Raw genomic sequence first — 132,601 nt, forward strand, 5'->3', positions numbered from 1 at the left:
GTTTCACTTATTTGTGGAACTTAAGGAACAGCATGGAGGACATTAAGAGAAGGAAGGGGAAAATGAAGGGGGTGAAGAATCAGAGGGGGAGACGAACAATGAGAGACTATGGACTCTGGGAATCAAACTGAGGAGAGGTGGGTGGGGGGATAGGTGAGGTTGGTGATAGGTATTAAAGAGGGCACGGATTGCATGGAGCACTAGGTGTTATATGCAAACAATGAATCATGGAACACTACATCAAAAACTAATGATGTACTGTATGGTGACTAACATAATATAACAAAAAAATCATTAAAAAAAACCTTCCTCACCCTCTATGTCATGGGATGAGAGTACAACACAGGGGAATACAGTCAACAGTTATGGAATAACGTTGTGTGGTGACAGAGGGTGATTACACTTACTGTGGTGAACATTGCCTTTTGCATATAACTTTCAAATTACTATGTTGTGCTTTTAAAACTAATACAGCACTGTAAGACAACTTTAATAATAAAAACTTTAAAAATATTCTAAAAATAAAATATGCCTTTGCGTAGAAAAAGAAAAAGACCCATACATAATACGTATTTGGCCAAGTGATTTTTGGCAAAGGTTCCAAAACAATCAATGTGGAAAGGATCATCTTTTCAACAAATGGCCATGAAAGAATTAGATACTCCTATGTTAAAAAAAGAAGACTCTTAACTATTTCTTTATACACAAAATTCATTATTTTCTTTTTTTATTGTGTTATGTTAGTCACCTTACAATACATCATTAGTTTCTGATGTAGTGTTCCATGATTCATTGTTTGCATATAACACCCAGTGCTCCATGCAATCCGTGCCCTCCTTCATACCCATCACAGGGCTCACTCATCCCACCACCCTCCTCCCTTCTATAACCCTCAGTTTGCTTCCTGGAGTCCATAGTCCTCTCTCCCTCTGATTCTCTGTCCCCTTCATTTTTCCCTTCCTTCTCTTAATGTCCTCCATGCTATTCATTATGTTCCACAAAAAAGTGAAACCATATGATAATTGACCTTCTCTGTTTGACTTATTTCACTCAGCATAATCTCCTTCCTAAAATAATATTACCTAATATCAATATTACTGAACAACACATACAAAAATACTAAGAACAAATTAATATGATCAGATGGATCATACCTAAATATAAAATCTGAAATGATAAAGCTTCTAGAAGAAACTGTTGGGGGGAAAAACAACAAAACTAATCTTTTTGGTCTTCAGTTAGCAGACACTTCATAGATAAGACATGGGAAAAACAGTCTATAAAGGAAACATTGATCCACTTGACTTCATGAAGCTTTAAAACTTTTATTCTTCAAAAGATACTGTTAATAAAAAGAAAAGAAAGCTTACCGACTGGGAGAAAATAATTGTCATGTGAAATCTAATGAAGGACTTGGATCAGGGACAACTGCCTGTTTGTACTAATCACGTTTATAATCGGTGGCTTCTTTCAGGCTGAGATGTCAGAGAGAAGTGATTGCAGCCGAGACTTGATGGCTGCCAGCCAGCCATAAGGCATTTACTGTCTGGCCTTCTAAGAAGAAGTTTGCAATGCCTGAGAGAATATTTAGAGAACTCTAACAACAAAGCAGCAAGAAGACGGACAACCACATTTTTTATGTGCATAAAAAAGATTTCATCAGAGCTCCACCAAAGAACATATATGAGCATCAATGAGAGTTTTGCTGATGCAAAATGTATTAAAAAAAAAAAAAAAGACTGCTCTGTCCCAGTGAGAACAGCTTTATAATACGTTTCAATCCCTCTTTTGGGCAAAACTTCCCACCTCGTCTTGTTGCTGAGAATGGCTATGGCTCTCCTTGGCCCAGATGCATTTTAGAATCATGTTGTCAACTTTCATTAAAACCCTCTTACAATTATGATTTGATTGCTTTCACTTTGTATATTCATGTGGGCAAATCGAAATCTTTCTGACTCTGAGTTTTGCCACTCTTGGACATGAGGTGTTTTAGGTTTTCTTTGATGACTTTCAGCTCACCAGTTTACAGGGCTTTTTTTTTTTTTATTTTTTTTTTAATTTATTTGACAGACAGAGATCACAAGTAGGCAGAGAGGCAGGTAGAGAGAAAGGAAGGGAAACAGGCTCCCCGCTGAGTAGAGAACCCGATGCGGGGCTCGATACCAGGACCCTGAGATCATGATCTGAGCCGAAGGCAGAGGCTTTAACCCACTGAGCCACCCAGGCGCCCCTACAGGGCTTTTTAGTCCCATGAGGGTCTTATGCATCCCTACTTAGAGCTATGTTTAATACTTTCTAGTGTACAGAATCTTTAAAAAGTATTATTATGTGTTTGGGACTGCTGTATAAGAATGTAATTGAGGGGCGCCTGGGTGGCTCAGTGGGTTAAAGAATGTAATTGAGGTTCTTTTTTTTTTTAATTCGTTTATTTGTTTATTTACATCATAACAGTGTTCATTGTTTTGGCATCACACCCAGAGCTCCATGCAGTACGTGCCCTCCCTATTACCCACCACCTGGTTCCTCAACCTCCCACCTTCTCATGGTTCATCTCCCCTTCCAGTTTCCCTCAACTCCCTCTCCTCTCCATCTCCCCATGTCCTCCATGTTATTTGTTATGCTCCACAAATAAGTGAGACCATATGATACTTGATTCTCTCTGCTTGACTTATTTCGCTCAGCATAATTTCTTCCAGTCCCGTCCATGTTGCTACAAAAGTTGGGTATTCATCCTTTCTGATGGAGGCATAATACTCCATTGTGTATATGTACCACATCTTCCTTATCCAAGAATGTAATTGAGTTTTGAACAGTGATCTTCTACCTATCAAGCTTATCACACTCAGACTATGTACAGACATTCTCTTCTGTGTAACTCTTACAACATCAATCATCTCACCTAGGTTAGTTTTTACCTTCATTAAGGTTACACATGCACACGCTTCAACAGGCAAATAGTTCTATACTTTCTACATATGAAAACTGGAGTCTCCCGACCTCCCGCTATTTTCCACCTCCCAGAGGCAACTATTTTCCACTCCTTTAATTGATAATTTTTCTCTAGATTTTATACCCAGATCTCATAGAGTGAGCATATATTGTCTCTTCTTGACTTCTCACCCATAGGCATTATTTACTGACTTGCCATTCTGGATGATGGGGATGCAATGCTCTGTTACTATGGAAACCACACCACATGTATGTCTTTCTACCCCACCCCTTAACATTTTAATTTTAGATAATGTCATCGTCAGTTATCATTATACATTGCCTTATAATGGCAATGACATTGTGTTTTATACTCAATCCTTTTTTTCCTTCAAGATTTTATTTAAATTAAAGTTAGTTAAGGTTTCAGGGCTAGAATTTAGTGATTCATCAGTAACATATGATACCCAGTGCTTATTACATCAAGTGTCTCAACCTTGTAACATTCCCAGCTTTTGTTTACATTGATCTGCTCATGTGCATTTTGGGTAACCACCACCGTATTCAGGATACAGAGCAATTCCATGGCCGCAGAGCTTACCCTTGTGCTAACCTCTCTTAGTGACAGCCAGCCCACCACCCAAACTTCTGGCCTATGCCGATTTGTTCTCTATAACTTTGAGAATGTTGTGGAAGTGGAGTCCCACAGTATGGACATTTTGAGAGTGATTTTGTTCACTCCCCATAATGCCTTTGGAATCTCACAAGTTGTTCACATGTACATAAGTTATTCCTTTTTATTGCTACATAGTATTTCCTGATAGGAATGTACCACAATTTGTTCAACCATTCACTTATCACTGGGCATTTTGAATGTTTCCAATTTTTTTCCATTATGAAGAAAGCTGTTCTAAACATATACACAGAGACTGTGTAAAGCTATGGTCTTCATTTTGCTCAGATAAATGCCTGGGAGAGTGATCTCTGGGACATAAAACCCACTTCCTCTCTGGAAAGAGGAAGAATGATGCTTATTGTTGGAAGCAAGCACACATAACTTCTTTTTCTAAAAGATTTTATTTCTTTTTTAAGTACTCTCTGTACCAAACTTGGGACCCAAACTCACGACCCCATGATCAAGAGTTGCTCGCTTCACCAACTGTGACAACCACATACCCTAAGCAAATACAACTTCTTAATTCTGCACTGCACTGTGCATTTGGGCTAAGTTTACTATTCCATCAATAAAGGATTGGAATAGGGAGTCATTTCTAAAGCCAACCTCAATTGACCTCAAAATTTCTTGTGTCCTGATGAACCCATTTCTTTCTCCAGCTCAGTAGCTCTTAGTGGAAGCTGGTGCAGAGTGAGGCCACAAGCCAACCACCCCCAGGTGTCCAGAGCTCAGGAGATGAGACACAGCCCCAAACTGCAGATCCTTCTTGGCCTGGGGCTCTCATCTGGACAATCACCATGAAGACCTCAAGATAGGGGGAGGGGTCCAGTGCAGAAAGCAGAGTCCCAGGCAGGCAGGAAGCATCATTTCTGCTGGGCCTGTCCATTCTCTCTGAAACATAAAAAGAATTTCATTCAAATTTTTTCTTGTGATTGAATTCCAATTTCAAAGCCCTATGGTCTGAGACATTGTAGGGAATAATCTCAGTCTCTTGGCATTGGTTGAGACCTAATTTGTGACCCAGAATCTGGTCTATCCTGGAGAAAGTTCCATGTGCATTTGAGAAGAATGAGTATTCTGTTGTTTTAGGGTGGAATGTTCTGTATGTATCAATGAAGTCTATCTAGTTCAGTGTGTCATTCAAAACTCTTGTTTCTTTGCTGATTTTCTGCTTAGATGGATATGTCTATTGCTGAGAGTGGAGTGTTGACGTCTCCTACTATTAATGTTTTATTATCAATATGTCTCTTTATTTTGGTTAACAGTTGCCTTTTATAGTTGATTGCTCCCATTTTGGGAGCATAGATATTTACAATTGTTAGATCCCCTTGTTGGATAGACTCTTTAAGAATGACATAGTGTCCTTCTGTATCTCTAACTATGGTCTTTAGCTTAAAATCTAATGGATGAAACCTCAGTGTGATACAGGAACCATCAAAATCCTAGAGGAGAGCATAGGCAGTAACCTCTTCACCATCAGCCACAGCTGATGGTGTCATTTGTCATTTGTAAATGACACTACAGATAAAGGGCTAGTATCCAAGATCTATAAAGAACTTCTCAAACTCAATCCTCAATGAACAAATCATCACGTCAAAAAATGGGCAAAAGACATGAACAGACACTCTCCAAAGAAGACATACAAATGGGTAACAAACATATGAAAAACGTTCATCATCATTAACCATCAGCTAGGTTCAAATAAAAACCATATTGAGATACCAGCTTATACCAGTTAGAATGGCAAAAACTGACAAGACAAGAACAATAAATGCTGGAGTGGTAGTGGAAAAAGGGAAACCCTCTTACACTGTTGGTGGGAATACAAGTTGGTACAGCCACTGTGGAAGACAGTGCGGAGGTTCCTCAAAAAGTAGAAAATAGGGGCACCTGGGTGGCTCAGTGGGTTAAGCCGCTGCCTTCGGCTCAGGTCATGATCTCAGGGTACTGGGATCGAGTCCCGCATCGGACTCTCTGCTCAGCGGGGGGCCTGCTTCCCCCTCCTCTCTGCCTGCCTCTCTGCCTACTTGTGATCTCTCTCTCTCTGTCAAAAAAAAAAAAAAAGTAGAAAATACAGCTACCCTACGGCCCAGCAATACTGGGCATTTAGTTCAAAGATACAAAAGTAGTGAAAAGAAGGGCCACATGCACCCCAATGATCATAGCAACAATGTCCACAATAAGCAAAGTGTTGAAAGAGCTGAGATGCCCTTCAACAGATGAATGTTTAAAGAGGATATGGTTCACATGTACAATGGAATATTACTCAACCATCAGAAAGGATGAATACCCAACTTTTGTATCAACATGGACAGGACTGGAGAAGATTATGCTGAATGAAATAAGTCAGAGAAAGTCAAGTATCATATGGTTACCCTTATTTGTGGAACATAAGGAATAGCATGGAAGACATTAGGAAAAGGAAAGGAGGGTGCCTGGGTGACTCAGTGGGTTAAAGCCTCTGCCTTCAGTTCAGGTCATGATCCCAGGGTCCTGAGATCGAGTCCCACATCAGGCTCTCTGCTCAGCAGGGAGTCTGCTTCCTCTTCTCTCTCTGCCTGCCTGCTTGTGATCTGTCTCTCTGTCAAATAAATAAATAAAATCTTTATTTAAAAAAGGGAGAAGGAATGGAAAAATAAAGGTGGGGGGAATCAGAGTAGGAAACCAACAATGAGAGACTATAGATGCTGGGAAACAAACAGAGGGTTTTAGAGAGGAAGGGAGTGAGGGGAAGGGTGAGCCCAGTGATGGATATTAAGGAGGGCAAAGATTACATGGGGCACTGGGTGGTATACACAAACGATGAATCATGGAACACTACATCAAAAACTAATGATGTACTTTATGGTGACTAACATAACATGATAATAATTTTTTAAAAAACCACACAAAAAAACCCCCCAAAACATAAGAAGAGGTCCCTCTCACCATGTGAGGCCTCTCTGCCTGACGTCTGTTTCACAATCCAGAAGCAGATCGCTGCCTCACAGTCATGTGACTGCATCGTAGATGCTTCCTTCCTCTTCCATCACCAGAGGGGCAGGCTGTTCCTCCCCACAGAACAGAGGCCCCATCGCCCCAGCACACACATTTGCAGAAAGCAGGATCCTCAGGCCTCCACCATGTGGGCCCCTGCCTCCGGACCGTGCCCTCCTCCTCACCTGCTGCTGGCTTTGCTGTGGGGACTCACAGGTGAGCACTGCCTTGAGGGAGACTCCCCTTTCCCCGCCTCCTCAACCACTCCCTGTCCCTGGGCATTTAGGGCCTCCAGGTAAACACAGGTGTGCTATCCACACCCTCCACAGAAAGCCAAGGACTGGGTCTCATGTGAGCTTGAAATCAGGGATCTGAGCATTTCCTCTGGGGATCCATCACTTGTAGCTGGTTACCACCAGCATCCAAAGAATCAATGCTTCAATGGGTAACAATGACAGCTTTGTGTGTGTTCATTGATCTAATCCTCACAACATCCATGCCTGATACCTGTGACTAAACTCCTGATTGTAGATAGGGAAACTGAGGCAAAGACAGCAACCAGCCCAGAGTCACCTACTTAAGTCCCTGGAGCAGCAGGGGTTCATGTCCAGCCCACTGAGCTCCACAGTTCATCTTATTAACCATGTTATGCTGCCTGGCTCCACAGTGGTGGCCACGTGCAGAAACATCAGAAACAGAGAGGCAAACAGAAGGAGAGCCATCATGCATCACATGCAGAGGTCTTCAGCGTTCCACTGTGCTGCGTGTTCTCACAAACTCTTGTTAATGATGTGCTGCATGTTTCCAAGGTGCCAAATTGTTACTGAAGTTTAACATGTTCTATAATTACACTAAATCCTCAAAACAATCTCATACTAGCATCCTGGGCCACACTGTACACGTACAGAGAATGCACTTACCTCTGTGTGTGTGCACATGTGCGTGCGTGCATAGGAATGGGCATAGGGAAATGTACTCACATGCATGTGCACACACACATGGGATTTTTGAAAACACTTTGCTTTTTCTCCTCAGAATGAGGTCCAGAACAATGTTTGGATCCCTGTCTCTGAGCTACTCACCTTCTTCTTTAATTCTCTAAACCTACCTCTCACCCCTCACCAAGCTCTTAAATTAAAAACAAACTTCTCTCTTGGTAAAATGAGTAGAACCTTGTGCATTACTACCTTGGAAATGCCTCCATGCTGGATTCAAGTGGGTGAGGAAAGAAAGGGACACAAATTCAGAGACTCCCGCCTGTGTGATCTGCATCTGTAATTATATCCAATTTCATATCCCAATCCCAATTTTCTGGTGTCCACTAATACCTCCCTGCCTCAGGAAATCTCATGAGTGATAACTTTCTAAATTCCTGAGCACTCACCATGTGCCACACACACCTGGAAATGTCTATGTCTATTATGTCATGCGATCTTTGTATCCAAGGAAGACATTCCTGTCATCCCTACCTTAGAGATAAGAAAAGAAGGCACAGAAAGGGCCAAGGTCACTGAGTATAAGTGGGAAGGTAGGATTGGAACCTAGGCAGTCTGATTCTAGATCTCACAGGTCTAACCATTGCTCTTTTCCCAAACCCTATGATCCCAAGTCGATCCCATGAGATTTCTGCAGATCTTCCAATCGCTGTGGGGAAGGGGGTGGTGTGGTGAAGAATGTTCGTGGTTCGCTTCTCTCAAGTGCTTCTGTATTCTGGGTATATGCAAGTGTTTGTTTCCTCCAAGTCATCTATGTGGGAAACTCGGCTTCTGATATAATATCCTGAGAAATTCTCCACTGAAAATAGACTTCATGGTCTCCAAAAGGGGTCACATTGGGCAATTCACACATTATACAAATATTAACTATATACCTACTAGGCGACAAGAACAGTTCTATTAACATAGGGCATGTTGATGAATAAAAGACACAAAGTAGTTGCCCTTGTAGAAGTTGTATCATAGTGGAGGAAAGGACAGGAAACAATAGATGCAAGAAATCAGTAAATAACAGAGGTACAGAGAGTGATGAACATTAAGGAAAAAACAGGACAGTACAGCTGGATACGACAATGGGAGAACTGCTAGGGTGGGATGTACTTAAACAGGTCGCCAGGAGCGAAGATTTTAAGAAGGCAGGGGAGTGAGCCATGTGATTTTCTGGGGGAAGAGTCTTCCCGAACAGCAAGAGACTAGAAAACTCTTGCCCTGTTCAAGGATTTGGGCTTTTATTCTTTTGTTTTATTATTATTTGTTTATTTTCAGCGTAACAGTATTCATTGTTTTTGCACCACACCCAGTGCTGCATGCTTTTATTCTGAATGAAATGGTAGCTATTGCAAGGTATTGCAAGGTTTGAAGACAGAAGTGACACGATCTGACATGAGCTTCATTCTAGCATTTGGTTGAGAATGGAGGACCACAGGGCATAGAGAGAAGCAGCTAGAGCCCTCAAGAGCTCAGTGCATCCATGTGAACAAGGTAAACTGGTTTGCAGCAAGACAGCAGCCAGGAGAGAAAGGGGAAGAGGTCAGCCTGTGGGTGCCTGCAGTAGGGGAGTGTTTAGCCATTAGCATAGGAATTGAAGTGGGAAAAAAAGGCACCCAAGGGTCCGGACCATAAGCATCAGGGAAAATAAAGGTGCCTCCGCTTAGATGTGCAAGAGTGTGTGGGAAACTGAGTTCAGTTTAGGACATGTTAGCTGTGAGAGGTTTACTTCTAGCTAAGAAAAAGTTTGAACGCTGTTTGGACATACATAGCATAGCTGAGAGGCAAGGCATGGGCCAAAAATAGAAATAGGAGGATTATAGATATACAAATGGTAGATTTTTCACCTTTCCTTGGCTCCTCATAACCAACTGATCCTCTTCCGTCCCCGCTCTGATTTTCCATCCATGTCTCCCTCCATGGTGCATTCCTGTTTCTTCTCATTTTTGTCCTAGCAGTTCAGCATCCTGACCCCAGTCTGCTCCAGCCTTAGAAACCAAAGTATGTGCCTGTAATAGCTCGTGCCCTCTTTAGGAGGCATGTTTATTTACAAATACTGGTAAGTGCATGGGTTTTACCAGCTCACACACTGCAAGAGTGACTCACAAATTTCCTCCCTGAGGAGTAGCTAAGAAATGGAAAAGGACACTGGGTGTATGTGTGATGCACCTGCTTCTCCGATTTCTATCCCTGCCAGGTTTTGAGGACACTTCACATAAGAAAGAATGAGTTTGCATTACTGAATGTCTCCAGAGACTAGCTTGTCACCAATACAGGAAATCCAGCGGGGAAGTCAAACCTGCTCTGTGCCACATCACGGAGCCTCTGTGTGTCTTTGTTTCCTCGGTTGTGATGGGATCTCCCATTACAGGCTCAGGGGAGGGCCGCACCCAGTCCGCACTCAGTCAGGGAGCTGTTGTGCGTCAACATGTGAGGAGACGTGCAGGATCTCGGCAGGATGAGTAGACGACTGCTCTGTTTTCCCTCCAGGTGTGGCCGGTGAGGCGGGGCTGCAGGTGATCCAGCCTGACAAGTCAGTGTCTGTCGCAGCTGGACAGACAGCCACTCTGCGCTGCACCGTGACCTCCCTGCTCCCCATAGGGCTGGTTCAGTGGTTCAGGGGGACAGGGCCAGGCCGGGAGTTAATCTTCAGTTTCAAAGGAGGCCACTTCCCCCGAGTAACAAATGCTTCAGACAATACAAGGAGAAACAACATGGACTTTTCCATCCGCATGAGTAACATCACCCCAGCAGACACCGGAACCTACTACTGTGTGAAGTTCCAGAAAGGGGCCCTTGATGATGTGGAGTTTAAGTCTGGACCAGGCACCCAGGTCACTGTGAGCGGTGAGTGTGGCCTGGGCCTCGTTTGTCCCCTGGTTATGACAACAAGTCAGTAAGAATGCCCTCCATTATCTGACCAACAGCTAAGAATCAGGTCGTGTGGTGAGTGTCCCCGACTTCAGCCCTTTCCACGGATCGGGGAAGTTGAGGCCTGGAGAGGTCCTGATGCTTGCTCAAGGCCCCTGATAAATGGTGGGAAAGTCTAGAACCCCAGTCTGTGCGTCCATAATTCTCGCCTTTTCCAATCCTGAGCAGCCCTCTGGTTCCAGGGATGAGGGACTTACAGTCTGAGTGACTTGGCCAGTCACATGACCCAATCTTACTCCTGCCTCCAGAGACTGTCCCCTCCATGTGGCTGACTCTTCTCTACTCAACATTTACTGAGCACCTGCTGTGTGCAGGCTCTGGTCTGCGTGCAGGGGAAGCAGAAAACAAAACAGGGAAGGGCTCCTTTCTCATGAAGCTCACGTTTCCTTCCCTTCCTGTGGACATATGCACCCAGGGCAGGGAGGTGGGATATGTCTTTCTTTCAACGTAGAAGAATCACAGTGAGAAGAGGTATAAATTCACTGTTTACACTGAGAACCCAGGATGGAGAAGATGCCAGAGACTGGGCATTTGTTGTGGGTCTGTCCAAAAAGGATCATGCAATTCAGGGACTGAATCCCATAAGAGCACTGAATCTCCCCTCAGCTCCTGGACATAGGCAAGCGGGTGGTTTTATCCGGATTGTGCAGGTGTTATAGGAGTTCACAGTCGTACATCCCTTGCCTGGGCACAACATTAGTACGTGTCTCCAGTACCAGGCAGATCTGTTTCTCCTGGGAGAGCTCTCCGTCCTCTTCCCCAAGCTGCCCACACAGGGGATGCCCTGGTTGAGAATGGATGAAGCTGGAGGGACCATCTCAGCCCATTTACATCTGGGGACACTGAGGCTCAGCAGATCCGGCCTGAGCAGGGAAGTGAGCCACAGCCTGACTCACAGCCCTGCTCTCTGCACACTCACTGTGCTGGCCAAAGTGGGAGAAAGTGCCAAGCCTCTCCTTGAAACTCTTGTAAATCTTGTATGGTTATCTTTTTCAGCAGTAAACATTAAGAAAACATTGGAAGAGGTGGGCTAGCTTTGCACCCACAGATCAGACAGATATGCAAACATCTGGTGAATTGTCGAGCCTGTTCCTGGAGGACAAGCTTCTTACTGTACTCACTGTAAGAGCATCCAGAGTCTTTCCGCTGTTGTGTGGTGTTGCTCCTTCACTGAGCAGCCTGGGGCACCGACCTGGACAGAGCAGAGGGACGCCACAATCCCAGCAACACCGGGCACCCCATTCCTGGCTCTGCCCACTAAGAATGACTGGGAGGCACATCCTGGAGGGTGTTTGGCTCCGTGAGCGACAGTTCACATTCTAGATTCAGCCGTCGGGACCCCACATCTTCCCTCTGTTGTTGTCGAGTCAACAGGTCTGGACACCCGGAGGGACCCCTCCCCATAACCGTTTGCAGTGAGAATGTCAGATGGAAAATGAAGGTGGCTGTCACTGTCGGGCTGGAGAAGGTGGGACATTTGCTCTGCTGTGGATGAAACAGCTGGAGACCACAGGAATTCCCCCTGGGATGCAATGACCAGCAAGGAGCAGCCCTGTTGTAACTGGACCAAAGGAGCTTGGCTCCTTGGTGAGGGAGAGACAGAGACCACCCTGGGGAAGTTCCCTCACAAAGTTGTCTTTATTTTACAGGTAAGGGATCACAGGGAATAATTTCCAAAGCCATGATGCAGAACAGGGGCAAGTAGGCTCTATATTAGGGCTGGAGACAATATTCAGAGGGGGATTTTAACACTATAATGAGACTGAGGTTACTGTCAGATTCGTCTGCTCTTTCCTATCTGTGTATTCAGTGATAAATTCCAAGCAAAACTGCTTCCATTCCCTTACTTGCCCCTTCCTGCAACCCTGGGAAGGAGAAATGCCTCCTATCCCATTAGGGAGGAGCCACACTGTGCCACGGCCATGCCTGCAGGCAGCTGGTCAGCCTGGTTCCAGCTTTCTTGGGGGTCCCCTGTCCCCTGCACGGACTGCTGCACACACTCTCTGACCTCAGTGAGGTTTGCAGGGAGGCAGCTAGGAACAGTTGATGCCAACAGTCAGACCCATCAGAAACGTCCTTCCTGTGCCCAGATTGGTGGGAAGTCACCTGGCAGAAGAGAAGGGCGACTTGAACTCAGGCCTACAACGGCATCTGGGCCCTGCCCCCGACTCAGCTCTGGAACCTCAGGGCTTCCTCTGTGTGAGGAGGAGAGGACACCGCCCTCCAAACACTCTCAGAAGGGCAGCAGGTTCTCCACAGCGCCTCACACGTATCCTGAGTGCTAAGGACCACAATCACGCTTACTGTTCAAAAATGTTCCTCTTGTAGCCAAACCCTCTCCCCCTGTGGTGTCGGGCCCCACGGTCAGGGCCTCGCCAGAGCAGACAGTGAACTTCACCTGCAAGTCCCACGGCTTCTCCCCCAGAAACATCACCCTGAGATGGTTCAGAAACGGGAATGAGCTGGCAGCCTCCCAGACCAGCGTGGACCCAGAGGGAAACAGAACGTCCTACAGCATCTCCAGCACAACCAGGCTGGTGCTGGCCTCGGGGGACGTTCGCTCCCAGGTCATCTGTGAGGTGACCCACGTGACTCTGCAGGGGGGCCCTCCTCTTCGTGGGACTGCCAACCTGTCTGAGGTCCTCCGAGGTAGATGCCCCTCCCCTCCAGTCCCAGCCCAGATTGGGCCCCTAAGTCTCTGAGCCTGACCCTCCACCACTCCCTGCCCAGGTCCTCCATTCACTGGAGTCTGACCCCTGGCAGACCCTCCAGGTCACCTGCACCTAGATGTGCCGTCCCCTCCTACTGTTTCCATGGCCGCCATGGGGTGAACACCTACCATGTGCCAATCACTGCGTTCGTTAGTTTTCCTTACTTTACAGTAGCAATTCCAATTATTGAGCACCTGCTGTACTCCATGCCACCGTGTGCTTGGTGAGGTCATTTGTCTCGCTACAGTTATTCTATTCCAACTGTATGCGTGGGGCTGAGTATCTTGATTTCACTCATTCTTAGCCTATCAGGAGCCATCAGTCCTTGAGCACCTACTGTGTACCGGGCACTGTGCTTAGGGATTTCATTCATATTCAAAGACTACCCTCAGTGTTTGAGCACCAGCTGTATGCCTAGCCCTGTTCTGGGTGACTCCCTTGCTGTGTGGGGGAGCTAAATTCTCCAGCCCCTCCCCATGTTCTGTCTGTTCCATGAGGTGAGAGATTCTGCCCTGTGCTGTTTCAGTTCCGCCCACCTTGGAAGTTTCCCAGCAGCCCGTGTCAGGGGACCAGGTGAAGCTCACTTGCCAAGTGAAGAAGTTCTACCCCCAGCGCCTCCAGCTGACCTGGCTGGAGAACGGCAACGTGTCCCTAACAGAAACGGCCTCAAGGGCCTCAAACCTCGTAGAGAACAAGGATGGGACCTTTAACTGGACGAGCTGGCTCCTGGTGAACTCATCTGCCCACAGGGAAGATGTGGTGTACACCTGCCTGGTGCAGCACGACGGGCAGCCTGCGGTCACCGGAAAGCATACCTTCGTGCTCTCTGCCCACCAGAAGGACCAGGGTGAGGCCTCAATGATCCTATTTCTTGCGTCCTGCTCCCTGCTTCCTCACCTGACAATGATTAAGTCACTATGCCTGTCCAGACACCCCCTTCCCCCTATTATTTCCCACCTAGCATGGTCTCTATCCCTTCTACGCTTTTCCATCATCACCATGGAAAATGTCTGCACTTGCCACTCTGAAATTCGAGAAGGGACCCTGAGGACCTGGATTTTTGTGTCTTGACCAAGCTCCTGGGTGACTGTGTGTTTTCACACCTGGGGTCTCTTCTCTCCCTTTATTTGTGACAGCAGACCAGCAATAGTCATGATCGCTCACAGCACATTTACTTTATGCCACTTCCAATTCATTTCTGGTCTCCTTTCCTGTTTAACCAACCCTGTGACCTGGAATTTTACAGAAGGGACTCAGGGAGCAATGAAGGACAGATGGTGAACATTTCTTGCCCTCAGGCCATCTGAGGAGCTAAGCTATTTGAGGGAAATCTCAGTCCCTGCTGATGGACCAGCAACCAGTACCAAAAAAAAAAAAAAAAAAAAAAAAAGGAAAAAAAAAGGATTAATTATAGCAAGGGAGCATTGTCCCAAAGATCTACAGAGTCCCCTTTCTACAACTAAAACATTCCTTATTTCTCTCTCATGTAACATCAGGGGGAGGTCAAGCCAGTTTCCCAGGAGTCTTTGTTCCAGAAGATCTTTCAAAGACCCATGTTCCTTCTAACGTGCCCAATGACATTGTCTTCTTGCCTGGGTCAACACTGGGCCACCGAATGTTCATGTCACTGTTGGCCAGGAGACTAGAGATAGGAAGGGGAAAAGGAATGATTTCCTTTAAAACTAGAGGTATGCAGAAGTTGCTTAATTGTGTCCACTAATGACTTAGTCACGGATCCACATCCAGCTCCAAATGGAGTCCACGCTTGTGTGGTCATGTGACTAATGACATTGTTCTTTCTATAAAACCAATACTATTACACTCTTTAGTAAAATTAGCAATAATTTCTAGTATCATCTAGAATGGAGTATATATTCCAATTTTCCAAAGCTTCTTTTATTAACTTTATTTTGTGGACCTAACTTGGTTTTAATTCACCTGTAAATGCTTCAAAGGTTTTTCCTACAAAACATCTGGGTCTCCATGATTCTTTTGTTGCTCTGGATAGAATCTAAATAGCTAGGGCTACTCAAATTCTTCATTTCATATTGGATGCTTGTGGTAGGCGGCACTTTTGAGAAATTCGGTCTTGTTCTCTGAGTTGTCCAATTTCTGCGCACAGAGCTTTGCATAGTGTTACCTAGTAATCCTTATGGTGTCTGTAGGGTATCCCATTTCATCCCTGATATTGGAAATGTGTCAATTCTCATTTTTCTTCATTATCACAATGGCTAGAAGTTTTTCAAATTTATCAGTCTTCTCAAAGAACCCATGTTCATTTCAGTGACATTCTCTATTGTTTGTTGTTAATTTCTTTGCTTTTTCTCCTCTTTCTTTATTTCCTTCTCTTGCTTTGGGCTTATTTTGCTCCTCCTCATTTTTTTTTTGAAATGGGAAAAAAATTATCAAGTCTAGATGTTTCTTTGTTTGAATGCCACAGCTGGGCCTCCTTCTGGTCTTGCAGATTCGGGAGTGTGGACTCAGGATACCTGGTGTAGGTTCCTCCTCCAGAATGGAAGCAACTAGCCCAGTTGCCTTCTTCTTCCACCTTTCAGAGCCCTCTATGTGTGCACCTCACATGAGTTCCAGGGGGCAGGCTTCTACTGAGCCAGGAGAGGTGGGAGAGATGAGTCCGCACCATCTCCTGCCCTTTTCTGTGCTTGGTGAAGGTGGGAGGGGAATGGCATAAGGGGATGTGCATTTGGACGTGGAGATTTTTCTCTTTTGTCTCCAGAGATTCTGCAGTTTGGGCATTGCTCTTCAAGGACTACCGAGAGCCAGTTTTCCATAGAATTTACTGTCCTTTTGTTGTTTTCCCTTTGGGTTGAGAGGCTGTATTTGGAGATGAGTAGTTAAGCCTCTGTCTTGTACTCAGCAGCCCGTTACAAAGTGCCCAGAGGGCTTTGAAATGCTTGGCCCTGGTGTCCCTATCCCACATCTCAGTATCCATCTCCCATATTTGCCCATCAGGGCCCCACTCTAGCACAGTAGGTGCAGTGTATCTGAGAATTCAGTCCTCTCTGTAGCACTGATACTCTTAGGTTTATGTTGGACCCAACTGTGTCCTCAGCTTTTTCTGCCCTCCAGCTCTTGGGGCTAAGTTTCTGTACTGTTGCTCAGAAGTCCTCTGACATTCACACATAACCTTTCACATGGGATCAGTCTTCACTTTGCACTTTCTTTCTCCAAAGGGTTGATGCCCAGCAATAGCCACCCAACCTGTCGTTTTTGTCATTATCACGTCATTTCTAGAATGTCAGGATACTCCCCTCCTCTGCTTACACCAGCCCCAGTCACCACGGTGAGGTTTCAGCAGTGACAAGGGCAGGGCAAGCCGGCACCTACCCTGCTCTACCTCCCACAGGGCTGGGGGCCTCATGAAGAGCTGGCAGAAAAAGACCCAGTCCAAATGAGCCCATTAGAGCTGGCTTTCCAGTCCTCAACCAGACAAACGCCACACATCCGGTGACCTGGGAGGGAGACTCTCAGATGATGTGAGAAGAGAGAAAGCTCACTGTGGGGTGCTACCCGATCCACCTGTGTGAGAGAGCGAAGGAGGCAGGACTGGCAAAGGGAGACGTTGACACAATTCAGGATGGCAAGACTCAGCCTCAGACAGAGAGCAAGCAAGCTGAATGCTCTTTGTGAGTTGTTTTAAATGGAGAGGAATGGTTTAGCCTCTGTATCCGCACTTCCTAAAGCCTTCTCCTGCAGGCTCCCCTCTAGAAACAGGTACAAACATGGCCAATAAATCTCTTTCAACTCAGAAAAAGTCCAGGGGCCCCAAAGCAGAGACCTGACATCCTCTAACATGCCAGGGGCCAATATGCTGAGGACCTACTCCTTCTTCTTTTTTTTTTTAAAGATTTTATTTATTTATTTGACAGAGAGAGAGAGAGAGATCAGGAGTAGGCAGAGAGGCAGGCAGAGAGAGAGGGGAAAGCAGGCTCCCTGCTGAGATCATGACCTGAGCTGAAGGCAGAGGCTTAACCCACTGAGCCCCCCTACTCCTTCTTTTAAGATTACTCTATATTTCAAAAACAATTGGATTTTAAAAATTCAAATATAAAAACAAAAATGGGTCATTGTATAAAGTCAAAAAATCAGAAGCTGTCCTTCCAGATCAACAGTCTATGTCAAAGAGAGAGACATCAGCTGACAGTGGCAACGGGATTCAGGTGGCCTGATGGTGTCTGAAACTCTCCTGAGCATTAGACCCCATTTCCTTGCCTCACCAGGATATTGTCTAGCCAGCAGGTCTCCTGAGGTCAGGTCAGCCTGAGGACTCCCTCCTCACCTCTGTACATGGGAGTCGTCAAACCATGTGTGGGGAGCAAAGCAGGACAGCCTTGTACCTCACTGACCGTGAAATCTGTTCTCACTCCACTTGAGGCCAGCTGGACATTTGACCCTATGGCCCAGAGAGTTTGGCTTTGTCCTGGTCCAAAGACAAGGTCTCAGAGTCATCCTGCAGGCCAGCAGTGAGGGGTTTGGTTTCCCTGAGTCTGAGCCATCTCACCTGGCCACCCTCTGTAAACTAGGAGCCTGTTGGCTCATCAGAAAGAGGCTGTATGACCTACACCACAGGGTATGAGGACCAATTCTGTAAACCAAACTTACCCGTTCCTGAGTGCTCATTCCCCCCATCTCTTCCCTCAAGGACACCTGGCAGTGAGAAAGGGGTGAGTGAGGTGAGGAACGTCTTACCCCGAATTCTGCCTTGAGCAGGGGAAGAATTCATGAGCCTCAGAGCATTGAAAAGCCTGAGTCACTTCAGATAGAGTAAGTGGAGGACCCAGGGAATGGACTCCAGGGTGCCCCCCTCTGATGGTGTCTCCTATCCCTTCTTTTCCAGAGTCAAGACCATCTACTCCGTTCCTGATGGCTGTCATCCTGGGCCCAAAGCTGCTTCTGCTCATCACTGTCTCTGCCATGTATGTCCACAAGAAACGAGTGCCCGATTGTAAGTTGTGGGTCAGGGAGGGCAGGCCATGTTTAGTCCCAAAAGAGCCATGTCAGGAAGAGGGGCAGCCCACAGGTCACACAGGGTCAGCGCCCACCTGGAGTCTAGAGCATGTGACACACCTCCCTTGATACCCTCTGGAGTCTCAGGAGTCCCAGTGCCCTGCGGAGCTGGGGGAGGGGCATTTAGCCTATAAAATGTGGGCAGGGTCAAAGGCTATCAAAGAATGTTGACAGCGTCCTAGGGATTCTGGTAAGGAAATGGGCAGAGGGGCTGAATGAGAGGCAGCTGGGTGGGAGGATCCCTTGGAGACCATCACTAGATAATGGAGAACTGGGACTCCTTTGGGCACAAGATGTCTGCATTTAGAGGAATGCTGACAGGTGCCAGAGGGCTGCTCTGAGAACAGCTTCCAATCTGATCCTCTGTGGGACATACTGGAGGGGACGGGAGGGGGGATTAAGCCCTAAGGGAGGAAGGCTAAAGTGGCAGAGTCCTCTTTCAGGGGCTGCTTGTCCTTTCACAACAGGTGTCCCAGGAGGAAAATAGCACCGAGGACACAAGAGACACATGGGGAACATTTCTGGAATGCTGAGCATATAATCAACTGTGAACATGAGTCCCAGAGCTCCTCCCTTCTTCCCCTACTACTTGCCACCCTCAGTCTCTCTGCCTCCTTCCTTCCTTGAGGGACACAGCCAATGAAAAGGAACTACTAGAAGCCTCCCTAACTCTGCCCCAAATACCTTGCTTATCCCAGAGACCCACCTGCCCACAGTCCTTTCTTCTCCTTCTCACAATCCTTGATGCCCCCAGAGCTGAGTCTTCATACCAGGTTCTCAGCAGGGGTCATGGGAACTTGCTTTGGGGACTGATGCACAGATATCTGCCTGAATTTGAGAAACAAGTCACATCTACTCATACCAGGTGCCTCTCATTCATCTTCTGGGGACTGTGGTCATGAACTACGTGCTCACATCCATGTTCTTGGGAGTTATATCTGTCAACCCCCAATGTTCTAGCCTTGGTGAGGTTCTTCACTGTGTCTTAAATAAAATGAATCTCATCTTGGTTTGAAGAAGAGAAATGATCCTCCTTCCTCTTTGCCTACATGTCCTACTCCTCAGTCCCAGGGGCAAGATGCCTCCTCCCTGTGATGGGAACACTAGCTCTTCTGTCACCTTCATCCCTCCCAGCCCCACTGCTCATGCACATGTGCTACAGTCCAGAAGCCTGGAGCCATCCTTGGTTTTCTTTTTTTTTTTTTAATTTATTTATTTTCAGGATAACAGTATTCATTGTTTTTGCACCACACCCAGTGCTCCATGCAATACGTGCCCTCCCTATTACCCACCACCTGGTTCCCTAACCTCTCACTCCCCACCCTTACAAAACCCTCAGGTTGTTTTTCAGAGTCCATAGTCTCTCATGGTTCATCTCCCCTTCCAATTTCCCTCAACTCCCTCTCCTCTCCATCTCCCCATGTCCTCCATGTTCTTTGTTATGCTCCACAAAAAAGCGAAACCGTATGATACTTGACTCTCTCTACTTGACTTATTTCGCTCAGCACAATCTCTTCCAGTCCTGTCCATGATGCTACAAAAGTTGGGTATTCATCCTTTCTGATGGAGGCATAATACTCCATCGTGTATATGGACCACATCTTCCTTATCCATTCATCCGTTGAAGGGCATCTTGGTTCTTTCCACAGTTTGGCCACCGTGGCCATTGCTGCTATAAACATTGGGGTACAGATGGCTCTTCTTTTCACTACATCTGTATCTTTGGGGTAAATACCCAGCAGTGCAATTGCAGGGTCCTAGGGAAGCTCTATTTTTAATTTCTTGAGGAATCTCCACACTGTTCTCCAAGGTGGCTGCACCAACTTGCATTCCCACCAACAGTGGAAGAGGGTTCCCCTTTCTCCACATCCTCTCCAACACACGTTGTTTCCTGTCTTGCTAATTTTCACCATTCTAACTGGTGTAAGGTGATATCTCAATGTGGTTTTAATTTGAATCTCCCTGATGGGTAGTGATGATGAGCATTTTTCATGTGTCTGATAGCCATTTGTACATCTTCATTGGAAAAGTGTCTGTTCATATCTTCTGCCCATTTTTTGACATGATTATCTGTTTTGTGTGTGTTGAGTTTGAGGAGTTCTTTATAGATCCTGGATATCAACCTTTTGTCTGTACTGTCATTTGCAAATATCTTCTCCCATTTCGTGGGTTGCCTTTTTGTTTTGTTGACTGTTTCCTTTGCTGTGCAGAAGTTTTGATCTTGATGAAGTCCCAAAAGTTCATTTTCACTTTTGTTTCCTTGGCCTTTGGAGACATATCTTGAAAGAAGTTGCTGTGGCTGATATCGAAGAGGTTACTGCCTATGTTCTCCTCTAAGATTCTGATGGATTCCTGTCTCACATTGAGGTCTTTTATACATTTCAAGTTTACCTTTGTGTACGGTGTAAGAGAATGGTCGAGTTTCATTCTTCTACATATCGCTGTCCAGTTTTCCCAGCACCATTTATTGAAAAGACTGTCTTTTTTCCGTTGTATATTTTTTCCTGTTTTGTTGAAGATTATTTCACCATAGAGTTGAGGGTCCATATCTGGGCTCTCTACTCTGTTCCACTGGTCTATGTGTCTGTTTTTATGCCAGTACCACGCTGTCTTGGTGATCACAGCTTTGTAGTAAAGCTTGAAATCAGGTAACGTGATGCCCCCAGTTTTGTTTTTGTTTTTCAACATTTCCTTAGCAATTCGGGGTCACTTCTGATTCCATACAAATTTTAGGATTACTTGCTCCAGCTCTTTGAAAAATACTGGTGGAATTTTGATCGGAATGGCATTAAAAGTATAGATTGCTCTAGGCAGTATAGACATTTTAACAATGATTATTCTTCCGATCCAAGAGCATGGAACGGTCTTCCATCTTTTTGTGTCTTCAATTTCTTTCATGAGTGTTCTGTAGTTCCTCGATTACAGATCCTTTACCTCATGGGTTAGGTTTATTCCCAGGTATCTTATGGTTCTTGGTGCTATAGTAAATGGAATCAATTCTCTAATTTCCCTTTCTGTATTTTCATTGTTAGTGTATAAGAAAGCCACTGATTTCTGTATATTGACTTTGTGTCCTGCCACGTTACTGAATTGCTGTATGAGTTCTAGTAGTTTGGAGGTGGAGTCTTTGGGGTTTTCCATATAAAGAATCATGTCATCTGCGAAGAGAGAGAGTTTGACTTCTTCATTGCCAATTTGGATACCTTTTATTTCTCTTTGTTGTCTGATTGCTGTTGCTAGGACTTCTAATACTATGTTGAACAAGAGTGGTGAGAGTGGGCATCCTTGTCTTGTTCCTGATCTCAACGGGAAGGCTGTGAGCTTTTTCCCATTGAGGATGATATTTGCTGTGGGTCTTTCATAGATAGATTTTATGAAGTACAGGAATGTTCCCTCTATCCCTATACTTTGAAGCATTTTAATCAGGAATGAATGCTGGATTTTGTCAAATGCTTTTTCTGCATCAATTGAGAGGATGATGTGGTTCTTCTCTCTTCTCTTATTGATTTGTTCTATCACATCAATTGATTTGCGAATGCTGAACCATCCTTGTAACCCAGGGATGAATCCCACCTGGTCATGGTGGATAATCATTTTAATGTGCTGCTGGATCCTGTTTGCTAGGATCTTGTTGAGAATCTTAGCATCCATATTCATCAGTGATATTGGTCTGAAATTCTCCTTTTTGGTAGGGTCTTTGCCTGGTTTGGGGATCAGGGTAATGCTGGCTTCATAAAAAGGGTCTGAAAGTTTTCCATCTGCTTCAATTTTTTGAAACAGCTTCAGGAGAATAGGTGTTGTTTCTTCTTTGTAAGTTTCATAGAATTCCCCAGGGAATCTGTCAGGTCCTGGGCTCTTGTTTTTTGGGAGGTTTTTGATCACTGCTTCAATCTCGTTACTAGATATCGGTCTATTCAGGTTGTCACTTTCTTCCTGGTTCAATTTTGGGAGTTTATAGTTTTCCAGGAATGCACCCATTTCATCTAGGATGCTTAGCTTGTTGGCATATAACTGTTGGTAATAACTTCTGATGATTGTTTCTACTTCCTTGGTGTTAGTTGTGAAGTCTCCCTTTTCATTCATAATTTTATTAATTTGGGCTTTCTCTCTTTTCTTTTGGATTAGTGTGGCCAATGGTTTATTGATCTTATTGATTCTTTCAAAAAACCAGCTTCTAGTTTCATTGATACGTTCTACTGTATCTCTGGTTTCTACCTCATTGATCTTGGCTCTAATCTTGATTATTTCCCTTCTTGTGTGTGGAGTTGTTTTGATTTATTGTTGATTCTCCAGTTCTTTAAGGTGTGGAGACAGCTGGTGTATTCTGGATTTTTCAATTTTGGGGGGGGGGGGCTTGGATGGCTATGTATTTCCCCCTTAGAACCGCCTTTGCTGTATCCCATAGGTTTTGGACCGAAGTGTCTTCATTCTCATTGGTTTCCATGAATTGTTTAGGTTCTTCTTTGATCTCCTGGTTGATCCAAGCATTCTTAAGCAAGGTGGTCTTTAGCTTCCAGGTGTTTGAGTTCCTTCCGATCTTTTCCTTGGGATTGAGCTCCAGTGTCAAAGCATTGTGATCTGAGAATATGCAGGGAATAATGTCAGTCTTTTGGTATCGGTTGAGCCCTGTTTGTGACCCAGTATGTGATCTATTCTGGAGAAGGTTACATGTGCACTTGAGAAGAATGAGTATTCTGTTGTTTTAGGCTGGAATGTTCTGTATATATCTATGAGGTCCATCTGGTCCAATGTTTCATTCAATACTCTTATTTCTTTATTGATTTTCTGTTTCGATGATCTGTCTATTACTGAGAGAGGCATATTAAGATCTCCTACTGTTAATGTATTCATATCAATATGACTCTTTGTCTTGATTAATAGTTTTCTTATGTAATTGGCTGCTCCTATATTGGGGGCATAGATATTTACAATTGTTAGATCATCTTGGTGGATAGTCCCTTTAAGAATGATGTAGTGTCCTTCTGTATCTCTGACTACAGTCTTTAGTTTAAAATCTAATTTATCTGATATGAGAATCGCGACCCTGGCCTTCTTTTGAGGCCCATTGGCATGAAAGATGCTTCTCCATCCCTTCACTTTCAGTCTGGGTGTATCCTTAGGTTCAAAATGGGTCTCTTGTAGACAACATATGGATGGGTCCTGTCGTTTTATCCAATCTGCAACCCTGTGTCGTTTTATGGGCGCATTTAGGCCGTTCACATTGAGAGTGATTATTGATAGATACATTTTTATTGACATCGTGTTACCTTTGAAGTCTTTCTGTCTGTAGATTGTCTCTATATTTCTGTTCGATGATATTCTTAGGATTTTTTCTCTTTTATAGGACCCCCCTTAATATTTCCTGCAGTGTCGGCTTGGTGGTTGCATAGTCTTTTAAGCATTGCCGGTCTTGGAAACTCTTTATCTCTCCATCCATTTTGAATGTCAGTCTTGCTGGATAAAGTATTCTTGGCTGCATCTTCATCTCATTTAGTACTCTGAATATATTTTGCCAGCCCTTCCTGGCTTGCCAGGTCTCTGTGGACAGGTCTGACGTTATTCTAATGGGCTTTCTTCTGTATGTAAGGAGCCTCTTTGTCCTAGCTGCTTTTAAGAGGGTCTGTCTAGAATTGTAATTCTTCATTTTAACTATCAGGTGTTGCGAGGATTTCAAGAATCTAAAATCTTGGGGGGAAACCGCTCTGCCTCTAGTACATGAACGTTGTTTCCATTTGTGAGATTGGGAAAATTTTCATAGACAACTTGTTCCACTATATCTTCTAGACTTCTTTCTTTCTCCTCCCCTTCAGGGATTCTAATAATTCTGATGTTGGAACATTTCATGGCATCATTTATTTCCCTGATTCTGTTTTTGTGTCTTCTGAGCTGTTTGTTCCAGGCTTCCTCCTGATCCTTTCTCTCTATCTGTTTGTCCTCCAGATCACTAATTCTATCTTCTGTCTCAGTTACCCTAGCTTTTAGAGAATTTAGATTAGATTGGAATTCATTGAGAGCATTTTGAACATCATCCCTGGTGGCTTTCAGTTCTGCCCTAACATTGTGAACATCATCCCTGGTGGCTTTCAGTTCTGCCATAATCAATTCCATTTGGTCATCCATGGCTTTCTCCAACCTAGCTATTGCCTGGATAATTGTTAGCTTGAATTCCCTTTCTGACATATAGTCTATATCGATAGCCATTAGCTCTGTTGCAGAAGGCCCATCCTCCGAATTTTTCTTCTGTTGGGCATTTCTCCTCCTAGTCATTTTGGTGAGAGATGGCTGAATGAATGTAGCTGGATGTATCGACCGTGGTGCAGTCAAGGTGCACTCTGGAACGCTTCTGCCCACTGGCGTCTTCCCCCATAGAGATCCAGACGTATATAATTCTGATCTCAGGCTGATTTCATTAGTGATCAGAGTTCTTTGGTGGGTGACCAGCTCACTTTAGGGTACAGGTTGAAACGGCGCCTCCTCCTACTTCTCCGTCATCTTGTCTCCCCCGTACAAAACTATGGTTTTATTTCATTTTTAAGTAATCTCTCCACCAAACTTGGGACCCAAACTCACAACCCCATGTTCAAGAGTTAATTGCTTCACCAGATGAGCCAAACATATACCCTCAGCAAATACAACTTCTGAATTCCACATTGCACTGTGCATTTGGCTAAGTTTACTATTCCATCAATAAAGAGTTGAAATAGGGAATCATATCTGGAGCCCACCTCATTTGATCCCAAATTTTCCTAGGTCCTGATGAACCCATTTCTTTCTCCAGCTCAGCAGCTCTTAGTGGAAGCCCGTACAGAATGAGGCCACAAGCCAACCACCCCCAGGTGTCCAGAGTTCAGGAGATGGGACACAGCCCCCAACTGCAGATCCTTCTTGGCCTGGGGCTCCCACGTGGAGAATCACCATGGAGACCTCAAGAAAGGGGGAGGGGTCCAGTGCAGAAAGCAGAGGCCCCAGGCAGGCAGGAAGCATCATTTCTGCTGGGCCTGTCAACTCTCTCTGAAACACAAAAAGAATTTCTTTCAAATTTTTTCTTGTGATTGAATTCCAGTTTCAAAGCCCTGTGGTCTGAGAAATTGCAGGGAATAATTTCAGTCTCTTGGCATTGGTTGAGACCTAATTTGTGACCCAGAATCTGGTCTATCCTGGAGAAAGTTCCATGTGCATTTGAGAAGAATGAGTATTCTGTTGTTTTAGGGTGGAATGTTCTGTATGTATCTATGAAGTCTATCAGTTCAGTGTGTCATTCAAAACTCTTGTTTCTTTGCTGATTTTCTGCTTAGATGGATATGTCTATTGCTGAGAGTGGAGTGTTGAGGTCTCCTACTATTAATGTTTTATTATCAATATGTCCTTTATTTTGGTTAATGTTGCCAGTTGCTCCCATGTTGGGAGCATAGATATTTGCAATTGTTAGATCCCCCTGTTGGATAGACTCCTTAAGAACGATATAGTGTCCTTCTGTATCTCTAACTATGGTCTTTAGCTTAAAATCTAATGGATGAAACTTCCATGTGAGACAGGAATGTGTCAAAATCCTAGAGGAAACATAGGCAGTAACCTCTTCAACATCAGCCACAGCAACTTCTTTCAAGATACATCTTCAAAGGCAAGGGAAACAAGAAGAAAAAATAACCTTCTAGGACTCCACCAAGATAAAAACTTTCTGCACAGCAAAGGAAACAGTCAACAACATCAAAAAAAAAAAAAAAAGAGAGAGAGAGAAAGACAACCCATGGAATGGGAGAAGATATTTGTAAATGACACTACAGATAATGGGCTGGTATCCAAGATCTATAAGAAACTTCTCAAACTCAATACTCAATGAACAAATCATCATGTCAAAAAATGGGCAGAAGACATGAACAGACACTCTCCAAAGAAGACATACAAATGAGTAACAAACATATGAAAAAATGTTCATCATCATTAGCCATCAGGGAGGTTCAAATCAAAACCATATTGAGATACCAGCTTACACCAGTTAGAATGGCAAAAACTAACAAGACAAAAAACAAGAAATGCTGGAGTGGTTGTGGGAAAAGGGAACCCCTCTTAGACTGTTGGTGGGAATACGAGTTGGTACAGCCACTGTAGAAGACAGTGCGGAGGTTTCTCAAAAAATAGAAAAAGGAGCTACCCTGTGGCCCAGCAATTGCTCTACTGGGCATTTAGCTCAAAATACAAAATTAGTGAAAAGAAGGGCCACATGCACCCCAATGTTCATAGCAGCAATGTCCACAATAGTCAAACTGTGGAAAGAGCCGAGATGCCCTTCAACAGATGAATGGATAAAAAAGATATTGTTCATATGTACAATGGAATATTATTCAACCATCAGAAAGGATGAATACCCAACTTTTGTATCAACATGGATGGGACTGGAGGAGATTATGCTAAATGAAATAAGTCAGAGAAAGTCAACTATCATATGGTTTCCCTTATTTGTGGAACATAAGGAATAGCATGGAAGACATTATGAAAAGGAAGGGAGGGTGCCTGGGTGGCACAGTGGGTTAAAGCCTCTGCCTTCAGCTCAGGTCATGATCCCAGGGGCCTGGGATCGAGTCCTACATTGGACTCTCTGCTCAGCAAGGAGTCTGCTTCCTCCTCTCTTTCTGCCTCCCTGCTTGTGATCTGTCTCTCTGTCAAATAAATAAATAAAATCTTTAAAACAAAAGAAAAGGAGAAGGAAGGGAAAAATAAAGGTGGGGGGAATCAGAGCAGGAAACCAACAATGAAAGACTATAGATACTGGGAAACAAACAGAGGGTTTTAGAGGGGAGGGGAGTGGGGGGATGGGTGAGCCCAGTGATGGGTATTAGGGAGGGCACAGATCGAGCGGGGCACTGGGTGTTATAAGCAAATGATGAATCATGGAACACTACATCAAAAACTAATGATGTACTTTATGGTGACTAACATAACATGATAATAATTTTTTAAAAAACCAAACAACCCCCCCCCCCAAAACATAAGAAGAGGTCCCTCTCACCATGTGAGGCCTCTCTGCCTGACGTCTGTTTCACAATCCAGAAGCAGATCGCTGCCTCACAGTCATGTGACTGCATCGTAGATGCTTCCTTCCTCTTCCATCACCAGAGGGGCGGGCTTTTCCTCCCCACAGAACAGAGGCCCCGTCGCCCCAGCACACACCTTTGCAGAAAGCAGGATCCTCAGGCCTCCATCATGTGGGCCCCTGCCTCCGGACCGTGCCCTCCTCCTCACCTGCTGCTGGCTTTGCTGTGGGGACTCACAGGTGAGCACTGCCTTGAGGGAGACTCCCCTTTCCCTGCCTCCTCAACCACTCCCTGTCCCTGGGCATTTAGGGCCTCCAGGTAAACACAGGTGTGCTATCCACACCCTCCACAGAAAGCCAAGGACTGGGTCTCATGTGAGCTTGAAATCAGGGATCTGAGCATTTCCTCTGGGGATCCATCATTTGTAGCTGGTTACCACCAGCACCCAAAGAATCAATGCTTCAATGGGTAACAATGACAGCTTTGTGTGTGTTCATTGATCTAATCCTCACAACATCCATGCCTGATACCTGTGACTAAACTCCTGATTGTAGATAAGGAAACTGAGGCAAAGACAGCAACCAGCCGAGAGTCACCTACTTAAGTCCCTGGAGCAGCAGGGGTTCATGTCCAGCCCACTGAGCTCCACAGTTCATCTTATTAACCATGTTATGCTGCCTGGCTCCACAGTGGTGGCCACGTGCAGAAACATCAGAATCAGAGAGGCAAACAGAAGGAGAGCCATCATGCATCACACGCAGAGGTCTTCAGCGTTCCACTGTGCTGCGTGTTCTCACAAACTCTTGTTAATGATGTGCTGCATGTTTCCAAGGCGCCAAATTGCTACTGAAGTTTAACGTGTACTATAATTACACTAAATCCTCAAAACAATCTCATACTAGCATCCTGGGCCACACTGTACACATACAGAGAATGCACTTACCTCTGTGTGTGTGCACATGTGCGTGCGTGCATAGGAATGGGCATAGGGAAATGTACTCACATGCATGTGCACACACACATGGGATTTTTGAAAACACTTTGCTTTTTCTCCTCAGAATGAGGTCCAGAACAATGTTTGGATCCCTGTCTCTGAGCTACTCACCTTCTTCTTTAATTCTCTAAACCTACCTCTCACCCCTCACCAAGCTCTTAAATTAAAAACAAACTTCTCTCTTGGTAAAATGAGTAGAACCTTGTGCATTACTACCTTGGAAATGCCTCCATGCTGGATTCAAGTGGGTGAGGAAAGAAGGGGACACAAATTCAGAGACTCCCGCCTGTGTGATCTGCATCTGTAATTATATCCAATTTCATATCCCAATCCCAATTTTCTGGTGTCCACTAATGCCTCCCTGCCTCAGGAAATCTCATGAGTGATAACTTTCTAAATTCCTGAGCACTCACCATGTGCCACACACACCTGGAAATGTCTATGTTCATTATGTCATGCAATCTTTGTATCCAAGGAAGACATTCCTGTCATCCCTACCTTAGAGATAAGAAAAGAAGGCACAGAAAGGGCCAAGGTCACTGAGTATAAGTGGGAAGGTAGGATTGGAACCTAGGCAGTCTGATTCTAGATCTCACAGGTCTAACCATTGCTCTTTTCCCAAACCCTATGATCCCAAGTCGATCCCATGAGATTTCTGCAGATCTTCCAATCGCTGTGGGGAAGGAGGTGGTGTGGTGAAGAATGTTCGTGGTTCGCTTCTCTCAGGTGCTTCTGTATTCTGGGTATATGCAAGTGTTTGTTTCCTCCAAGTCATCTATGTGGGAAACTCGGCTTCTGATATAATATCCTGAGAAATTCTCCACTGAAAATAGACTTCATGGTCTCCAAAAGGGGTCACATTGGGCAATTCACACATTATACAAATATTAACTATATACCTACTAGGCGACAAGAACAGTTCTATTAACATAGGGCATGTTGATGAATAAAAGACACAAAGTAGTTGCCCTTGTAGAAGTTGTATCATAGTGGAGGAAAGGACAGGAAACAATAGACGCAAGAAATCAGTAAATAACAGAGGTACAGAGAGTGATGAACATTAAGGAAAAAACAGGACAGTACAGCTGGATACGACAATGGGAGAACTGCTAGGGTGGGATGTACTTAAACAGGTCGCCAGGAGCGAAGATTATAAGAAGGCAGGGGAGTGAGCCGTGTGATTTTCTGGGGGAAGAGGCTTCATTGGGAACAGCATGAGAGCAGAATATTCTTGCTCTGTTCAAGGATTCAGGCATTTATTCTGAGTGAAATGGTAGCTACTGCAAGGTTTTGAAGACAGAAGTGACACGATCTGACATGAGCTTCATTCTAGCATTTGGTTGAGAATGGAGGACCACAGGACATAGAGAGAAGCAGCTAGAGCCCTCAAGAGCTCAGTGCATCCATGTGAACAAGGTAAACATGTTTGCAGCAAGACAGCAGCCAGGAGAGAAAGGGGAAGAGGTTAGCCTGTGGGTGCCTGCAGTAGGGGAGTCTTTAGCCATTAGCATAGGAAATGAAGTGGGAAAGAAAGGCACCCAAGGGTCGGGACCATAAGCATCTGGGAAAATAAAGGTGCCTCCGCTGAGATGTGCAAGGATATGTGGGAAACTGAGTTCAGTTTAGGACATGTTAGCTGTGAGAGGTTTACTTCTAGCTAAGAAAAAGTTCGAACGCTGTTTGGACATACATAGTATAGTTGAGAAGCAAGGCGTGGGCCAAAAATAGAAATAGGAGGATTATAGATATACAAATGGTAGATTTTTCACCTTTCCTTGGCTCCTCATAACCACCTGATCCTCTTCCGTCCCTGCTCTGATTTTCCATCCATGTCTCCCTCCATGGTGCATTCCTGTTTCTTCCCATTTTTGTCCTAGCAGTTCAGCATCCTGACCCCAGTCTGCTCCAGCCTTAGAAACCAAAGTATGTGAGGTTCTTGGCACACCCAGGACCTGCCTGTAATAGCTTGTGCCCTCCTTAGGAGGCATGTTTATTTACAGATACTGGTAAGTGCATGGGTTTTACCAGCTCACACACTGCAAGGGTGACTCACAAATTTCCTCCCTGAGGAGTAGCTAAGAAATGGAAAAGGACACTGGGTGTATGTGTGATGCACCTGCTTCTCCGATTTCTATCCCTGCCAGGTTTTGAGGACACTTCACATAAGAAAGAATGAGTTTGCATTTCTGAATGTCTCCAGAGAGTAGCTTGTCACCAATACAGGAAATCCAGCGGGGAAGTCAAACCTGCTCTGTGCCACATCACTGAGCCTCCGTGCCTTTGTTTCCTTGGTTGTGATGGGGTCTCCCATTACAGGCTCGGGGCAAGGGCCACTCCCGGTGCGCACTCAGTCAGGGAGCTGTTGTGCGTCAACACGTGAGGAGACGTGCAGGATCACCGCAGGATGAGTAGACGACTGCTCTGTTTTCCCTCCAGGTGTGGCCGGTGAGGCGGGGCTGCAGGTGATTCAGCCTGACAAGTCAGTGTCTGTCGCAGCCGGACAGACAGCCACTCTGCGCTGCACCGTGACCTCCCTGTTCCCCATAGGGCCGGTTCAGTGGTTCAGGGGGACAGGGCCAGGCCGGGAGTTAATCTTCAGTTTCAAAGGAGGCCACTTCCCCCGAGTAACAAATACTTCAGACTCCACAAGGAGAAACAACACGGACTTTTTCATCTGCATCAGTAACATCACCCCAGCAGACACTGGAACCTACTACTGTGTGAAGTTCCAGAAAGGGACCCCTGATGATGTGGAGTTTAAGTCTGGACCAGGCACCCAGGTCACTGTGAGCGGTGAGTATGGCCTGGGCCTCCTTTGTCCCCTGGTTGTGACAACAAGTCAGTAAGAACGCCCTCCATTATCTGACCAACAACTAAGTATCAGGCCATGTGGTGGGTGTCCCCGACTTTAGCCCCTTCCACGGATCAGGGAATTTGAGGCGTGGAGAGGTCCCGATGTTTGCTCAAGGCCCCTGATAAATGGTGGGAAACTCTAGAACCCCAGTCTGTGCATCCAGAGTTCTCACCTTTTCCAATCCTGAGCAGCCCTCTGGTTCCAAGGATGAGGGACTTACAGACTGAGTGACTTGCCCAGTCACATGACCCAATCTTACTCCTGCCTCCAGAGAGTGTCCCCTCCATGTGGCTGACTCTTCTCTACTCAACACTTACTGAGCACCTGCTGTGTGCAGGCTCTTGTCTGCGTGCAAGGGAAGCAGGGACAATACAGGCCCAGGCTCCTTTCTCATGAAGCTCACGTTCCCTTCCCTTCCTATGGACGAATGCACCCAGGGCAGGGAGGTGGGGCATGTCTTTCTTTCAACATAGAAGAATCACAGTGAGAAGAGGTATAAACTCACTGTTTACACTGAGAGCTCAGGATGGAGAAGATGCCAGAGGCTGGGCATTTGTTGTGCATCCATCCAACAAGCATCACGCAATTCAGGGACTGACTCCCATAAGAGCACTGACTCTCCTCTCAGCTCCAGGACATAGGCATGCGGGTGGTTTTATCCTGATTGTGCAGGTGTTACAGGCGTTCCCGTGGTATGTCCCTTGCTTTGGCATTAACACTAGTACATGGCTCCAGCACCGGGCAGATCTGTTCCTCCTGGGAGAGCTCTCCTTCCTCTTCCCCAAGCTGCCCACATAGGGAATGCCCTGGATGAGAATGAATGAGGCTACAGGGACTATCTCAGCCCATTTACAGATGGGGACACTGAGGCTCAGGAGATCTGGCCTGAGCAGGGAAGTGAGCCACACAGTCTGACTCACAGCCCTGCTCTCTACACACTCACTTTGATGGTCAAAGTGGAGAAAGTGCTCACCCTCTCCTTGAAGCTCTTGTAAATCTTGTATGGTTCTCTTTTGCAGCAGTAAATGTTAAGAAAACACGGGAAGAAACGGGCTAGCTTTGCACCCCCAGATCAGACAGGTATGCAAACATCTCGTGAAGTGTTGAGCCTGTTCCTGGAGGACTCAGCTTCTCACAAGTAACAGGATCCAGAGTCTTTCCCCTGATATGTGGTGTTGCTCCTTCACTGAGCAGCCTGGGGCACTGGCCTGGACAGAGCAGAGGGGCCCCGCAATCCCAGCAAAACCGGGCGCCCCATTCCTGGCTCTGCAGACTAAGGATGACTGGGAGGCACATCCTGGAGGGTGTTCAGCTCTGTGAGCGAGAGTTCACATTCTAGACTCAGCTGTTGGGACCCCACATTTTCCCTCTGTTGTTGTCGAGTCAACATGTCTGGACACCCGGAGGGACCCCTCCCCATAACCACTTGCAGTGAGAATGTCAGACACAAAAGGAGAGTGGCTGTCACTGTCGGGCTGGAGAAGGTGGGACATTTACTCTGTTGTAGATGAAACAGTTGGAGGCCACAGGAAGTCCCCCTGGGATGCAATGAGGAGTGAGGAGCAGCCCTTTTGTGCTCAGACCAAAGTAGCTTGGCTCCTTCATGAGGGAGAGACAGAGACCACCCAGGGGGAGTTTCCTCACAAAGTTGTCTTTATTTTACAGGTAAGGGATCACAGGGAATAATTTCCAAAGCCATGATTCGGAACAGGGGCAAGTAGGCTCTATATATTAGGGCTGGAGACGAATATTCAGAGGGGGATTTTAACACTATAATGAGACTGAGGTTACTGTCAGCCACTTTCGGATTCATCTGCTCTTTTCCATCTGTGTTTCCAGTGATAAATTTCAAGCACAACCAGTTGCATTCCCTTACCTGTCCTTCCCTGCAATCCCGCTAAGGAGAAATGCCTCTTGTCCCATGTCACAGAAGAGGAGCCCCGCTGTCTCACAGCCCCATTTGTGGTCAATGGCCAGCCCAGTTCTTGCCTCTTTAGGGGTCCCTTGTTCATTGCACAGTCTGGTGCATACGCTCTCTGACCTCAGTGAGGTTTGCAGGGAGGCAGCTAGGAATGGTTGCTGCCATAGTCAGAATCAATAGAAATGTCCTTCCTGTGCCCAGATTGGTGGGAAGTCACCTGACAGAGAAGTGAGGGGGGCACCTGAACTCAAGCCTGGAACTGCACCTGGGCCCTGCCCCTGACTCAGAGTTCATCTCTGGAACCTCAGGTCCTCCTCTGTGCAAGGAGGAGAGGACACCGCCCTCCAAACACTATCAGAAGGGTGGCGGGTTCTCCACAGCGACTCACACATATCCTGAGCGCTGATAACCACAGTCATGCTCACTGTTCACAACTGCTCCTCTTGTAGCCAAACCCTCTCCCCCCGTGGTGTTGGGCCCCGCGGACAGGGCCTCGCCGGAGCAGACAGTGAACTTCACCTGCAAGTCCCACGGCTTCTCCCCCAGAAACATCATCCTGAGATGGTTCAGAAACGGGAATGAGCTGGCAGCCTCCCAGACCAGCGTGGACCCAGAGGGAAACAGAACGTCCTACAGCATCTCCAGCACAACCAGGCTGGTGCTGGCCCCGGGGGACGTTCGCTCCCAGGTCATCTGCGAGGTGACCCATGTGACTCTGAAGGGCGGCCCTCCTCTTCGTGGGACTGTCAACCTGTCTGAGGTCCTCCGAGGTAGATGCCCCTCCCCCCCAGACCCATTCCGGGTCTGGCCCCCAAGTCTCCAAGCCTGCTCCTCCCCCGCTTCCTACCTCAGGCCCTCCGTTCCCTGGAGTCTGACCCCTGGCAGACCCTCCAGGTCACCTGCACCTAGATGTGCCGTCCCCTCCTACTGTTTCCATGGCCGCCGTGGGGTGAACACCTACCACGTGCCAAGCACTACTCTCGGTAGTTTCCTTTACTTTACAGTAGCTATTCCAATTATTGAGCACCTGCTGTACTCCACGCCACCGTGTGCTTGGTGGGGTCATTTGTCTTGCTACAGTTATGCTATTCCAACTGTATGGGTGGGGATGAGAATCTTGATTTCACTCATTCTTAGCCTATCAGGAGCCATCAATCCTTGATCACCTACTGTGTGCTGGGCACTGTGCTTAGGGATTTCATTCATATGCAAAGACTCAGTGTTTGAGCACCAGCTGCATGCCTAGCCCTGTTCTGGGTGACTCTCTTGTTGTGTGGGGGAGCTAAGTTCTTGAGCCCCTTCCCCGTGTTCTGTCTGTTCCATGAGGTGAGAACTTCTGCCCTGTGCTGTTTCAGTTCCGCCCACCTTGGAGGTTTCCCAGCAGCCTGTGTCAGGGGACCAGGTGAAGCTCACTTGCCAAGTGAAGAAGTTCTACCCCCAGCGCCTCCAGCTGACCTGGTTGGAGAACGGCAATGTGTCCCGAACAGAAATGGCCTCAAGGGCCTCGAACCTCGTAGAGAACAAGGATGGGACCTTTAACTGGACGAGCTGGCTCCTGGTGAACTCGTCTGCCCACAGGGAAGATGTGGTGTACACCTGCCTGGTGCAGCACGACGGGCAGCCTGCGGTCACCAGAAACCATACCCTTGTGGCCTCTGCCCACCAGAAGGACCAGGAAACCCATAAAATCCAGGGTGAGGCCTCAATGATCCTGTTTCTTGCGTCCTGCTCCCTGCTTCCTCACCTGACCATGATTAAGTTACCATGCCTGGCCAGATACCCCCTCCCCTGTTATTTCCCACTTAGCATGGTCTCTGTCCCTTCTACACTTTTCCATCATCATCACGGAAAATATCTGCACTTGACATTCTGAAATTCCAGGAGGGACCCTGAGGACCTGGAGTTTTGAGTCTTGACCAGGCTCCCGGGGGTGATCATGTGTGGTCACACCTGGCGTCTCTTCTCTCCCTTTATTTGTGACAGCAGACCAGCAATAGTCACGATCGCTCAAAGCACATTTACTTTATGCCAATTCCAACTCATTTCTTGTCTCCTTTCCTACTTAACCAACCCTGTGACCTGGAATTTTACAGAAGGGACTCAGGGAACAATGAGGGACAGATGATGAACACTTCCTGCCCTTAGTACAGCTGATGAGCTAAGCTAGTCGAGGGAAACCTGAGTCCCTGAAGACAGACGAGCGACCTGTGCAAAAAAGGGAGGGGGATTAATTATAGCAGGGGGGCATTTTCCCAAAGAACTACCGAGTTCCCCTTTCTACAACTAAAGCATTCCTTATTTCTCTCTCATATAACATCAGGGGAGGTCAAGCCAGTTTTCCAGGAGTCTTTGTTCCAGAAGATCTTTCAAAGGCCCATGTTACTTCTAACCTGCCCAGTGACATTGTCCTCTTGCCTGGGTCAACATGGGGCCACCGAGTGTTCATGTCACTGTTGGCCAGGAGACTAGAGATAGGAAGGGGAAAGGGAACAATTTACCTTAAAACTAGAGTATGCAGAAGTTGCATAATTGTGTCCACTAATGACTTAGTCACGGAGCCACATCCAGCTCCAAATGGAGTCCACACTTGTGTGGTCATGTGACTAATGACATTGTTCTTTCTATAAAACCAATACTATTACACTCTTAGTAAAATTAGCAATAATTCCTAGATTCATCTAAAATGGAGTATATATTCCAATTTTCCAAAGCTTCTTCTATTAACTTTATTTTGTGGACCTAACTTGGTTTTAATTCACCTGTAAACGCTTAAAACAATTTTCCTGTGAAATACCTGGGTCTCCATGATTCTTTTTTTTCCCCCAATAGTTTATTTATTTATTTCACAGAGAGAGAGAGAGAGAGAGAGAGAGATCACAAGTAGGCAGAGAGGCAAGCAGAGAGAGAGAGAGATGTGGAAGAAGTCTCCCTGCTGAGCATGGAGCCCAATGTAGGTCTCCATTGCAGGACCCTGGAATCATGACCTGACCTTAAGGCAGAGGCTTAACCCAGAGCGACCCAGGGGCCCGATTCTTTTATTTCTCTGTAAATAATCTGAATAGCTAGGGCTACTCAAATTCTTCATTTCATATTGGATGCTTCAGGTAGGCTGTGCTTTTGAGAAATGTGGTCTTTTTCTCTGAGTTGTCAAATTTCTGCACATAGAGCTTCGCCTAGTATTACCTAGTAATCCTTGTGATGTCTGTAGGGTATCCCATTTCATCCCTGATATTGGAAATCGGTCAATTCTCATTTTCTTTCATTGTTACAATGGTTAGAAGTTTTTCAAATTTATTAGTCTTCTCAAAAATCACTTCTCAAATATCACTTCTCAAATATCACTTTCATTTCAGTGATATTCTCTATTGTTTGTTGTTAATTTCTTTGCTTTTTCTCCTCTTTTTTTTTATTTCCTTCTCTTGATTTGGGCTTATTTTTCTCCTCATCATTTTTTTTGAAATGAGAAAAAAATCATCAAGTCTAGATGTTTCTTTGTTCGAATGCTACAGCTGGGCCTCCTTCTGGTCTTGGGGAATCAGAAGTGTGGACTCAGGATACCTGGTGTGGGTTCCTCCTCCAGAATGAAAGCAACTAGCCCAGTTGCCTTCCTCTTCCACCTTTCAGAGCCCTCCATGCATGGATCTCACATGAGTTCCAGGGGGCAGGCTTCTACTGAGCCAGGAGACGTGGGAGAAATGAGTCCACACCATCTCTTGCCCTTTCCTGTGCTTGGTGAAGGTGCGAGGGGAATGGTATAAGGGGATGTGCATTTGGACGTGGAGATTTTTCTCTTTTGTCTCCAGAGATTCTGCAGTTTGAGCATTGCTCTTTAGGGACTACCAAGAGCCAGTTTTCTCCTAGAATTTACTGTCCTTTTGTTATTTTCCCTTTGGGTTGAGAGGCTGTATTTGGAGATGAGTAGTTAAGCCTCTGTCTTGTACTCAGCAGCCCATTACAAAGTGCCCACAGGTCTTTGATAGTCTTGGCCCCAACGTCCCTATCCCACATCTCAGTATCCATCTCCCATATTTCCCCATCAGGGCCCCACTCCAGCACAGTAGGTGCAGTGTAGCTGAGAATTCAGCCCTCTCCGTAGCACTGATACTCTTAGGCTTATGTTGGACCCAAATGTGTCCTCAGCTTTTTCTGCCCTCCAGCTCTACGAGGTAAGAGTCTGCACTGTTGAGCAGAAGTCCCCTGACATTCACACACAACCTTTCACATGGGATCAGTCTTCACATTGCACTGCCTTTCTCCAAAGGGTTGATGCTCAGCAACATTCATCCAACCCATAGTTCTTGTAATTATCATGTCATTTCCAGAATGCCAGGATACTCCCCTCCTCTGCTTACACCAGCCCCAGTCACCACGGTGAGGTTTCAGCAGTGACAAGGGCAGGGCAAGCTGACACCTACCCTGCTTTACCTCCCACAGGACTGGGGGCCTCATGACCAGCTGGCAGAAAGTGACCTTGGTCCAAATGGGCCCATTAGATTTGGCTTTCCAGACCCCAACCAGACAAACTCCACACATCAGGTGACCCCGGAGGGAGACTCTCAGGTGATACGAGAAGAGAGAAAAGCTCACTGTAGGGTGCTGCCCGATCCACATGCATGAGAGAGGGAAGGAGGCAGGACTGGCAAAGGGAGATGTTGACACAATTCAGCATGGAAAGACTCAGCCTCAGACAGAGAGCAAGCAAGCCGAATGCTCTTCATGAGTTGTTTTAATGGAGAGGATTGGCTTGGCCTCTGTTCTCCCACTTCCTCCAGCCTTCTGCTGCAGGCTCCCCTCTAGGAACAGGTACAAAAATGAACAGTACAGCTCTTTCACTCAGAAAAATTCCAATGCCCCCCCACCCTCCGCAGCAGAGACCTGCCATTCTCTAACATGCCAGAGGCAAATATGGTGAGGCCCTACTCCTTCCTTTAAGATTACTCTATACATTTCAGAAATATACTTGGATTTTTAAAATTCAAATTTAAAAAGAAAAATGGGTCATTGTACGAAGTCAAAAAATCGGGAGCTGTTCTTCCAGACCCAACATTCTATGTCCAACACAAAGATGTCAGCTGACAGTGTGTGGAACTGGGGTTCAGGTGGGCTGGATGGTGTTTGAAACTCTCTTCAGCTTTAGACCCCATTTCCTTGCTTCCCAGGATATTGTCCAGCCAGCAGGTCTCCTGAGGTCAGGTCATCCTGAGGCCTCCCTCCTCACCTCTGTACATGACAGTCGTCAAACTGTGTGCATGGAGCAAAGCAGGGTGGCCTTCCCCCTCACTGACTGTGACATCTGTTCTCACTCCACTTGAGACCAGGAAGACATTTTTCCCTATGGCCCAGAGAGTTTGGCTTTGTCCTGGTCCAAAGACAAGGTCTCAGAGTCATCCTGCAGGCCAGCAGTGAGGGGTTTTCCTGGGTCTGAGCCATCTCATCTGTCCACCGTCTGTAAACTAGGAGACTGTTGGCTCATCAGAAAGAGGCTGTGTGACCTGCCCCACTGGGTGTGAGGACCAGTTCAGTAAACCAAACTTATCCATTCCTGGGTGCTCGTTTTCCCCACTTCTTCCTTCCCTCAAGAAGGACACCTGGCAGTGAGAAAAGGATGGGTGAGGTGAGGAACGTCTTACCCCGAATTCTGCCTTGAGCTCGGGAAGAATTCATGAGCTTCAGAGCGTTGAAAAGCCTGAGTTGCTTCACATAGAGTAAGTGGAGGACCCAGGGAATGGACTCCAGGGTGCCCCCCTCTGATGGTGCCTCCTATCCCTTCTTCTCCAGAGTCAAGGCCATCTACTCCATTCCTGATGGCTGTCACCCTGGGCCCGAAGCTGCTGCTGCTCATTGCTGTCTCTGCCATCTATGTCCACAAGAACCAAGTGCACGATTGTAAGTTGTGGGTCAGGGAGGGCAGGCTATGGTTAGTCCCAGAAAGCGCCAGCTTAGAGAGAGAGTGTCAGCCCACAGGTCACAAGGAGTCAGCACCCACCTGGAGTCAAGAGCATGTGACACACCTCCCTTGATACCCTCAGGAGTCTCAGAAGTTCCAATGCCCTGAGGATCAGGGGCGGGGACCTTTAGCCTATAAAATGTGGGCAGGGTCAAAGGGTATCAAAGAGTGTGGACAGAGTCCTAGGGATTCTGGGAAGGAAAAGCGCAGAGGAGCTGAATGAGAGGCAGCTGGGTGGGAGGATCCCTTGGAGACCATCACTAGATAATGGAGAACTGGGGCTCCTTTTGGCACAAGATGTCTGCATTTAGAGGAATGCTGACAGGTGCCAGGGGCTGCTCTGAGAACAGCTTCCAATCTGACCCTCCGTGGGATATACTGGAGGGGATGGGGAGGGGGGATCAAGTCCTAAGGGAGGAAGGCTAAAGTGGCAGAGTCCTCTATCAGGGGCTGCCTGTCCTTTCACAACAGGTGTCCCAGGAGGAAAATAGCACCGAGGACATAAGAGACGCATGGGGAACATTTCTCGAATGATGAGCAGATAATCAACTGTGAACATGAGTCCCACAGCTCCTTCCTTCCTCCCCTACTACATGCCACCCTCAGTCTCTGCTGCCTCCTTCCTTCCTTGAGGGGCCCAGCCAAAGACAAGGAACAAATAGAAGCTTCCCAACTCTGCCCCAAATACCTTGCTTCTTCCAGAGACCCACTTGCCCACAGTCCCTTCTGCTCCTTCTCACAATCCTTGATGACCCTAGAGCTTGGTCTTCATACCAGCTCCTCAGCAAGGACCATGGGAACTTGCTCTGGGGACTGATGCACAGATATCGGCCTGAATGTGAGAAAGAAGTCACATCTACTCATACCAGGTGCCTCTCATTCATCCTCTGGGGACTATGTTCATGAACCACATGCTCATGTCCATGTTCTTGGGAGTTATTTCTGTCAATTCCCAGACATTCCAGACTTGGTGAGGTTCTTCACTGGGTCTTAAATAAAATGAATCTCATCCTGGTTTGAAGAAGAGAAATGATCCTCCTTCCTCTTTGCCTACATGTCCTACTCCTTAGTCCCAGAGACAAGATGCCTCCTCCCTGTGATGCGAACACTGGCTCTTCTGTCACCTTCATCCTTCCCAGCCCCACTGCTCATGGACATGAGCCGGCAGTCGAGAAGCCTGGAGCCATCCTCGGTTTTCTTACTTTATATCCCATATTCAGTTCTGCCTTCAGAATGCTACATCCAGTGGCCAGATCGTAAATGTGAAGCAGTCTACTCAGGGAAAGGAAAAGAAGCCTGATTTGTAGTGCTCGTGGACTTCCGTGGTGTCAACACTCCCAATGTTACCAATGGCAAGATAACAGCGTTTCACAACTTGCTTATAAAATTCTTGAGAAGCTCTCAGGAGTGAGTGCAAGCCTCCTCCCAAAACCAGTGAGCTCCACCCAGAATCCGCACAATGCTCATCCCAAGGCTGCTCCCCGATCCTGGCCACCAGCACTCCTTCCTGGACCATTCTTCATCTCTTACAGGCTCTCCAGTTTCAGCTACAGTGATTCCATGGCAATGGAAGTCAAACTGTGTCTTTCCTCTGCTTCTTCCTCCTAAAGATCTGTATGACACTCTCTTCCTCTTTTCAGCTCTGTTTGTACTTCACTTTATTAAAAAGTCCCTTCCATAAACCACCCTGTATGAAATATCAATTCCTTTCTCTCACTCTGTGTTCCCACAGCTCATAACCTAATTAAATTGTTTTCCTAGAACTTAAGCTTAGCTGACATGATACGTGGAGGCAGGGCTCACTTTGTGCAATAGTGCAGGACAGAACAATGATGGTGCAGCTCAAACCATACAAAGTGATCTCAACAAACGGGGGGGAATAACGATTTTTCTGTGACCTTTAAAAACATTTTTAAAACCCAGAAAGTTTCCAAATGTCAATGATGAATGCATAGGAAGCTGAAAAAACAATAGAACCATTATTTATTGGGTGTATTGCCATTTCAAATATTAGGAACCTTGAAACGGGAAGCATTTTGTTATTTTGTAACGACTCATCATGAATAGTTTGCACAGTGCTAAACTTCTGATTGCATAGTTGACCATATAGGGCCACCATCTGAATTACCTCACTTCAGTCTCAATTGGGATCATCTTCCAACATTCCATCCCTTGTACTTTCAATGTTGTGAAATCCTTACAACATTAATTTAAATACTTCTGGTGTCACATCCTTGCGATATTTTACCTTCCCTCCCACCACCTTCTTCAATGATGTGGTAAACTTGTCTCACTCTGTTCCTCTGGCTGCATATCCACACTCTGGGGACCAGCACCCCTGTCACCATTCCCCTGGTAGCTATGCCCTCATGAGCTCCAAATGATTTATGTAGACACTTCACGCTCAGAAGGGAGCTTAGCTCCTTACTCCTGCAGTGCAGTCACTGATGTGACTCTCCTCCAAAGGTGACAGGATGGCAGGGAGGAATAGGGAGTACTACAGAGGGAACACCTGACAAATGCAGTCCAGCCACGCGATCACAAGTTCACCAGTACTCATAAACCATGGCCACAGTGTGCTCCCATATACGATGTGATGAAAACGACACTTTTCCTCTGTGACCTTCCTCCCCAAACCCATTCCCCCAGTCTGTGTATGAGAAAAGCATCTGACAAATTGCAATGAGGGACATTCCAAAATATACCAGAGCAGCACTCAAAACTGTCAGGCCATTGCCATCAAGGAAAGTCCAAGAAGGTCTCAGAGCTGAGAGGAGCCTAGAGAGACATGACAAGAAAATGTAATGTGGGATCCTCCATGGAATTCTGGGACAGAAGGGGACATGGAGTGAAAACTAAGAAAATCTTTTCTGGACTGAATACTTTTACGTCTCCAATGCTTATGGGATTTGGAGGTGGGGACTTTGCAGATAATGAGGTTATGACGGCAGAGTCCTCATGAATGGGATCATTGCCTTCATGAAAAGGGGCCAGACAGCTGTTAGGGCCAATCTAATGTTAAAACCTGTTTAACTATTAGGGCCTGCTTAGCCAGAGAAACTCCATATTGCCTAGGTATCCATATTGTTGTTTACATCCATGGACTTCATTCTAGGAATAAACGCCCCCGTAGTTCCTGGTATGGTCCCAGATCGATTCCAGGAGTAAACGCATTAACAGTAGAAGTCATGTATACATTGGGTCTGGAGTTATGCCCTATAAAACCAGCCTGTGAGATTGGGAGGGGGTCGCTCTCTTCGGAGGTGGCCCTGGCCGGTCAGTCTGACTTCTAATGCTTGGCATAGAATAAAACTCTACATAACTTTCACTTTGTCTCAGTCTCATTCCCCTGGCCGGTCAGTCTAACTTCTAATGCTTGGCATAGAATAAGGCTTTGCATAACTTTCACTTTGTCTCAGTCTCGTTCATTTGATAATGGACCCCAACATTCTGCGATTAAAAGACGAGAACTGAGTCAGCATCAGAATTTCTGGGAAAAGCCTCCGGAGGTAAGACCTCAAGATTTTATTCTGTGGGATCTGGTCTGTCAGTCTGGTTGCAGAGCCCCAGGGTATAGCCCACCAGGGAGAAGCTGGACGCAGCATTGCTCCCCAGGGCTGAAGTGGATGGGGGATGCACCATCCCTCCACTGGAAGATTGCCAGGGGGTTCGAGTCCCCCAGGTGGTCAGGGACATGCCAGGGGTTTCGACCCCTAGGTGGTCAGGGGACCTGCCGGGGGTTCGAGTCTCCCTAGGTGGTCAGGGGACCTGCCAGGGGGTTCGCGTCACCCTAGACGGTCAGGGGGTTTGAGTCCCCCTAGGCGGTCAGGGGACCAAAAAAAAAAATCCCCACCAGTCGCAGGTTATGTTTTTGAGTTGGGATTATATCTTGCACACCCTTAGACTTGATATCTGGTTGAGAAAGGGCTGCTGGGTCTGGTCTGCAGTTGTCTTCATCTTGTCTTTTTTTAATCTGTTGTGTTGTTTGTTGTGTTTGAAGAAATGGGGCAAGCAGAGAGTAAGGGACCTATGACACCCCTAAGTCTTATTCTCTAGAATTTCAAGGATTTTCAAGGTAAAACCACACAGTTGGGTGACATGGTTTACCCAGGAAAACTCTCTAAAACTGGGAATGCTTTCTCTGCATTCTGGCAGCACTCCCCCTTCTGTTTCTGCACCAACTTGGGTGTGGCCTGCATAACTGGCCTCTAGACCATCCTTGGTGCTTCCTGCACCATGACTCCTTCCCTCTTCACTGTCAAGGAGCAATAAGAGCAGCCCCTGGACCTAACACCCCCCACTCCAGATCTTCCCACCTGTGTCTCAGGTAAATATTAAAAGTGGAGTGGGTCCAGGTGAAACGTAAATCAGTATTTGAACTAAGTTAAGTTTGTTGGTTTAATTAAGATAGACATGTCTTTAAAGTTAACAGCAGTAAACGTGAAACTTCAATCAAAGTTTACTGAAGGTCAAATAAGCTCATGCTGTTTGTTAAAATCTGTTAACAAAGAAATAACTGAACTGATGGTTAATTGTCTGTCTCAAAGTTTTAATGGGTAATTGTTAAAGTAACTTTCAAAGTCTTTGGTAACCTGAAACTTTAAAGTTTTGGTTGGATGACAAATGGAATTAAATTATGGACATCTAGGTCTTAACCAAATGGGATAAAATTCTAAAGCATTGGTTGCTGGAACTAGGTTTGTGCTTTTGGAATCTGTTGGTAAACATGCTTTGTGCTTAACTGATTCATAAATTTGTCTTCTAAGAATTCTGTTGTAACTATTCACAATTGGTTAATACTTAACCATCATTAGAAACTGAAATGTTTCTAAGAATAGAAAATTCTGATAATTGTAACTAAGACTGATGGAAGTGAGGGAAATAACCCTATATGTAAAAAAGTAGGAGATACATAAGAAAGATAAGGACTGGGAATACATTTTGTTAAAGAAAAGGGTAATTTTGTCGTAAATGAGATGATTGTTTAAAAGAAAATGGCTTGGGACAAAACCTGGATACAAAAGAAAGTGGTAAAATTGTTTGTAAAGGGAAATTTTCAGAAAAAAAAATTTAGGTATGGTCAGGATGGACTACCAAAAGAAAAACACCATAAGGTTTTTATTAAAAGTTTTAATGTTGTCTGAAAAACCAGAGGAAAGGCAGTTGATTGATAGTAAGTTTTAAAAAACTGTACACACAAAAAAGAGGACCTAAGAGAGTAAATAGTTTTGTCTTAAAGTAAAAATATCTGGTTGCACCAGAACATGAAAGGAGATAATAAAAACTAAACTTGAGGGTATATAGTAAGTCGTAGAAGGCTTGGGGAAAGTGACTTATTCGCCTTGGTTTATAGGTTTGAAAGGAAACAATGAAATATGTTAAAAATTTGACCTTATTAGATCAGTTTTGATGGATTTGTTCACAAGAAGGAAAAAAAAGACTAATAAATCTTTTCCTGTAAAATGTTTCTGTTCAAATGAGGCATAGTATTTAAGGAGGGAAGACTAAAGCCCTGTGTCATGGCAACTCTATATTGGTGATCCATTCAAGTAAATGTTAAAATCAGAGGGCAGTAAATCTTGCCTTTGCCAGTCAGTCAGCCCCAGATATAAGGAGAAACTTCAGAAAATTGAAGGATTTGAAGGAAGAATCTGACTGAGTTAGTGGGAATAGCAGAAAAGATGTTTGACAACAGGGATACGCAAGATGAAAAACAGACTAAAAAAATAGTTAAAGTTTTGGCATTACATGAGGCAGGAAGGAGACCAAAAAGAAAAAAAAAAGGTCAATGAAAAAGAAAAAGACAAGTAAGAGATGGTCAATGGAAAGAAAAGCCTAAACACAGAGAAAGCAAGTGGGAAGGCTTAGATTCAGATCAGTGTGCTTACTGCAAGGAAAAAGGACACTGGGCCAGAGAATGCCCTAAGAAGAAAACGGCAATGCTGGCGAACAAAGACCGAAGGGTCCATGGTTCGGAGCCCCTCCCCAAACCTCGGATTAAAATTGAGGTGGAGGGAAAATCAATTGATTTTTTGGTAGACATGGGAGCCCAATTTTCATCATTACTAAAGCCTATGGGAAAACTATCTTGTAGAGGAAGTCTGGGTACAAGGGGCAAATGGCACAGAAAGACAGAAATGGACAACAGAAAGGACTTTAAATTTGGCCTCGGGAATAGTCAAACATCAATTCTTGGTCCTCCCTAATGCCCCGTATAACCTGATGGGAAGAGATCTCCTCCACAAACTATGGGCTGGCATTCAGTTCTCGGAAGGAGACATGACTGTGACTTTGGGACAACCCACTGTGCAGATGCTTGTGGCAGCAGTAGATGAACATCTCCTTTATGAGCCAGTCTCAAAACCAGAGGAGATAAAGGAGGGAAGCCTTCTCCAAACCCTACAGGTCGAATTTCCCAAAGTCTGGGCAGAAGGGAGACCACCTGGCCTGCCCAGAGGACGGCCTCCAGTAGTGGTACAGTTAAAAGCGACAGCTACGGCTGTTTGAGTCCGCAGTACTCCCTCCCCTGGGAAACAAAGGAAGGGAACAGAAAACACATTAACCACCTCCGAGGAGATGGGATCCTAGTTCCTTGCAAGTCTCCATGGAACACACCTTTATTGCCCGTCAAAAAGGCTGAAACTGGGGAATACCGACCCATTCAGGACTTGTGGGAAGTTAACAAATGGGTTGAAGATATCCACCTGATGATGCCCAACCCCTATACCCTACTCTCCCTCCTAGGCCCCAAAAGAACTGTGTAAACCGCCTTAGATCTCAAGGATGTATTTTTTTGCATATCTTTGGCAAGGGAGTCTCAACCCCTCTTTGCTTTTGAGTGGTCTGACCCACAGGAAGGGTTCCAGGACCAGCTCACCTGGACAAGACTTCCCCAAGGATTCAAAAATTCACCCACCATCTTCAACGAGACCCTACACGAAGATTTGCATGAGTACAGAATCACCAACCCGGGAGTCACTCTGTTACAGTATGTTGATGACTTGCTAATAGCCGCTGAGGACTATGAGTCATGCTTGCGGGGTGGGGGGACAACAAAAACTCTCTTACAGACTCTGCAGGAAAAAAGGTATTGGGTGTCAGCGAAGAAAGTACAGCTTTGTCAGAGCCACACCACTTATTTAGGCTTTGATCTCCACAAGGAAGTGCGTTCACTGTCTGAGTCCAGGAAACAGGTGATCAATTGATACCCCTGCCCCAACAAGTGAAGGAGTTTCTTGGGAGAGTGGGCTACTGCAGACTGTGGATACCGCGGTTCGCGGAGATTGCCTGACCCCTCTATGAACTGATTAAGGGAGGACTCACTATGGTAGAGTGGGCAGCTGAGGCAGAAGGAGCATTTCAAAAATTACAAACAGCCTTACTGAGTGCCCCAGCATTGGCCATCCCAGATGTTACCAAGCCCTTCCACTTGTATGTGGATGAAAAGGCAGGGGTGGCCAAAGGGGTTTTGACTCAGACTCTGGGCCCTTGACAAAGGCCAGTAGCCTATCTTAGCAAAAAAAACTAGATCCAGTAGAGGCTGGGTTCCCCCCTTGCCTCCGCATAATTGCTGCCACGGCCCTCCTGCTCAAGGATGCAAGTAAATTAACTTTGGGTCAAAATCTCATCTTGACAACTACTCACGCTATCGAAGGCCTCCTCTGGACACCACCAGACCTGTGGATGATGGACACCCGAGTGACAGGGTATCAAGCCCTCCTCTTCAATGAACCGAAAGTGATTTTCAGGCCCCTGGTGGTGCTAAATCCAGCCACGTTGCTGTCAGAAAAGCTAGCTGACCACCCACACAACTGCGGGGAGGTCCTAACCCAGATCACAGGAATAAGGACTGACCTCAGAGACACTCCCCTCCCGGATGGGGAGATGACTCTCTTCACAGATGGGAGTAGCTACATGGCCGATGGAAAGAGGTATGCGGGGGCTGCGGTGGTTTCTCCTGAACAGGAGCTCTGGAAGGCGGCCCTGCCACATGGCACAAAAAGTGGAGCTGATTGCACTCACCAAGGCACTGCAGATGGCCAAGGGTAAGACCCAACATCTATAGGGACAGCAGGAACGCCTTTGCTACTCTCCATATACATGGGGCTATTTATAAAGAAAGAGACCTATTAACAGCAGAAGGAAAAGAAATTAAAAACAGGAAAGAAATATTGGCTCTCCTTCAGACTATTTGGGATACGAAAGAGGTGGCAGTTATGCATTGCCCACAGCACCAAAAGGGGACTGATCTGGTTTCAAAAGGAAACCAATTAGCAGATCGAACAGCAAAGCAAGCAGCCAGGGAAATGGCTCAAGAACTGGTTACACTCCTGGCTCCAGCCCTACCAGAAAAACCAGATTATTCAGAGGAAGGTATAAAACATTTACAAAAATGGACTAAATTAGACTATGAAGGGCATTGGGCTAAGACTAGGGGAGGAAAGTTAATTCTTCCTCGAAGACTAGGGAAAAAAATTAGTAAGCCAAATACATCAGGGCACTCATTTGGGGACACACAAGCTTAAGGAGCTCGTGGGCAAGCAGTTCCAGGTTTCTAAATTAGGGCGTATGGCTCAGGATGTGGTTGGTAGATGTGCTCAATGTCAGGCGGTCAATGCGGGAGAAACTAGAATGGGAAGAGGGGAAAGAGAAAGAGGTAGGGAACCAGGAATTTATTGGGAAGTAGATTTTACAGAGATGAAACAGGAGAAGTGTGGACACAAGTATATGTTAGTTTTTGTGGATACCTTTTCAGGCTGGGAAGAAACTTTTTCCGCCAAACATGAAACAGCAGGAATGGTAGCCAAAAAGCTACTAGAGGAAATAATTCCTAGGTTTGGGTTGCCTCTCACGACTGGGTCAGACAACGGCCTTGCATTTGTGAGTTCAGTCTCACAGGCATTGGCCAAGGCCATGGGCACTAATTGAAAACTACACTATGCCTACCAGCCCCAGAGCTCTGGACAAGTAGAAAGCATGAACCACTCTCTTAAAGAGACCTTAACAAAGTTAATTCTGAAAACTGGCAGTGAATGGGTGGCTCTCCTTCCCTTCGCCCTCCTTAGGGCGTGGTGTACACCCTACTTAAACAAGGTTATCCCATTTAAAATAATGTTCAGGAGACCCCCTCCGCTCTGCCCATGGCTACAAGAGGTTGCCCTAACAGAAATGACTGATCAGTCTGTACTCCAGTCACTGCAGGCGCTACAGTCTGTCTTAAAAAGAGCCCATACAGGGATCTGAGCTGCCTACACTGAGACAGAGATGGAAATAAAACCGCATCCTTACCAACCCAGAGACTTGGTTTGGATACATTGCCACTGAATGAAAAACTTGGAGCCTCGCTGAAAGGGACCATTCACTGTCATCCTGACCACCCCCACGGCAGTAAAAGTAGAAGGCATCAGGGCTTGGATTCACGTGTGTCATGTCAAATGAGCCGAAAACAAGGACACCCCCCAGAAATGGGAGTCACTGTCGGAGGACCCCACTAACTGTGGACTAAAACTAAGACTCAAAAGGGTTTCATAACCTGGTCACTTTTAACCCTGTTCCTACTCAGCAGCAGTCAGGGGACACCTCATCCGCCTAAAACAGCCCAATAGAAAATCAGAAAAACAGCGGATGAAACAACACTCAAGGTTAACGACACCTCAGGCCAGCCTGTTTTCACCCTCAAGAAGTGGCTGAAGAGTCAAAGAATTGACTAATCTCCAAAGAAAAGAGGGGAATGTTAGGGCGAATTTAATGTTAAAACCTGTTTAACTATTAGGGCCTGCTTAGCCAGAGCAACTCCATATTGTCTAGGGAGCCATATTATTGTTTACATCCACAGACTTCATTCCAGGAATAAACACCCCCGTAGTTCCTGGTATGGTTCCACATATTGATTCCGGGAGTAAACGCCTTAATAATAGAAGACATGTACCTTGGGTCTGCGGTTATGCCTTATAAAACCAGCCTGTGAGATCAGGGGGGGGTCACTCTCTTCGGAGGCAGCTCTGGCCGGTCAGTCTGACTTCTAATGCTTGGCATAGAATAAAGCTCTACATAACTTTCACTTTGTCTCAGTCTCGTTCCCCTGGCCGGTCAGTCTAACTTCTAATGCTTGGCATAGAATAAGGCTTTGCATAACTTTCACTTTGTCTCAGTCTGGTTCATTTGATAACGGACCCCAACAACAGCCAGCTCACTCCATCCACCAGGTGAAAATACAAATAACCGGCAATCTGCAACTTCAAAGAGAGATCTCATCACAACCCAACTATCATGGCACCCTGATCACAGACTTCCAGTCTCCAGGACTGTGAGAAATAAGTTCCTGTTGTTTCAAGGCATCCAGTTTATGCTATTTTGTTATAGCGGCCTAAGCTAAGACAAAGTCAAACTATGGATTTTGGTTAATAACAATGTACCAATATTGGTTCACTAATTATAGCAGATGCAACAAATTACTGTAAAATGCTATAAAGAGGGGATACTGTATGTACCTACATATTGGACTCTGCGTGATTATCGCCATTTTTCTCTAATGTAAAACTATTCCAAAAATGTAACTCTATTCTAAAAAAATAATGTCTACATCTTGTCCTCAGTTGGATCTCTGCCTCTTGCACCCATTGGAGGGCAATTCGAGGAAATGTGTGGTGGGGAGATGTCTGCATTTCTATACCCAGATTTTATCTTACTTCCCAAGTCTAAGGTTCCTCTTCCTTTCTCTGTCCTCTGTCCTCTGATAGAGCTCACTCCAAAGCCTGTCACTCAGTGATCCCTGAAGAACCTTCTTCTCAGTCCCCCACGATATTCACTCTAAATGTTTCCAATTAGTGAAGCCCAGGTTAGATCAGGTGGAGTGAGAGAACTCTGGGTGCTTGGGTGAAGTAGGGTAGCTTTAAGACCTCAGTGGTGGATGCACTTAATCCATGTCCTGTGCCCAAGCAATTGAGGTGGAAAGGGCTCTGCAGTGGGTGGTGGATCCTGTGATACACGAGGCCTGAGGAGATGGCCCTCATCTGTCAGCCCTCATTGAGATGGCCTCAGTTGAGGAAAGCCTTCATGCCCAAGGTCAAGCCTGGGACATTGACACATCCAGTGTCTCATCAACATGGGGGTGGAGCCCCTTCCACCCTCTAAGACAAAAATCATCACCATCTCCAAAACTCTAACCTCATTCTACACCATGTCTTTGAGCCTCTACATCAGCAGGGGTGCAGCCTGGTGAGACTAGGATGGGATGAGGCTCAGGAATGAGCACGAGCATGTGGATTCCATAAGCTCTGGAAATCCCAATCAACTGGCCAGTAGGTTCTCAGCTTGTAGCCCCCTTGCCTTTCCATTTGATAATCTCAAAGAAAATGTGTCAAAACTCCCACAGTTATTCCTTCATCATAATCCCCTTCCTCTGACATCATGGAGACAGGGAGTGTCTTCTCTCCTTCAGAGCATGGAGTCCTGGGCCTCTCCAGGATAGCATTCAGACAGAGAAGGCTCCAGGGTCCCCACAATGCCTGTTCCTGCCTCCCCACTGTGCCCACCTCTGCCATCCCTACTTCTGACACCGCTGCTGGCATTTGCAGGGGAATGGGTCCTCAGGTGTATGTGCTGGGGACAACCCTATGCCTGTTTACTGTGTTCTTTTCACCTGTTTACCTAGAATTTCTTGGGGAGAGAATTTCTCTGTCCTCCTCAGAATTTACAGAACTAAATTGGAAGTGTTCCCAGCTCACAAAAACTCCCAGTGACTGTGTCTGTCCCACACATTTTTGTTCAGGGATTAGGTGCATGCTAATGGACAGGGCTGAGCACAGCACAGACATCAGAGCTCTCATCCCTCAGCCCCTAGGAACAAAGAACCTGTCTTTTCAATTTACTACCACCACACAGATGCTACCTATCGATGGACAACAAATGTTGGAGAACATGAAATTATAAAGCAGGACAAGAATCTACAATGCTTCCATCCAAAGATGACAGCTGTTTAAAATTTGCAGAGGTTTTGTGCTCGTGGAATATTTGCAGAAGTCGTCACTAGAGGTCTCCCTGGGTCAGTGATGGAAGCTGAACCCTACAGGTTCCCCAGAGAGCTAAATATTTCCGTTTCTACTTGCTGAAAGAGTTAACAAGCTTGTGGAGTCTCTTCCCTATGGCCATTCATCAAATACCTGTAATAGCCAACTCAAGATTGACACCATTGGACCATAAGACTTCCAAGAAAGCTACAGTAATTGAAACAATGACATTGGTGAAAGAACCAACACACAGACCAATGCAACAGAATAGAAAGTCCAGAAATACACCCACATATATATAGCCAACTGATCTTTGAGAATGACCAAGATAGTCTTTTCAGCAAACGGTGAACATCTGGACATTGGGATATCCAAATACAAAAATAATTGCTTCTCCATACAGTCTAACAGCCTTAATAAAAATAACTCATACATAATACACAAAACTATAAAATTCCTAGTAGATACCATGGAAGAAAATCTAGGTGATCCTTGATATGGATTACTTTTTTTTAATAGATTGACTTCATATCTTAAAGCAGTTTTAGGTTCATACCAGAATTGAGCAGATGGTGCAAAGATTTCCCATGGGACTCCCTGTCCCCATACATCACAGCTGCTGCCATTATCAATATCCTCCACCAGACCGATACATTTATTACAAATATGAACCTACACTGAAATGTCATTAGCATGGACTACGGACTTTGGAGTCCATAGTTCACATTGTGGTTCACTCTGAGTATTGCATTGTCTATATGTTTGATATCAACTTTTTTTTTTAATAAAGATTTTTTTTTAAGATTTTTTTTTTTATTTGACAGAGAGAGATCACAAGTAGATAGAGAGGCAGGCGGGGGGGGGGGAAGCAGGCTCCCTGCTGAGCAGAGAGCAGAGAGCCCGATGCGGGACTCGATCCCAGGACCCTGGGATCATGACCTGAGCCGAAGGCAGCGGCTTAAACCACTGAGCCACCCAGGCGCCCTGATATCAACTTTTATAGTATTATACAGAGTAGTTTCATTGCTCTAAAAATCCTCTATGATCTGTCTTTTTACCTCTTTCCACCCTAAACCCTGGCAATCACTGATATATTTACATTCACCATAGTTTTGCCTTTTCTAGAATGTCATATAGTTGGAATCATGCAGTATGCAGGCTTTGCCTTTTAATTAGTACTAAGCATTTAAGTTTCTTCCATATCCTTTCAACTTGCTAGTTCATTTCTTTTACGACTGGATAATATTCCACTGTCTGGATGTACCACAATTTCAATATTCATTCAACTACTGGAGGTCATCTTGGTTGCCTTCAAGCTTGACAATTAAAACTAAAGCTGCTAAACTGTGAGGAGGAATCTGTTCCAGGCCTCTCTCGTAGCTTCTGGTAGCCTCAGACCATCCTCAGATTGTACACAGCATTCCTCCTGTGTCTTCACATCATCTTCCCTCTGTGTATGACAGCTAAGCTGAGCCATGCCTGAACTCCTGTCCAGGAACTATGAAATAATGTATGTTTTCTTAAACTATTAAGTTTGTGGTGATTTGTTATGCACCAAGTTCCCCTATTTATTCAGCTTCTACTATGCTCCAGGCCATTCTCCTATCATGATGCAGAAGGAAGGTACACTTCCCCTTTCTGTACATGGGTCCCTCTCCCCTTATCCCATAGAGCAACCGGATTTGTAATTTTTATACATCTGTGTCAGTACATGTTGCTAAAAAATGGTGTAATGAGTCTCCACCTTGACCTAGAACCAGAGCCTTACATCATCTTAGGCCAAGACAAAGAACATGAGAAATGAAGCCAACTTTCTTTCCAGGAACTTTGGATCAAGACTTCCAGGTGACCCACACTGAGAGTTCAGTTTCAGTTAAGGCTGACCTTGACCCTGGGCTGCAATGTGTCTGCTCACTCCCCAGCAGGGCCTGTCTTGTGGTTCTGGGAAAATGGGCAGGAACAGCAATTAATCTACAATTAATTAATCAATGGAAACAACTGCCCCTGAATAAACCAAGTAGAAAACACAGAGGTGAACCACACACACACTATTCCATCTGCATCAGTGACATGTAGCCCAAAGATGTGGGCTACATCTGTTACTGTTACTGTTACTGTGTGACATGAACAAGAGGGCATCTGAGGGTATCTGGTGGCTCTCTCAGTATAGCATGAAGCTCTTGGTTTTGGCTCAGCTTATGATCTCAGGGTCATGAGATTGAGCCCCAGGTCAGGCTCTCTCTCTCTCTCTCTCTCTAAAATCAATCAATCGCCCCTTCCACACGGTCAAGATGAGCTCGTACCTGTGCCTGGAATCAGGTCACAACCTCAGCCGCGCCTGTCTCCTGTCACTGCCTCAGGACCATGGACCCCCGCAAAGTGAGTGAGCTTCGGGCCTTCGTGATAATGTGTAAGCTGGATCCTTGCATTCTGCACACTGAGGAAATGCATTTCCTGGGGGAGTGGGTGGAGAGCATGGGGGGGTAAAATACCACCTGCCACTCATAAAACTAAATTCGAAGACAGTATCAAGGAAGAAAAACCAGATAGTAAGAAGGCGGAGGAAAACATAAAGACAGATGAACCATCAAGTGAGGAAAGTGATCTAGAAATTGACAATGAAGGTGTGACTGAACCAAATACTGATGCCCCTCAAGAAATGGGAGATGAAAATGTAGAGATAACCGAGGAAATGATGGATCAGGCAAATGATAAAAAAGTGGCCGCCATTGATGCCCTAAATGATGGTGAACTACAGAAAACCATTGACTTGTTCACAGATGCCATCAAACTAAATCCTCGCTTGGCCATTCTGGATGTCAAGAGAGCCGGTGTCTTCATCAAATTACAGAAACCAAATGCTGCCATTCGAGACTGTGACAGAGCTATATAAATCCTGATTCAGCTCAGCCTTCTAAGTGGTGAGGGAAAGCACATAGACTTCTGGGCCGTTGGGAAGAAGCAGCACACGATCTTGCCCTTGCTTGGAAACTGGATTATGATGAAGATGCTGGTGCAATGCTGACAGAAATTCAACCGAGGGCCCAGAAAATTGCTGAACATCGGAGAAAGTATGAGCGAAAACGTGAAGAGTGAGAGATCAAAGAAAGAATAGAAAGGGTTAAGAAGGCTTGGGAAGAACATGAGAGAGCCCAGAGGGAGGAAGAAGCCAGACGATAATCAGGAGCTCAGTATGGCTCTTTCCCAGGTGACTTTCCTGGGGGAATGCCTGGTAATTTTCCTGGAAGAATGCCTGGAATGGCAGGGGGGATGCCTGGAATGGCAGGAATGCCTGAGCTCAATGAGATTCTTAGTGATCCGGAAGTTCTTGCAGGCATGCAGGATCTGGAAGTTATGGTGGCCTTCCAGGATAAGGCACAGAACCCAGCAAATATGTCAAAATATCAGAGCAACCCAAAGGTTATGAATCTCATCAGTAAATTGTCAGCCAAATTTGGAAGTCAAGCATAATACCCTTCTGACAAATAAAGGTTTTGCTGAAGGAAAAGCAACTTTGATCACCTAATGGATGTAGCAATAATACAAACCAGTGTACCTCTGACCTTCTCGTGAAGAAAGCTGGGTGCTGTGAAGAGAATCCCTACCCCTCTGCTCCCCATGCAACTGAAACATTCTACAATGGTTTGCCATTAGGGTATTCATTCAGATAATGTTTTCCTACTAGGAACTACAAACTTTAAACACTCTTTGTACCTTAAAAATATTTAAAAACATATTAAAATGGTGTGTTGGTCCCTCATTTTTTTAAAAGAAAAATCAATCAATCAATCAATCTATCAATCTTAAAAAGAAAGAGGGCACCCTGACATGGCATATGTATCTGATTCAGGCACCTAGGTGTCTGTGAATGGTGAATACAACCTGAGAAACTCAATTTCCTTGTCTTGGAAAAATAAATTTTTCAAAACCTGAAACATGTACCAAATCATCACTATACACTGGATACTATGTCCCTTAATCCATGAATACGCTATAGGTTAGGATTCTGTAGTTGACTCTTCTGTCGGTCAGGGAACCTATGCAGTATATTGAATCAAGCCATATTGACAAACTGTGTTCTTCTTTGATGGCACAACCACCAAAACCTGAACATCGGGCAAGAGAAACTCAAAAATAAAAAGGTATTCAGTAGGTAAAGTGCAACCACAAGTGTGCATTGCATGGTCCAAAAAGTGGGTAAACTGAGCCTAGAAGTCTGACTGGCCTCTCTGAGGTGTATAGACAAACCTGACCTCAAGAATGAGCATTGAGTCTATTGTAGCCTGTTTCCTGACTCTCTACCCTTCACTCACTGACCCTTGTGGCCACAAGTTAGCTTCTGGATTTGGATGAAATCTAAACTTGGGTGTAGTTAGCCTCAAAGCCTACTTGCTCCTGAATAAAAACAAAGGGATCCAAAGGCAGACAGAATCTGTACAAGCCTTCATAATTCCATTCACCCATTTGATTTAAGCCTGGTCATTAGGGGCCACCACAGTGCAGTCAGGGACCTGTTCTTCACATAGAAAGCCAATGAGTGAGTGTGGTTTCCTGCTATGGCTTCTGGGAAGTCAGGAGACAAGAAGGAGGGATCTTGTGTGTCTTCCACTCCCAGGTCTTCTTTGGAAAAGCTGTCCTGGAAGGGTAGAGTCACTCTCCTAGCATTTAATCTTTCGCTGGTCTGCCCTGGTCTACGCCCAGCTCTGCTGTTCTCTTATTCTCTGAGATCCACCAGTGTTTTCTGCTCCTTGCCACTCCCTGAATTAATTACATTAAATCCAGTGAGATTAGTGTGTCCATCTGTTCTGCTGGGAAAACTAGTCTTCCTCAGTAATGTTCTCTTCAAGTCTAGCCACATTCCATGCCATCCAACTGGCCATGGAAAAGTTACATATTTCTCTCAAGCTGAAAAATATAGTGGCTTACCTGCCATTCTCTTGCATTTGACTGTGGTTAGCGCAGGGACCACAATCTAGATCTGTCTGCCCTTGGTTTAGTGTTACACTGTACTATGCTGTGTATCCATATGAAATCTGCTGAAATGTATAATATTTTATGGTATCTAAATATCTGAATATCCTCCGGATTTTCCTCATTCTGAATACATTCTACTGCACAGCTGAAAATCCAGTTGAAAAGACTTCTAAAAGTGTAGGTAGTGACTGCAGAAGCCAAGAATCACAAATGCATAGAGCCCTAAATTTGTAAGACCAGCATGATGGTAAAACATGCTGCATCTGGCCTAATCTGAGGTTTGCTACTCGTGACCGTGGGCTACTTACTGAACTTCTCCAAACCCTAGTTCCTTCCTGTGTAAAATCTCATATCTTGGACTCAGAACCATGTAGTGTCTGTGAATCTTCAAATTTTAGAATTATCAAGTCACAGAGTGAGTGGTAGGTTCTTAAATGGAATGTTCTGATTTAGAGGTTCTTAAATGGAATAGAATGTTCATCTTTGATCTTTCATAGCCAAAGTGGGGGAAAAAATGAAGAAATTTCGGTGGCTTTCCTCAGTCCCATCATTCTTTCATGCATACATTCCCCATCCACTCACACATCAAACATGCATTCACTGAATGCACTCTTCTCAGTCAGCAATGCATTTTCTTATGCATGCATCTGTTAATGGGTACCTGCATCCTCCTGTGGAGCAGGCTCTGAGCAGATGGCCCATCTTCCAGGAGGTCCTTGGCACCTATGGTGGAATTCCTATAGTAATTCTCTGCTTTCTCTGGAATGTGTCAGTTCCCCCTAAAGTGACAGTGTGCCAGCCTTCACTCCCCTTGGACTTGATGGCTATTACCTACCATGTGCAGAGATTCTATCCACAGAGTGTGCATCTCACCTGGGTAGAGAAGTGTCCTATGTTCAAGGGAGGCAAGCAGCTCACATCAAAGCAGAATAGCGATGGGACCTACACTTTGGAAAACTTGCATTTGGCGAATGTGTTGGGTCAGGAGTCCGAGAGGATCCTCATCTATAAGATGCAGCATGAGGCACAACCTCCCACTTAGGCCAACCTCCTACCATTCACAGCAGTCCTCCGCATACAGGTCATTGGAAGCTCAGGTAAGCTCACCTCTACTGCTCTGAGCTACTGGGTCACCCTTGTCTACTGAGTGGCATGAGGTCTTTAAAGTCACAGAGTCCCATTTGCTGTCTCCTTCTGCCTATTGGTAAGTCCAGAGATGCCTGTCCTTATGTTTGTGGCTTTCCTTCTGGTCTTCAAGGTGCTGGTGAGGAGTTTCACAGTCACCTACATCTGCAGGTGGCAGGGCTATAACAGGTGAGTTGGGGACAGGCCTTATTTCATAAGGAGAGGGTCATGGTCATTATGATAGGCTGATCAGAAGAGTCCAAGATGAGCCCACTATTTCACACAGTACGTACCAGGGGGAATCTAGCCTCAAGAAAATGTTGAGAACAGTCTTGTTTTCTCTAAATGTCTGTAGGAGATCTCAGAGGCTTCCAGCTCTCATGCATCCTGCAGTGGCCTAGGGTTTGAAGGTTTTTCAATGATGTCCCTTGAATCTTGGGTGGATATCCAAGGTGTGAAGGTGGGATGAGGGTCAAAGCTTTGAGCTCCAAACTCCAAAGAGTGCCCCCATATACTGTTTCATATGTCAAATTTCATTGGAGTTATTTTTGGAGTAAATAAGAAAAGTAATGCTAAACTTTACTAATGGAGGTGATGGAGGACTGGAAGGCTTTAACTAGTGGCACAGATGATCGTGTGTATGGGAGAGTTCAGAACTCAGACAGAGGGGTTGGGCTGCAGTGAGTAGGGATCTTTTTTCTTTTTTTTTTTTCTTTTTTTTTTTTAAGATTTTATCCATTTATTTGACAGAGATCACAGTAGGCAGAGAGGCAGGCAGAGAGAGAGAGGGAGAAGCAGGCTCCTTGCTGAGCAGAAAGCCCAATGTGGGGCTTAATCCCAGGACCCTGGGATCATGACCTGAGCTGAAGGCAGAGGCTTTAACCCACTAAACCACCCAGGGGCCCCAGGGATCTTTTTTCTGATTTGCACCATCAATCTCATCTTGAGAAGGCCTGACACATAGTATGTGCTCAAGTTTTGCACAATATTAACATTTTGCCATTATGATCCTCTGTTTCTTTTAAAAACATCGTTGTGAATTTGGTGTTCATTATTCGAAAATTAAATTTTATAATTTTATCACATACCATAAGTCCTTAAGCAATATACAGTATTACTTTGCACGTTTTAAATTTTATATAAATGCTGTTATATGTATATAGTATTCTGGAACCCTAGTGTTTTATGCTCAACACAGTTTGTGGGATATTTCATGCTGCTGTACATAGCTCCATTTTGTCAATTTTCCATGACTTTGTAGCTCTCTGTTATACAAATATGCTACAACTTAGAAATTCTTCTCAGGATGGTATGAAAGCTTTGTCTGCTCTTTGGGTAATACAGCTTTTCGACAAACATTTCTGTCTCTGTGTCCATGGGCTCACATGGGAGCGTCCCTCCAGCTCCTCTGCTGTGGTCCATGCAGCAACCGTTTTAGTATCCTTTGGGAGCTTTTGTAATATAAAAAGAACTTTCTATTTTTGATGAAGTTTACTCTATCTGTTTATACCCTTGATCTAGCTTTGTTCTTCTGAGCTCTGTGCTTGTGTGTGTTAGAGATGGTAGGGATGTTATTTTTTTTTCTCCCATTGAGATAAATTTTCCAGAACTTACTGATCAGACAACTGACTTTGCCATAGAGCAGACCACTCCATAAATGTGTGGTTCTTATTAGAGGTCTTATTGCTGTTGAAATACTTCTCTGTGCCTGTCAAAACTTCCCTGCCTTGAACATTTGGGTGTATATGGCCCTTCTTTTCACTCTATCTGTATCTTCGGAGTAAATACCCAGTAGTGTGATTGCTGGGTCATATGGTAGCTCTTTTTTCAACTTTCTGAGGAAGCTCCATACTTTTCCCAAAATGGTTGCTCCAATTTGGATTCCCAACAGTGTAAGAGGGTTCCCCTTTCTCCACAACCAATCCATCATTTGTTGTTTCTTGTCTTATCAGTTTTTGCCATTTTAACTGATGTAAGGCAGTATCTCAATGAGGTTTTTATTTGAATCTCCCCTGATGGCTAATGAGGATGAACATTTCTTCTGTTACTCATTTGTATGTCTTCTTTGGAGAAGTGTCTGTTCGTGCCTTGTGCCCATGTTTTGACTTGATTATTTGTTTATTCAGGATTGAGTTTGACAAATTCTTTATAGATCTTGGATACCAGCCCTTTATCTGTAGTGTCATTTACAAATATCTTCTCCCATTCCGTGGTTGTCTCTTTTTTTGTTGCCTATTTCCTTTGCTGTGCAGAAGCTTTTTATCTTTTTTAAAATTTTTTAATAATTTCTTTTCAGCATAACAGAATTCTTTGCTTATGCACCACACCCAGTGCTCCATGTCATATGTGCCCTCCATGATACACACCACCTGGCTCCCCCAACCTCCCACCCTCTGCCTTTATCTTGATGAAATCCTGAAAGTTTATTTTTGCTCTTGTTTCCCTTGCCTTTGGAGACGTGTCTTGAAGGAAGTTGCTGTGGCTCTCTGGAGAACAGTGTGGAGATTCCTCAAGAAATTAAAAATAGAGCTTCCCTATGACCCTGCAATTGCACTGCTGGGTATTTACCCCAAAGATACAGATGTAGTGAAAAGAAGAGCCATCTGTACCCCAATATTTATTGCAGCAATGGCCACAGTCGCCAGACTGTGGAAAGAACCAAGATGCCCTTCAATAGACGAATGGATAAGGAAGATGTGGTCCATATACACGATGGAGTATTATGCCTCCATCAGAAAGGATGAATACCCAACTTTTGTAGCAACAGGGATGGGACTAGAAGAGATTATGCTGAGTGAAATAAGTCAAGCATCATATGGTTTCACTTATTTGTGGAGCATAACAAAGAACATGGAGCACATGGGGAGATGGAGAGGAGAAGGGAGTTGAGGGAAATTGGAAGGGGAGATGAACCGTGAGAGACTATGGACTCTGAAAAACAACCTGAGGGTTGAAGGGGCCGGGGGTGGGAGGTTGGGGAACCAGGTGGAGGGTAATAGAGAGGGCACGTATTGCATGGAGCACTGGGTGTGGTGCAAAAACAATGAGTACTGTTACGCTGAAAATAAATAAATTTAAAAAAAAAAAAGAAGTTGCTGTGGCTGATGTTAAAGAGGTTACTGCCTATGCTCTCCTGTAGGATTTTGATGGATTCCTATCTCACACTGTGGTCTTTCATCCATTCAGAGTTTATTTTTGTTTATGGTGTAAGAGAATGGCTGAGTTTCATTCTTCTGTATATGGCTGTGCAATTTCCCAGCACCATTTATTGAAGAGACTGTCTTTTTTCCATTGGATATTTTTTCTTGCTTTGTTGAAGATTATTTGACCAAGGAGTGATTGCAATTGCTAGTTCTTCCAGTACTATGTTGAACAATAGTTGAGAGTGGGCATCCTTGTCATGTTCCTGATCTTAAGGGAATGGCTCTCAGCTTTTCCCCATTGAGAATGATATTCAGTGTAGGCTTTCATAGATGGTTTTTATGAAATTGAAGAATGTTCCCTCTATCCCTATATTCTGAAGGTTTTAAACAGGAAAGGATGCTGTATTTTGTCAAAAGCTTTTTCTGCATCAATTGAGAGGACTATGTGGTTCTTGTCTCTTCTCTTACTTATGTGTTCCTCACATTGATTTGCAAATGTTGAACCACCTTTGCCTCCCAGGGACAAATCCCACCTGGTGGTGATGGATAATCCTTTTAATATACTGTTGGACCCTATTAGCTAGGATCTTGTTGAGAATTTTGGCAAACTGTGGAAGGAGCCAAGATGCCATTCAACAGATGAATAGGTAAAGAAGATGTAGTCCATATATACGATGGAATATTACTCAGCCACCAGAAATGATGAATACCCAACTTTTGCATCAACATGGGTGGAACTGGAGGAGCTTATGCTAAGTGAAATAAGTCAAACAGAGAAAGACAATTATCATATGGTTTCACTTACTTATGGAACATAAGGAATAGCATGGAGGACATTAAGAGAAGGAAGGGGAAAATGAAGGGGGTGGAGAATCAGAGGGGGACATGAACAATGAGAGACTATGGACTCTGGGAATCAAACTGAGGAGAGGCAGGTGGGGGGAATGGGTGAGCCCAGTAATAGGTATTAAGGAGCACATGATTTTCATGAAGAACATTGTTTGTTATAGGCAAACAATGAATCATGGAACACTACATCAAAAACTAGAAGTCAAACTCTCTCTCTTCACAGATGACATGATTCTTTATATGGAAAACCCCAAAGACTCCACCCCGAAACTACTAGAACCCATATAGCAATTCAGTAACGTGGCAGGATGCAAAATCAGAAATCAGTGGCTTTCTTATACACTAACAATGAAAATACAGAAAGGGAAATTAGAGAATCAATTCCATTTACTATAGCACCAAGAACCATAAGATACCTGGGAATAAACCTAACCAAAGAGGTAAAGGATCTGTAATCGAGGAACTACAGAACACTCATGAAAGAAATCGAAGAAGACACAAAAAGATGGAAGACCGTTCCATGCTCTTGGATCGGAAGAATAAACATTGTTAAAATGTCTATACTGCCTAGAGCAATCTATACTTTTAATGCCATTCCGATCAAAATTCCACTGGTATTTTTCAAAGAGCTGGAGCAAATAATCCTAAAATTTGTATGGAAGAGACCCTGAATTGCTACGGAAATGTTGAAAAACAAAACCAAACTGGGGGCATCACGTTACCCGATTTCAAGCTTTACTACAAAGCTGTGATCACCAAGACAGCGTGGTACTGGCAAAAAAAACAGACACATAGACCAGTGGAACAGAGTGGAGAGCCTAGATATGGACCCTCAACTCTATGGTCAAATAATCTTCGACAAAACAGGAAAAAATATACAATGGAAAAAAGACAGTCTCTTCAATAAATGGTGCTGGGAAAACCGGAGAGCTATATGTAGAAGAATGAAACTCGACCATTCTCTTACACTGTACACAATGATAAACTCGAAATGGATAAAAGACCTCAACGTGAGATAGGAATCCATCAGAATCCTAGAGGAGAACATAGGCAGTAACCTCTTCTATATCAGCCACAGCAACTTCTTTCAAGATATGTCTCCAAAGGCAAAGGAAACAAAAGCGAAAATGAACTTTTGGGACTTCATCAAGATCTGTATGATGACTAACATAACATAATAAAAATTATTTTAAAAACCTTCCTCACCCTTTAAGTCAAGCGGATGAGAGTATAGCACAGGGGCATACAGTCAACAGTTCTGGAATAACGCTGTGTGGTGACAGAGAGTGATTACACTTACTGTGGTGAACATTGTCCAATGCATAGAACTTTCAAATTGCTCTGTTGTGCATTAAAAACTAATACAGCACCATATAACAACTTTAATAATAAAACTTTAAAAATATTTTAAATATAAAATTTGCCTTAAGGGAAGCAAGGGCAAAAATGAACTATTGGGATTTCATCAAGATCAAAAGCTTTTGCACAGCAAAGGAAACAGTTAACAAAACCAAAAGACAACTGACAGAATGGGAGAAGATATTTGCAAACGACATATCAGATAAAGGGCTAGTATCCAAAATCTATAAGGAACTTAGCAAACTCAACACCCAAAGAACAAACAATCCAATCAAGAAATGGGCAGAGGACATGAACAGACATTTCTGCAAAGAAGACATCCAGATGGCCAACAGACACATGAAAAAGTGCTCCACATCACTCGGCATCAGGGAAATACAAATCAAAACCACAATGAGATATCACCTCACACCAGTCAGAATGGCTAAAATTAACATGTCAGGAAATGACAGATGCTGGAGAGGATGTGGAGAAAGGGGAACCCTCCTCCACTGTTGGTGGGAATGCAAGCTGGTGCAACCACTCTGGAAAACAGCATGGAGGTTCCTCAAAATGTTGAAAATAGAACTACCCTATGACCCAGCAATTGCACTACTGGGTATTTACCCTAAAGATACAAACATAGTGATCCGAAGGGGCACGTGTACCCGAATGTTTATAGCAGCAATGTCTACAATAGCCAAACTATGGAAAGAACCTAGATGTCCATCAACAGATGAATGGATAAAGAAGATGTGGTATACATACACAATGGAATACTATGCAGCCATCAAAAGAAATGAACTCTTGCCATTTGCGACGATGTGGATGGAACTAGAGCGTATCATGCTTAGTGAAATAAGTCAATCGGAGAAAGACAACTATCATATGATCTCCCTGATATGAGGACATGGAGAAGCAACATGGGGGGGCGGGTAGGGGGATAGGAGAAGAATAAATGAAACAAGATGGGATTGGGAGGGAGACAAACCATAAATGACTCTTAATCTCACAAAACAAACTGGGGGTTGCTGGGGGAAGGTGGGATTGGGAGAGGGGGAGCGGGCTATGGACATTGGGGAGGGGAGGTGAACCATAAGAGACTATGGACTCTGAAAAACAACCTGAGGGTTTTGAAGGGTCAGGGGTGGGAGGTTGGGGCAACCTGAGGGTTTTGAAGGGTCAGGGGTGGGAGGTTGGGGGAACAGGTGGTGGGTAATGGGGAGGGCACGTTTTGCATGGAGCACTGGGTGTTGTGCAAAAAGAATGAATACTGTTACGCTGAAAAAATAAATAAAATGGAAAAAAATATATATATATAAAATTTGCCTTTGCATGGAAAAAGAAAAAGACCCATACATAATACGTGGTTGGCCAAGTGATTTTTGACAAACGATCCAAAACAATTAAATGTGGAAAGGATCATCTTTTCAACAAATGGCCATAAATCAATTAGATACTCCTATGTTAAAAAAAGAAGACTCTTAACTATTTCTTTATACACAAAATTCGATATTTTCTTTTTGTGTGTGTGTTATGTTAGTCACCTCACAATACATCATTAGTTTCTGATGTAGTGTTCCATGATTCATTCTTTGCATATAATACCCAGTGCTCCATGCAATCCATGCCCTCCTTAATACCCATCACAGGGCTCACTCATCCCCACACCCTCCTCCTTCTATAACCCTCAGTTTGCTTCCCGGAGTCCATAGTCATCTCCCCCTCTGCCCCCATCTCCGCCCCCTTCACTTTTCCCTTCCTTCTCTTAATGTCCTCCATGCTATTCCTCATGTTCCACAAATAAGTGAAACCATATTGACCTTCTCTGTTCGACTTATTTCACTCAGCATAATCTCCTTTGTAAAATAATATTACCTAATATCAATATTACTGAACAACACACCCAAAAATACTGAGAACAAATTAATATGATCAGATGGATCATACCTAAACATAAAATCTGAAGTGATAAAACTTGTAGAAGAAACTCTGGGGAGGAAAAAAAACCAAAAAAACTAAATCTTTTTGGTCTTCAGTTAGCAGATGCTTCATAGATAAGACAGGGGAAACACAATCTGTAAAGGAAAACATTGATCCATTTGACTTCATGAAGCTTTAAAACTTTTATTCTTCAAAAGATACTGTTAATAAAAAGAAAAGGAAGGTTACCGACGGGGAGAAAATAATTGTCACGTGAAATCTAATGAAGGAATTTGATCAGGGACAACTGCCTGTTTGTACTAATCGCATATATAATCGGTGGCTTCTTTCAGGCTGAGATGTCAGAGAGAAGTGATTGCAGCCTGGACCTGAAGGCCAGCAGCCATAAAGCACTTACTGTCTGGCACTCTAAGAAGAAGTCTAGAAAGCCTGAGAGAATATTTAGAGAACTCTAACAACAAAACAGCAAGAAGACGGACAATCACATTTTTTATATGCATAAAAAAGATTTCATCAGAACTCCCTCAAAGAACATATATAAGCATCAATGAGAGTTTTGCTAATGCAAACTATATTAAAAAAAAAAACAAAAACTGCTCTGTCCCAGTGAGAACAGCTTTATAATACATTTCAATCCCTCTTTTGTGTGCAAAACTTCCCACCTTGTCTTGTTGCTCAGAACTGCTATGGCTCTCTTTGGCCTAGATGCATTTTAGAATCACTATGTCAACTTTCATTAAAAACCCTATTACAGTTATGATTTGATTGCTTTCACTTTGTATATTCATGTGGGCAAATCGACATCTTTCTGACTCTGAGTTTTGCCACTCTCAGACATGAGGTGTTTTAGGTTTTCTTTGATGACTTTCAGCTCACCAGTTTACAGGGCTTTTTAGTCCCATGATGATCTTATGCATCCTTACTTAGAGCTATGTTTAATACTTTCTGGTGTATGGAATCTTTAAAAATTGTTATTATGGGTTTGGGACTGCTGTATAAGAATGGAATTGAGTTTTGAACATTAATCTTCTATCCATCAAGCTTATCATTCTCAGACTCAAGTACGGACATTCTCTTCTGTGTAACTCTTACAACATCAATCATCTCACCTAGGTTAGTTTTTACCTTCATTAAGGTTACACATGCACACGCTTCAACAGGCAAATAGTTCTATACTTTTTATGTATGGAAACTGGAGTCTCCTGACCTCCTGCTGTTTTCCACCTCCCAGAGGCAACCATTTTCCACTTCTTTAATTGATAATTTTTAACTGATTTTTCTAGATTCTATACCCAGATCTCATAGAGCGTGCATATATTGTCTCTTCTTGACTTCTCACCCGTAGGCATTATTCACTGACTTCCCACTCTAGATGATGGGGATGCAATGCTCTGTTTCTATGGAAACTACACCACATGTGCATATTTCTACCCCACCCCCTTAATGTTTTAATTTTAGATAATGTCATAGTCAGTATCCATATTAGTGGAAGCTGGTATAGAACAAGGCCGCAAGCCAACCACCCCCACGTGTCCAGAGTTCAGGAGATGAGACACAGCCCCCAACTGCAGATCCTTCTTGGCCTGGGCCTCCCATCTGGAGAATCACCATGAAGACCTGAAGTTGGGGGGAGGGGCCCAGCGCAGAAAGCAGAGGCCCCAGGTGGGCAGGAAGCATCATTTTTGCTGGGTCTGTCCACTCTCTCTGAAACATAAAAAGAATTTCATCCAAATTTTTTCTTGTGATTGAGTCCCAGTTTCAAAGCCCTGTGGTCTGAGAAATTACAGGCAATAATCTCAGTCTTTTGGTATTGGTTGAGACCTGATTTGTGACGCAGTACGTGGGCTATTCTGGAGAAAGTTCCATGTCCACTGAGAAGAATTAGTATTCCATTGCGTTAGGGTGGAATGTTCTATATATATCTATGAAGTCCATATGTTCCAGTGTATCATTCAAAATTCTTACTTCTTTGTTGATTTTCTGCTTAGATGGATCTGTCTATTGCTAAGAATGGAATGTTCAGATCTCCTACTATTAATGTTTTTTTCCCTACTATTAATGTTTTATTGTCAATATGTCTCTTTATTTTGATTAACGGTTGCATTTTGTAGTTGGCTGCTACCATGTTGGGAGCATAGATATTTCCAATCATTAGATCCCCTTGTTGGATAGACCCTTTAAGAATGATATAGTGTCCTTCTGTATCTCTAACTATGGTCTTTAGCTTAAAATCTAATGGATGAAAGACCTCAGTGTGAGACAAGAATCCTTCAAATTCCTAGAGGAGAGCATAGGCAGTAACCTCTTTTTTTTTTTTAAGATTTTTATTTATTTATTTGACAGACAGAGATCACAAGTAGGCAGAGAGGCAGAGAGAGGAGGAAGCAGGCTCCCTGCTGAGCAGAGAGCCCCATGTGGGGCTCGATCCCAGGACCCTGGGATCATGACCTGAGCCGAAAGCAGAGGCCTTAACCCACTGAGCCACCCAGGTGCCCCGGCAGTAACCTCTTTGACATCGGACACAGCTACTTCTTTCAAGATACGTCTCCAAATGCAAGGGAAACAGAAGCCAAAATGAACTTTTAGGACTTCATCAAGATTAAAACTCAGCACAGCAAAGGTAACAGTCAACAACAACAAACAAAGACAACCCACGGAATTGGAGAAAACATTTGCAAATGACATTACAGATAAAGGGCTGGTATCCAAGATCTATAAAGAACTTCTCAAACTCAACCCCCAGAGAACAAATAATCAAGTCAAAAAATAGGCACAAGACATGAACAGACACTTCTCCAAGGAAGACTTACAAATGGCTAAGAGACACGTGAAAAAAGGTTCATTATCATTAGCCATCAGGGGAGATTCAAATTAAAACCACATTGAGATACTGCCTTACATCAGTTAGAATGGCAAAAACTGACAAGACAAGAAAGAGCAAATGCTGAAGTGCTTGTGGAGAAAGGGGAACCATCTCACACTGTTGGTGGGAACGCAAGTTGGTACAGTCACTGTGGAAAACAGTGTGGAGGTTCCTCAAAAAGTAGAAAATAGAGCTATCTTTTCACCTAGCATTTGCTCTACCGGGCATGTACCTCAAAGATAAAGATGTAGTGAAAATAAGGACCACATGCACCCCAATGTTCATAGCAACAATATCCACAATAGCCAAACTGTGGAAAGAGCCAAGATGCCCTTCAACAGATGGATGGATAAAGAAGACGGGGTTCATATGTACAGTGGAATATTACTCCGCCATCAGAAAGGATGAATACCCAACTTTTGCATCAACATGGATGGAAGTGGAGGAGAGTATGCTGAGTGAAATAAGTCAGAGAAAGTCAAATATCATATGTTTTCCCTTATTTGTGGAACATAAGGAATAGCATGGAGGACATTAGGAGAAGAAAGGGAAAAAAAGTTGGGGGGAATCAAAGCAGGAGACGAACAATGAGAGATATGGACTCTAGGAAACAAACAGATGGTTTTAAGGGATGGGGAGTGGGGGGGATGGGTATTAAAGAGTGTATGGATTGCATGGGGCTCTGGGTGTTATACAAGCAAATGATGTATTATGGCACACTACATCAAAAACTAATGATGTACTATATGGTGACTAACAAAACATGATAATGATTTTATTAAACACACAAAAAAACCCTAAAATGTAAGAAGAGGCCCTTCTCACCATGTGAGGCCTCTCTGCCTGATGTCTGTTTCACAATCCAGAAACAGAAAGCTGCCTCACAACCTTGTTACTGCATCATAGATGCTTCCTTCCTCTTCTGTCACAGGTGGGGCGGGCTGTTCCTCCCCACAAAATAGAGGACCCATTGCCCTAGCAAACACATTTGCCAAGAGCCGGACGCTCAGGCCTCCACAATGTGGAACCCTGCCTCCAGATCCCGCCCTTCTCCTCACCCGCTGCTGGCTCTGCTGTTGGGACTCACAGGTGAGCATTGTCTTGAGGGAGATTCCCCATTCCCTGCCTCCTCAACCTCTCCCTGCCCTGGGCATTTAGGGCCTCCAGGTAAACACAGGTTTGCTACTCAGACCCTCTGCAGAAGGCCTGCCTGGTAGCTATGACTGTACTCCTGACTTGCAGATGAAGAAACTGAGGCAGAGAGAGCAACCAGCCCAGTGCCACCTACTTAAGTCCCTGGAGCGGCTGGGGTTCATGTCCAGCCCACTCAGCTCCACAGTTCATCTTGTTAACCATGTTATGCTGCCTGGCTCCTCAGCAGAGGCCACGTGCCGAATCAACAGAAACACAGAGAGGCAAACAGAGGAAGAGGCATCACGCATCACACGCAGAGGTCTCCCGAGTTCCACTGTGCTGCGTGTACTCACAAACTCTTGATAATGATGTTTCTAGGTGCCAAATTGTTACTGAAGTTTAACATGTACTATAATTTCACTTAATGAGTTTGTTTCTCCATGTCTCCAGAGAGTAGCTAGTCACCAAGGCAGGAAATCCAGCTGCAAAGTCAAACCTGCTCTGTGCCTAATCACTCATCACAGCCTTTCTGTGATTTCTCGGTCGTGATGGGGTTTCCTGTTACAGGCTTGGGGCGAGGGCCGCTACGGTGCGAACTCAGTCAGGGAGTTGTTGTGCATAAACATGTGAGGAGACACACAGGATTAAGGCAGGATGAGTAGACGACTGCTCTGTTTTCCCTCCAGGTGTGGCCGGTGAGGCGGGGCTGCAGGTGATCCAGCCTGACAAGTCAGTGTCTGTTGCAGCTGGACAGACAGCCACTCTGCGCTGCACCGTGACCTCCCTGCTCCCCATAGGGCCGGTTCAGTGGTTCAGGGGGACAGGGCCAGGCCGGGAGTTAATCTTCAGTTTCAAAGGAGGCCACTTCCCCCGAGTAACAAATGTTTCAGACGTCACAAGGAGAAACAACACGGACTTTTCCATCCGCATCAGTAACATCACCCCAGCAGACACCGGAACGTACTACTGTGTGAAGTTCCAGAGAGGGACCCCTGATGATGTGGAATTTAAGTCTGGACCAGGCACTCTGGTCACTGTGAGCGGTGAGTATGGCCTGGACCTCCTTTGTCCCCTGGTTGTGACAACAAGTCAATAAGAATGCCCTCCATTGTCAGAATTTTCTGACCAATATCTAGGAATCAGGCACTGTGGTGGGTGTCCCTGACATCAACCCCTTCCTCGGAACAGGGAAGTTGAGGCCTGGAGAGGTCTTGATGCTTGCTCAAGGCCCATGATAAATGGTGGGAAAGTCTAGAACCCCAGTCTGTGGGTCCATAGCTGTTGACTTTTCCAATCCTGATCAGCACTAAGGTTCCAGAGATGAAGGACTTACCGTCTGAGTGACTTGCCCAGTCACATGACCCAATCTTACTCCTGCTTCCAGAGACTGTCCCCTCCATGTGGCTGACTCTTCTCTACTCAACACTTACTGAGCACCTGCTGTGTGCAGGCTCTCGTCTGCATGGAGGAGAAACAGGGAACAAAACAGGGAAGGGCTCCTTTCTCATGAAGCTCACGTTCCCTTCCCTTCCTGTGAACAAATGCATGCAGGGCAGGGAGGTGGGATAGCCTTTCAATCAATGTAGAAAAATCACAGTGAGAAGAGGTATAAACTCACTCTTTATGCTGAGAGCCCAGGATGGAGAAGATGTCAGAGGCTGGGCATTTGTTGTGGGTCTGTCCAAAAAACATCATGCCATTCAGGGACTGACTCGCATAAAAGCACTGAATCTCCCCTCAGCTCCTGGACATAGGCATGTGGGTGGTTTTATCCTGATTGTGCTGGTGTTACAGGAGTTCCCAGTGGTATGTCCCTTGCTTGGGCACCAGCGCTAGTACGTGGCTCTAGCACCGGACAGATCTGTTCCTCCTGGGAGAGCTCTCCTTCCTCTTCCCCAAGCTGCCCACACAGGGGATGCCCTGGTTGAGAATGGATGAAGCTGGAGGGACCATCTCAGCCCATTCACAGATGAGGAACTGAGGCGCAGCAGATCCGGCCTGAGCAGGGAAGTGAGCCACAGCCTGACTCACAGCCCTGCTCTCTGCACACTCACTGTGCTGGCCAAAGTGGAGAAAGTGCCAACCCTCTCCTTGAAACTCTTGTAAATCTTGTATGGTTCTCTTTTTCAGCAGTAAACATTAAGAAAACATGGGAAGAAGTGGGCTAGCTTTGCACCCCCAGATCAGACAGGTATGCAAACATCTGGTGAATGGTCGAGCCTGTTCCTGGAGGACACAGCTTCTCACGTGTAAGAGCATCCAGAGCCTTTCCCCCGTTGTGTGGTGTTGCTTCTTCACTGAGCAGCCTGGGGCACTGGCCTGGACAGAGCAGAAGGGCCCCCACAATCCCCGCAACACCAGACACCCCCCATTCCTGGCTCTGCAGACTAAGGATGACTGGGAGGCACATCCTGGAGGGTGTTCCGCTCTGTGAGCGACAGTTCACATTCTAGACTCAGCCGTCGGGACCCCACATCTTCCTTCTGTTGTTGTCGAGTCAACATGTCTGGACACCCGGAGGGACCCCTCCCCATAACCACTTGCAGTGAGAATGTCAGACACAAAAGGAGAGTGGCTGTCACTGTCGGGCTGGAGAAGGTGGGACATTTACTCTGTTGTAGATGAAACAGTTGGAGGCCACAGGAAGTCCCCCTGCGATGCAATGAGGAGTGAGGAGCAGTCCTGTTGTGCTCAGACCAAAGTAGCTTGGCTCCTTCATGAGGGAGAGACAGAGACCACCCAGGGGGAGTTTCCTCACAAAGTTGTCTTTATTTTACAGGTAAGGGATCACAGGGATTAATTTCCAAAGCCATGATTCGGAACAGGGCCAAGAACATATATTAGGGCTGGAGACGAATATTCAGAGGGGGATTTTAACACTATAATGAGACTGAGGTTGCTGTCAGCCACTTTCGGATTCATCCGCTCTTTTCCATCTGTGTTTCCACTGATGAGTTTCAAGCACAACTGCTTCCATTCCCTTACTTGCCCCTTCCTGCAACCCTGGGAATGAGAAATGCGTCTTGTCCCACGTCAGGGAGGAGCTGCACAGTGCACCGGCCATGCCTGCAGTCAGCTGGTCAGCCTGGTTCCAGCTTTCTTGGGGGTCCCCTGTCCCCTGGACGGACTGCTGCACATACTCTCTGACCTCAGTGAGGTTTGCAGGGAGGTAGATAGGAACGGTTGCTGCCAACAGTCAGACCCATCAGAAACATCCTTCCTGTGCCCAGATTGGTGGGGAGTCACCTGGCACAGAAGAGAAGGGGCGACTTGAACTTAAGCCTGGAACTGCACCTGGAGAACTGACCTCGAGTCAGAGTTCAGTTCTGGAACCTCAGCGCCTCCTCTGTGCGAGGAGGAGAGGACAACACACTCCGCACACTCTCAGAAGGGCAGCAGGTTCTCCACAGCGCCTCGTGACACGTTTGCTGAGTGCTAAGGACCACAGTCATGCTCACTGTTCACAACTGTTCACCTTGTAGCCAAACCCTCTCCCCCCGTGGTGTTGGGCCCCGCGGACAGGGCCTCGCCGGAGCAGCCAGTGAACTTCACCTGCAAGTCCCACGACTTCTCCCCCAGAAACATCACCCTGAGATGGTTCAGAAACGGGAATGAGCTGGCAGCCTCCCAGACCAGCGTGGACCCAGAGGGAAACAGAACGTCCTACAGCATCTCCAGCACAACCAGGCTGGTGCTGGCCCCGGGGGACGTTCGCTCCCAGGTCATCTGCAAGGTGACCCACGTGACCCTGCAAGGGGGCCCTCCTCTTCGTGGGACTGCCAACCTGTCTGAGGTCCTCCGAGGTAGATGCCCCTCCCCCATAGCCCCAGCCGGGTCTGGCCCCAAGTCTCTGAGCCTGCCCCTCCCCCGCTCCCTGCCCCAGGCCCTCCATTCCCTGGAGTCTGACCCTTGGCAGACCCTCCAAGTCACCTGCCCCTAGATGTGCCGTCCCCTCCTACTGTTTCCATGGCCGCTGCGGGGTGAACACCTACCATGTGTCAATTACTGCACTCAGTTGTTTCCTTTACTCTGCCATAGCAATTCCAATTATTGAGCACCTGCTGTACTCCATGCCACCATGTGCTTGGTGGGGTCATTTGTTTTGCTACAGTTATTCTATTCCAACTGTATGCGTGGGGCTGAGAATCTTGATTTTAGTCGGTCTTAGCCTATGAAGAGCCATCAATCATTGAGCACCTACTGTGTGCTGGGCATTGTGCTTACGGATTTCATTCATATGCAGACTCAGTGTTTGAGCACCAGCTGCATGCCTAACTCTGTTCTGGGTGACTCCCTTGCTGTGTGGGGGGACCTTATTTCTCGAGCCCCTCCCCCATGGTCCATCTGTTCCATGAGGTGAGAGCTTCTGCCCTGTGCTATTTCAGTTCCGCCCACTGTGGAGGTTTCCCAGCAGCCGGTGTCAGGGGACCTTTACCTTTACCAAGTGAAGAAGTTCTACCCCCAGCTCCTCCAGCTGACCTGGGTGGAGAACGGCAACATGTCCCGAACAGAAACGGCCTCAAGGGCCTCGAACTTCGCAGAGAACAAGGATGGGAACTTTAACTGGAGGAGCTGGCTCCTGGTGAGCTCATCCGCCCACAGGGAAGACGTGGTGTTCACCTGCCTGGTGCAGCACAACGGGCAGTCTGCGGTCATCAGAAACCATACCCTTGTGGCTTCAGCCCACCAGAAGGACCAGGAAACCCATAAAACCCAGGGTGAGGCCTCAATGATCCTGTTTCTTGCGTCCTGCTCCCTGATCCTTAACCTGACAATGATTAAGTCACCATGTCTGGCCAGACACCCCCTCCCCCTGTTCTTTCCCATCTAGAATGATCTCAATCCCTTCTATGCTTTTCCATCATCACCATGGAAAATGTCTGCACTTGGCACTCTGAAATTCCAGAAAGGACCCTGAGGACTTGGAGTTTTGAATCTTTTTTTTTTAAATATTTTATTTATTTATTTGACAGACAGAGATCACAAGTAGGCAGAAAGGCAGACAGAGAGAGAGAGAGAGGAGGAAGCAGGCTCCCTGCGGAGCAGAGAGCCCAATGCGGGACTCGATCCCAGGACCCTGAGATCATGACCTGAGTCGAAGGCAGAGGCTTAACCACTGAGCCACCCAGGCACCCCTTGGAGTTTTGGATCTTGACGAGTGCCCCGGGTGACCGTGTGTGGTCACACCTGGGGTCTCCTCTCTCCCGTTATTTGTGACAGCAGACCAGCAATAGTCATGATCGCTCACAGCACATTTACTTTATGCCACTTCCAATTCATTTCTGGTCTCCTTTCCTGATTAACCAACCCTGTGACCTGGAATTTTACAGAAGGGACTCAGGGAGCAATGAGGGACAGATGATGAACATTTCCTGCCCTTAGTACAGCTGATGAGCTAAGCTAGTCAAGGGAAACCTGAGTCGCTCTAGAGGGACCCGCAACCTGTACAAACAAAAAAGGGGGATTAATTATAGCAGGAGGGCATTGTCCCAAAGAACTACGGAGTCCCCTTTCTGCAACTAAAACATTCCTTATTTCTCTGTCATGTAACATCAGGGGAGATCAAGCCAGTTTTCCAGAAGTTTTGTTCCAGAAAATCTTTCAAAGGCCCATGTTCCTTCTAACGTGCCCAATGACAGTGTCTTCTTGCCTAGGTCAACACTGGGCCACCGAGTATTCATGTCACTGCTGGCCAGGAGACTAGAGGTAGGAAGGGGAAAAGGAAGGATTTCCCTTAAAACTAGAGGTATGTAGAAGTTGCTTAATTGTGTCCACTAATGACTTAGTCATGGATCCACATCCAGCTCCAAATGGAGTCCACACTTGGGTGGTCATGTGATTAATGACATGGTTCTTTCTATAAAACCAATACTATTAAACTCTTAATAAAATTAACAAAAATTCCTAGTATCATCTAAAATGGAGTATATATTCCAATTTTCTAAAGCTTCTTCTATTAACTTTATTTTGTGGAGCTAACTTGTTTTTTTTGTTTTTTGTTTTTTGGTTTTTTTTTTTAATTTATTTGACAGAGAGAAATCACAACTAGGCAGAGAGGCAGGCAGAGAGAGAGGAGGAAGCAGGCTCCCTGCTGAGCAGAGAGCCCGATGCGGGCTCGATCCCAGGACCCTGGGATCACGACCTGAGCCGAAGGCAGAGGCTTTAACCCACTGAGCCACCCAGGCGCCCCTAACTTCGTTTTTAATTCACCTGTAAATGCTTAAAACAATTTTCCTGTGAAATACCTGAGTCTCCATGATTCTTTTTTAAAAAAATATTTTCTTTATTTATTTCACACACACACACACACACACAGAGATCACCAGTGGGCAAAAAGGCAGCCAGAGAAAGATGGGGAAGCAGGCTCCCTACTGAGCAGAGAGCCCAATGCAGGCCTCAATCCCTGGACCCTGAGATCATGACCTGAGCCGAAGGCAGTAGCTTAACCCATGGAGCCACCCAGGCACCCAATTCCTTTTTTTCTCTGAAAAGAATCTGAATAGCTAGGGCTGTTCAAGTTCTTCATTTCATATTGGATGCTTTTGGTAGGCTGTGCTTTAGAGAAATTTGGTCTTTATCTCTAAGTTGTCAAATTTCTGCACATAGAGCTTAGTATAGTATTACCTAGTAATCCTTGTGATGTCTCTAGGGTATCTCATTTCATCCCTGATATTGGAAATGGGTCAATTCTCTATTTTTTTCATTGTCACAATGGCTAGAAGTTTTTCAAATTTATCAGTCTTCCCAAAGAACCCATGTTCATTTCAGTGATTTTCTCTATTATTCTTTTTTTGGGGGGGGGGGTTTGAATAATATTTTTTTGTTGGTTTTTTTTTTTTGTTTTTTGGATTTTCTCTATTATTCTTAATGTCTTTGCTTTTTCTTCTCTTTTTTTTTTAATTTCCTTCTCTTGCTTTGGGCTTACTTTGCTCCTCCTCATTTTTTTTGAAATGGGAAAAACATTATCAAGTCTAGACATTTCATTGTTCGAATGCCACAGCTGGGCCTCCTTCTGGTCTTGCAGATTCGGGAGTGTGGACTCAGGATATCTGGTGTGGGTTCCTCCTCCAGAATGGAAACAACTAGCCAAGTTGCATTCCCCTTCCACCTTTCAGAGCCCTCCATGCGTGGATCTCACATGAGTTCCAGGGGGCAGGCTTCTACTGAGCCAAGAGAGATGGGAGGGATGTGTCCACACCATCTCCTGCCCTTTCCTATGCTTCTTGAAGGTGGGAGGGGAATGGCATAAGCGTATATGCATTTGGATTTGGAGATTTTTCTCTTTTGTCTCCAGAGATTCTGCAGTTTGGGCATTCCTCTTCAAGGACTACCAAGAGCCAGTTTTCCGTAGAATTTACTGTCCTTTTGTTGTTTTTCCTTTGGGTTGAGAGGCTGTATTTAGAGATGAGTAGTTAAGCCTCTGTCTTGTACTCAGCAGCCCATTACAAAGTACCCAGAGGGCTTTGAAAGTCTTGGCCCCAGTGTCCCTATCCCACATCTCAGTATCCATCTCCCGTATTTCCCCATCAGGGCCCCACTCCAGCACAGTAGGTGCAGTGTAGCTGATAATTCAGTCCTCTCTGTAGCACTGATTCTCTTAGGTTTATGTTGGACCCAAATGTGTCCTCAGCTTTTTCTGCCCTCCAGCTCTACGAGGTAAGAGTCTGCAGTGTTGTGCAGAAGTCCCCTGACATTCACACACAACCTTTCACATGGGATCAGTCTTCGCTTTGCACTGTCTTTCTCCAAAGGGTTGATGCCCAGCAACAGTCACCCAACCTGTCGTTCTTGTAATTATCACATCATTTCCAGAATGCCAGGATACTCCCCTCCTTTGCTTACACCAGCCCAGTCGAGGTCACCACAGTGAGGTTTCAGCAGTGACAAGGACAGGGCAAGCCGACACATACCCTGCTTTACCTCCCACAGGGCTGGAGGCCTCATGACCAGCTGGTAAAGAGACCTTGGTCCAAATGTGCCCATTATATTTGGCTTTCCAGTCCCCAACCAGACAAACTCCACACATCAGGTGACCCAGGAGGGAGACTCTCAGATGATATGTGAATAGAGAAAGCTCACTGTGGGGTGCTGCCCGATCCACATGCATGAGATAGTGAAGGAGGCAGGCCTGGCAAAGGGAGATGTTGACACAATTCACCACAGCAAGACTCAGCCTTGGAAGAAAGCAAGCAAGCTGAATGCTCTTCATGAGTTGTTTTAAACGGAGAGGATTGGCTCATCCTGTGCACCCCACTTCCTCCAGCCTTCTGCTGCAGGCTCCCCTCTAGAAGCAGGTACAAACATGGCCAATATAGCTCTTTCACTCAGAAAAAGTCCAGCCCTGCCCCCCAACAGAGACCTGCCATACTCTAACATGTCAGAGGCAAATTTGGGGAGGCCCTACTCCTTCCTTTAAGAACGCTTATATTAAGAATGCTTATATTATATTAAGAATGCAAATATATTTCAAAAATATATTTGAATTTTTAAAGTTCAAATATAAAAACAATAATGGGTCATTGTACAAGGTCAAAAAATTGGGAGTTATTCTTCCAGATCCAAATTCTATGTCCAACACAAAGACGTCGGCTGACAGTGAGTGGCAATGGGGTTCAGGTGGGCTGGATGGTGTTTGAAACTCTCCTGAGCATTAGTCTCCATTTCCTTGCCTCCCCAGGATATTGTCCAGCCAGCAGGTCTCCTGACGTCAGGTCATCCTGAGGCCTCCCTCCTCACCTCTGTACATGGGAGTCATCAAACTGTGTGCATGGAGCAAAGCAGGGTGGCCTTCCCCCTCACTGACTGTGACATCTGTTCTCACTCCACTTGAGACCAGGAAGACATTTTTCCCTATGGCCCAGAGAGTTTGGCTTTGTCCTGGTCCAAAGACAAGGTCTCAGAGTCATCCTGCAGGCCAGCAGTGAGGGGTTTCCCCGGGTCTGAACCACCTCATCTGTCTACCATTTGTAAACTAGGAACCTGTTGGCTCATCAGAAAGAGGCTGTGTGGCCTCACTGGGTGTGAGAACCAATTCAGTAAACCAAACTTACCCATTCCTGAGTGCTCATTCCCCTCACCTCTTCCCTCAAGAAGGACACCTGGCAGTGAAAAAGGGGTGAGTGAGGTGAAGAACGTATTACCCCGAATTCTGCCTTGAGCGGGGGAAGAATTCATGAGCTTCAGAGCATTGAAAAGCCTGAGTTGCTTCACATAGAGTAAGTGGAGGACCCAGGAAATGGACTCCAGGGTGCCCCCCTCTGATGGTGCCTCCTATCCCTTCTTCTCCAGAGTCAAGGCCATCTACTCCATTCCTGATGGCTGTCACCCTGGGCCCGAAGCTGCTTCTGCTCATCACTGTCTCTGCCATCTATGTCCACAAGAAGTGAGAGCCTGATTGTAAGTTTGGGTCAGGGAGGGCAGGCCACGTTTAGTCCCAAAAGAGCCAGGTCAGGAAGAGGGTCACCCCACAGGGCACATGGGGTCAGCGCCTCTGGAGTAAAGAGTATGTGACACACCTCCCTTGATACCCTCAGGAGTCTCAGGAGTCCCAACTCCTTGAGGTATTGGGGGAGGAGGCATTTAGCCTATAAAATGTGGGGCGGGTCAAAGGCTGTCGAAGAGTATGGGCAGAGTCCTAGGGGTTCTGGGAAGGAAGTGGGCAGAGGGGCTGAATGAGAGGCATCTGGGTGGGAGGATACCTTGGAGACCATCACTAGATGATGGAGAACTGGGTCTCCTTTGCGCACAAGACATCTGCATTTAGAGGAATGCTGATAGGTGCCAGAGGGCTGCTTGAAGACAGCTTCCAATCCGACCCACTGTGAAATATACTGGAGGGGATGGGGGATCAAGCCCTAAAGGAGGAAGGCTAAAGTGACAATGTCCTTTATCGGGGGCTGCCTGTCTTTTCACAACAGGTGTCCCAGGAGGAAAATAGCACCGAGGACATAAGAGAAATGTGGGGAACATTTCTGGAATGCTGAGCAGATAATCAACTGTGAACATGGGTCCCACAGCCCTTCCTTCCTCCCCTACTACATGCCACCCTCAGTCTCTGCTCCCTTTTCCTTCCTTGAGGGGCTTCCTTTGAAAAGGACCAAGATAGTCTTTTCAGCAAATGGTGAATATCAGGACATCGGGACATCCAAATGCAAAACAATTGCTTCTACATAGAAACCTAAGAGCCTTCATAAAAATACCTCACACACAAAACACAAAGCTATAAAATTCTTAGTAGATATTGTACAAGAAAATCTAGATTATCTTTGATATGGATTACTTTGTTTAATATATTGACTTCATATCTTAAAGCAGTTTTAGGTTCACACTAGAATTGAGCAGAAGGTACAGAGATTTCCCATGGGACTCCCATCCCCACACATCACAGCTGCTGCCATTATCAATATCCTCTACCAGACTGATACATTTATTACAAATATGAACCTACACTGAAATGTCATTAGCATGGACTATGGACTTTGGGGTCCATAGTTCACATTGTGATTCACTCTGAGTATTGCATAGTCTATGGGTTTGATATCAACTTTTATAGTATTATACAGAGTAGTTTCATTGCTCTAAAAATCCCCTATGATCTGTCTTTTCACCTCTTTCCACCCTAAACCCTGGCAATCACTGATATATTTACATTCACCATAGTTTTGCTTTCTCCGAATGTCATATAGTTGGAATCATGCAGTATGCAGGCTTTTCATTTCAATTAATGCTGAGCATTTAAGTTTCTTCCAAATACTTTCAGGACTTCGTAGCTCATTTTGTTAAGCACTGGATAATATTCCACTGTCTGGATGTACCACAATTTCTATATCCATTCACCTACTGATCGTCATCTTTGTTGCCTTCAAGCTTGACAATTATAATTAAGCTGCTATAAACTGCGAGGAGGAATCTGTTCCAGGCCTCTCTCGTAGCTTCTTGTAGCCTCAGACCATCCTCAGATTGTACACAGCATTCCGCCTGTGTCTTCACATCATCTTCCCTCTGTGTATGACAGCTAAGCTGAGCCGTGCCTGAACTCCTGTCCACGGGAACTAAGAAATAATATATGTTTTCTTAAACTATTAAGGTTGCGGTAATTTGTTATGCAGCAAGTTTCCCTGTTTATACAGCATGTACTATGCTCCATGCCATTCTCCTATCATGATGCAGAAGGAAGGTGCCCTTCCCCTTTCTGTACATGGGTCCCTCTCCCCTTATCCCATAGAGCAACCCAATTTGTAATTTTCATCCATCTGTGTCAGTACACATTGCTAAAAAAGGGTGTAACGAGTCTCCACCTTGACCTAGAACCAGACCCTCACATCATCTTGGGCCAACACAACGAACATGAGAAATGAAGCCAATTTTATTCCCAAGGAACTTGGGATCAAGACTTCCAGGTGACCCAACCTGAGAGTTCAGTTTCAGTCAGAGCTGGAGAGACCTTGACCCTGGGCTTCAACGTGTCTGCTTGCTCCCCAACAAGGCCTGTCTTGTGGTTCCGTGAAAATGGGTAAGAACAGCAGCTAATCTACAGTTTCAATGGAAAACACTGCCCCTGAATAAACCAAGTAGAAAACACAGAGGTGAACCACACACACTATTCCATCTGCATCAGTGACATGTAGCCCAAAGATGTGGGCACCTGTTACTGTGTGACGTGAACAAGAGGGCATCTGTGGATGTCTGATGGCTCTGTCAGTATAGCATCCGGCTCTTGGTTTTTGGCTCAGCTCATGATCTCAGGGTCATGAGAATGAGCCTTAAGTCAGGCCCTCTCTCTCTCTCTCTCTCTCTAAAATCAATCAATCAATCAATCTTAAAAAGAAAGAGGGCATCCTGACCTGGCATATGTATCTGGTTCAGGCTGTGAATGGTGAGTACGGCCTGAGAAACTCCATTTCCTTGGCTTGTAAAAATAAATTTTTCAAAACCTGAAACATGTACCAAATCATCACTACACACTGGATACTATGCCCCTTAATCCATGAACACCCTGTAGGATGGGATTCTGTAGTTGGCCCTTCTGTCAGTCGGGGGCCCTAAGCCCCATATTGAATCAAGCCATATTGACAAACCGTGCTCTTCTCTGATGGCACAACCACCAAAACCTGAACATCGGGCAAGAGAAACTTAAAAATAAAAATATATTCAGTAGATAAAGTACAACCCCAAGTGTGCATTGCATGGTCCAAAAAGTTTGTAAACTGAGCCTAGAAGTCTGACTGGCCTTTCTGAGGTGTAGGAACAAACCTGATCTCAAGAATATGCATTGTGTCTCTTGTATCCTGTTTCCTGACTCTCTACCCTTCACTCACAGACCCTTGTAGCCACATCTAAGCTTCCAGATTTAGATGAAATCTCAACATGGGTGTAGTTAGTCCCCAAGCCTAGTATCTCCTGAATCAAAACAAAGGTATCCACGGGCAGATAGAACCTCTACAAGCCTTCAAAATTCCACTCACCCATTTCTAACTGTAATGTGATTGAGGCCCAGTGACCTGTCACTGGGGGCCCCACAGTGCAGTCAGGGACCTGTTCTTCACATAGAAAGCCAATGAGTGAGTGTGGTTTCCTGTTATGGCTTCTGGGAAGTCAGGAGACCAAAAGGAGGGGTCTTGTGTGTCATCCACTCCCAGGTCTTCTTTGCAAAAGCTGTCCTGAAGGGTAGAGTCACTCTCCTGGCACTTAATCTTTCGCTGGTCTGCCCTGGTCTACGCCCAGCTCTGCTGTTCTCTTATTCTCTGAGATCCACCAGTATTTTCTGCTCCTTGCCACTCCCTGAATTAATTACATTAAATCCAGTGAGTTTAGTGTGTCCATCTGTTCTGCTGGGAAAACTAGTCTTCCTCAGTAATATTCTCTTCAAGACCACCACATTCCATGCCATCCAACTGGCCATGGAAAAGTTACATGTTTCCCTCAAGCTGAAAAATATAGTATGGGTGGCTTACCTGCCATTCTCTTGCATTTGACTGGGGTTAGTGCAGGGACCACAATCTAGATCTGCCTGCCCTTGGTTTAGTGTTACACTGTACTATGCTGTGTATCTCTATGAAATCTACTGAAATATATAATATTTTAAAGTATATAAATATCCTCCAGATTTTCCTCATTCTGAACACATTCTACTGCACAGCTGAAAATCCAGTTGAAAAGACTTCTAGAAGTCATAGGTAATAATTGCAGAAGCCAGGAATCCCAAATGCAAACAGCCTTAAAGTTGTAAGACCAGCATGATGGTAAGACATGCTGCATCTGGCCTAATCTGACATTTGCCCCTCATGACCTTGGGTTACTTACTGAACTTCTCCAAACCCTAGTTCCTTCCTGTGTAAAATCTCATATCTTGGACTCAGAACCATGTAGTGTCTGGAAATCTTCAAATTTTAGAATTATCAAGTTATAGAGTGAGCGATAGATTCTTAAATGGAATGTTCTCACTTACAGGTTCTTAATGGAATGGAATGTTCATCTTTGCATCTTTCATAGCCAAAGTGGGGGGAAAAATAGAGAGATTTGGATGGCTTTCCTCAATCCCATCATTCTTTCACGCATACATTCCCCATCCACTCACACATCAAACATGCATTCACTCAATGCACTCTCTCAGTCAGCAATGCATTTTCTTATGCATGCATCTGTTAATGGGTACCTGCATCCTCCTGTGAAGCAGGCTCTGAGCAGATGACCCATCTTCCAGGAGGTCCCCGGCACCTATGGTGGAATTCCTATAGTAATTCTCTGCTTTCTCTGGAATGTGTCAGTTCCCCCTAAAGTGACAGTGTGCCAGCCTTCACTCCCCTTGGACTTGATGGCTATTACCTACCATGTGCAGAGATTCTATCCACAGAGTGTGCATCTCATGTGGGTAGAGAAGTGTCTTATGTTCAAGGGAGCCAAGCAGCTCACATCCAAGCAGAATAACAATGGGACCTACACTTTGGAAAGCTTGCATTTGGCGAATGTGTTGGGGCAGGAGTCCGAGAGGATCCTCATCTATAAGGTGCAGCATGAGGCACAACCTCCCACCTAGGTCACCCTCATACTTTCCACAACAGCCCTCTACATACCCAGGTCATTGGAAGCTCAGGTAAGCTCACCTTTACTGCTCTGAGCTACTGGGTCACCCTTGTCTACTGAGTGGCATGAGGTCTTTAAAGTCACAGAGTCCCATTTGCTGTCTCCTTCTGCCTATTGGTAAGTCCAGAGATGCCTGTCCTTATGTTTGTGGCTTTCCTCCTGGACTTCAAGGTGCTGGTGATAAGTTTCACAGTCACCTACATCTGCAGGTGGCAGGGCTATAACAGGTGAGTTGGGGACAGGCCTTATTTCATAAGGAGAGGGTCATGGTCATTATGATAGGCTGATCAGAAGAGTCCAAGATGAGCCCACTATTTCACACTGCACATATCATGGGGGAATCCTGCCTCAAGAAAATGTTGAGAACAGTCTTGTTTTCTCTAAATGTCTGTAGGAGATCTCAGAGGCTTCCAGCTCTCATGCATCCTGCAGTGCCCTGGGGTTTGAAGGTTTTTCAGTGATGTCGCTTAAATCCTGGGTGGGGGTCCAAGATGTGAAGGTGGGATGAAGGTCAAAGCTTTGAGCTCCAAACTCCAAAGAGCACCCCCATATGCTGTCTCATATGTCAAATTTCATTGGAGTTATTTTTGGAGTAAATAAGAAAAGTAATGCTAAACTTTACTAATGGAGGTGATGAAGGACTGGAAGGCTTTAACTAGTGGCACAGATGATCGTGTGAATGGGAGAGTTCAGAACTCAGACAGAGGGGCTGGGCTGCAGTGACAGGGGCCTTTTTTCTGATCTGCACCATGATTCCAGACATGCAGAGTGCCTTCCACATAGTAGATGGTCAATAAGTATTTGGGGAATACAAGAATGACTGAATGAATGAATGAACGAATGAATTTTTCCCTGACTGCTCCTGCAGGCTCTGCAATACATTGCCTCCTGCCCTGTCCAAGAGGTTCACTTGGGGGAAGGAGCTGCTGTCCCCCACTCCTTCCCTAGATATGATCCCTTTCTCACACCCTGATGTTCCTTCTCTCTGAGCTTCAGAGCTGAGTCAAGGATGGACTTAGGTCTGAGGGACCCGAGGATGTCTGTACCCTGATGCATTGAGTTTCAAACTGGCCCTACCTCTGCCCAAAAGAGAATCAAGTGGGTCAAGAAAACCAGGTTTCCAGTGTTCCTGGGTGGCTCTGTTGGTTAAACATCTGTCTTCAGCTCAGGTCATGATCCTAGGGTCACAGGATCAAGCCTCCCATTGGACTCCTTGCTCAGCAGAGAGCCTACTTCTCCCTCTCCCTCTGCAGCTCCCCCTGCTTGTGCTCACTCTGTCTCTCTATCAAATAAATAAATAAATAAAATCTTTAAGAGAAAGAAAGAAAGAGAAAAGAAGGTTTCCATTTTGTTCCTGATGAGGAACAACTCTTATTAATTTTCAGAGCACATTTTACTTTTAGTTTATTTTTTTATTTTTTGAAAGTTAATTCCAGTATAGTTAAGGTATGGTGCTCTATTAGTTTCAGGTGTAGAATATAGTGATTCAACAATTCCATACATTACTCAGTGCTCATCCTGACAGGTATACTCTTTTTTTTTTTTAACATATGTCATTTTATTTTTTTTCTTTTCAGCGTAACAGTGTTCATTGTTTTTGCACCATACCCAGTGCTCCATGCAATACGTGCCCTCCCTATTACCCTCCACCTGGTTCCCCAACCTCCCACCCCCCGCCCCTTTAAAACCCTCAGGTTGTTTTTCAGGGTCCATAGTCTCTCATGGTTCATCTGCCCTTCCAATTTCCCTCAACTCCCTTCTCCTCTGCATCTCCCCATGTCCTCCATGTTCTTTGTTATGCTCCACAAATAAGTGAAACCGTATGATACTTGACTCTCTCTACTTGACTTATTTCGCTCAGCATAATCTCTTCCAGTCCCATCCATGTTGCTACAAAAGTTGGGTACTCATCCTTTCTGATGGAGGCATAATACTCCATCGTGTATATGGACCACATCTTCCTTATCCATTCATCCGTCGAAGGGCATCTTGGTTCTTTCCACAGTTTGGCGACCGTGGCCATTGCTGCTATAAACATTGGGGTACAGATGGCCCTTCTTTTCACTACATCTGTATCTTTGGGGTAAATACCCAGCAGTGCAATTGCAGGGTCATAGGGAAGCTCTATTTTTAATTTCTTGAGGAATCTCCACACTGTTCTCCAAAGGGGCTGCACCAACTTGCATTCCCATCAATAGTGTAAGAGGGTTCCCCTTTCTCCACATCCTCTCCAACACATGTTGTTTCCTGTCTTGCTAATTTTGGCCATTCTAACTGGTGTAAGGTGACATCTCAATGTGGTTTTAATTTGAATCTCCCTGATGGCTAGTGATGATGAGCATTTTTTCATGTGTCTGATAACCATTTGTCTGTCTTCATTGGAGAATTGTCTATTCATATCTTCTGCCCATTTTTTTATATGATTATCTGTTTTGTGTGTGTTGAGTTTGAGGAGTTCTTTATAGATCTGACAGGTATACTCTTAATCCTCTTCACCAATCACTCATCCCCGCACCCACCTTCCTCTGGTGACCATCAGTTTGTTTTCTATAGTTAAATCTGGTTTTGGTTTGACTCCTTTTTCCCCCTTTGTTCATTTGTTTTGTTTCTTCAGTTCCACAAATAAGTGAAATCAAATAGTATTCGTCTTTCTCTGAGTGGCTTATTTTGCTTAGCGTTAAACTCTTTAGCTCCACCCATGTTGCTGCAAACGGCAACATCTCCTTCTTGTTTTATGGCTAAATATATTCAAAGTATATATATATATACACATATATATATATCACATCATTTTTATTGATTCATCTATTGATGGACACTTGGACTGCTTCCATAATTAAGAGGAGCACATTTTAATTATTTATTTTTTTAAAGATTTATTTATTTATTTGACAGACAGAGATCACAAGTAGGCAGAGAGGCAGGCAGAGAGAGAGGAGGAAGCAGGCTCCCTGGTGAGCAGAGAGCCCAATGTGGGGCTCGATCCCAGGACCCTGGGATCACGACCCGAGCCGAAAGCAGAGGCTTTAACCCACTGAGCCAACCAGGTGCCCCCACATTTTATTTTTATACAGAGCTTCCCCGAGTATTATTTTATTTCACACCTACATATTTTGAAATCACTACATCAAAACTAATGATGTACTGTATTGTGACTAACATAACATAACTAACTAACTAACTAACTAAATAAATAAATAAATAAAAGAAATGAAACCACTACATGAAATAAGCATTTTTTGGTTCTGAAATATATGAAGAATCCTTGGTCCTACCATCTTATCTTTGCAAAACATTTACATTTTGCCATTATGGTCTTCTGTTTCTTTTAAAAACACTGTCCTCAATTTGGAGTTTATCATTCTCAAATTTGATTTTATAATTATACTATAAATCCTAAGCCAATTTATATTTTATGCATATTGTTATACTGTCTACAGTATTCTGGAACTTTTATTATTTTATGCTCAACACAGTGCATGGTATTTGCTCAAGCTGATATACATAGTTCAATTTTATCAATTTTCCCCAGCTCTATAGCTCTCTATTATAAGCATATCCTACAAGTTAAGGATTTTTCCCGGGATGGTATGAAAACTCTATCTGCTGTTTGGGTAACACAAATTTGCAATGGGCATTTTTTTCTCTGTTTCTTTGGGTTCACATGGTAGAGTCCCTCTAGCTCCTCTGCTGTGGGCCACAGAGCAAGAATGTTAATATCATTTGGGAGCTTTTGTAATACAAAAAAAAAAGGGAGATTCTAATTTTTTTATTATGTTATGTTAGTCACTATTCAGTACACTAGTTTTTGATGTAGTGTTCCATGATTCATCATTTGCCTACAATACCCAGTGTTCCATGCAATCCATGCCCTCCTTAATACCCACCACCGGGCTCACCCTTCCCTCACCCATCCCTCCACTTCCCTTCCCTCTAAAACCCTCAGTTTGTTTCACAGAGTCCATAGTCTCTCATGGTTCCTCTCCCCCTCTGATTTCCACCCTCTTCCTTTTTCCCTTCCTTCTCCTAGGGTCCTCCATGCTATTCATTATGTTCCACAAATAAGTGAAACCATATGACAACTGTCTTTCTCTGCTTGACTTATTTCATTCAGCACAATCTTCTCCAGTTCCATCCATGTTGATGCAAAAGTTGGGTATTTACCTTTTCTGATGGCTAATATTCCATTCTGTATATGGACCACATCTTTTAATTTTTGTTGAAGTTTTGCTCTTTCCATAGACCTTTGACCTTGCTTTATTTTTCTGAGCTGCATGTATGTGTGCACATGTGTGCATGTGTGTGTTTGTGTGTGCATGTGTTACAAATGGTAGCGATCTTTTATTTTTTTTTCCCCATTGGGATAAATTATCCAGTATCCATTGATCGGCACAGCCACCTGCCTTTGCCATACAGCAAACCACTCCATTAATGTGTGGGTCTTATTGCCATTCTTTTCATGGGGTCTTATTGCCCTTTAGCTACTTGTCTATATCTGTCAAAGCTATCCTACCCTGTAAGTCACGGGGATGAAAGTACAGCACAGGGAATACAGTCAACAGAATTGGAATAACATTGTATGGCCACTTACTGTGCTGTGAGCACTGCATAATGTATATAATTCTTAAATTACTATGTTGTGGACCTAAAACTAACATAGTACTGTATGTCAACTTTGATAGTAAAAAATTTTTTTAAATATTTTAAAAATAAAATTTGTCCTGGCATAAAAAAAAAAGAAATAGACCCATACATAATTTGTATTTGGTCAAGTGATTTTTTAAAAAGTGGCCAGAGTAATTCAATGTGGGAAGGATTGTTTTCTCAACAAATGGTGTTGAAATAATTAGATATTGATATGTAAAAGAAGAAGAAGAAGAAGTAGAACCAAAACAAGAAGAAGAATCTTGACTGTTTCCTTATAACATACGCAAAGTTTAATATTGTCTTAAAATAATGTTACCTTATAGCAATATTATTGTACATTTTACACCAAAATACTAAAAAAATTAATATGATCATGTGATCACAGACCTAAATTTAAGACCTTAAACTGTAAAGCTTTTAGAAGAAATCACAGGAAAAAAAGCAAAATAAAATTTTTATAGTCTCTGGTTCATAGAGACTTTTATTTTTTTATTTTTATTATTATTAATTTTTATTTTTATTAACATATACTAAATTATTAGTTTCAGAGGTAGGATTTAGTGATTCATCAGTTGCATACAACACCCAGTGCTCATTACATGAAGTGTCCTCCTTAACACCCACCACCCAGTTACTCCATTTCCCACCCACCTCCCCTCCAGCAACCCTCAGTTTATTTCCTAGAGTCAAGAGTCTCTTATGGGGTGCGCCTGGGTGCCTCAGTTGTTATGCATCTGCCTTGGCTTGGGTCATGATCCTGGTGTGCTGGGGTCCTTAAGTGTCTGCCTTTGGCTGGGGTCATGATCCCAGGGTCCTGGGATCAAGCCCCACATTGGGCTCTCTGCTCTGCAGCAGGAAGCCTGCTTCTCCCTTTCCCACTCCCCCTGCTTGTGTTCCCCCTCTCACTGTGTCTCTCTCGTCAAATAAATAAATAAAATCTTTTTTAAAAAAGAGTCTCTTATGATTTGTCCTCCTCTATGTTCTCATCTTATTTTACTTTTTTCTCTCTCCCCCTCTGATCATCTGTTTTGCTTCTTTTTAAATTCCACATATGAGAATCACATTTTTTATGTGCGTGAAAGATTTTACAAGAACTCCATTGGTGAACATATATAAGCAGCAATAAGAATTTTGCTGATGCAAGATGTTTTTTTTTTTTTTTTAAACTGTCTTAATTAGAACAGCTTTCTAATAAGTTTCAATACCTCTTTTGGGCAAAACTTCCCACCTCGGACCTGTTGCTCAGAATTGATATGGCTCTTCTTGGCCTAGATGCATTTTAGAATCACTTTGTCTACTTTCATTAAAAACCCTTCTACCATTATGATTTGATTGTATTGATTATATATTCACGTGAGCAAATTGACATCTTTCCAATACTGAGTTTTACCACTCACGGACATGAGGTGTTTTAGGTTTTCTTTGATGACTTTCAGCTCACCAGTTTACAGGGTTTTTTAGTCCCAGGATGGTCTTATGCAGCCCTACTTAGAGCTATCTTTAATACTTTCTAGTGTATGGCATCTTTAAATACTGTTATTACTGTTTGCAGTGGGTTTGGGACTGCTGAATAAGAACGTAATTGAGTTTTGAACATCAGTCTTAGTCCAGCAAGCTTATCACACTCAGACTAGTTCTCATAGTACAGACATTCTCTTCTGTATAACTCTTACAACATCAATCATCTCACCTAGGTTAGTCTTTACCTTCGTTAAAGTTACATATGCACACGCTTCAATAGGCAAATAGTTCTCTACCTTCTACATATGAAAACTGGAGTCTCCTAATGTCCCACTATTTCCACCTCCCAGAGGCAACCATTTTCCACCCTTAATTGATTTTTAACTGAATCTTCTGGATGTTACAGCCAGATCTCATATAGCATCTCATATTATCAGTCCTTGATCTCACCCGTAGGCATTATTCACTGACTTCCCACTCCAGATGGTGGGGATACAAGCTCTATTACTCCAGAACCCACACTACATGTGCACATTTCTACCCCGCCACCTTAATACTTTAATTTTAGATGACATCATAGTCCGTGTCCACATTATAATGGCAAGGACATTGTGTTTTAGAGCTCAATCTTGTAACATTCCAGCTTTTGTGTGTGTTGATCTGCTCGTGTGTATTTTGGGTAACCACCACCATATTCAGGGTACAGAACAATTCCATGGCTGCAGAGCTTACCCTTGTGCTAACCTCTCTTAGTGACAGCCAGCCCACCACCCAAACCTCTGGCCCATGCCGATCTGTTCTCTATAACTTTGAGAATGTTGTGGAAGTGGAGTCCCACAGTATGGACATTTTGAGAGTGATTTTGTTCACTCCACATAATGCCTTTGGAAACTTACAAGCTGTAAACATGAAGGTTAGTTGATTTCTTTTATTGCTGAGTAGTATTTCCCTGTAGGAATGCACCACAGTTTGTTCGACCACTCACTTATCATTGGGCAGTTGGGTATTTCCAGGTTTTTGCAATAACAAAGAAAACTGCTCTAAACATTCACACACAGGTTTTTGTGAGGCAGTAGTCTTCATTACACTCAGATAAATGCCTGGGAGTGTGATGTCTGGGACACGGAACCCACTTCCTCTCCTGAAAGAATGGAGGAAATGATGCTTTTTGTTGGAAGCAAACATATCCAACTTCTTTATTTTTTTTAAGAATTTATTTCTTTTTTAAGTAATCTCTACACTGAACTTGGGGCTTGAACACACAACCCCAATTTATTATTTTTTTTATTTATTTGACAGACAGAGATCACAAGCAGGCAGAGAGGCAGGCAGAGAGAGAGGGGGGAAGCAGGCTCGCTACCGAGCAGAGAGCCCGATGCAGGGCTTGATGCCAGGACGCTGGGATCACGACCTGAGCTGAAGGCAGAGGCTTTAACCCACTGAGTCACCCAGGCAACCCCCACGACCCCAATTTAAAAATCACAGCATCCATTGACTAAGCCAACCAGGCACCCCAAGCACATACTACTTCCAACGTCCACACTGCATTGCACACTTGGGCAAAGTTTTACCATTTCCATCAATAAAGGGTTGGAATAGGGAGTCATTTCTGGAGCAGACCTCACTCGATTCCAAAGTTTTGCAGACCGTGGCGTACCTGTTCTTTCCTTCAGCTTGGTAGCTCTTGGTGGGTACTAGTGCAGAATGAGGCCACAAGCCAGCCACCCCCAAGTACCCAGGGCTCAGGACATGAGACACAGCTTCCAAACACAGATCCTTCTTGACCTGGGGCTCCCAAGTGTGGAATGTCCAAGAAGATCTGAAGAGGGGGAGGGGTCTACTGCAGAGAGCAGAGACCCCAGGCAGGCAGGAAACATCATTCCTGCTGGGCTGACCACTCTCTCTGAAATGTAAGAAGAGGCCCCTATCACCATGTGAGGCTTTCTCTGTCTAACGTCTGTTTCACAATCCAGAAGCAGATTGCCGCCTCACAATCCTCTCACTGCATCATACACACTTCCTCTTCTATCACAGATAGAACAGAGAACACAGAACAGAGGCCCCATCGCCCCAGCACACACATTTGCTGAAAGCGGGATCCTCAGGCCTCTACAATGTGGGCCCCTGCCTCCGGACCCTGGCCTCCTCCTCACCTGCTGCTGGCTTTGCTCTTGGGACTCACAGGTGAGCGTTGCCTTGGCGGAGACTCCCCATACCCTGCCTCCTCAATCTCTCCCTGCCCCTGGGCATTTGGGGTCTCCTGGTAAACATAGGTTTGCTACCCAGACCCTCCGCAGAAGGGCTGCCTGGTAGTTATGACTGTACTCCTGACTAGCAGATGGGGAAACTGAGGCAGAGAGAGCAACCGCCCAGTGTCACCTACCTAAGTCAGTGGAGTATCTGGGGTTCATGTCCAGGCCGCTCAGGTCCAGGGTCCTCCGTGGAGGCCAACTGCAGAAACATCAGAAAACAGAGAGGCAAACAGAAGAGCCATCACTCATCACACGCAGAGGTCTCCAGAGTTCCACTGTGCTGCGTGTACTCACAAACTCTTGTTAATGATGTTTCCCATGCGCTGAATTTTTTACTGGGCCTTTAACATGTATTACCATTTCACTTACTCCTCAAAACAATCTGTATACTAACATAGTAGGCTATACTTTATGTATACTTGTGAAGGCACTTGTGTGTGTGTGTGTGTGTGTGTTTGTGCATATGAGTGGGTGTAAGGAAGGGTACATATCCCAGGCGTGCACGCACACACGCACACACACACACATGCAATTCCTAAAAATGATTTCCATATTGTTCTCTTCACATCAGGTCCAGTCTACGTGAAATGCACATTGAACAGATGTGTGATTCCTTCTCAGCTACTCACCCTCTTTCCTAATTCTCGAAACTTATTGCTCACCCTCCACTGAGCTCTTAAGACAAGCAAACTTCTGTCTTGGTAAAATGAGTAGAACTTTGTGCATTACTACCATAGAGATCCCCTTCCCTGCTGGATCGGGATGGGAAGGGAAGAAGGGGATAAAAGATGTGGAGACTCCTGCCTGATTGGCATCTATAATTACATCCACATTTGTATATCCTGATCCCCATCATCTAGTATCAGCTGACACCTCCAGACCTCAGGAGGTCTCATAAGGAATAACTTCCCAATTTCTTGAACACCACCATGTGCCACACACACCTGGAAGTGCCTGCATCTGTACAGATGAGACAAAGTGGTTGTCCTTGTGGAAGTTCTGTCATAGTGGAGGAAAGGGCAGGAAGACATGACAAATCAGTAAATAACATAGAATACAGAAAGCAATGAGTGTTAAGAAAAAAGAATGACAGTACAGCTGGATAGGACAATGAGGGAATCTTCAGGTAGGATGTATTTAAACAGGTAGCCGATGTGGGCATCATAGAGAAGGTAGAATGGAGCAAAGATTGTAAGAAGGTCAAGGAGTGAGCCATGTGATTTTCTGGAGGAAGAGCCTTCCTGAACAGCATGGGAACAACATGAGAGCAGAATTCTCCTGCTCTGTCCTAGTATTTGGACTTAAAAAAAAAAAAGATTTTATTTATTTATTTGAGAGAAAGCAAGAGAGGGACCACAAGTGGAAGGTGGAGGGGCAAGAAGGAGAGGAAGAAGCAGACTCCTCACTGAACAGGGAGACTGACATGAGGCTTGATCCCAGCATCCAGGGATCATGAACTGAGCTGAAGGCAGATGCTTAACTGACTTAGCCACTCCTAAGTATTTGGACATTTACTCTGAGTAAAATGGTTGCCATTGTAAGGTTTTGAAGACAGAAGTCACATGATCTGACATAAATTTTAAATTATTCTAGATTTGGCTGAGAATAGACTACCACAGGGCATAAATAGAAGAAACTAGAGCCTCGAGAGATCACTGCATTCATGCGAAGAGCGAAAATCACTTTTAACCAAGATTGTAGTCAGGAAAGAAATGGGAAAGAGGTCAGATTGTGGGTGCCTGCAGAGGGAAGCCAACACAACTCCTAATGCATAGGATTGGGGTGGGAAAGAAAGGCTCCATGAGAGACTATGGACTCCAGGAAACAATCTGACAGCTTCAGAAGGGAGAGGGGTGGGGAGATGGGCTAGTCAGTGATGGGTATTCAGGAGGGCACGTGTTGTAACGAACACTGGGTGTCATGCACAAATAATGAATCATTGAACACTAAAACAATCATATGATCTCACTGATATGAGGAATTTGAGAAACAAGACAGAGGATCAAGATGAAACAAGATGAAACCAGAGAGGGAGACAAACCATAAGAAATTCTTAATCTCAGGAAACAAACTGAGGGTTTTTGGAGGGGAGGCGGATGGGATAGGGTGGCTGGGTGATGGACACTGGGGAGGGTATGTACTATGGTGAGTGCTGTGTATTGTGTAAGACTGATGAATCACAGACCTGTACCCCTGAAACAAATAATACATTATATGTTAATAATTTTAAAAAACTAAAAAAAAAAAACCCTTAAAGAAAAAAGCCAACAATGTATTGTTATGGTGACTAACATACCATAATTTAGAAAGAGAGAAAGAGAGAGAGAAAGGAAGAAAGAAAAGGAAAGGAAGAAAGAAAGACAGGCTCTAAGGGCTTGGGACTTGAGCATCTGGGAGAATAAGGTGCCTCAGCTGAGATGTACAAGGATGTATGGGAAACTGGAGAGCTCAGTTTGAGATATGTTAGCCGTGAGAGGTTTTGTTTTGTTTTGTTTTGAGAGGTTTATTTCTACTTAAGTAAAATATTGAGTGGCTGGTTGTACATAAAAACCAGAGTTTAGGGGCAAACCCTGGATCAGAGATGAACTGTGAGGATTATAGATACACAGATGGCAGAGTTTTCACCTTTCCCTGGCTCCTCTTGACTCTCTTATCTCTTCTCTCTCATATTCCCTCCATTTCTCCCTCCATGGTGCATTCCTATTTCTTCCCATTATTGTCCTAGCAATTAGGCTTCCCAATCCCAATCTTCTCCTCAAGACTTACAAACCAAAGCACCTGATGTTCTTGGCACACCAAGACCTGCCTATAATAGCACGTGCCCTCCTTAGGGCATGTTTGGTTGCAAATAATACTAAGTGTATGGGCTTTACCAGCTCACACTCTGCAAGGGTGAACCACAAATTTCCTCCCTGAGGAGTAGCCAAGAAATGGAAAAGAACATAGGGTGTATGTGTGATGCACCAGCAGCCTGCTTCTCTGATTTATATCCCTGCCTGGTTTTGAGGACAGTTCAAGTAAGAAGGAATGATTTTGTATTTCTTGATGTCAGTCTCCAGGGACTGACTTGTCACTGAGGCAGGGAAATCGAACTGAAAAGTCTTGCCCTTGCAGTTAAATGATTGCCTGAAGGTGACGCGTGTCCCTTCAATGCGTAACTCATTGTCCAGATATAGAACTACCCACAATTCTTTTCAGAACACGAGTTTGAAGCCTCCTGGTACCCTTGCTTGGTTACTCCCATGGTTCCATCTTCCCATTCAAGGGCAGGTTTCTCAAATCTTCCAGCCCCTAGAACAATATATTTTCTCTTTTCCCTTGAGCCATTTAGTCCACTCAAAGGCTCTACATGGGCCCATCATCTTCTTTGAGTACATAATTCTTACTGTGTAAAATATACATAGTGTAAAATCTACTGTTTCAACCATTTTTAAGGTTACAATACAGCAGCCTTAAGTACATTCACAATGTTGTGAAACCAGAACCACTGTATATTTCAGGGATTTTTTCAACATCCTAAGCAGATACTCTGCACACATTAAACAAGAATTCCCCATTCCTTCTTCCCACCACAGCCACTGGTAATCTCTATTCTAGTTTTTTTTAAAGATTTTATTTATTTATTTGAGAGACAAAGAGCATAAGCTGGGGGCAGAGGCAGAGGGAAAGGGATAAGCAGTCTCCCCACCGAGCAGGAAGCAAGACATGGGGCTCTATCCCAGGACCCTAGGACATGACCTGAATGGAAGGCCGACGCTTAACCAATTGAGCCACCCAAGTGCCCTAGTCTACTTTTCTCTGTCTATGGATTTGTCTCTTCTAGGCACTTCATATAAGTGAAATCATATTATCTGTCCTTTTGTGTCTGGCTTTTTTTCACTTAGGATATTTTTTTAGGTTCATTCACATTATAGAACATACCAGATTGTCATTGCTTATTAAGGCTAAATAATATTCCATTGCATATATCTATATACAACAGTTTGTTTATCCATTTATCTATTGATAGAAATGAATTTTTTTCTGTTACCTTTCAGTTATCATGAATAATGCTGCTATCAACATTGATGTACAATTATCTCAGTACTCTCTTATAATTTGGGGCATATTTACTTAAGAATAGAATTGTTGAATCATATGGTAAATTATTTATAATGAAATTTTAAAGAAAATACCCCTGTTTCCACAGTGGTCACATCATTTTATATTCCTACCAACAATGTCCAAGAATTTCAATTTATGCACAACTTACTTAACACTTATTTTCTGATTTTTTTTGTATTGTATTGTGTTTTGTTTTGCTTTTGACAAAGCCATTCTAAGGGATTAAGGGGTATCTCATTGTGGTTCTAATTTTCATTTTTCTAATGAGTAGTGATGTTCAATATCTTTTCATGTACTTTTTCACTATTTGAATACCTTCTTTGGACAAACGTTTACTCTAGTCCTGGTCCATTTTTTATTGGGCTTTTTGTTATTTTCTTATTGAATTGTAGGAGTTCTTTTTATATGTTTGTTAATAATCCTTTATGAGACATGTGCTTTGCAAATATTTCTCCCATTCTCTGAGTTGCCTTTTCACTTTTGATATTGCGCTCCTCTGCACAAAAGTCTTTAATTTTGATGAAGTCCAATTTCTATATTTTTATTTTGTTATGTATGCTCTTGGTGTGATGTCCAAGAAGTCATTGCTAAATCCAGTATCATGAGTTTTGCCTACACTTATTTTCCTCAAAATTTTATAGTTTAACTTTTCATCCCTTCATCCAATTTGAGTTCATTTTTCAATATAAAGTGAGGGTTTCAACTTTATTCTTTGCATGTAGATATTCAGTTTTCCCAGCACTTTATGCTGAAAAGACTGTTCTTCCTCCCGCCCCCACTGAAAGGTATTAGTAAGCACCTCTGTTGAAAATTCTTTGATCTTATGTGTGAGGGTTTATTGCTAGGCTCTCTTATTCTATTCCATTGCTCTATATCTCTATTTTATTGTCATTTCACAGTATTGATTATTATACTTGGTAGTAGGTTTTCAAATCAAGAAGCGTGAATTCTCCAAATATGTTCTTTCCAAGATTATTTGGTGATTTGGGGTCCCTTGAGATTGCATATGAATTTTAAAATGGACTTTTCTATTTATTTTTTTTAAATGCCCTGAGGATTTTGGAAGTGCTTGCATTGAATGTGTAGGTTGCTTTAGGTAGCATTGACAAGTCAACAATATAAAATCTTCAGTCACTAATGGGGGGTGTTTTTCCATTTATTTATGTATTCTTTCATTTCTTTCAGCTATGTTTTGCACTTTCTAGTGTACAAGTCTTTCATTTCCATGCAGAAATTTACTCCTAAGTGCTTTATACTTTTTTATGTTAGTGTAAGTGGAATTGCTGGCTGAATTTCCTTTTTGAGTTGTTCATCACTACCGTGTAGAAATGCATCTGATTTTGACTCTTGATTTTATATAACACAAACTAACTGAATTTATTACTTACTCTAACAGTTTACTTTTATGTGTGAAATCTTTAGGATTGTTACCCATGAAATCATGTCATGTGCAAAGAGAGATAGTTTTACTTATTCCTTTGCAACTTGAGTGCTATTTATTTATTTTTCTTGACTATTGCATTTTCTAGAATTTCCAGTATTGTGTTGAATAGAAGTGGTCAAAGTGGGCATCCTTGCCTTGTTCCTGATCTTAGAGAAAAAACTTTCAGACTTTCATCATCAAGGATGAGGTAGTTCTAGTTTTCTCATATGACTTTCTCATTTTGTGTAAGTTTCCATCTCTTCCTAGTTTATTGTTTTTAATCATGAAAAATGTTGACTTTTGTCAAGTGATTCTTCTGCATCAAATGAGATGACCATGGTAATTTTTTCTTCATTCTATAAATGTGTCCTATTACCCTATCTGGTTTTCTTATGTTGAATCATTCTTGCATTCCAGGAAGAAATCCCACTTGATCATTGTGTATAATTCTTTCAATATGCTGTGGAGTTTGGTTAGCTGATGTTTTGTTGGACATTGTTGCATCAGTATTCAGATAAGATACTGGTGTGTAGTTTTCTTGTAGTTTCTTTGTTGCCTGTGGTATCTTTGCTGGTATTCTTTGTATTCTTTGCTGCCCTAGAATGAGTCTCAGAAAGACTGGAAATGACCTAGAAGTCTTCCTAACTCTTTAATTTTTTGGAGTAGTTTGGAGAGGATTAGTGTTAGTTTTTCTTTAAAAGTTTGGCAGGGTGATACCTGAATGTCATTCAGATATCCTCAGTTGAGGATCCGATTTTTTATTTTGGCTGATCTCAGGGTTGTGGAATTGAACCCCAAGTCAGGTTCCATGCTCAGCGCAGAGTGGCTTGTCCCTCTCCCTCTGCTTTCCTCCCCACTCCCTCTCTCTTTCTCTCTGTCTCTCTAAAATAAATAAAGTTTTTTTAAAAACTGAAAGTTTTAAGAATTCACCAGTAAAGCTACATAGTCCTGGACTTTTCTTTGTTGGGAATTTTTTGATTATTGATTCAATGATCTTACCAGTGATATTCTATTCATATTTTCTATGTCTTTATGATTCAATCTTCATAAATTGTGTGTGTCTAGAAATTTGTCCATTTAATCCAGGTTATTCAATTTATTGGTGTACAATTTTCAATGTACTCTTTTAGAATCCACTTTATTGTTATAAAAATGTCTAGTAATGTCTTTCTCTTGTTTCTGATACTAGTTAATGAAGTCTTCTCTCTCTGTCTTTTTTTATCTGTTAGCCAATCTAGCTAAAGTTTTGTGAATCATATTGTTTTTTCTGAAGAACTATTTTTGGGCTTTTTTATATTCTCTGTTGTTTTTCTATTAACATTTTCTTTCACTCTATACTGGTCTTTTTATTTCCTTCATTCTGCTAGCTTTGGGATCGGGATTTATTTTTCTCTTCTTTGTCTGATTTCTTAATGTGTATGGTTGTTAATAGATTTGTGATCTTTCTTTAATGTAGGCATTACAGCTACAAATTTAATTCTAGCACTGCTTTCACCACAGACTGCAGATTTGGGCATGTTGTGTTTCCATTTTCATTCAGATCAATATGTTCTCTAATTTCCCCTGTGATTCTTTCTTGGGCCTTTTGATATTTTTTAAGAGTGTGCTGTTTTATGTCAATATATTTGAGAATATTCAATTTATTCTTCTGTTATTGATTTCTAGTTTAATTTCACATACTCCTTCACTAGTTCACTTCCTCAGTATTTCTTCTTAGAGATTCCAGTAAGTTACCTGCTCAATCAGCCTCTGCGATAATGGCCTAGACAAAGGATTTGTTTGTTTGTTTGTTTTACAGTAACTGAGTTCTGTAATGTCTGGGGAGATAGCGGTCAATGAAACAATGCCCCCCGCAAGAGGTCCATATCCCAATACCCAGAACCTGTGAACAGTTTTCTCTTACACGACAAAAGAGATTTTGCAAAAATGGCTGACTTAAGACTCTTGAACTAAAGATTATCCTAGATTATCAAAGCGGTCTCAATATGTTCACAAGGATCCTTATAAGAAGGAGGCAGGAAAGTCAAAGTTAGAAAAGGATAAGTGACAACAGAGGTGAGAATTTGGAATGATGGGAAGATGGGAACCATGAGAAAAGGAATGTCAGTAGCTTCTAGAATTTGGAAAGGCAAGGGACAGACCTCCAGAGGAAATGCAGCTTGGCTGACCCTGGGTCTTAGTCCAGCAACAGCAATTTTGGATTCCTGATCCAGAATTATAAAACAGTACATTTATGCAGTTTTCAGACATTACATTTTTAATAATTTGCTATAGCAGCATTTAGAAGCTGACATAACATGATTGCGGGGCGGTGGGGGAGGGGAGCCACAGGGATTTGAAACTCTCTTTTACCGCTCATTTAAACCACCTGTTCATTTTTTGTCAAAAGTTCTGTCATCACTGTCACTCAAGTATCCAGACTGACCAACAGATTCCAGCATGGGCACATGCATGTGGAAGAAGGACGTTGATCCACAAAGGTTCCTGAAGTTAAATGCACAGCCCAGAAAACACATCCCTTCCTTTAGCTCACGCACAGCGGTCTAAAGTTAAAGTCCCATGGTCCTACTGAACACAAGGGTCCAGAAAGAGCAACTCTCCATGAGGCCAGAAAGTGGACAACCAGAAACATTTGGTGAAGCATGACACTTTCAGAGAGGGACTCTGACTCCAATCAGGGCACTCCATCCTGCGGTGTGTGACATCACTGAGTCTCTGTGTCTTATTTCCTCATTTGTGATAGAGTTTCATCTTACAGGCTTGTGGTGAGGGCTACACGCCACGTACATCTCAAGGTCCGCTCACAGTGCACACTCAGTCAATGAGCTGTTGTGCATCAACACTTGAGAAAACACACAGGATCACATAAGGATGAGTAAATGACTGCTCTGTTTTCCCTCCAGGTGTGGCCGGTGAGGCAGAGCTGCAGGTGATCCAGCCTGACAAGTCAGTGTCTATCATAGCCGGACAGACAGCCACTTTGCACTGCACCATGACTTCCCTGCTCCCCTTGGGGAAGGTTGAGTGGTTCAGGGGGACAGGGCCAGGCCGGGAGTTAATCTTCAGTTTCAAAGGAGGCCACTTCCCCCGAGTGACAAATATTTCAGACACCACAAGGAGAAACAACACGGACTTTTCCATCCACATCAGTAACATCACCGCAGCAGACACCGGAACCTACTACTGTGTGAAGTTCCAGAAAGGGTTCCCTGATGTAGAGATTAAGTCTGGACCAGGCACTCAGGTCACCGTGAGCAGTGAGTATGATGTGGGTCTCCACCATCCCTTGGTTGTGACAGTAGGTCAATAAGATTGACAGCTAAGAATCAGGCATTGTGGTGAGTGCCCCTGACTTCAGCCCCTTCCACAGATCAGGGAAGCTGAGGCCTGGAGAGGTCATGCTATTTGCTCAAGGCCACATGGCTGGAAAATGGCAGGAAAATCTGAACTCTTGTCTACAGACTCCATAGCTAACCAGCTCTCTGGTTCCAGGGATGAGGGACCGAGAGTCTAAGGGGCTTTCCCAGTCATAAGGCCCAAGCTCATGCTGTCTCCAGAGAGCACTCCCTCCCAGGTGGCCAGGCTTCTCTCTACTCAGCACTTACTGAGCACCTGCTGTGCTGACTTTGTTTCAGATGCCCTGGAGCAGCAGGGAACAAAACAGGCAAAGTCTCCTCTATCGTGAAGCTTATACTCCCTTCCCTTCCAGTGTGGACATATGCACCCAGGGTAGGAAGGTGGGACAATGACTTTCTTTCTTTCAACTTCAGCAAAACCACATTGAGAAGAGGCACAGGCTCGCTGTCTACTCCGACAACCCTGGCAGGAGAAGATGCCAGAGGCTGGGCATTTGTTATGGGTCTGTCCAAAAAGCATCATGCAATTCAGGGACTGACTTCATAGTGACTGAGTCTCCCCACACCCTCTGAACTTGGAGAGGTGGCTTTATTATGACTGTGCAGACATTACAGGACTTCCCAGTCATACATCCCTTGCCTGGGCACCAGCACTAGCACCGGGCAGTTCTGTTCGTCCTGGAAGAGCGCTCCTTCCTCTTCCCCAAGCTGGTTGAGAATGGGTAAAGACAGAGGGGAAAGGGCAAGAGGCAGGCCAACCCCATGTCTTCATTGTGGCAGGTACTCCTCTTACCAGAGGTAGCAAGGAGGACCCATCTCTGCCCTTTTACAGATGAGGACACTGAGGCTTAGGGGACCTGACCTAAGCAGGCACAGGAGCCAAGATTGAACCCAAGCATTGGGACTCATAGCTCTGTTCTCTGTACCCTCACTGTGCTGGTCAAAGTAGGAGAAATTTCGGACCTTCTCCTTGAAAATCTTGTGTTGTCTTTTTCAGTAGTAAGCATTTTAAAAAGTTATGAGAGAGGATGTTGTTACTTTGTTCCCCCAGATCAGACAGACCCAGAAACATCTCATGAAGTGTGGAGCCTGTTCCTGGAGGACACGGCTTCTCACATGTAAGAGCATCCGGAGTCTTTCCCCAGCTGTGTGATGTTGCTCTTTCACTGAGCAGCCTGGGGCAATGACCTGGATAAAACAGAAGCACTGGACAGTGCCAGACTCACGGGGCACCCCATTCCTGGCTCTGCAGAATGAGGGTGCAGGGGAGGCACTTTCCCGGAGGTTGTTTCAACTCCATGAGCAAGAGTTCATGTTCCAAACTCAGCTTTGGGAACCCACATCTTCCCTCTGTTGTTAAATAGTCACCAGGTCTGGGCACCCAGAGGGACCTCTCTCCCCATAACCACTTGCAGTGGAGAATCTAAAAGGGAAGAGGTGGGGGGCGGTCACTGTTGGGCTCAAGAGGGTGGGACTCTTGCTCTTTTGTGGAAGAGAAGGCTGGAGTCCACAGAAGTCCCCCTGGGATGCAATGAGGGATAAGGAGCAGCCCCTTTGTACCTGAACCAAAGTAGGTTAGTTCCTTGGTGAGGGAGAGACAGAGACCACCCAGGGGGAGTTTCCTCACAAAGTTGTCTTTATTTGTGCAGGTAAGATGTTGGGGAATAATTTCCAAACCTATGACCCCAAACAGGGGCAAGAAGGCTAACACTTATGAGGGCTTTGGATGAATATTCAGAGGGGGATCTTAACGTTATAATGAGGTTGGAGTTACTGTCAGCCACCTTCTGAGTTATCTCCTCCTTTCGATATGCGTTTTCAGTGAAAAATTCCAAGCAAATTTGCTAGCATTCCTTTACTTGTCCCTCCCTGCAACCCAGGAAGGAGAAATGCTTGGTGTCCCATTTCACAGAGGGGGAGCCGGGCTGTGCCCCGGCCACACCTGCGGTCAGCTGGCCAGCCTGGTTCCAGCTTCCATGGGGGTCCAGCTCTGTCCCTGTTTCCCTGCACGGACTGCTGCACACACTCTCTGACCTCAGTGAAGTTTGCAGGGAGGCAGATAGGAACAGTTGATGTCAACAGTCAGACCCATTAGAAACGTCCTTCCTGTGCCCAGATTGGTGGGAAGTGACCTGGCAGAGAAGAGAGAGGGGGACTTGAACTCGGGTCTGGAACTGCACCTGGGCCCTGCCCCCCACCCAGAGTTCAGCTCTGGAAACTTGGGGCCTCCTCTGTGCGAGGAGGAGAAGACACCGCGCTCCGCATGCTATCAGAGGGTGGCGGGTTCTCCACAGTGACTCACACGTATCCTGAGCGCTGATGACCACAGTCATGCTCACTGTTCACAAATGCTCTTCTTATAGCCAAACCCTCTCTCCCTGCGGTGTCGGGCCCGGTGGTCAGGGCCTTGCCGGGGCAGACAGTGAACTTCACCTGCAAGTCCCACGGCTTCTCCCCCAGAAACATCACCCTGAGATGGTTCAGAAACAGGAATGAGCTGGCAGCCTCCCAGACCAGCGTGGACCCAGAGGGAAACAGAACGTCCTACAGCATCTCCAGCACAACCAGGCTGGTGCTGGCCCCGGGGGACGTTCGCTCCCAGGTCATCTGCGAGGTGATCCACGTGACTCTGCAGGGGGGCCCTCCTCTTCGTGGGACTGCCAACCTGTCTGAGGTCCTCCGAGGTAGATGCCCCTCCCCCATAGCCCCAGCCCAGGTCTGGCCCCCAAGTCTCCGAGCCTGCCCCTCCCCCACTTCCTGCCCCAGGCCCTCCATTTCCTGGAGTCTGAGCCCTGGCAGACTCTCCAGGTCACCTGCACCTAGATGTGCCGTCCCCTCCTACTGTTTCCATGGCGGCTGCAGGGTGAACACCTACCATGTACCAAGCCCTGCGCTCATTAGTTTTCCTTACTTTACAGTAGCAATTCCAATTATTGAGCACCTGCTATACTCCAGGCTACCATGTGCTTGGTGAGGTCATTTGTTTTGCTACAGTTATTCTATTCCAACTGTATGCGTGGGGCTGAGTATCTTGATTTCATTCATTCTTAGTTTATCAGGAGCCATCAAACCTTGAGCACCTACTGTGTGCTGGGCACTGTGCTTAGGGATTTCATTCATATGCAAAGACTACCCTCAGTGTTTGAGCACCAGCTGTATGCCTAGCTCTGTTCTGGGTGATTCCTTTGCTGTGTGGGGGGAACTAAGTTCTGGAGCCCCTCCCCGTGGTCCATCTGTTCCATAAGGTGAGAGCTTCTGCCCTGTGCTGTTTCAGTTCCGCCCACCTTGGTGGTTTCCCAGCAATGCATTGCAGAAGACCAGGTGAAGGTCACCTGCCAAGCAAAGAAGTTCTACCCTCAGCGCTTACAACTGACCTGGCTGGAGAATGGAAACATGTCCCAAACAGAAACAGCCTCAAGCATCATAGAGAACAAAGATGGGACCTTTAACTGGATGAGCTGGCTCCTGGTCAATTTCTCTGCCCACACAGAGGAGATGGTGCTCACATGCAAGGTGAAGCATGATGGCCAGCGGGTGATCAGCAAAAGCCATATACTGGAGACCTCTGCCCACCGAAAAGACCAGTGCACAGATGGAAACTCTGGTGAGCCTTGTGCCATGTGATCTGGCATTCAAATTTTACCCTTTATTATGTGAAAAGTAGTAATTTGTGCTTATAATAGAATAATCCAGGAGTCTATAGATATAAATAGAATTTTGGTGTGAGCTTCCTTCACCGAAAACCCACACTCCAAGATGATCAATGGTAAGGCTTGGTACTTATATTTATAGATCTTTTGACATAAATATGCGTTTGAGAAAGAAAGAAGAGAGGGAGGGAGATGATCTTATTGTTAGGGTCCTGCCTCCTGCTTCTTCACCTGACAGTGATTACGTCACCATGCCAGACCAGCCACCCCCCTCCTCTTGTTCTTTCTTACCTAGTTGTGGTTTTTATTCCTTGTAGACATTTTCATCATCATGGCAGCAAATATCTCTTAAAACTAGAAGTATGCAAAAGTTGCATCATTGTGTCCACTGATGACTTAGTCATGCATGCACATCCCCTGCAAATGGAGTCCATAATTGTGTGGCCATGTGATTAATGACATTGATTTTTCCACAAAATCAATACAATTATACATTGCATAAAATTAACAATAATTCCCTCATGGACTATGGAATAAATGGAATATATATTCAGAGTTCCCAAAACTTCTACAATAACTTTATTGTGTGCACCTAACTTGGTTTTCATTCATCTGTAAATGCTTGAGAGAATTTTCCTATGAAACACTTGCGACTCCACAATTTTTTTTGTTGATCTGAAAAGAATCTGAATGGCTACTCAAATTCTTCATTTCATATTGGATGCTCATGGCAAGCTGTGCTTTTGAGGAATTTGGTCCATTTCTTTTCTTTGGTCCAAATTTCTGCCCGTAGAGTTGCTCATGATATTACCTTGCTATCCTTGATGTTTGTAGGATCTGTAGTGATATCCCATTTCATTCTTAATATGGGAAATGTGTCATTTCTCATAGTGTTTGTTGTTGGAAATGCTAAAAGTATTTCGATTTTGCCAGTCTTTTCAAAGAATCCACTTTTGTTTCAGTGATTTTCTCTATTGCTTTTCTTTTCTATTTTATTGCTTTTTCCTCTCTTTTTTCCCCATTCTGCTTATTTTGCTCCTCCACATTTTTTGAAATGAGAACTGAGATTATTGAGTCTAGATTTTTCTTTGTTTGAATGACATACCTGGGCCTCCGTCTGTGCCTAGGGACACAGGAGTATGGAGCCAGGTTACCTGATGCTGTGTTCCCCCTCCAGTCCACAGACATCTAGCCCACCTGGCTTCCTCTTCCACCTTTCAGAGTCCTCCTGTGCTTGAATTATGTGATTTCCAGGGGTCAGGCTTATGCCGAATTAGGAGAGCAGGGAGAAATGAGTACACACCATCTTGTCTGAATCAGCTAGGGTTGGGGTTTTAGTCTTTGGTTGTGCACTGGGGCTCAAGCTATAGCCATTATGTCTTGTGTTTCCAGTGTGCCTGTACTAGTAACCTTGCTAGTGTCTTAAGGCTGGAAATGGATACTAGGATTGTCTGAGTTGGTAGGCTGGAGTCAAGAGTAAGATGTCTATGTGACACTCCTGCACCAAGATGCCACCTCCCCTGGCCATCCCAAGACTCCAGCCACTGCCATCCTGGGTCTATAGGGGTGTGGTGTAATGAAGTACATTTTTTTGTGCATGTTTATGGTATTGAGGTTATTTCACAATACTTCTAGCTTAATGGACTTCCCTTCTCTCAGTATAGCATGACCACATATGTTACTGGGTCTTGAGACTGGTTATTTGGCTTGGACAGTGGGGGAGAGGTTCCAAGTCCCGTGATCTTTCTGGTTCTTCTTTCAGGACCCTAGGTTTGCCATTCCCATTTTTTCTTCGTCTCTTCACCACTCAATTTTGAAACAGCACCTCTTCCTTCCTTTTTACCTTCCCCCCAAAGTAATGCATTTTAAATTGTGCCTGACCCTTTTATTCACATCTGTCCTTTTAAAATGTCCATGCCTCCCTGTATTGGGTTTTTATTGTTGCTCTAATAATTAGCACACGCTTAGTAGCTTAAAACAGCACACATTCATTATCTCCCATTTCTAGAGGCAGAAAGTCTAAAACAGGATGGCAGAACCGCATGCCTTCTGGGGGCACTGGGGGAGAGTCTGTGTCCTTGTTGTTCCAACTCCTAGAAGCAGTCCTACTCCTCTGCCAAGGCCCCCGGATGCATGACCTCTTCTGTGGTCTTGCGTGAGCAAGACCTCATGCCTCTTGCTCCCATTCTCCTGCCTCCCTCCTTCACTTGTAAGTGTCTCTGTGATTAAGTTGGCTCCAATTCCCATAATCCAAGATAATGATCCACTCAAGACCCTAGCTAATTACCACACAGTCCCTCTTGCAGTGTAAGATACCATATTCACAGACTCTGGGGGTTCTGCGTCAATGCTCTTGGGTCAGGCGAACTTTGAAATCCCTTCCTATGATCTGTGTCCTGACCACAGGACACATTTCCAATATTTTCTAATATAAGCTGGATTTAATATTGCTGATGGGATTTCCAAATAATTCTCAGACTCCTTGGCTACCTGCCCTTGTCTGTTTCTCCTGCCCTTTCCTGTGGCTGATGAAGGTGGGAGGGCAATGGCATAGGAAATTGTGCATTTGAATTTTATGATTTTTTTCTTTTAAGTCTCCAAGAAATTTCACAGTTTGGGCATTGCTCTGCAAGGACTACTGAGAACCAGTTTTCCATAGAATTTACTGTCCTTTTATTGTTTTTTCTTTGAGTTAAGAGGCTATATTCCAAGATGAGTAACTAAGCTGTTGCCTTGTCTTTTTTTAAAAGATTTTATTTATTTATTTGACAGACAGAGATCATAAGTAGGCAGAGAGGCAGGCAGAGAGAAAGAGAGAGGGAAGCAGACTCCCTGCCAAGCAGAGAGCAGAGAGCCCGATGTGGGACTCGATCCCAGGACCCTGAGATCATGACCTGAGCCGAAGGCAGTGGCTTAACCCACTGAGCCACCCAGGTGCCCAGCCTTGTCTTTTTTTAAAAGATTTTATTTATTTATTTATTTGACAGACAGAGATCACAAGTAGGCAGAGAGGCAGGCAGAGAGAGAGGAGGGGGAGCAGGCTCCCTGCTGAGCAAAGAGCCCGATGCTCGATCCCAGGACCCTGGGATCATGACCTGAGCTGAAAGCAGAGGCTTTAACCCACTGAGCCACCCAGGCACCCCGCTGTTGCCTTGTCTTCACCAGTCAAATAGTGCCTTGTGGGCTTTGAATGCCTTAGCCCCAATGTCCCTATCCCACAATTCAGTATCTCTCTCTCTCATATTTGCCATCATAGCCCTATTATGGCAGAACAGGTGCCCTGTAGCTGAGAATTCAATCCTCTCTGTAGCACTGATGCTCTTATGATTATATTGGACCCAGTTATGTCCTCAAGCTTTTTCTGCCCTTCAGCTCTAGGAGTTTAGAGTTTACAATGTTGCCTGGAAGTCCTCTGACATTAACAAAGAACTTTTCATGTGTGATCAATTGGTCTTCACATTGTATTGTCTTCCTGCGAAGGACTGATGCCCAGCAATAGCCACCCAACCTGTAGTTCTTATAATGATCGACTCATTTCCAGATTGCCGGAGTATGCCCCTCCTCTGCTTATACCAGCCCAGGTCACCACAGTGAGGTTCCAGCCAAGGCAAAGTGGGACTTACCCTGCTCTACCACTCATCAGGACTGGGGACTTCTTGGCCAGCCAGCTGATAGGGACCCATGTCCAACTGTTCTCATTAGAGCTGGCAAATCAGACCCCTCCCAGATAAACTCTGCCTGCCAGCTGCCCTGGGAAGCAGACTCTAAGATGATATGAGAAGAGAGAAAGCTCACCGTGGAGTGCTGCCAATCCATGTTTGCAAGAAAGGGAAGGAGGCAGGACTGGCAAAGGGTGATGTTAAAAGCAATGTGGTACACAGCAAGACTCAGCCTCAGACAGAAAGCTGGCATGCTGGATGCTCTTTTTGAGTGTATTAAATGGAGAGGATTGGCTAAGTCTCTGTATCCCCACTTCCTCCAGTCCTCTGCTAGAGGCTGCCCTCTAGAAGCAGGTACAAACATAGGCAATACAGCCCTTTCAACAGAGAAAAAGTCCAGCACCCCCAACCCCCAGCTGAGACCTGCCATCTTCTTAACATGCCAGGGGCAAATATGGTGAGCTCTCTGCTCCTTCCTTTAAAATTATTCCACATATTTCAAAAATCATTTCAATTTCTTTGTGTAAATATAAAAAACCCAGTCATTGTAAAAAGGCAAAGAATCTGAAACTGTATTTACAGGTCCCACCTCTGTGTCTAACAGAAAGACGTCAACTGACAGTGGCATTGGGGTCCAGGTGGGCTGGATGGTGTTTGAAACTCTCCTGAGCACTAGACCCCATTCCCTTGCCTCCCCAGGATATTGTCCATCCAGCAGGTCTCCTGAGGTCAGGTCAGCCTGAGGACTCCCTCCTCACCTCTATACATGGGAGTTGTCAAACCATGTGCATGGAGCAAAGCAGAGCAGCCTTGCCCCTCACTGACCGTGACATCTGTTCTCACTCCACGTGAGGCCAGGCAGACATTTGTCCCTATGGCCCAGAGAGTTTGGCTTTGTCCTGGTCCAAAGACAAGGGGTTTCCTTGGGTCTGAACCACCTCATCTGTCCACTGTCTGTAAACTGTGAGCCTGTTGGCTCATCAGAAAGAGGCTGTATGACCTGCCCCACTGGGTATGAGGACCAATTCAGTAAACCAAACTTACACATTCCTGAGTGCTCGTTCTCCCCACCTTTTCCCTCAAGAAGGACACCTGACAGTGAGAAAGGAGTGAGTGAAATGAAGAAGTTCTTACCCCAAATTCTGCCTTGAGTCTGATCACAGGGGAGGATATTAATGACCTCCAGAACATTAATAAGTTTGAGTCACCTTGAATGATGTAAATGGAGGCCCCTGGGAATAGAACCTAGATGACTACCCTGATGGTGCCTCCTGTTCCTTCATTTCCAGACCCAGAGCTGTCTACTCTACTCCTGGTGGCTCTCGCCTTGGGCCCAAAGCTGCTGCTGCTCATCACTGTCTCTGCCATCTACGCCCACAGGAAGTGAGGGCTGATTGTAAGTTGTGGGATAGGGAGGGCAAGCAAATTTCAGTCCCAGAGGAGCCAGGTCAGGAAGAGGGGCAGCCCACTGGTCACAGAGGGTCAGCACCACCTGGAGTAAAGGGTAGGTAATACACTTCTCTCCACACCCTCAGGAATCTCTAGGATCTCTCTGAGAAGTGTCCAACTCCCAAGAAGTGTGTGGGGGCCTGTAGGAGGTGGGTGGCATCAAAGACTGTCAGGAAATGCACACAGAGTCCTAGGGCTTCTGGGAAGGAAGCGGATGGAGAGACTGAATAAGAGGCAGCTGGGTGGGAAGAACCCTTGGAGACCATCTCTAAATTATTTGAGTAAGGACTCCACATCTAAGAGAATGCTGACAGGTGCCAGATGGCTACTCTGAGGATGGTTCCTGCCTGACCCTCTGTGGGACAGACAAGAGTGTATGGGGGAGGGGGATCAGGACTTACAGAGGAAGGCTGAGGTGGCAGAGTCCTACGTCAGGTTGCCAGTCCTCTCAAAACAGATGTCCCAGGAAGAAAAAAGCACTGATGACATAGGAAACACATGGGGAACTTTTCTAGAATGATGAACAGATAATTAACTGTGAACATGGTTCCAAAGCTCCCCTACTACATGCCACCCTCAGTTTCTGCTGCCTCCTTCCTTCCCTGAGGAGCCCAACCTGTAACAAGGAACAACTAGAAGCTTCCACAACTCTGCCCAAATGCCTTGCTTCCCCAGAGACCCACCTGCCCACAGTTCCTGCTGCTCCTTCTCACAATCATTGGTGCCCCCATTGGTGGATATATGGACCACATCTCCTTTATCCATTCATCTGTTGAAGGGCATCTCAGCTCCTTCCACTGTTTAACTATTGTGGACATTGCTGTTATGAACATTGGGGTGCCTGGGGTCCTTCCTTTCACTACATCTGTATCTCTGGGATAAATACCCAGTAGTGCAGTTGCTGGGTCATAGGGTAGCTCTATTTTTAACTTTTTGAGGAACCTCCATACTGTTTTCCAAAGTGGACTTACCAACTTGCATTCCTACCAACAGTTTAAGAGGGTCCCCCTTTCTCCACATCCTCTCCAACATTTGTTGTTATAAAGACACATCAGGAGTAGTTTGCACAGTACTTGGTCTTCTTCTGATCACATGGTTGACCATATAGAGCCAGCTTCTGAATTACCACACTCTAGTCTCAAATGGGATCGCTTCCAAAATTCTATCCCTTACACTTTCAATGTCGTGAAACATTTACATCATTATTTTGAATATGCTGGCATCTGTTACCCCTGGGACATTTTCACCCTTTGCCTCCCTCCCCCAACCACCACCACCACCTCAGTGACCTTGTAAGTTTGCCTTCACTCTGGCTGCATATCCACACTCTGGGGACCAGCACCCCTGTCACCATTCCCCTGGTAGCTATGCCTTCATGAGCCCCACTCACATTCAATTTGAACTTCACCTAAAATCCTATCGCTTCTCATTTCTCCATCACACTTTCAGCTTTGTGCCAATTCCCTTTGGCCACTATTCACTTTTGTACAATGTCACCAGGGTTCCTCACTGGAAGACCAGGAGACAACACAATCACCTGCATTGCTATCTGTGGTAAAGTGAGTAACAGAATCACAGAGAACCACCACTACCAGCTTTGAAAGACATGATTCTTACTTACCATGATGAGCACCTGTTAGTTACATAGATATTTGTGGCCTGAGGAAGAGCTGGCAGCAAAGTGTATACCTCATGCAATTGCTCATGGAAAATTCCTCCATGGCAAATGAAACTGAAACCATGTTTTGGGGGACTGATGGTATGTAACAGACCTGTGGCGACTGACATTCATGCATGTCAGCACCACGCAAACTGAGAACCTCCTGTGTGTGCTTGTCTCATCCTCAAATAGGATGCGGACCCTGACAGAGAAGGGACTGTCTGCGTCCTCAGTTGTCAGAATGACAGCCATGTGTTAGGCCACTGCATTTTTAAAACATAAGTTGGGGAATACATCATTGAAAACACTAGTTTCTGTCAGATTTTGGATTTTTTAAAATACCATTTCACTTCATTTGGCACTGGTACATGTACCTAAAACCATTTCACTAAATACTACTTTCTCCTCTTTGTGTTTAAAAGTTCTATCAGAACTTCATATCCTTCAGAAAGTGAGCAAGTGGATTTGCAAAAAACAAACCGATAGCCCACTGATTGGAGTCTGTCGAACAGGTACAGGAACCTTCTGGAAGAGCTCCCAATGGTCAACGGTTTGAGCAACAAATAAGTAAAGTAGTACATCTGATTCTGCTCTGGTCTGAATGTTCGAGTCCCCGCAAAATTTGAGTGTTGGAATCCTCAAGCCCATGTGATGGGTATTGGCAGGGGAAGCCTCTGGAAGGTGAGCAGGTCATGAGTGCTTCATCCTCAGGAGTAGGATCGGCCCTTACAGAAGAGCCCCCCTGCCCAGGGCTCCCCAGTCACTTCGGCCATGTGAGGACAAAGGGAGAAATCTGTGAGGGCTCTCTCCCAACCACGCTGGCTCCATGATCTCAGACTTCAGCCTCCTCAACTATGAGCAAGAGTTTTCTTTTGTTTACTAGCCACCCAGTCTGGAATGTTTTGTTATAGCTGCCTAAATGACTAAAACTGATTATAACGCCATATATAAATAAATCTTTGAGCCCATATTGATATATATAAGTAATTGAATAAATTAATAAATTGAGAAGAAGAAAAATAACCTGTGCATAAAGTTCCAAATGATTCAACTAGATACTTCACCTTCAGGAGGGGGACCCTAACTGCCCACTCATGAAGGACATGCTTCATGTCCTTGCTTGTTGTGACTCCCTTCCAAAGAGGACAGAAAGGAGCAAAAAGGAGTAACTACAGAGGGGACATCTGACAAATACAGTTCAGCCAGGTGATCATGAGTTTGCCATGAGTTCACTGTGGTTTGTGCTCCATGATATAATGTGAAAAGAGTGACACTTTTCTTCTGTGACCTTCCTCCCCAAGCCCACCATTCCCATCTGCTTATGAGGGAAGTATCCGGCAAATTGCAAAGAGGGACATTCCACCATATACCTGAGCAACACTACTCAAAACTGTCAGGCCATCACCATCAAGGAAAGTTGGAGAAGTTGTAACGGATGAGAAAAGCCTAACGAGACATGACAAATAAATGTAATGTGGTATCCTGCGTGGAAGTCTGGAACAGAAAGTGTAAAAACCAAGGAAATCTCTTTTGCAGTGAATGTTTCTGTTTCTCCAAAGTTCATGTGTTGAAATCTGATTCCCACTGTGATGGGATTTAGAGCTGGGATATTTGACAAGTAATGAGGTCTTGAGGGTGGAGTCCTCATGAACGGGATCCATGCCCTCATGAAAAGGGGTCAGACAGCCAGCTCACCCCACCCACCATGTGAGAATGCAAGTTGTCCGCAGTCCACAACCACAAAGAGACTTCTCATCACAATCCAACTATCATGGCACCCTGATCTCAGACTTCCAGCCTCTACAACTGTGAGAAATAAATTCCTGTTGTTTCAAGGCATCCAGTTTTTGCTGTTTTGTTATAGGGACCCAAGATAAGACAAAAATCTAAATATACTATGGACTTTGGTGAATAATAATGGTTCATTATCACAGATACACCATGCTACTGTCGGATACTGATAAGAGGGGAAACTGTGTGCAGCTCTATATTGGAACTCTGTACTATTGTCAGAATTTTACTCTAAATGTAAAACTGTTTCAAAAATTAATTCTATTAAATATATCAACATCATGTCCTCGGCTGGATCTCTGCCTCTTGCACCTTATTGGGGGACAAGGTGAGGAACTGTGGCATGGGGAGACTTCTGTCTTTCTATACCCAGATTTTATCTTACTTCACAGGTCTAAGGTTCCTCTTCCTTTCTCTGTCCTCTGTCTTCTGCTAGAGCTCACTCCAAAGCCTGGCACTCAGAGATCCCAAAAGAACCTGCTTCTGAGTCCTCCAAGATATTCACCCTAAATGTTTCCAATTAGTAAAACCCAGGTTAGACAAAGTGGGGTCAGGGAACTCTGGGCACTTGGGTGAGGTAGGGTAGCTTTAAGACCTCAGTGGGAGAGGCAGTTAATCCATGTCCTGAGCCTGAGGAATTGAAGTGGAAGGGGCTTGGTAGAGGGTGATGGATGCTGTGATACACCAGGCCTGAGGAGATGGCCCTCAGCTGTCAGTCCTCTTTGAGATGGCCTCAGCAGAAGAAAGCCACCATGCCCAAGATCAAGCATGAGACCTTGCCACATTCAGTGGCTCGTCAACAGGGTTGTAAAGGTCCAACCTCTCAACCCAGCTCAGGAGAACTCTGAAGGAACATCCTAGCACCAGAGCTCCACGGGGATCAACTGAGGTCTTATTTGGGACCTCACTGCAGCTCAACTTCTTCTATACAATTCCGCTCCCTTCTCCTAGCCACTGCTGGATCCTAAAGCACTCCCTGGGAATGACCTGCTTAATATTCATCTCAGCACCTGTTTCCCAGGGAACTCGATGTGAACGGGAGAAGCTGTGGGGGGACCGGAAAAGTTGGGGATTCTTTCGTCTCTAAGGGCCAAGCAAGTCAAGGAAGGATGGATTGTTTACACTACATTTACTGTATATTATATACCACATACCAGACATGTATGCCCACATAATATACCATATACCACATACTATTACCACACCATATGCCATATACAATATACTGTATACCACATATCATATACCACATGGCATATACAATATGCCATTGCCAAATACCACATACCTTACACCATACATCATATACAACATATATACAACATACAATGTAAGATATACCACATAGTATATGCCATAGACCAAATACCATACAGCAGTCTTAATATACAAGGATAATGAGAATCTACAAAATGATTTACACAAAAAAAGGAGTTTACTCAGATCTGTGTTGTGGAAGACCCTAGATCAAGTAGAAGGTAGAGCTTAACCGTGGGCAGAAGATTTGGAGTTAGCATATTAGGAAGTAATAGTTTTCATTCACACAGAGATGACAATGGAGATGGAGAAATAGATTCAAGAAGTGTTTAGGAGGTAAAACTAACAGGGTCTGGGAATGTGTAGACATGAGTGGACAAGTGAGGATGTAGAACATGGGTCCTTCTTGGTTTGGCCAAATGGGTATGGACGTGCCACATACTGAAAGGGGAGAAGAAAATATCCAAGGGCAGACTATGAACTCACTTGTGAGTATTTCAGCTATACAAATGAAAATTTCATGGTCAAAGGATATGTAGGTCAGTCACCAAGAAGTGGATTCAGGATTGAATCCTAAACTACATCTGGTTGCAAAGCCAATATTCTTGACCATCAAGGCACTAAAAATCTCATGCTCTGTAGAGTTTAGAATCTGGTGGGAGAAGTGAAGTCTGCTGAAGGTGAGAGGAAGTGTAGAATACTGGACCTGGAGGAGAGTTCCTGCACAGCCCTCAGCAGAGGCCATGGATGGAGGCCCTGCATGGAATTCATCATTCCAGAACAATGTGATAGGATGGTGACATCACAAGGGGAGAGGAGTCTTCTCATCTCCTATATGCAGTTTGGGCCTGCTGTGGACTCTCCTCTTGCTCTAACACCTCAACTGGCCTTAACATCTTATTGATCCCTGAGGAGGCACAGCTCACAAGGAAGCAACAGGAAAATCACCCTAGCAGTCAGTGCCCAACTATGGACTCGGAGACACTAAAGGGTCACCAGCTGAGTGTGGACTGAGAGTCCCAACACAGCCTTTGTGCTTGGGTAGAGCCCACTGCAGAGGTGAGAAAGAAAGAAGCCAGCATCCTGGTTCTTTTCTATTTCTAAGAGTATTTCTTCTATCCCTCTACTCTTTTCCCCCAGAGCTGATCTCAGACCCAGCACAGACAACAGAGGCAGTCCTCACCTTCCAGGTGTGTTTCTAGGTGTGTTACTTTCCTTCTTGCAGAGTGTTCTCCCAGCCCCACCTTCCCTGTAGCCCCTTCCATCCTCTAAGACACAAATTATCACCATCTCCAAAATTCTAACCTCTTTCCCACACCATGTCTCTGGGCCTCTACATCAGCAGGGGTGCAGCTTGGTGAGACCACAGGTGGAATGAGGCTCAGGAATGAGCACAAGTCTATGACATGTCCTTAACTCTGGAAAACCAATCATTTCTAGCAGCAACTTCTTCACCTTGCCTATTTGATAATCTCAAAGAAAAACTGAAAGTCCCATGGTCTTTCCTCTCATCACAATCCCCTTCCTCTGGCATCATGGAGGCAGAAAGTGTCTTCTCTCCTCAGAGCAGAGTCCTGGGCCTCTCCAGGACAACACCTGGACAGAGAAGACTTCAGGGCCACCATGATGCCTGTCCCTGCCTCCCGATTTTGCCCACCTCTGCCATCCCTGCTGCTGACTCTGCTACTGAAATTCACAGGTGAGCTGGGGCTCAAGGACATGTGACGAGGACTCCCTTATGCTTGTTTACTGTGTTGACCTCACCCGTTTACCTAGAATTTCCTGGGAGAGGGTTTTCTCTATCCCATCCAGAATTTATAGAACTAGATTGGAATGGTTCCCAGTTCCCAGTTCCCAAAATCTCCCAGTGGCCGAGTCTGTTCCACACCCTTTTGTTCAGGGAATGGGCACATGCTAATACTCACAGGGCTGAGCACAGCACACATTAGAGCTCTCCCCCCCATCCCTTAGGAACAAAGAACCTGTCATTCCAACTTATTGCCACCACAAAGATACAACTTCTCAATGAAGAAAAGCATGTTGGAGAACATGAAATTATAAAGCAAGAAAATAATTCACAATGTCTCTATCCTAATATAATCACTGTTAAAAATTTGCAGAGGTTTGCATGCTCATGGAATATTGACCAGAAGTGGTCACTAGAGATCTCTCTGTGTCAGTGAGGGAAGATGAACCCTGCAGGGTCTCTAAGAGAACAGGCAGTTCTGCCTCTGCTTGCTGAAAAAGCTAAAGAAGCATGTGGAGTCTCTTTCCCAAGGCCACTGGTCCATGTTGGCAGAGGCTTTGAGTCCCAATTGCCACAGGAGATGGCTCGAGGGATTTAAATTAGATGAAAGAGGAACCCAAGACCTTTATCTGAGTATAAGCAAGGAGGAAGAAAACTTGGATGTCTTAGGAAAGGGTAAAATATATGAGTAACACACCCACTAGAGAATGTTAGCAAGCACATTTTAATGGGAATACCAAGTTCATAAAAATCTCTTCCAGAAAATAGAAGTGGAAGAAACACTTCCCTACTCATTTGATGAGGCCATTATTACCTTGATAACAAAACCAAATAGATTGTACATTAAAAAAAAAAAAACTACAGACCAATATGTCTCATGAATCTAAATGAAAGAACCTGAGCAAAATTTGGCAAGTAGAATTTCAAATGTGTAAAGTTATATACCATGACCAAGAAGGGTTTATTCCAGGCATGCAAAGCTGTTTCAACATTTGAAAAACAATCACTGTAATCCATCACATGAACAAATTAAAGAAGAAAAATTGCATGATCATATCAAATGATGCAGAAAAGTCAGTTGACAAATCTAACACCCATTCATGATGCAAACTCATAGCAGACTAGAAATAGAAGGCAACTTCTTCAATTTGATGAAGAACATTTACCAAAAAACCCTGTAGCTATCATTATACTTAATGGTGAAAGACTGATTTTTTTTTCATAAGGTAAGGACTGAGGCAGGATGTCCCTACTCACAACTCTTACTCAACATAGTACTAGAAATTGTAGGGGAGAGAGGGACAGGAAGAAAGGAATGGAATGGAAGGAACAGAAGGAGAAAGGGAAGGAAAGGGAAGGGAAGGGAAGGGAAAGGAAGGGAAGGGAAGGGAAGGGAAAGGAAAGGAAGGGAAGGAAGTTAAAGAAGAAGAAAAAGAACTTTCCTTATTTGCAGATGATGTGATTGTCTATACAGGAAATCCCAAAGAATCTACTTAAAAAAAACTCTGGGTTAATAAGCATGTTCAGCAAGGATACAAAATCAACATAAAAAAAATCAATTATGGGTGATCCATGGTGGATGTTTTGAGGGCAGCTGACCCGCAGCCTGCGCATCCCAGACCGCCTTCCCTGGAAGCCTGAGCCGGCCGTGTAGCTTTCTCCCTTTGTCTCATAACCATGTCCACCAACAAGAATGCTTTAACATTCAAGATTCAAGAACAAGGGGAAAGACAGTACAGAAATGAGGCGGCATCAAATAGAAGTTAATGTGGAGCTGAGGAAAGTTAAGAAGGATGACCAGATGCTGAAAAGGAGAAACATAAGCTCATTTCCCAATGATGCTACCTCTCCACTGCAGGAAAACTGCAACAACCAGGGCACTGTAAATTGATCTGTTGATGACACTGTCAAAGGCATAAATAGCAACAATTTGGAAAGCCAGCTCCAGGCTACTCAAGCTGCTAGGAAGCTGCTTTCTCGGGAAAAGCATCTCCCACCTCCCCGACAACATAATCTGGGCTGGTTTGATTCCAAAATTTGTGTCCTTCTTGGGCAGAACTGACTGTAGTCCCATTCAGTTTGAATCTGCTTGGGCTCTCACTAACATTACTTCTGGGACATCAGAACAGACCAAGGCTGTGGTAGATGGAGGTGCTGGCCCAGCATTCATTTCTCTGTTGGCATCTTCCCATGCCCACATCAGCAAACAAGCTGTATGGACTCTAAGAAACATTGCAGGTGACAGTTCAGTTTTTCGAGACTTGGTTTTCAAGTATGGTGCAGTTGATCTGCTTTTGGCTCTCCTTGCGGTTCCTGATAGGTCATCGTTAGCATGTGGCTACTTACGTAACCTTACTTGGACACTTTCAAATCTTTGTTGCAACAAGAATCCTGCACCCCCGTTAGATGCTGTTGAGCAGATTCTTCCTACCTTAGTTCGTCTCCTGCATCACGATGATCCAGAAGTCTTGGCAGATGCCTGCTGGGCCATTTCCTACCTTACTGATGGTCCAAATGAACGGACTGAAATGGTTGTGAAAACAGGAGTTGTGCCCCATCTTCTGAAGCTTCTAGGAGCTACTGAATTGCCCATTGTGACTCCTGCACTAAAAGCCAGAGGAAATATTGTCACTGGGACAGATGAACAGACTCAGGTTGAATAGATGCAGGAGCACTTGCCGTCTTTCCCAGCCTGCTAATGAACCCCAAAACTAATATTCAGAAGGAAGCCACGTGGACAATGTCAAACATCACAGCTGCCGCCAGGACCAGATACAGCAAGTTGTGAATCATGGATTAGTCCCATTCTTCATTGGTGTTCTCTCTAAGGCAGACTTTAAGACACAAAAGGAAGCTGTCTGGGCTGTGACAAACTATACAAGTGGTGGGAAAGTTGAACAGATTGTATACCTCATTCATTGTGGCATAATAGAACCATTGATGAACCTCTTAACTGTAAAGGATACCAAAATTATTCTGGTTATTCTGGATGCTATTTCAAACATCATTTAGGCTGCTGAGAAACTAGGTGAAACTGAAAAACTTAGTATAATGATTGAAGAATTTGAAGGTTTGGACAAAATCGAGGCTCTACAAAACCATGAAAATTAATCTGTATACAAAGCTTCATTAAACTTGATTGAGAAGTATTTCTCTGTAGAGGAAGAGGAAGATCAGAATGTTGTCCAGAGGGCACCTGGGTGGCTCAGTGGGTTAAGCCGCTGCCTTCGGCTCAGGTCAAGATCTCAGGGTCCTGGGATCAAATCCCACATCAGGCTCTCTGCTCGTCAGGGAGCCTGCTTCCTCCTCTCTCTCTCTGCCTGCCTCTCTGCCTGCTTGTGATCTCTATCTGTCAAATAAATAAATAAAATCTTTAAAAGAGAGAGAGAGAGAGAGAGAGAGAGAAAAAAAGAATGTTGTCCAGAAACTACCTCTGAAGTCTATACGTTCCAGGTTCAGGATGGCACTCCTGGGACCTTTAACTTTTAGATTATACAGCTGAGGCAGAAAGTTGTTTGTTGTGTACTCTGGTAGAAGTTTGTCTTACTGTCTCTACTAAGAACTCTTTTTAAATGTGTAGCACTTTTTACAACAAAACTCTACTTGACCAGTTCCAAACTGTACAAACATATGAAGCTCCTCCTCTCGGTGGGTTTCTTATTTCTATGTAGAATCTCCTATCTTGGAGTGTCCTGTAAATAAAGATTAAATTCCACACTTTTCTTTAAAAAATCAATTATGTTTCTATATACTAAAAACACATGTGACCAAGTACATTATCACCCCTCAAAAAAGAAAAATAGGTATAAATCTCCTATTATATGTATAAGATCTATATAAAGAAAGCTATAAAACTGATTAAAGCAATCAGTTTTAAATCAAAGAAGAGGGGTGCCTGGGTGGCTCAGTGGGTTAAGCCTCTGCCTTCGGCTCAGGTCATGATCTCAGGGTCCTGGGATCGAGCCCCACATCGGGCTCTCTGCTCAGCAGAGAGGCTGCTTCCCCCTCTCTCTCTACCTGCCTCTCTATCTACTTGTGATCTCTCTCTATATCAAATATATAAAGTCTATTTTAAAAAATCAAAGAAGAACTAAACAAATAGAGATACATCCCATGTTCATGGGTGGGAGGACTAAATATTGTCAGGATACCCATTCTGCCCAACTTCATCTAAGGATTAAATGCAATCCCAATCAATGTAAGAACAAAGTATTTGATGGATATTGACAAACTGATTCTAAAGTTCATATGGAGAAGTTAAAGATCTAGAATAGCCCATTCAATGTTGGAAAAAAGTCAGAGAACAAGACTTACTAGAAAGCTACAGTAATTGAAACAGTGGCATTGATGAAAGAATAGACACACAGATCAATGCAACAGAATAGAAAGTCCAAAAATACACGCACATAAATACAGCCAACTGATCTTTGGTAAGATTTGTGAAGTATACAAACAAAAACAGAGAAACAAAAAGACTGATAAAAGTATATGACAAGAGAAAAAAATATGTATATATAAGCAAAAAAAAGGGAAGAACCTCATCAGAAAGAACCCCAAGTATAAGATTTATATATTATCAGGACAAACACAAATTCACAGAAACACTGACAGAAGGAAAAATTGGGAGAGTGGTTATAAATTCTCAGTGTGGTCAACTGATCTTTGGGATAGGAGCAACAGAGTCTTTTCAACAGAGTTGCTGGAGCAACTGGACATCCAGACATCCATGTGCAAAAAAAAAAAAAATGATCCTAGACACAGACCTAACAATTTTCATAAAAATAACTCAAATGTAAAACACAAAACTATAAAATTCCTTCAAGATATCATAGAAGAAAATCTAGATAACCTTTGATATGGAAATGACTTTTTTATAAATCGACTTCATATTTTAAAGCTGTTTTAGGTTCACATCAGAATGGAGCAGAAGGTGCAGAAATTTCCCATACCACTCCCTGTCCCCACACATCAGTCTCTCCCCTTACCAATATCCTCCACCAGAGTGGTACATTTATTACAAATGATGAACCTACACTAGTATGTCATTAAAACCCAAAGTCCATAATTCACGTTCTGTTTTACCCTTGGTATTGTATAGTCTATGGGCTTGGACAAATGTATAGTGATATCCATTTTTATAGCATTATACAGAGTAGCTTCACTGCCCTAAAAGTCCTCTGTATTCTGCTTATTTATCTCTTTCCACCTAACCCTGGCAATAGCTGATATAGTCCTAGTATCTGTAGTTTTGCCTTTCCCAGAATATCATATTCTGGGAATATGATATTCCGCAGTATGCAGGTGTCTCCTTTTGACTAAGGTTCTTCCATATCTTTTCAGGGCTTACTAGCTCACTTCTTTTAGCACTGGATAATATTCCACTGTCTGGATGTACCACAATTTCCATATCCATTCACCTGCTGAAGTCATCTTGGTTGCTTTCAAGCTTGGCAATTATAACTGAAGCTGGTATAAACTATGAGGAGAAATCTGTTCCAGGCCTCTCTCCTAGCTTCTGGTAGCCTCCGACCATCCTCGGATTGTACACAGCATTCCCCTGGTGTCTTCACATCATCTTCCCTCTGTGTATGACAGCTAAGCTGAGCTGTGCCTGAACTCCTGGTCCACAGGAACTATAAAATAATATGTGTTTTCTTAAACTATTAAGTTTGCAGTAATTTGTTATGCAGCAAGTTCCCCTGTTTATACAGCATCTACTATGCTCCAGGCCATGGAGTCCCCTTCCCCTCATCCCCTATGACAACCCAGTTTGTAATTTTCATACCTTCGCACCAGTACATGTTGCTAAAAGAGTGTGTAATGAGTCCCCACCTTGACCTAGAACCAGACCCTCAGAACATCCTGGGCCAAGACAAAGAACATGAGAAATGAAGCCAATTTTCTTTCTAGGAACTTTGGATCAAGACTTCCAGGTGACCCAGCCTGAGAGTTCAGTTTCAGTCAGAGCTGGAGAGATCTTGACACTGGGCTGCAACGTGTCTGCTCGTTCCCCAGCAGGGCCTGTCTTGTGGTTCAGGGAGAATGGGCAAGAACGAAAGTTAATTTACAATTTCAACGAAGGCCAATTCCCCAGAGTAACCCAAGTGGAAAACACAGAGTTCAACCAGACAGACTATTCCATCCGCATCAGTAACGTGTCGCCCAAAGATGTGGGCACCTATTACTGTGTGAAACTAACCATAGCGCACCCTGACATGTCGTATGTATCTGGTTCAGGCACCGTTGTATCTGTGAATGGTGAGTACAGCCTGACAAACTCCATCCCTTTGGTCTGTAAAAATAAATTTTTTAAAATCTGAAACATGTACCAAATCATCACTACACACTAGATTCTGTTTCCTTTCAATCACAAACCACCCTATAAGTTAGGTTCTGCAGATGGCACAATTAATTAACCATTCTGTGGTCCCATGCCTACTACTGAATTAAGCCATGTTGACAGGCCATGCCCTGCCCTGACAGCCAGCTCCACCAAGCCAGTGATGACATATGGCAAGGGAAACTCTCACATAAAAAGGAACCAAGTAGATATAATACAACTATAAGTGTGCACTTTATGATCCAAAAAGTGAGAATACTGAGACTTATGTGGCCTGCTGGCTTTCCTAAGGTCTGGCGGACAATCCTGGGATAAGAGCTCTCCATTGAATATCTTCTAACCTATGTTCTGAGACCCAATTTCCATTCACTGACCCTTGTAGCCACATCTTATCTTTCAGGTTCAGGATGAAATCATAACACAGGTTAGAGTTTGCCCCCTAAGCCCAATACTTCCTGAGCCAAAGTGTAAACAGAATCTCTACAAACCTGCCCAAATCCACTCAGCCATTTCTAACTGGAATGTGATTGAGGCCTGGTGGCAGGTCCTTGAAGGGCCACCACAGGGCACTCAGGGACCCCATTCCCCACAGGAAATCAATGAGTGAGTGTGGTCTCCAACTATGGATTCTAGGGAGCCAGGACATCAGAAGGATGGGGATTGATATCACCCACCCCCACATCTTGTTTGGAAAAGCTGTCTTGGAGGAGTTCAGTCACTCTCCTGGCTCTTGATCTTTCCCTGACCTGCCCTAGTCTAACCCCAGCTCTGTTGTTCTCTTCTCTGAGGACAACCAGTGTTTGTTACTTCTTGCCACTCTCTGGATCAATGACATTCAATATGTGAGATTAGTGTGTCTATCTGTTCTTCTGGGAAAACTAGTCTTCCTCTGTGATGTTCTCTTCAAGTCCAGCCACATTCCATCATACCCAACGGGCCATGGAAAATTTACATAAGATCCCTCAAGCTAAAAAGTATGAGGATAGGCAGCTTACCCTCCATTTTCTCCCAGCCTCACCAGCCAAGATTTTCTTGTCTCTCTAACCCACACTTTAGCCCATCTTTGCTTTTGATGATTTGCCAACTGGAAAGGAGAGAGATTACCAGGACCTGACTAATATGGGGTAGTGATGTTGGTGGTAGTGGGTGTTGGAGATCAGTTGTGGGCCCTCCAAAACTGATAAGGTCCCTTGAGGTTCTATTCTCTTTTGTTTAGAAGAGGAAACTGTCTCTTTCTCCGCCCCCCTCCCCTCGGCAGATAAGCAGAGGAGCCGCACTCTGCCTGCATGAACACAGTAGTCCTAAATGGCTCCCCATTCTCTAGGTTTGCTATCTCTTGACTTGCCCTTTCTCCACACCTCTCAGCACTAATATCTCCACAAATTCAGTGGCTGCTCACCCTTCAGAAAAGAGATGAAGGTCAATCCCAAAGTCCCTATACCTATGAGGTCAGCAGAGGACACTTGGACCCATCTCCAAATGTGTTGAGTGATTTTTGGCATTTAGATGGGAGAGGGACTAGTCTCTCTCTATAAATACTATCTATGCATAATCCCAGTCCTCTCCCTCCCTGTCTTCTTCTTTCCCTGGTTAGGGGCTGGGACATGGAATGGGAGAGGTGATACATTTTGTCCTCAGCACTGACTCACACACATCATTAAAATAAGTAATGAATGAAGTCCACACATGATCTGGATCCAAGTTCTTCAGTCCTGCCTGGGCTAGAGCATGGGAAATGGGAAATGATTTTGCATTTCTTTGCAGGAACCACACATGAGATATTCCAGGTGCAACAAGCTGAGATGACACAGACTGTATCAGTTGGAGAGACAATCACCTTGAGTTGCAGTGTACCAGATTCATTCCCAAAAGGACCCGTCTTATGGTTCAAGGGAAATGGGCCAAACCGGAAATTAATCTACAATTTCAAGGAAGGTTTCTTTCCCAGAGTAAAAGAAATTGGACACCCCACCAAAGTTGGCAACACAGACTTTTCCATCCGCATCAGTGAAATGTCTCCTGCAGACGCCGGCACTTACTACTGCGTGAAGTTCAAGGAGGGGAAACCTAACATGGAGTTCCAGTCAGGTCCGGGCACCAAGGTGTTTGTGACTAGTGAGTTGTCTCCTCCACCCCCTATTATGGGCTATCATTTCAGTTAACCAATCCTCTACTCATTGAAATACTAGATTGGGCTAAATATTACTGAAGGTACATTATACATTTGATCTCTCAGCAACCTGTGACTTAAGTGATTTACAGGAGGAGAAACAAACTCAGAAAGGTCAATTTAATGATGAGGGATATTTTGGTTGACATCCCAATATTCAATAACCCACCCCCAAGAGCTAGACGAAACCAATTAAGAACATTTCATGACTCCCTGCTTGTGGTTAACTCAAATAGGAGACTGGCTTAAGCCAATTTGTGTCCGTAGGTGAAAAGGACAGACTTGCAGAAAAATCTGGGAAACTAATGCAATTCTCTCTCCTGTTGGCTAGGAACAAGCAATCAGTTTGCCCCAGGTGCTCCAGAGAAACATCTAATGACCATGAGGGGAACCAAGCTGAGGAATAATCTGCTGTAGAGAAGTGCAAAGATGTAGAGAATGTGGGTTGACAACATTACACGGCCATATTGTTCCTGGTTCCCACCCCACTTCTGGAGCTCCAATAACAGGAGAGAAAACATCTCCTTGTCAAACCAGTTTTCTTAAAGTCAGCATTGTCCTAAGGGATGCCAGGTGATAAAGTTCCCATATCCACAGAGCACTGAAGTACAATTTCCAACCATTTTTTTTCTGTTCCTAAAGCCTTACTTATTCAATTTTTCTATTTTGTTATAACTTCTGAATTCTGAGCTATACCCAGCTTGAGAAATGATTAAATTCATGATACTACAATACTACTATTTGTTGGGCATCTCCTGTACACGAAGCATCTCCTTCTCCCATATTATTGTATTTACTGGCATAGCAATTTGAGTATAAGAATGATTATCCTTATCATATGAATGAAGAAACGGAGGCTCAAGGGAATTTAGGGGGACAGATAGTAGGAGAAAGTAGTAAAGTTGGTCTGGGCTCTCTCCAGCATGCTCTATATATTAGTGAAGAACCTTTCCTTACAAGGGATAAAAATGAAAAATATTAGTATAATGGGATCCTGTAGCTGAGGAGGATTCTAGGTTCCTCACAGCATCCAATGCAGAGTTTTAGGACTAAGGTCTCAGGGCCATCAGACTCTTATTCTTTGAAATTCTCTCATCTCTATTCATCTCTACCTGGCATTTGCTGCATATAAGCCTCATCCATATAATGGAAGAGGTAAGTACAGGAAATGTTGACATTTATTACCTCATCTTAGCAGTCAGGACGGAGAGAGAGCTTCTTATTCCCAGCCTCCACAAATGAATCCCAGGGAGTCATTTGAAATTGCCTTTCCTATGCCTTTCACTTACTCATTATTATAAGGGAGAGGAAGTGCTTGGTAGGGAATCCACCAACCCAATGACACAAATGTTCAACAGACTAAAAACAATATGGTTTCCACCCCACGGTCCAACCCTTCAGGTAACGTATGAGGAAGTTGAGACCCAGAGATTGGGTTTGCCTCAAGTTACACAGAGAATGGAAAATAGAACTCAGATCTCTTATTCCCGTAATCCTTGAATTTATGGCTTTGTCCTCCTAATGAGAAGACTCTAGTTAAAGTTGAAGGTGTGGAGGTACATGAAGATGATAGAGGGAAAACACTGTGAATAAGTTCCATTTCCCTGTTAAAAGCCAAAGAGTAAGAAATGTATTAAATTTATACCATTTCTACATAATGAATAAAAGGCATATATACATGTAGTTTAAAATACTGAGCTAAGTGTGTTTGCTATGGTTGCTGTTACTAATTGTCACAAACTTTGGGGTTTATAACTGGAATGGTCCTATGCAGATGGTATGACAGTGGGAGAAATTCCATGTGTCTACTCCCAGATACTGGCGAAAATTATTGTTTTTATATCACTAGAGTAGTGACATCAGTAAAATGACAGACTAAGAAGTCCCTAACCCTTCTTCCATGGGGACAACCAAATAACAACAACCTGTGGATCAAAATACCTTTGTAAGAATGCTAGAAACCAGCTGAGAAGCAGCAGTACCCAGGTCAATGGAAAACCAAGCAGGGATTCCAGTGAAAGCTGCAGGAAAGTTTGCAGAGCTTTGTACACTCATATGTCACCCCCAGCCTGGTGTACTGGCACAATTAGGAGGAAACCTCCCATACCTGCTCCCTCCTCAGGATAGAAGCAGAACAGACTGCATCAAACTGGATTGTCTGGGGACTGCCTGAGGGGATGGTTTCTGTCTCGATTCACAGCACTAGCGGAACGGCAGAGAGGGTTAGAAGCACAAATAATGAATCATGGAACACTACATCAAAGACCAATGATGTACTCTAATAAAAAAAAAAAGAATTTAAAAAAATGCTGAAAACTGAGACCTCTGTTGTAGTGACTCAGAGCTATAGATATTATGCAGTTCCACAAGATGGCACCAGGCGGCATAAGAGATTGCGATCGCCTGAGAAGAGAAAGCAAGCTTCTTAGGGAATTCGAGACAGCTAAAAAATACATACACATTAAACATTATATCAAAAACTAATGATGTGCGATACCTTGGCTAATTGATTTTAAATTAAAAAATTAAAATACACACACAAAGACAGTATCTTCAACAATTGGTGTAGGTAAAACTGGACAGCAACATGCAGAAGAATGAAACTGGACCACCTTCTTACACCATACACAAAAATAAATTCAAAATGGATGAAAGACCTAAATGTAAGCCAGGAAACATCAAAATCCTAGGGGAGAAAACAAGCTAGCCACCTCTTTGACCTCAGCTGCAGCAACTTCTTACTAGACATGTCTCTGGAGGCAAGTAAAACAAGAACAAAAATGAACTATTGGGACATTAAGATAAAAAGCTTCTGCACAGTGAAGGAAACAAAAAGCAACCAATAGAATGGGAGAGATAATACCTAGAGGGTATTATGCTAAGCGAAATAAGTCAGAGAAAGACAAATATCATATTACTTCACTCATATGTGAAATTTAAGAAAAAAAAACAGATGAACATGGGAAGGGAAGAGAAAATAAGATAAAAACAGAGAGGGAGGGCGCCTGGGTGGCTCAGTGGGTTAAGCCTCTGCCTTCGCTCAGGTCATGATCTCAGGGTCCTGGGATCGAGTCCCACATCGGGCTCTCTGCTCGGCAGGGAGCCTGCTTCCTCCTCTCTCTCTGCCTGCTTCTCTGCCTACTTGTAATTTCTCTCTGTCAAATAAATAAATAAAATCCTTAAAAAAAAAAAAACAGAGAGGGAGGCAAACCGTAAGAGACTCTTAGCTATAGAGCACAAACAGGATTACTGGAGGGGAGGTGAGTGGGAGGATGGGTTAAATGGATGATGGGCATTAAGGAGGGCATTTCTTGGGATGAGCATTGGTGTGATATGTAATTGATGAATCACTAAATTCTACTTATAAAACCAATACTAGACCATATGTTAACTAACTTGAATTTTAGGAAACGGTCAACAAAACTAAAAGGCAACCCATGGGATGGGAGAAGATATTTTTGAATGACACTACAGACAAAGGGCTGGTATCCAAGATCTATAAAGAACTTCTCAAACTCTCAACACCCAAAAATAAATACTCCAGTCAAGAAATTGGCAGAAAACCTGAGCAGACACTTCTCCAAAGAAGACATACAAATGGCCAACAGACACATGAAAAATATTTAACATCAGTAGCCATCAGGGAGATTCTAATCAAAACCACATTGAGATACCACCTCACACCAGTCAGAATGGCTAAAATTAATAAGACAGGGAACAACAAATGTTGACAAAGATGCAGAGAAAGGGGAACCGTCTTACACTGTTGGTGGGGATGCAAGCTGGTGCAGCCACTCTGGAAAACAGCATGGAGGTTCCTCAAAAAGTTGCAAATAGAGCTACCCTAACACCCAGCAATTGCACTACTGGGTATTTACCCTAGATACAAATGTAGTGATCCAAAGGGGCACAAGCACCCCAGTGTTTATAGTAGCAATGTCCACCAGAGCCAAACTATGGAAAGAACCTAGATGTCCATCAACAGATGAGTGGATAAGATGTGGTATATATATATATATACACATACACCTACACACACACACACACACACACACACACACACATACATACAATGGAATACTATGCAGCCATCAAAAAACTCGAAATCTTATCATTTGCCATGATGTGGATGGAACTAGAAGGTATTATGCTAAGTAAGTGAAATAAGTCAATCAGAGAAAGACAATTATATTATCTCACTGATCTGAGGAATTTGAGACACAACACAGAGGATCATAGGGGAGGAGGGAAAAATGAAACAAGATGAAACCAAAGAGGGAGACAAACCATAAGAGACTCTTCATCTCAGGAAACAAACTGAGAGTTGCTGGAGGGGAGGGGGGTCGGAGGGATGGGGTGGCTGGGGGACGGACATGGGGGAGGATATATGCTATGGTGGGTGCTGTGAATTGTGTACCCCTGAAACAAATAATACATTATATGTTTATTTTTAAAAAGGGTCTGCAGAGCTCTCTGGAGTCTCTTTTATAAGGCATTAATCTCATTCATAAGGGATCCGTTCTCATGACCTGAGCACCTCCTAAAATTTCCACCTACTAAGACCATGATCTTTGGGGAGTTCAACAAATGAATCTGGGGTAGGATGCAAACATGTTTTTTTCAAATGCCCAAATCTAAAATAAAATTTTTTTAAAAAGCAAAAAGCATACAAAGAACCAAGAAAGCATGGCTCGATGAAATGAAAAATATGAAGCTGGGGGTTTGCAAAAGATGTCTGAGGAACAGTATAGGAGATTAGGGCCCAGGGAAGAGGGCCGTGTCTGATCTCACAGGGTCGACTATGGAGGCCCCTGCTCCTCCCCAGGCAGAGCACAGATGCCGGCACAAGTGGACACTCGGAAAACCTGCACTGACTGACTGGACAGACTCATGGATGTGCTTCTCACAGCTGCTCCCTTCCTGACACTGGGGGAACTTCAGTCTCTGTTGTCCCCTTCCCTCCGGAGGAACTCCCCCGGGAGAAGCCATGGAGGTCTGAGGAACGACACATACCCCCACTCCCTGGGCACCTGCCCTCCACGCACCTGCCCACCCCGCAGCCCCCAGGGAGGGGTCTCAGGACAAGAGCTGGAGCAACTGAATAGGAGACCTGGGGGGGATACTCATCCCACCTCCCTAGGGAGGGAGAAAGAGGGGTCCTGGGTCCCACTCTCCTATCTAAGTTCTCCTGAGCTCTGCTCATTTCCTTCTCAGCCCAGCTCCAACTTCTCCACCTTGGCAGGGAGGGGGGTTAAATCTGTATAAAGGGCAGAAACATTTTATGGCATTCTTTCTAACCCCCTTTTTTTTTTTTAGATTTTTTATTTATTTGACAGAGAGTCAGCCAGAGAGGGAACAGAATCAGGGAGAGTGGGAGAGGGAGAAGCAGGCTTCCCACTGAGCAGGGAGCCTGATGTGGGGCTCGATGCCAGGACCCTGGGATCATGACCTGAGCTGAAGGCAGATGCTTTAACACTTAACGACTGAGCCACCCAGGTGCCCCCTAATACTGTTTTTAAAGTATAAATGCTCTTGCATGCTGTATTAGTTTTCCATTGCTGCATTAAAAAAAAAAAAAAAAACTCCACAACTCAGGGCTTAAAACAACAAACATTGTCTCACAGTTTATCTGGGTCAGGAATCTGAGTGCAGCGTAACTGGGTGCTCTGGCTCAGGTGAAGTCAGGAGCTACTGTCAACTCGAGGCTTGACTAGGGTGGGCGGGGGGGGCGGTACAGGGGGAGTGCTTCCAAGCTCACTAACGGTACAAGGCTCACACTCTTGCTGGCCACGGACTAAAGACCCTGACTGAAGACTGATCCATTGCCTCACGGATCTCCCCCTCGAGCAGCTTACAACAGGACGGCTGATTTTCCTTAGGGTAGTGAGAGAGAGAAGATAAGCAAGACAGGAGTCACAGACTGTTTGAGACCTAATTTTGGAAGTGACATCCCATCACTTTTGCCATATTCTATTCATTGAGAACTGAGTCGCTAGGTGCAGCCTGCACCCAAGGGAAAGAGACTGCACTTAGTTATGAATTCCAGAAGGCGGGGATCACTGGGAGCCATTTTACAAGCTGTCCACCACATATGTCAAAAATCCTGGAATGATTCTTGATCTTCTTTTCCTTCATACCTCATGTCCAAGTCGCACTCCACATCTTACCATCTCTATGTTCAAAACAGACCCAGAATCCAGTCACCCCACCACCTCCAAGGTAATGCCTTGGTCCATGTCAGTGTCTACCCACTTGGATTATTGCTATAATTATTATTATCATTATATTATATTTTATTATTATTATATTATTTTACTATTATTATAATTATTGCCAACTCTGGTCTCCCTGCTCCTACCCTTGCATACCTCAACCTCTTCCCCTCAGCGCAGCAAGGGATCTCATTATTCCTCCAACCCGTCAGTGCCTGCCGATCTGAAAGAAAGCCAAGGGGAGTCCATGATGGCCTACCAGCCCCTGTCCAAGCTGCCCCACCCAACTCCTGTCATGTTCCCATTTTCACACTGGGCTCCCGCCACAGTGGACCCTTGACCTTCACAGTCCTCCTCAAGAACTTTGCCTTTGTTCTCCTGTCTTCATGGAACACTCTTCTCCAGGTATCTTCGTAAGTCACTTCTTTCAAATCTCTCCCAAACATCATGTTATTTTCTAAAGAGATTCTGACTGTCCTAAACTTGCCTGGCTGGTTCAGTCAGTGGAGCGTGCAACACTTAATCTCAGGGTTGTGAGTTCGAGCCCCACACTGGGTGTAGAGATTGCTTAAAAATGAAGTCTTGAAAATGATGATAATTTAAAAATAAAAAAATAAGACTCTGACTGCCCTATATAAACCATTTCTTGTAAGCCCAGCATCCCGTTCCTCAATACACAATCACATACCTCGGGTAGCACCCTTACCATCCGACAGTCTATGCATGTAGTTGGTGGTTACTAGGTGACCCACTCACATGCATGTGAGCTCGTTGCCAAGGGTGTCGCCTTTGTTCTTTCTCACTGTTCTTTTTTTTTCCATTTTATTTATTTTTTCAGCGTAACAGTATTCATTCTTTTTGCACAACACCCAGTGCTCCATGCAAAACGTGCCCTCCCCATTACCCACCACCTGTTCCCCAACCTCCCACCCCTGACCCTTCAAAACCCTCAGATTGTTTTTCAGAGTCCATAGTCTCTTATGGTTTGCCTCCCCTTCCAATTTTTTTTTTTATAAACATATAATGTATTTTTATCCCCAGGGGTACAGGTCTGCGAATCGCCAGGTTCACACACTTCACAGCACTCACGATAGCACTTACCCTCCCCAATGTCCATAGCCCCCTCCCCCTCCCCCAATCCCACCTCCCCCCAGCAACCCCCAGTTTGTTTTGTGAGATTAAGAGTCATTAAAGGTTTGTCTCCCTCCCAATCCCATCTTGTTTCATTGATTCTTCTCCTATCCCCCTACCCCCCCATGTTGCTTCTCCATGTCCTCATATCAGGGAGATCATATGATAGTTGTCTTTCTCTGATTGACTTATTTCACTAAGCATGATACGCTCTAGTTCCATCCACGTCGTCGCAAATGGCATGATTTCATTTCTTTTGATGGCTGCATAGTATTCCATTGTGTATATATACCACATCTTCTTTATCCATTCATCTGTTGATGGACATCTCGGTTCTTTCCATAGTTTGGCTATTGTAGACATTGCTGCTATAAACATTCGGGTACACATGCCCCTTCGGATTTTCTCACTGTTCTATCCCCAGTGCCTGGAACAGTGGCTAGACCCAACTAGATGCTCAATAAAGACATGTTGCATGAATGACTGGGGGTTTCCTTAAGAGCTTTGGCTATTTGGGGGCGGTGCCTGTCTGGCTCAGTCAAGAGAAGATGTGACTCTTGGTCTCGCGGTCGTGAGTTTGAGTGTCATGTTGGGGGCAGAGTTTACTTAATTAAAAAAATTTTTTTCAAAGAACTTTGGTTACTTTTTTCAATGTAAAATTGCTGGGAACCAAAAACTGTTCTCCACAAGTCACAAGCCTTACACTCACACTCAAAAGCCTTAGCTCTGGAGCGCCTGGTTGGCTCAGTGGGTTAAAGCCTCTGCCTTCAGCTCTGCCTTCAGCTCCTGGGATCGGGCCCCACATTGGGCTCTCTGCCCGGCAGGGAGCCTGCTTCCTCCTCTCATTCTCTACCTGCCTCTCTGTCTACTTGTGATCTCTGTCTGTCAAATAAATAAATAAAATATTTTTAAAAATTAAAAAATAAAAAATTTTTAAAAATAAAAAAAAAAAGTCTTAGCTCTACATTCTACTGTCTTGGCTTTGAGTTTAAAAGACCCATCCAGGAACTCAACCAACTCTTGGTTCTTACCTGTGCCACCCTTACTTATGGGGCCTGAGTCTCATGGGCTAATCCTAATGGGAGCTTGGGGGAATGGTCTGTATACACGTAGCAGGGAAATTTGGGGTGGGGGTCTTCTGTGTTAACATCCAAGATTAATCCTACCCTGCAGGCATAAGTCTTACCCCCCTTTTCTGTGATACCTACCAGGAGAGCTAGGCACCAAAATAGAGACCCAAGAAGTCTGCCTTTTTGTTCCCTGATTCCACCCAGGGGAGCTTCCAACATGAAGAGGAGAGCCCAGCCTTGACCAAGTGGGGTCCAGAATGAAATAGCTGTGAAGCCACCACTGCGATTTACTCCGTGAGGGTCGGGCTCCAAGGGTTTCCAGGGATGGAGGAGACCAAGAAGGAACAAAGGGAGGAGAAAGCAGCTGTAAGATGCCAGAGAAGTCCAGGGTCCTGTGACTCTACCGCTTCTGGGAAGAACCAGACCAGAGGCCACCATCTGGGGTCCCCGCACACATGCTTACCATGAATCCGCCATTCCCTCCTGAGTTTAAAAACACCTGTTGAGTATCCTCAACGGGAGACAGAGCAGACCCAACCCCTGCTCTCTCTGACGCATACGCTCTAGTGGGCAAGACAAACAGTGAAAAGAACTACATGATTACAAATTCTGGGAGGTCATTAAGGGTGCTCTGGGTTTGTCCACAAGAGGAGAAGTGGGTGGGCATCCCCAGAACACGAACAGAGGGAGGAGCCAGGGGCCCGAGTCCCTGTGAAAGGCCAGTGCAGTGGAGCCCAAACATGAGGGAAGAGCTAGAAGGTGAGTCTGACAGAGCAGTTAGATC

At 44.6% G+C, this 132,601-nt stretch overlaps 3 protein-coding genes and 1 pseudogene across 10 annotated transcripts; all 4 read left to right on the forward strand.

Moving 5' to 3' along the window:
• The first annotated feature begins 6,688 nt into the window (after positions 1 to 6,688).
• Positions 6,689 to 112,056, forward strand: LOC123926783 (signal-regulatory protein beta-1-like). 8 transcript variants are annotated; one of them, XM_045980934.1, is made up of 6 exons: positions 6,689 to 6,796; positions 10,054 to 10,410; positions 12,823 to 13,143; positions 34,387 to 34,725; positions 38,810 to 38,917; positions 40,049 to 40,639. In XM_045980934.1, the coding sequence occupies exons 1-6, from the start codon at positions 6,727 to 6,729 to the stop codon at positions 40,276 to 40,278; spliced, it is 1,425 nt and encodes a 474-aa protein (XP_045836890.1). In that variant the 5' UTR covers positions 6,689 to 6,726; the 3' UTR covers positions 40,279 to 40,639. The 8 variants fall into 8 exon arrangements, with proteins under 8 accessions (XP_045836890.1, XP_045836891.1, XP_045836893.1 ...); XM_045980935.1 differs by lacking the exons at positions 34,387 to 34,725; positions 38,810 to 38,917; positions 40,049 to 40,639 and adding exons at positions 13,732 to 14,052; positions 18,061 to 18,139; positions 18,698 to 19,172; XM_045980937.1 differs by lacking the exons at positions 34,387 to 34,725; positions 38,810 to 38,917; positions 40,049 to 40,639 and adding exons at positions 13,732 to 14,052; positions 18,061 to 18,168; positions 18,698 to 18,817.
• On the forward strand, positions 53,351 to 54,457 carry LOC123926786 (annotated as a pseudogene).
• On the forward strand, positions 68,212 to 73,254 carry LOC123927093 (signal-regulatory protein beta-1-like). The gene is given in 5 exon segments (XM_045981627.1): positions 68,212 to 68,311; positions 69,043 to 69,399; positions 71,839 to 72,159; positions 72,742 to 73,160; positions 73,162 to 73,254. Coding segments are annotated over 5 exon segments (1,260 nt in total). The 5' UTR covers positions 68,212 to 68,241.
• Positions 112,057 to 122,976: 10,920 nt separating the features above from the next.
• On the forward strand, positions 122,977 to 123,396 carry SIRPD (signal regulatory protein delta). Its single transcript, XM_045980560.1, has one exon. It carries the CDS (start codon positions 122,977 to 122,979, stop codon positions 123,394 to 123,396), a length of 420 nt encoding a protein of 139 aa, XP_045836516.1.
• The last annotated feature ends 9,205 nt before the right edge of the window (positions 123,397 to 132,601 follow it).

This window comes from Meles meles, chromosome 16 (assembly GCF_922984935.1).
Source record: "Meles meles chromosome 16, mMelMel3.1 paternal haplotype, whole genome shotgun sequence".
NCBI lineage: Eukaryota > Metazoa > Chordata > Mammalia > Carnivora > Mustelidae > Meles > Meles meles.

What these genes read in the sequence shown, in the direction of transcription:
- LOC123926783 (XM_045980934.1), top strand. Translation starts at nt 6,727, where the DNA reads ATGTGGGCCCCTGCCTCCGGACCGTGCCCTCCTCCTCACCTGCTGCTG. An exon ending in CACCCAGGTCACTGTGAGCG is followed by an intron (nt 10,411 to 12,822) that starts GTGAGTGTGGCC and finishes TTCCTCTTGTAG; the next exon opens with CCAAACCCTCTCCCCCTGTG. An exon ending in CAAGAACCAAGTGCACGATT is followed by an intron (nt 38,918 to 40,048) that starts GTAAGTTGTGGG and finishes CCTACTCCTTAG; the next exon opens with TCCCAGAGACAAGATGCCTC.
- SIRPD (XM_045980560.1), top strand. Translation starts at nt 122,977, where the DNA reads ATGATTTTGCATTTCTTTGCAGGAACCACACATGAGATATTCCAGGTG.